Genomic DNA, 121,896 nt, shown 5'->3' with positions numbered 1-121,896 from the left:
GGCATTTTGCGGACCGCACATCGCCGGCACTATAATAGAAAATGTCTGATCTTGTCCGCAATTTCGGACAAGAATAGAACATTGCGGCACGCTCTGGAAATACGGATAGCACATAGTGTGCTCTGCATCCATTCCGTCCCCATATAGAATGAATGGGTCCGCACCCGTTACGCAATTTGCAGAACGGATGCGGACCCATTATTACGGATGTGTGAACGGAGCCTTAATTTGATTTTTTTGTTCAGGTATGGACTTTTTTGTTTATGGATGTATTTACTTCTGTCATGTTTCACACTAGGTCATTGTAAATTTGACATTTCTCTTTTAGATTTCTTCACGGCTAGTGTCTGATGAAGGCCTGTGTGCCGAAACGTTACGCAATCTATGCCGTATATCGAATAAAATCCTACTATGAGAGCAACAAGTACTCTAGAAGACATGAGAAGACATGGCTGCAGCCTAAAAGAGTACGATGCTTTAATAATTTATTTTTAAAGTTCTGCAATTGTGATCTAGGACAACAGAGGAGAAAGGAACACATTATTATATTTTTTATTTGGTCGGATTCTATCCTTAGTGGTCCTTTAAAAAGGTTTAGTGCAAATATTTATATCCACTTGGATCCAGCCCCCATTTTTCAAGTAGAAACCTTATTGTCCTCTGGCAACAAGTCCAATTCATTTAAAGGGAATCAGTCACGCTGATTATTACGTCTGGGCTGCAGATTGTGTAACAGGAGGAGCTGAGCAGATTGGTATATAGTCCTGTGGGAAAAGATTCGGTAGAACCAGTTTTTCATTTCCTTTTCATTCTGGGCTCTGAAGTCCAGGAGGCGGTCCTCTCAGTGATTGACAGCCTTCTCCCTATAACTGTGTATACAGAGAGAGCTGTCAATCACTGATAGCTCCGCCTCCTCGACTATAAAGCCCAGAATGAAACAGAAATTGAAATGAATGAAATACAAATTTTACTGAACCTTTTCCTATAAATCTATATAATCAGTCTGCTCAGCTCCTCCTGCTCTATAACCTGCTGCCTGCAGCTCAGACACCATGGTCAGTGTGACAGGTTCCCTTTAAAGGGGTTTTCTAAGTTTATAACACTGATAAACAATCCTCAGGATAGGTCATCAGTATATGATTTGTTGGAGATCAGCTGTTTGAAGAGGCACTTTGTTAACTGTTGCGCCCTTCTTGCCGCTGACCAAGCACAGTGCTGCCCATTGTATAGCGGCTGTGATTAGTAATGCAGCTCAGCCCCATTCACTTGAATGGTGCCTAGAACATGTGACTGAAACTTGAGGTCACCGGCCTAGGAAGAAGGAATGGCCTCTTCAAAACAGCTGATCGGCGGCAATGCCGGAAGTTGGACCTCCACCGATCAGATACCAATCATCTAACCTGAGGATAGGCCATCAATATCAGAATCTCGGACGACCCCTTTAACCAATACTCACCACCACTTAACAGTAATATTTTTCACGTGTAAAATACATGAAATCAAGCAGTTTAAAAACATGTAGACAAGAAGTACAATGAGAGAGAACAAACTGGTACTGTGAATGGTATCAATGAATAGGTTCACCACGCCAGTCATGATGTTTGAGTGCAGGAAGAACAGCAGCTGATTCCTATTGATCGCTCCAATTAGACAAAAGTCAATTTCTTTTTTTCTTTTTTCATATTTTGGATGCGAGTAATTTTTCTGACGACTGTCCACGCGACTGCATATATTCCACGTGCTAGGAACATGGCTTCCAGGTATCAGATACTGAACAAACAGCAAAAGAAGATCACAGAAAATGACCATGCAAAGCCAAACCATACACTGGCCGATAGTCCAAATACAAAATGGTAAGTTCACCATTCTACGGGAAATGGGTTCGATGTAAACCTGAACTATGGTCACACTAATGAAGAGCGTAACTGAAAGTATGGTGAACCTAGCCAATAATTGTGCCCATTCTTTCACCAATGTCCTTTTGTTTAGTAGGTAAGACCCGACTTGAACTCCGATCATATAAATTCCCACATATCCAATGACAGAGAATATTCCTTCCCGGTTTGCGTTAAGAAAGCCAAGTCTTGTGCCTCTATTATCACTGCCGTGCAAGATGAAAGCCTTCAAATAGGTTGTTTCCAGGGCTATTTGATAGCTCGAAATAATGACTGTCGCTGCAATCCAGATTTTTTGCGCTGGAATCATAGTCAGCAGAAAAGAAGAAAACACCCTGACAATCGCCAACGTGAAGAAAAAGTTCCAATGGACGCCATACTCAGAGACATGTTCATGGTAATCTACTGCTTTGACGCTGAGGAGTCGCACAAGTCCAAGAAAAACCAACGGCCAAACTGCAACGAGCTGTTTCTTCAATCTGTGCAGCGGAAAGAGCTTTTCTTTATGTCGTGCTCTTGCTTCTGGGGAAATAAGGGCGTTGGCAAACGTAAAACATCCCACCCCAAGATCCATTACGCCTGTGCCATAGGTTTCCGTTTTAGCGTAGCGTCTCGGAAACATGGGAAAATCAACGGCTAAAATAGATATGGCGGTAAGCAAGTTAAGGAAAACGCGAAAAGTTGTAATGGACGGCACCTTTCGGTCTTCAATCCGTACGTTCAAAAAGGACTGAAGGACGTTCAGAAGAGACAAGGTTTTGTAAGGAATCCATTTTCTGTAGATCATGTAAAGCCCCGAAGCACAAGTTACTGACATACATCCCACCACCAGGGCTAGGAAATCAGAGAAGACCGTGCAAGACAATACCTGTGGAAGCACTAATAGAATAAAATCAAGAAAAAGGCGATATTTCCATGAATAAAACACATCACCAAACGTTTGATAAAAGGAGACGAGTATCAAACCCCGGAAGAGAATGCAGAGAGGGGTTATACTTATGCCCAATGAGATCTCGCTGATGCTGGTGCCGTTGAGGTTCCTTACAAATGATTCTTTAAGCTGCTTCTCAGACATCTGTGATAACAAAAGATATGTAGGGGTTTCATAAATGCATAAAACTAAGTGCTCCAATTGCTAAAATAAAAATGTAGTTATAAAAAGGTACCTTTTTTTCCCTACTAGATTTTTTGTTTCCCTCTGTTTTCTAACGATGACAAGATAAAGTCCTCGAAAACTCCAATAATCCCCTTTAACTTCCACGAGGGCATTGCCTGTATTAAGAAAAGATAAATTGGCAAAAGCTACAGAACAGACATACACAACTAAACATTACTTTAATTTCTTACTTTTCACAACATTTTCCTGCACTTACCCATTACTTAAAGGGGTTTTCCAAGAGTTTTATACTGATGACCTATCCTCTGGATAGGATTGATCATCAGTATTTGATCGGTGGGGATCCGACAGCTGTGTTAGAACTGTGCATTGAATATTGGCTGTACTTGGTATCTCAGCTAAGCCCCATTCACTTTAATGGAGTTGAGATGAGTCTAGGCCACATGACCGATGAACGTCACATCACATGGCCTAGGAAAAGCTAGAGAAGGCAGCGGCGCTACAGCAAACATTGGTGCATTCTCAAGCAGCTAATTGGGGGGGGGGGGGGGGGGGTCCAGGATATCAGAAAACTACTTCACCTCTCTCATCTCCTCACTCTCAAATAACACTTACTTCAGAGACAAGATTGGCAACATCTAGCAGGAAATAATCTTCCAGTCCCCAACCAATTTCCCACATTTCCACGTGCTCTCTCTCCTCTTTCGTCCCTAGATGAAGACGTCTCCAGGCTACTTTCTTGTTCTTGACCCACCACCTGCAGCAGTGATCCTATTCCCTCATACTTTCTCTAGTCCCTCTCCCCAGTTTACTGAGCATTACTCACTTTACTACAATATTTAATCCCTCTCTCTTCTGGTATATTTCTGCCCTATAAAGCATTTTGTTATAACCCCACTATTAAAAAACAAAATGTCTTCACCCGACCCGTTTCTAACCTCCCCTTTATTTTTACACTCCTGGAACATCTAGTCTACTCTCGCTTAACATTTTTCTGCAAACTCTCTTCTTGACCCCTTATAATCTGGCTTTTGCTCTCTTCACTCTACAGAAACTGGACTTAAAGTGTCTAACGATCTCCTGACAGCAAAAAGGAATGGCCACTATTCTGTACTGATTCTTCTGAATCTCTCTGCAGAGTTTGATACGGTGGACCACAAACTTTCCTGGTTCTCTTTCCATCTCTTAGGCTGCTCCTTTAGTATCATTTACTTGCTCTACTTCTCCTCTTCTTCTTGATGTTGGGGTTCCTCAGGGTTCAGTCCTAGATCGTCTACTCTTTCTACACAGCCCCAATCAGCCAGACTAGCAGTAGATTTGGTTTTCAATACCATCTTTATGCTGATGACACCCACCACACTCCTGACATCACCCCACTTTACTCCAAAACATGAGTGATTGTCTGGCAGCTGTCTCTAACCTCATGTCCTCTCTGTAGCTAGAACTGAACCTCCCAAGAACTGAACTTTTTGTCTTCCCCCATCTACCTAGCCACCTAAACTTGATATTTCAATTTTGGTGTATGGTACCATCATAACTCCTGGGCAAGACGCTCGCCGTCTTGGGGCCATGTTTGACTCAGATCTTTCCTTTGTTCTCCATATTCAAATAACTTGCATGCCCTTGACGTCTGCACTTCCAGAACATCTCCAGAATCCGCCCTTTTCTTACGGTGCTGCTGCTTTGATTCATTCTCGTCTAGAGAACTGGTCTTCCTCTCACTGAACATTCTCCCCTTCCTTCTGTCCTAAATCCCGCAGCAGGCTGATCTATCTATCCATCCGCTACACTGATGCTTCTAGCCTGTGCCAGTCACTTCACTGGTTGCCCATCTACCACAGAATAGAGTTCAAACTGCTCACCCTCACCCACAAAGCTCTCCACAGTGCTGCGTCTCCTTACATCTATTCCCTCACTTCCATCTACCACCCTACTCATGATCTCTGTTCTGCCAGTGATCTTAGATTAAGATCCTCCATAATTCATATATCTCACTACAGTCATCAAAACTTATCTTGAGCTGCACCTACTCTCTGGAATACTGTGCCCCGGATTATCAGGTCAATTCCCAACTTCCATACCTTCAAATGTGCCTTAAAAACATATTTTCAAGCAGGCATATCAGGCTTCCTAATATGACTCCTCCCCTAGTGCAGGCATAGGATCCAGCCGGTTCTGCCGAACAGTTTGTTAAAATTACAGCAGGTTCGCAGGACCGGTGAGTAGCAGGAATCCCGACCCAGTCCTGCAGCATAAATAAATTTCAAAACCCTCCAGCAGCCGCTCACTCACTCAAATCCCCCACACAGCAAATGAATCCCAGCTCAAGTCCCCTCCCTGCACATGCCGCCCCCTCCGAGGAATGTAATTACCAGTGCAGCTCGGCAGTCAGCTGCTGCTGGCTTGTTGCTCCTTCTCCTCTCTTGTCTTCCCTTCTTTTCTAGCAGCCAGCCCCAAGGTCTCCATCAAGTGCAGTGTGCAGTGTGCAGTCCGCCTCGCCTGGTGCTGGCCAGTTCAGTGAGGAGGAGATTCACATTAGCATGTAGTGTGGCTTCTCCCTCCTCTCCCAAGAGTAAGATCCGCAGTACTGGCACAGGCTTTGCCAGTACTGCTTCTGCTGTTCTATTGGCTGGCAGCCTGCTCTGACATATTCAGCTGCCATCCAATTATAGGGGCCAATTTTATTATAACAGTAGGGATTGGTGGCAGAGTACAGACAGCCCAGCCTCAGTTTATTTAGGCACATTCTTAGGCGGGACATGTTCTTTCCTGCTGTTTACTGGTTGTGTGAGGTGACCACTAGAGGAACTGTGTAGGTAAGCTTGGCTCTTCTAGTGCTTTGTTTCTGCCTGTGGCCCCAGCCCCCCTCCCCCAACAGTTGATGTACCCCTCTGAGGAGAAAACTGAACAAAGAACTAATAATGGCAAAAAAAACATCTTTTGTGACTATAATAACCACTCTCCTCCATTTCCGTGCTATGTGCAGCTGTGCTACCAGTGCCACCATGTGCTCCTCTGTGTAGTAATGTTAATGCCATCACGTGTACTCATCTATGCTGCCGTGTGCTGTCCCTTGCCATGTGCTCTGTGCGGCCAACAATTTCTCCTCTGTTCTGCCATGTGCTCTGTGCGGCCACCATTTTCTCCTCTGTTCTGCCATGTGCTCTGTGAGGCCACCATTTTCTCCTCTGTTCTGCCATGTGCTCTGTGAGGCCACCATTTTCTCCTCTGTTCTGCCATGTGAGGCCACCATTTTCTCCTCTGTTCTGCCATGTGCGGCCACCATTTTCTCCTCTGTCCTGCTATCTGCTCTATGCGGCCACCATTTTCTCCTCTGGTCTGCTATCTGCTCTGTGCGGCCACCATTTTCTCCTCTGTTCTGCCATGTGCTCTGTGAGGGCACCATGTTCCCCTTTGTGCTGCTGTAGATGGCAATGAAGACAGTTTCCTGTACACCATTTTAAAAAATCTGCATCTTGTCACTGAATGACTTATCTCTGCCATTCTTTAGCAATTTTATCCTTCACTTAATAAGTTATGACTGGGCACATGGTTGAAATGCTTTGCTGCTTTTTTATTTGGCACATTACAGGCATTTGCTCTCTCTTTCTTTAAAACCTGTGAAGGATCCAACTACCACCAGCAATATAGTCCATTTTGAAACCTCATTCTTTATCAACTCCCCTGAACAGTTCTAAGGAATCTGACCAAATCATCTAAAGCAGTGATGGCTAACCTTGGCACTCCAGCTGTGGTGAAACTACGACTCCCAGCATGCTCCATTTATTTCTATAGAGTTCTGGGAGCAGCCAAGCAAGGGGGAGCTGTAGTTTTACCACAGCTGGAGTGCCAAGGTTAGCCATCACTGATCTAAAGCATTACATGAGGTGAGTCTTAACTCAGACTCTTTCAGGCCAGCATTAATCATTTTTGTTGTTCTTCTCCGTTACAGATGCAGAACAATGAATTAATGTCAGTGCCAGATTCAGCACATAACTGACAGGAATGGAGCCAAACAAATGGGGTCCATTCAGTAGACCCCCTTTTTTGAGCAGAATAAAAAGTCCTCTCTGTCCTATTTTTGATAAAATGTGTAATGGAGGCCCCAAATGGAGCCTCCATCACAGATTTGAACATGCCCTGGGCAGGCATTACACTTAGGGGGGTCATTAACTAATCTGAAATACAGGCACAGATGGTGGCGCAACACTTAGTTGTGCCGCTATCTGCGACTTCGCCCCGCTCATGCCACGTCTAAAATTGGGGGCGGGGAAGGGAACGGGTCAGTAGACCTGTCTCATTCATTATTTTCTACATCTGTTTTAGGTGTAGAAAATGGTCTAAATGAAAGACAGCTCGGAAGCAGCTTAGGGGTTTAATAAGACCGGCGTCTAAAATGCCAGTCTTAATAATTGTGCGCCCCTTAGAGCTTTTGTACCACTGCATACAACTGAAGTCTTAGTCACACACTCAGCGTTTGTTCATTCATTTTATTCAGTGATTTTCAGCCAAAACCTGGTTCAGGTTTCCACTGCAGAAACAGTTTGACATTGAATAGAACGGAGAGATTCTCATACAGGAAATCAGCAACAAAATACTTCACACCCAAAAAAATCCAACTTTGTGAAAATCTGCACCTGTGTGTTTTCTGGCTGAATTTTCCACCATGTATGAAGACACCTTCGGGGTTGGCTCAGCTGCATCTCTCAGACTGACTGCGTCTTCCCTGACACAAACCGACTGTATGATAGTTCCTATTAGATCAGGAGTCTAATGTACTGTGCTCATCACTAGATCCAAAATCAGATATGACATGGCTGTATCACAAATCACTACGATGCAGTCAGCTTGGGTCAGGGGAACCACGGTTGGGTGAGGTTATGTGGCTGACACATGGGGCTGTGTTCCTCAGCCAAGCACTGTTGTGAGAATCAGCCTTTAGTGGTTCAACTCTACATTCTCCTGGGTGTAGTCCCCGGGTCAGTAGTGTGGACCCCGGTCAAGAATTACACAGCAAACATTCAGCAGTTTAATGACTCTTTCGTTAGTTTTTTGTGTGCGATTCTCCTTTACTTCCTGCCAGACTACGGTGGACTACATTCAGCAATTAAAAGGTTTGTCTGCAACCATTAATTTTTAATTTGCAGGTCAGTTGAGGAAGGTTTTAATAGCAACTAATAATTAGCTTTTTCAAGGGTCCAAAAATCTCAGCCATCCTTTAACTGCTGCCAGAGGCCTCAGTGGTGATGTGGGTGATGACCACAGAGGTCCGATAGCCCAGGACTCTATATTTTTGTTATAAAAGCAGTAAACTCTTTTTTTACTAATTCATATTGATACCCCTGCGGGAGGATGCGCCTGATTTATAACAAGGCACACACTTTATCATAAATTAGATGCGTCCTCCTGCAGCCCCTGATTGGACTAGTTTTCAATCATCATTTATGCCCGTTTCCAGGCCAGTGGTGAGGATGGTGTAAAAACGCTACGTGCAGTAAAATATTGCTGAACAAGTATAAAAGTCACAGAAAGGGGTCTTGCAACTTTTTTTCTTCTTACACCAAACTGACATTAGTAAATGACCTTATTTTATCACCTTTTTTTTTTGCAGTTGCGCACTACAGACTGTTACTGCAAAGAAGGACCTACAGCTACATAGGTCACCCTAGGTGATCATTCAAGCTTGCTTAGCTTTCCTATAGGTGTGTATTTGTTGCTACTCTCTCCAACTTACAATCAATTCTCATTTAATAATGTCTACGTCTGTATTCCAGGAGACATCACCATCACTTCATTAATATTGTGTGAAATTGGACCTTATTTCTGCGGGCATTAACATCCGATTGTAGCGGCCAAGAGTGATGTGACTGGTTGTGTACAGCATTACAGATCTTTCAGGTTCATTAAATATTTTTTAATTTATATTCATTTGTATAAACAAACAAAAAAAAAAAAAAGGAGTAAATCATTTCTTCATACGTTTTTATATGACCACAGCGTCATGGAATGTATACCAAGACCTACATGGCAACATTTAGCATATGTCATTCAAGATCCTGGATTTTGGCTACTTAAGATTACCATTTGGTTAATTTTATTCAGTCTATGCAGTTTCCTAGTTTTGACAGCTAGCAGGGCCGGACTGGCCATAGTGCAGACCGGGCATTTGCCCGGTGGGTCGGGCCTACTCAGGGCTCGAGTCGAGGGGGAACGGGTGCGTTCCTGCACTTTTTTCATGGCAGGAACACCGTTCCCAAAGTTTCAGGGCAAAAGGACCAGGAAGGAAGCAGTGAATGCTTTGTACTCGCCGCTTCCTGGTCCTCGGCTGTCAGCTCTGCAGGCTTCACAGCACAGCCGACAGCAGGAGCGTCTGCGTCCAGGAGCAGTAGAGGTAAGTGTTTTTTTTTTTTCATATATTATGGGCAGTGGGCTGATGAGAGGCGCTGGGGGGGGGCTGACGGAGAGGCGCAGGGGGGGGCTGACGGAGAGGCGCAGGGGGGGGCTGACGGAGAGGCGCAGGGGGGGGCTGACGGAGAGGCGCAGGGGGGGCTGACGGAGAGGCGCAGGGGGGGGCTGACGGAGAGGCGCAGGGGGGCTGCTATGAGGCATGGGGCCATTATCTGAGGTCTGATTGGGGGTCATTCATATTGGGGTCTGATCTGAGGTCTTATTAACATTGGGGATCTTATTGGGGCTGTTAGCTGAGGTCTGATTAACATTGGGGGTCTGACCTGAGGTGTAATGAAACATTTATTTTTTACTTATTGTCACCCTCTAAAACCTAGGTGCGTCTTATGGGCCGGTGCGTCTAATAGGGCAAAAAATACAGTACTTGCTTGCTCCAGCCGACCTCCCCTGCCCTTTGCGAACGCCGCGCAGGCACTTGGATGAGTTACCACACCTTTTTTCCCAGGACTTGACCCCTGGTTAGCCCGATTGTGTTCGGCCGGCACGGCCGCTATTCCATTCCCCGGGCACGGCCACGGCCACTATTCCATTCCCCGGGCACGGCCGCTATTCCAGATGCACGTGTTGAGGTAGCTCCTCCCTCTCATTGCCCTGCTCAGAGGCCGAGCAGGCAGATGTAAACGAGCGTTGGTCATCTAAGCAGGCTGATGCATACTGCACTAGTACCTGTCAGACCGGCGCTCGTTTACATCTGTCTGCTCTGCCTCTGATAAGCATGGTATGTAGAATGAACAGCGCTGCTGATTGCTCTAGCCAACCCTACCCTGTTACCAGTCTTTCTGGGGTCCATTTCTTCAGCCTGTATCCTCCTGCTGACCGTGTCAATCGGACAGTAAGTTCATTGAATTAATAAAGTGCAATTCATCCTGTCATCTTTTTAACTAATTTAATAATAAACACCATGAATACAAAGGTTGAACAAGCCTCCAAAACGACCTGGTGGACTTTTCAACAGCAGATAAAGCCCTAGTCTATACAGATATATCATGGGCATGCCGCTTCAATAATTAAAGGTTAACTTAGGTTAGAAGCATTAGATTATTTGCATTCTTTCACTTAAGCAATAAAAACATGTCTCCAATAAAAAAAAGGGAGGAGCGGATAAATCAGGCAGAAATATAAAAAGTCTTTGGAACTCGACGCTCAGAAATGTGTTAAAATTACGGATATGTTCAGTCGTTATCCACAGAGTTCAAGTGATTCCATGGCAGGGCCAAGTACAGGGGCAACACACACAACAAATACATGCAGAAGAGGATTTAGTGGAATGTGTTGCTGTAACATCAGACTTATCCACCAAAGAAGATAGAGAACTGGGACACATTGATTTACCAAGGGAACAAGTGATTATAGAGAAGTCAGTGCGCCAAACTGAAGGCACAGCTACATCATTCAATTATTCTGTTCATCCAAATAAAAATCAACTTACTGCCTTTTTCTAATATCATCCACAGCAGGTCACACCAGACCCTGTATTACAAAAGGCTGTAAATCGTAAAGATGGAACACACAGAAAATGGCTCACCTACTGTAATGATACGAAAGCGATGTTTTGCTCCGTTTGTCTGGCTTTTTCAAAGTCAAATGAAACAAATGCTTTTATTGAAGGAATGACAGATAAGCGTCATGTTCATCAAAGAATTGAAGAGCACGAGAGAAGTGCAATGCACAATGCGTGTGCCGGAGCCTTCTTTCTGAAATCCAGCAGCGCTAGTGTTGATGATCTATCTGTAAGGCTGGGTTCACACCTGAGCGTTTTACAGAGCGTTCCTACGCGCTGTAAAACCGCTCAACAGGCAAGAACCAATGATTCCCTATGGGAATGGTTCTCACCTGGGCGTTTTACAGCTCGTACGATCGCGCTGTAAAACGCCCGACGGCCCAAGAAGTACATGAGCTTCTTTGGGGCGTCTTGTCGCGCGTTCCCGTATATAGACTTAGCGGGAACGCGCGACAATAGGCGTTCGCTTGTTCCGGAGCCGTGTATGTCAGACGCCCGTCGAATCGCGCGACATCCCGAACGCTCAGGTGTGAACCCAGCGTAAGGCGAGAACAAGTGAGAAACAGGAGGCGAGTACTGCAACGAGTAGTAGATGTTGTAAAAGTCATAGGAAAACAAGGGTTGAGTTATAGGGGAAATGAAGATGAGGCTGCATACAGTCTAGAGCAGTGTTTCCCAACCAGTGTGCCTCCAGCTGTTACAACACTACAACTCTCAGCATGCCCGCACAGCCAAATGCTGTCCAGGCATGCTGGGAGTTGTAGTTTTGCAACAGCTGGGAGACACACTGGTTGGGAAACACTGGTCTAGAGGACATAACAAAAGAACACAGAAATTTTTTGGAGCTCATTCTCCTTCTCAGCAAGTATGATATTTGTCTGAAAGAGCATGTAAACAAATGTATTGAAAACAGCAAAAAATTGCAGTCCTCCGGAGGAAAAGGAAGAGGATCTTTGATAACAGTTGTTTTTGAGAGCAATGTTAATAAAGTAGTAGAAACTATTTGGCTGCTCATCCAGGAAAATATATCCAACAAAGTACAGGAAGCTGGGATGTTTTCAATTCAAGTTGATACAACTCAAGATATAACCTCCAAGGATCAGTGCTCCATAATTGTTCGTTATGTGACCAATTGCATCAATGAGAAGCTTCTTGCAGTGGTTGAATGTGAATCTTCAACAGGACAAAATCTTTTTAAGTTGGTAATGAACGTCATAAAATCATGCAAACTTGATATTACGAAATGCATTGGCAGTTCAACAGATGGAGCAGCAAATCTGCAGGGCCAATACAATGGTTTCTCTTCTTGGCTGTCAACTAAATCACCAGGCCAAATTCACATTTGGTCCTATGCACACATACTGAATTTAGTACTTGCAGATACTACAAAAGTGCATCATTACTCAGTTTGTTGAATGACATTGCAGTGTTTATTCGCGATTCTTACCTGCCTATGAATACCTGGAAACAAGTCAGTCAAGACCCCCACCATCGAAGAGTTTCAGTGATTGGTTAAACTCGCTGGTGGTCAAAAGATGCAGCTTTGAGAAAAGTGTTTGGGGAATTTTCAAATCCTGATGCTGCTTAGTTTTTTTAGCTTAATTTGCACATTGAACAGAATAGAAGACAATGTGTCATCAAGACCTGAGGTCCGAGTAAGAGCAGCAAAATCGTATGCAGAAGCCCTGCCGAAATATGAAACCATACTCACAGCTGGAATATTTCTGAGAATATTTGAATTGACAACACCATTGTCCAAATATCTACAGACAAGTCAAATGGACATCTCAAAAGCTTTTCAAATGGTACAGGGAACATATGAGAAACTTCGGACAGTTGCAAGGGATTTTGAATCCGTACAGCGATCTGCTGATAATTTTGTTAAGTGGGCAAATGACGAGTTTCAAGAAGAAGAAACGTTCCACCTTGAAATACAGACCACTCTACCTCAAAAAAGAAAACGAATGGCAGAGGAGACTGCTGAAGATGTAACAGTCCGTGATGCTATTTCAGCCTATGAAATACATGTTCACAATGTAATCCTCGATATGGTCACAGAGAGCAAGAATCGCCGATTTCTGTCCCGTGGTGCTCTCTTTGCCGATTTAGCTTGCTTGGAGCCAAGCTGCTTTTCTGACATAAGAAGATGTGGACTTACAGCACCAGCAATGGAAGAACTTAGCCAACAGTTAATTACATTTGATGAGGAAGCAACATCTGAAAATTTGCGTTCCCAGCTGGCAAGTTTTGCATTGCATTGGGACAGGCTGAAAACATCAGCCCTTGAAGAATACTCGATTATTGGTCTGTTTAGGTCGGACAACGTGCACCTATCCGAAATTGGAATTGACATTTTTAATTTAGGTTTGCAGGGCGCTATTGAGAAAGGGCTGCAATGCTTGTGGGGGGGCCTCGCGTGGCGTGTGGGATTTATCGCTCAGCTACAGCTGAGTGGATTGTGGTTTTTAATGATTATTGGACGGAGTTTTAATGGTTAAATTATTTATGATAATTTATTGAGTAATAATTTTTAGGGTAAATTATTGGTAACTCATAATAAAGCATTGCGGCCTTTTCATCCAGCTTTTTGCGTTTGTGTTTTTATTATGTTAGGTATTGTTAGTTTATAATGGGGACTATTGTGTGTAGTGTGCCTCCATGTTTACATGGGGTGTTCAATAAAAACATGGTAACATTTAATTCTTTGTGTGTTATTAGTTTAAGCAGACTGTGATTGTCTATTGTTGTGACTTAGATGAAGATCAGATCACATTTTATTTGTGCAGAAATCCATATCATTCCAAAGGGTTCACATACTTTTTCTTGCAACTGTATGTAGATCGTCCGACTCCTTTTAGTACAAAGATGAGTAGACCACTTCATGTAACAATCAACTACGTCTGGACTCTCCAAGTCTGCGCCACCTTCCTATCTATTCACTACTGATGGACAGATATGATGCACTTAAGATCAGGCATATGTGGTGTCGTGTACTTGTCTCCTGGGAGTCACACTAAAAATATTCTATGCGCAGTGAGCGCCTAAAGTCAGGTACAGTGCATTTGGACTCGCTGCGCAGCGCTAATACAGGACTGTTATCACTGTATGACACGTCAGACACTTCCAGCCTGACACCTCATGTCCCCTATGTGCAGGAGACACACGAGAACCGCAACAAGCACTAGTCTGCACAAGGCCTAGGGGCAGACAAACGGCGTCTAACCATTCTTTTTTTTAACCCCTCCAGAGCCGGCAAAGTACAGGAGAAACTTCTCACAAATCGCAGAAGACTCGCTGTCAACGTGTCATGGATGTACAAAGACCTCCTTCTACAGAAGGGAAACTTCTCGCCTCCGTCCTAGAAAACTGCGACCAGACGCGTCATTGCGCGCCACTTCTCATGTCACATGATGTCAGAAGGCATTCTCTACCCCAGTACGGAGCTCTGAGCTAGTAAGCTGGGTGTAAAGCGATGACGTCGCAGTCACATGGCGGGCGTAGGATGGCGAGGGCCAGGCTATGTGACTGCAGCATACCACCTGATGTCCAGTCTGCTCAGAGCCGCGGAGGGGAAAGGAGGGTGGGAATGGCGGGGAGCTGTAGTGACTAAGAAATACTTAATGAGTATTATTAGACAGGGAAGCGCCACTGCGTCGGAAGCGCTTGAGCTATGGATGGTGGCAGAGTTTGAGTGGGGCCTTACCTGTCCCCGGATAGGAGGCGCAGTGTTCTCGCCATTACTCGTCACAGTGGCTACATTATTTTCTCTGTGATGTTGTGGGTTCTAGTACCTGAGTAAAGTTTTGTACTGATGTTAGGTCTAGGGATATTACTAAGAGGCGTCAGGGGAGAAAATGGAAAAGGGGCTCCTCATAACGTGTGGTGGTTAAAGACGAAACGGTTGTGGGGTTCATGAACATTGTGTCACATTTGCCCATTTATTATTACCTGGAAGGCAGGATGAAGAACACAAGAATATTAAAGCTGTGCCGCAGTTTTCTACGGCTCCATATGAGTTCTGCCGCGTTATTATGGCAGTAATGTGCGGAGGTTAATGTGGACTGAAAAATGGCATCTGGACATTCAGAGCTATGTAAATATGTCCAGAGGGTATAAATTATCCGCCGTAGACGAGGGGGTAGATTGCAGCTCATGGATACTACTGCACTATGCGAAAGTTCTGATTCTCGGGGAGAATCACCGAGTTGGGTTTTGGGGAGCTGGGTAGTATACCATGTTCATAAGGGAAAATAATACAATCTACACAACTTTGAACCCAAACTTCTGTGAAGAAAACGCATTGCACCCGCGCGATAAAACAACGGAACGCAATCGCAGTCAAAACTGACTGCAATTGCGTACCTACTCGCGCGGGTTTTCACAATGCACCGGGATGCATCCGGACACGCTCGTGTGAAAGAGGCCTAAGAGTACAGACCGCAATAGTCTGCTCAGGTAAAAGAGCAACCATCCACCTGCCATCAAAAATCCCTACCCTTCTCCCAATTTCAAAGGGTGAATAGAATTTCAAAATCTCCCAATGATGTGTCACAAACGGGCGGGTAACATACGAGACAAGGTTATAAGAGCCGATATTGGCACAAATAAAAAGGAGACTGAAACAAATGGTTTTTTCTTCAGCAAAAAAAAAAAAAAGGGCACCTTTCCTTGTGTCCATTGTATTGACTGTTCCAGTGTTATTACAGGATCATAGATGTCGCACCCACATACCGGGGAGCAGATCTCACATTTGTTGTGTATTTACTGAAATGCCCGTGCGGTCTTTGCTACGTAGGGGAAATTGCTATGCGCACAAGTCCACTATACGCAACAAAAATTTACTGTTACCCATTCCATCTCACTTTCACCAATTGGGACATAAGGTCTCGCAGCTACGTTGCCAAATAATTGAAGAGGTTTTGTTACCCAGACGTGGGGGGAAATAGAGCCGAGATGCTACTCAAAAGAGAGGCTTTTTGGATTCATCGCTTGCAGACATTGGCACCCAAGGGGTTAAATCGTGATTATGCTGTGACAAGTTTCTTGTGATCATTATTTTTCCTTTTCCCTTTTGCATATGATTTTTCAGGATCACTATATACCGTCTCCTGTCTTATTACATGTATTTATGATTTTTCGCAGTCTAATTAAGAAAATATCTTTGTAACCCGATTATGGAGAAGAATCACAGAACCCACAGGTTACTATGTACATCTCTTTGTTCCCGCCCACTGCTTCCCTGGTAACGCGAGGCTTAGATCATGTGACTTGGGGGTGGGCTATTTAAACCCTTGTTCACTTTGTATTTTTGCAATCAGCTGTACACTCACTGTTTGACAAAAGGCGCATGTATGCGCCGAAATGCGCGTCACTACTGCACGTGTGAGTGACCAATACAGAAAACATTCTTCAGCAAATTGTAGTGCCGATTTCTTCCTCATTGTTTCCTCACTGACCGAGCACTCATCTAAACACAGTGCCGCCCAATATTTTTGTATAAATGTTCTATTCTTGTCCGTTTTAGGCATTGTTACAATGGATCCGCAAAAAAAAACAAACAAACCAAAAAAAAAAACGCTTTGATTGTCAGGAGGAAAGTGTTCCTTCCTGGCAATTGCCTGCTCGTCGGTGGAGGAGAGCGCTGCTATTACATCATTTACATGCAGCAATCCCCTCCTCAATAAAGGGAGCAGCGATTGCTAATGCCACCACTCGTACTGCATTATTGTTGGCCGGCAGCAGATCGTGATCACACAGCACAATCTGCCAATAGATTGTGATAAAATACGCCAGACCTGGAGTGGTGTACAAATTAGGCTACATGCACGCGACCGTATGTGTTTTGCGGTCTGCAAAAACAACCAAAAAAAACAAACAAATGACAACCGTATGACATTCGTTTGTTTTTTTTGCGGATCCATTGTAACAATGCCTAAAATGGACAAGAATAGGACATGTTCTATTTTTTTTTTTTTGCGAGGCTACGGAACGGACATACTGAAACGGACAGCGCGCGGCGTGCTGTCCGCATTTTTTGCGGACCCATTGAAATGAATGTGTCCGCATCCTATTCGCAAAAAAAAAATAAACGGACACGGAAACAATGTTTGTGTGCATGTAGGTGCAAAAAAAAAAAAGGAGCACCTACATAAATAGGTTGGAAAATAGGCACAAAAGTTGAAAACTTTAGAATTTGTCTAAAAAAATTTAAATAAAGGCAGCCGAACGAGGTGCAACAGCCTTCAAAACAAATGCCTTTTCTGTAGTAAATGCAACAAAAAAATAAAATAATTAGGGTCTAAAATACTATTTTTATGCCTATAAACAGGTGCAGACGATATCCAATAACTCCTAACAACCATTACGCTGGGTTCACACCTGAGCGTTTTACAGCGCGTTCAAACGCGCTGTAAAACGCTCAAGACATGAAAACCAATGCTTCCCTATGGGAATGGTTCACACCTGGGCGTTTTACAGCGCGTACGAACGCGCTGTAAAACGCCCGACGGTCAAACAAGTACTTGAGCTTCTTTGGGGCGTTTTGACGCGCGTTTGTGGCCATAGGACACTGCAGTCAATGACACAAACGCGCGTCAAACGCGCGTTTACTATTACAAAAAACGCGCGACAAAAACGCGCGTAAAACGCGCGTTTGAGAAGCGCTCAGGTGTGAACCCAGCGTTAGTGAATTACGCATTATATCCGGTGCCTTCGGTTTTCCATGTAGCCCCATTCATTTCCACGGGGCCAGGGCTGTGTGAAAAATGGACAATACAGAACACGCTGCGATTTTTCTGAACGCAAAGAGGACAATGAGAAGCAACGCTCGTGCACAGGCCCATTAGAAAGAATGGGTCAGGATTCGGTCTGGATGCTGTCCGTTAGCAAAACAGAATGCATCTAGATGGAAAACGGAATACTGCGGTTTGTTAATAGTAACGGTCATGCTCTGCCATCTTGATTATTTTTTTGGGGTAACAGTTTTAGGGCTGTTTCACACAAGCGTGTCCTGTACGCTGTTCTCGATAGTGCTCATCTCGCAGAAGCGCACGGCATTAAGGCTTGTTCACACAACCGCATGTATTTTGCAGTCTGCCAAAAATACGGGTGACGGAAACGCAATGCACACAGAGTACCTTCCATTTTTTTGCGGACCCAATGAAATGAATGGTTCCGTATACTGTCCGCAAAAAACACAAACAAAAAAAAAACGGACACGGAAAGAAAATATATTTCTGTGCATGAGCCCATAAGCTACATGCACACGAACGTTGTTTGTTTTTGTGTCCGTTCTGTTTTATTTTGCGGATAGGATGCGGACCCACTCATTTCAATGGGTCTGCAAAAAATGCAGACAGCACACCGTGTGCTGCACGCATCAGTATGTCCGCTTCGTAGCCCCGCAAAATAAAAATAGAACATGTCCTATTCTTGTCAGTTTTAGGCTTTGTTACAATGGATCCGCAAGAAAACAAGAAAAAAAACTTATGACATAAGTTTTTTTTTTTTTTTTTGCTGATCCGCAATTTGCGCATCGCAAAACACATACGGTCGTGTGCATGTAGCCTTATACTGAATTATAATGCTGTGTGTCCTGCATCTACAGAACCATAGTGACAGCTTTTTGTCAGTACAAAGCCTCATTCACACGTCAGCGATTCACGCACACGTGTTCTCCACAGACGGCACACGTACACATTTATTTTTATGTGTGTATTCGCAGATCCATGTTTTAGCGCGGTCTGTGTGTCCGTGGTTTTGGTCAGTTCACCGATCTATCATGCCCATTATAGTCTATGGGTCCATGAAAAATACAGACAACACGGATGACACACGAGAACATAAAACAGACACGGACATCTTCACTCCCACCTCACTGACCCATCCTATCATGGACTACAAAACGGACACATGAAGGAGGCTTAATTCTCTAGTAATAAGGTCACGCAGAGACACACAGCATTATAAATCAGTACACACTTAATAACTTCGTCTTTTACTTTTTTTTCCCAGAAAAAATTTTTTCAATGTAATGGGAATCATGGCGAATAACAGAACACTGCGCGACATCATTTCATTTACCATCATTTCACCCAAACCTGCACTTGCACTTTTGACCAATACATGTCTTTTTTAGATTATATCCTGTATAGACAATGAGGACCTTTAAAAAAAATGTCAATTTTTATAGAAAACATAATCATATCCCTCAAATCCTGAGGAGTTTTGTCATGGCAGCAGTTCATTCATTCATCACTAATAAAAGCTACACATGGCGCACACATACAGTGACTTGTACTTACCTTGCTTGCTCAGCTGGTCGGTCAGCCTGCTCTGGGCTTCACTTCCTGGTTCCCTGCCTCCAAGGCTGGGCGGGCTTAGGCTGCCTGATTGACGGCCGGCCAGCCCCTTCATGACGTCACATCTGCTGTCTGATAGACAGCCCGGCCAGCCCCTTCATGACGTCACATCTGCTGTCTGATTGACGGCCGGCCAGCCCCTTCATGACGTCACATCTGCTGTCTGATAGACAGCCCGGCCAGCCCCTTCATGACGTCACATCTGCTGTCTGATAGACAGCCCGGCCAGCCCCTTCATGACGTCACATCTGCTCCTCAGCCTTTCCTGCTCATTTGTAAGAGGCTGCTTTCAGCCGTGTTGTTGAATGGTTGAGGTTATTTTATCACATACATAATCAGGTAGGAGCAAATTCCAATCAGCACTGCCACCCCCTCCCCCAGGAATGTCCTTTCATCACAAAACTGGCTCTGCTACATCCTCCAGACAGCACGACCTACATTCCCACCAGCCACGTCCCTTTCAGGCAAACCCAGCTCTGCTATGTCATTTAAGGCAGCAATAAGGCTACTTTCACACTTGCGGCAGTGTGATCCGGCGGGCCGTTTCGTCGTCGGAACTGCCCGCCGGATCCACCGATCTGGATGTGACTGAAAGCATTTGTGAGACGCATCTGGATGCGGATCCGTCTCACAATGGATTGCAAGAACGGATCCGTCTCTCTGCTTATCATGCGGACAGATGGATCCGTCTTGTATCTTTTTTCACAGCAGACCGGAAGGACGGATCCGGCATTCCGGTATTTTGAATGCCAGATCCGGTAGTAATACATTCCTATGGGGAAAAATGCCGGATCCGGCATGCAGGCAAATCTTCAGTTTTTTTTCGCCGGAGATAAAACCGTAGCATGCTGCGGTTTTCTCTTTTGCCTGATCAGTCAAAATGACTGAACTGAAGACATCCTGATGCATCCTGAACGGATTTCTCTCCATTCAGAATGCATGGGGATAAAACTGATCAGTTCTTTTCCGGTATAGAGCCCCTGTGACGGAACTCAGTGCCGGAAAAGAAAAACGCGAGTGTGAAAGTACCCTTAGGCCTCTTTCACACGAGCGATATGAATTGTGTCAGGAAACTTATGGTTTCGCACACAAGTTCAGTCAGTTTTGTCTGCGATTGCGTTCAGTGTTTGTTCTTTCCCGCACTGGTCCAATCAGTTTTTGAAGGGTTTTTCACGTGCGTGAAAGAAAAAACTGAAGAATTACAAACGACATCTCCTGCAACCATCAGTGAAGAACACATTGGATCCGGATGCAATCCGTTTTTTTACACAAGCCCCATTCACTTGAAAAACGCAGAAAATAAAACATGCAACGATTTTTATTGAACGCAGAACTGATGTGTGAAAAATGACACACTGTGCACAGGCCCACTGAAATGAACGGGTCAGGATTCAGTCGGGATGCTAAGTGTTTGCTTCACACATCACACCCGGGCGGAAAAGTCGCTCGTGTAAAAGAGGTCTAACTCCCCCCCCCAGCCAGGTCCCTTCCAGTGAAATCCAGCTCAGCTACATCATGCTGGCCACAAAAAGTCCCCTTCCCCCAGCTATGCACCTTCCAAGCAAACCCAGCTCTGCTACATCATGTTGGCAGCAATAACTCCCCTGTGCCGCAAATGGAACAGATCCCATTGACTATAATGGGATCCATTTGGGAAAAACATTTTTAGCGCAGAAAAAAGAGCCTCCGACACAGATGTGAACATACCCCCAAGGAGTGCACAGCCTCACATTAATATTTGATTTGGCTCCGGATTTCAGCGCCCTGGGGGAGATTTATTAAACTGGTGTAACGCCTGGCACTAATATCCTTGCAGGGTAATACGTAGAGATGAGCGAATTTCATGTTATGAAATTCGTTTACGTTTTGTTTGGTGGTAAAAGCAGAATTGCGTTATGGATTACGTTACCACGGACCATTACGCAATTCTATGACGGAATGCCTTTAGAGGCATTCCGTTATTCATTCCGTCATAATAGAAGTCTATGGGCTGCAAAACGGATCCGTCCCGTTTCCGTTATGCAGGGGAGCCCTCTCCCGCATAACGGAAACGGGACGGATCCGCTGTGCAGCCCATACACTTCTATTATGACAAAATGAATAACGGAATGCCTCTAAAGGCATTCCGTCATAGAATTGCGTTATGGTCCGTGGTAACGGAATCCATAACGCAATTCACCTTTTACCACCAAAGTGTTAACGAATTTCATAAGTGGAAATTCGCTCATCTCTATCAATAACCTATATACCTCCATACGACGGTTCACAAACCTCTCCACCGCACTACTCTACAAATACGAGGAATCCATGTCTTGATCTGCTCACGTTGGTTCTCAATAAAACGTATTTTGTCTTTGGCGACAAGTTCTACATACAGATCTGCGGAACTGCAGTGGATTCAAATGTGGCTGCACCTTACGCAAATACTTACATATTACCATGTGAAGATGAACATATTTACGCTAATATTCTTTTTTCCCAAAAACGCCATACGTTGCCACAGGTACATTGAAGACATTGAAGACATTTGGACATAAACTCCCAAAACTCTTTTGGGTTCATTTATCAAACTGGTGTAAAGTAGAACTGGCCTAGTTGCCCCTAGCAACCAATCAGATTCCTCCTTTCAACACCATCAATAACGCCACACCTAAACTTAAGTTTACCCAAAAGAGATTAGTTTTCTTAACACCAAGGTCCCAAAAAAAATGACAATAGTCACAATTAGGGTTGAGCGAACCCGAACTGTAAAGTTTGGGTTCGTACTGAACTTTAGGATTTTTGGACCCCGAACATTTCAGTAAAAGTTTGGGTTCGGTGTTTGGCTTTTTTATGGCGCTTTTTGAAAGGCTGCAGAGCAGCCAATCAACAAGCGTTTAACTCTGTGCCCTTAGAAGCCATCACAGCCATGCCTACTAATGGCATGGCTGTGATTGGCCAGTGCAGCATGTGACCCAGGCTCTATATAAGCTGGAGTCACGTAGCGCTGGACGTCACTCTGCTCTGATTAGTGAAGGGATAGGATGCTGCTGCTGTGAGGGAGAGAATAGGAAAGAATCTTTAATCTGAAGTGCTTGTTAACTCAGCGATCTACATAGGTTTAGTTTTGTGGGTGCAGTGCACAATCTATTTACCCTGCCCTGAGCCCAGTAACCCAGAAAAATAACTTCCCTTACGTCCTAACCAGTGGCACAGATGGGGTATTCTGCCCCTGTGGACTGGCTAGGACAGGTGGAAGTTTTAATGAAACAATAAAAAAACACTGGCATGCACACGCCCTCCCTGCCCCCAATAAAGAGGGGTGTGACCCTCCGAACCCTGTGTTTTTTTCTGTCCTGCGGACAGGACGGGACGGGTGGTGCACTCCTCCATCCTTGCAGTGGAGAGAGTGTTTATTCCCTTTCTTTATTTTTGTTCCTTTGGAACTGGGCCGCTCCTCCTATGCGGCCTGAGGATGTCCTCTAGGCCTTAGCTGTGTCTTGCTCCCTTATGCAGAGCCCTGTAAAAGGTTGGGGCTTACCTCTTTTCCGGAGGTGGAGCGGCGGTAGCGGCGTCCCGCATGTTCGGCTGGGCGTCGCCATCTTGCGGAAGTGACGTCAGGTGACGTCACTTCCGGAGGTGTATTTTGATGATCTAAGGCCGTGGGGGCCTTTAAATGTTTCAGGGTCCCTCTCTGGGTCCCTAATTTATAGTTTTACCTTTTAATTCAAAAGAGATAAACTCTGAGGTTTACCCCGCCCCTTTTTGGGGCGGGGCTTTCTTTTTTGGCGCCGACAACCCTATTTAAACTTGGTGAAGCTCCAGGTTCAGTCTCCTGGAGCGCAGCTTGCTGTCAACCTTGAGTGTGGTTTGGTGCTAGAGTGTTTGCTACCTCTGTGTGCTGAAAATCTTTTTTGCTTACGATAAGAGCTTGCTAGGATCTTCTGGGTAAAGATCCTGAAGCTTGCGATTAAGCTCTGTTTTCTTGAATTTTGCTAAATTCATGTCTCTTTTAATTTTCAGCCATGTCGTCTACCGGTGATGGTAAGCGAGAGCCCAGCAGGAAGTCCGTGGGAAAGAGGCGCCACCTGCAGTGCCATGACTGCCAGATCGTCCTGGAGGACTCCTATGATTTCTCCCGGTGCCCACCCTGTAGGGCCAAGACACTCCCCCAGTTGGAGCCATCTGTCCACGACGTGGTCGATTGGGTGAAGGGGTACATGAAGTCCGACATGAGCCAGGTCAACGCCTCCATACAGGAACTGAAGAGTACCCTGGTCGCCAAACGTCATCGTCCCTCCTCCCCCACATCGTGCGATGGAGGTCTCGGGGGGTTAGGAGGCGAGGGAAGGTTCCGCCTCTTCCTCCTCGGATGAGGAGGATGGATTCTCATATTTTTTTCCGCTGGAGAAGGCCCAGCGGCTACTAAAATCCGTCCGGTCGGGGGACCAGGATGTTGATCCAGGGGAAGCCTCATCCTCTGCCTCTAGGGGGCCTAGGGCCTTTAAAGCAGATGATTCTCTCCTGTCTCTGATGAAAACAGAGTGGAGAAAGCCAGAGAAAGGTCCAGTGTTGACCAAAAGGTTCAAGGCTGTGTTTCCGATCACAAAGTTATCCAGAAGGACCCTGATCCCATCAGACGACGGGTCAAGTTTGCTGGACCCAATGGACCGGAAGGCGGACTGCGCCCTTAGGCGCGCTTATTCCTCGGCCTCTGCCTCAGTTGCAATTGCGTCGTCCGAAGTGGCAAATTTTCTAAAAACTAGATTCTCCCAAATTGAGTCTGACCTGGACCATGGGGTCTCTAGGGACGACATTCTGGCCTCATGTAAGACGGCCAGCCTTGCCATTGACTTCTTGTGTGACGCAGCTCCACAACAATTGAAGCTGGCATCCAAGTCCATGGCTCTTTCAACCGTGGGCAGGCGTCCGCTTTGGTTGAAACCTTGGAAGGCCGATACGACCTCAAAACACAATCTTTGTGCCATGGCGTATGAACCCGGCAAACTCTTTGGTGCAGAGCTTGACCAGATAATGGAGGGGCTGTCGGACAAGAAGGGCAAGTCCCTTCCCCAGCAGTCCTTTCGTGGTCGGGGCAAGGGGTATAGTTCCAGAGCGGAACCGCAACCCAGACCCCAGAGGAATTGTGGTTCCCGTAGAGGAGGGAAATCCTCTCGGGGTTCTAGACCCCCCAAGAAGTCCTCGGCGCTCTGATTGCGGGCCTCCTCGAGGCTCTTGGTATTTAGCGGGTCTGACTGGAAATCTCGGGCTCCCTTCTCCCCACATTCCCGTAGGCGGTCGCCTACAGCACTTTCTACCTTGTTGGCAGGATCATATCCAGGACAGTTGGGTCTTGCGTGTAATTTCTCAGGGCTACCTTGTAGACTTGAGCAGTCTGCCTCTGGACAAATTTGTCCAGACAAGGCTTCTTCCCAGCAACAAGCAGAAGATTCTAGAAAGTTATGTACTAGAATACTTCCAGAAGGGGGCCTTAGAAGAGGTTCCTCTCCAAGAGAGGGGAACAGGTATCTACTCCCCAGTTTTCCTGGTACCCAAGAGTACCGGAGGTTGGAGGATGATTATAGATCTGAGGTTCTTCAACTGATTCATAAAACAAAAGAAGTTCCGTATGGAAACTATCCAGTCAGTGACCAATCTTCTTATGCCGGGAGATTTCTTGGCAACCTTGGACCTCAAGGATGCTTATCTCCATATTCCCATCCATCCTGAGTCCAGAAGATTCTTAAGGATCGCGGTAAACATCGGGGGGGTCCTAAAGCATTTTCAGTTTGTGGCCCTCCCGTTTGGGATTTCTTCAGCCCCACACACTTTCACCAAAGTGGTGGTCTCTGTGGTGGCCACACTAAGGCTTCAAGGCTTGAGTATAGTTCCATACCTGGACGACTGGCTCCTCAGAGCCCCTTCCCAAGCGATCCTGTCCCAACACATCCAACAGGCTGTTACATTCCTAGGCTGGATAATCATATGGGACAAATCCCAACTTCAACCAGCCACCTCGGTAAGGTTCCTGGGGTTCATGGTGGATTCTGTCAGGATGACAATTCATCTCACTCCCGAAAGAAGGCAATCCGTTCAACAGTCAGCCCGTTCTCTCTCTGTACCAAAACAGGTGACAATTCGAACGTGGATGAGGATGTTGTGACTAATGTCCTCTACCGCAGAGGCTTGGGCTTTATGGCATCTACGTCCGCTCCAGTCGGAAGTATTAGCCAAGTGGAATCACAGTCGAGTGGGACTCAATTCCGTGCTCTCCCTGCCTTACAAAGTCCGATCCTCTCTAAGGTGGTGGTCCCACCTCACGGACGGCAAGTCCCTGATCCAGCCCTCTTGGATCATACTTACTTAAGATGCATCCCTGGTAGGCTGGGGTGCGCATCTTCAGGACAAGACAGTCCAGGGAACTTGGACACCTCAGGAGAGGTTATTGTCATTGAATCTTCTGGAGATCAGAGCAATCAGGCTAGCTCTTCTTCATTTTGCTCCCGTCATTCGAGGGAAGGCAGTGAAGGTACAGTCAGACAGCATGACCGCTGTGCTGTACATCAACAAGCAGGGAGGCACGAGGTCACAAAGTCTCCTGAGAGAGATAGGGGTGATTTTGAATTGGGCAGAATTGAACCTCACCCACTTATCAGCCGTTCACATTCGCGGAGTTCACAATGTGATTGCGGATCGCCTGAGCCGAGGTCTTCGAACCGGAGAATGGTCACTTCATCCAGAGGTCTTCAAGGAGATAACGCTCAGGTGGGGCATGCCAGAGATCGATCTCATGGCAATGAGGTTCAACACCAGGGTGGAGAGGTATTGCTCCCTTTACAGGGAGGACAACCCGGTGGCAATAGATGCACTGTCAATCCCATGGAGGTTCAGGCTGGCCTACATCTTCCCTCCAATTTCCTTGATACCAAGGGTCTTGATGAAAATCAGGCAGGACCAGTTATCGCCATTATCCCATACTGGCCGAAAAGAGCTTGGTTTACCCAACTCTTACAGATGAGTCGGGGTCAATTTCTGAGGCTTGCCCCAGAGAGAGTACTGGTGTTGGGGGGCACCCAGGTCTCCTCAAATCTTCAAATGTTCAACCTGACGGCCTGGAGGTTGATCAGCCCCTTCCAAGGATAGAAGGGCTATCGGGGTCTGTCTTGAGAACCCTGGAGCACTCCAGATCAGAAGCTACCAACAAGGCCTCTTGCCATAAAGAGGGATGTGGCTGAAGCGCTCCATATACCTGACATCAGGTCCGGTCTCAGCCCAGAGGCGTTCCTTCCGGCGTGCGTTCCACCCTGGAACACACGCCTTATGCCAGCCACATAGTATTTGGCTGGCGGCGCTTCACATACCGGATATCCGCCCGGCTTCCGGCTTGTGTTATGCATCCTGGCGTGCGTTCCACTGTGGAACGCACACATAACGGCATTTACCCTATAGCCGCTCCATGGACTATCTTCACTTTTGATTGGTCCCCCTTTTTTGGACTAGGGCTGCAGGGTATTTATAGGGTGGGGGAATTAATCAGGATTGCCTCAGACCCATTTGTTCACACTGACGGCGGCACTATGTGAGTACCCTTGAACCCCTTTTTTCTTTTATATTAGATTCTGTTATGGCTCAGCTTAAACTCTAGCCCTGTGTACATTCCAGGCACCATCTGGCAGGTAGCCCTATATCTTAGGAGCTACACGCTACGGTATCGTCCTGTGCTTGGAGTATATGTCAGGTATTTGCATTTAATTCTGCTTTCACTTGTTATGGGTGAGGGGCATGAACACTAGGAGCGGTATGTTCACCCTGTGTGTCTTTTACAGTTATATCTATGTAGGTTCGGGGTGATTACCCATGATGTCCCCTCATGTGCACTCTCACAATTTATCCTTTTGTGACTCTGTGCTTTCTATAATCTCAGGTACTTGTTACCCACTTATTTACTTAGCGCCATGTGTGTATTTCCTTTTGGTTATATGTTCTTATCTTTGCCTCTATTCTCTGTAGAGAATTGCATTTTTGCATCTGTTCGGCTGACTTCATCATCAATTACGCCACCCAGTGACCGTATGTACTCTGCTATTAGGCATTGCTTTATCAATTTTGGGTCTGTTGACGTTTTATAAAATTCTTAAACGCAATTATTTTCACATCATTTATTGGAAAGGGCTTGCTCTATTTATCGTTACGGGCGCCCCGTCTATACTATACCTACCCCGTATCACCGATGGCTCTATCTTCCACCAGCTCAGGGGGGTCGCAATGGGCAGTCCCTGTGCCCCGACTTTTGCGAACCTCTACCTGGGCTGGTGGGAGAGGGAGGTAGTGTTTTGTGAAGATATGGAGCGATTCACGGATGTTGTCCCCCTCTGGATCAGGTACATCGATGATGTGCTGATCCTGTGGGGGGGCGATAGTGAATTGTTCCGTGAATTTGTTGCGGTCCTCAACAACAACACCGTGGGACTTTTTTTCACCTCAGAAATGGATTTGAAGAACATTTCCTTCCTGGATCTGTCCATTTCATTGTCTGCTGATGGGCATATTAGTACCAACGTTTTCAGAAAGCCCACAGCTACCAATAACCTTTTGAAATGGGACAGTGCGCACCCTGTGGCCCTTAGGAGAGGAATCCCTAAGGGCCAATACTTGAGGGTTAGGAGGAATTGTTCTCATCTTAGTGATTTTAGGGTGGCTGCTAAAGATCTCCAGCAGAGGTTTCAGTGTCGTGGTTATCCTCAGCAGTGTCTAAAGCAGGCTTACCAGCACTCAATGAGTACTAACAGGGATCGGTTGTTGTCTCCGAAAAAGAGGGACAATAGTGAGAATATTGTGAGGATCATTGGGACTTTTGACGGCGCCCATGACGAGGTGCGCCATGTCCTTAACGAGCACTGGGACATTTTGAAATCCGATCCGGATATTGGTGGGATGATTTCAGCCAACCCTTCAGTCACTTATCGCCGCAACAATAATTTACGTGATATGTTGACACATAGTCTGTACATCAGCCCCCGTCCGCAGTCATGGCTGCGAAACCCACTTACAGGTACGTTTCCTTGTGGATCCTGTAAATTTTGTGGGTTCATTAAAAAATCCAAAAGCTTCACTAACAGCACTGCGGATAAAACGTTCTTCATTAAGTCTTTCCACAATTGCAAGTCAGTTGGTGTTGTGTATTTAATGACATGTATATGCAGCATCAAATATGTGGGTAAAACCATCAGAGAGCTAAGAAGACGGATTGGGGAGCATATTTTGGATATTACCAATCTCAAAGATACGCCAATTGCTCGTCATGTTCTTGACCTTCACAGGGGGGATACATCTTCGGTCAAATTTCAAGTGATCGACTCTGTGAAGCCGTCACCAAGGGGCGGTGATTATGATCGCATATTGTTGCAAAAAGAGGCGAGATGGATTTTTTCTCTGAATACCATCAAACCATCCGGCCTCAATGATGCGATCTCATACGTCCCGTTCATCTAGTGACCAGGCTGATTTCTTTGTGTTACTGTACAATGTACTATGAGAAGTGGATTCATGTGTGTGATCATTGATACAAGTGGCTACACACATGAATCTGTGTCTGTCCGTTTTTACATTGATACAAGTGGCTACACACATGAATCTATGTGTCTGTCCGTTTTTACACACTTCTCTTGGAGTGACTCTCCTTCACTGTATATTACAATAAAGATGTCCATGCTGCGATAAATATATAAAGCCGCCTTGTAAATTCCTTGCTTTGTTTATGTGGCGCTTGCTGCGCTTTCCCTGTGACTCACCTTGTTCCTCCACCCTTCAGCCTTTAGTTTGCCTTGTGCCGTGCCTCCTGGCCGGATTGGCTGATTGACGGAGGCGTGTCTAACAGGGCGGGGCTTCACCCTGTAAAGCTCGGTGTTCTGTGGGCCGCTTTGCGGCCATCACAGTGCCGGATTACATGCACACTAGCACGCAGCACCTCAGCCTAGAGGTTGCTAGCTCAGGCAGGATAGTGACTGTTTGTAAAGCTCCGTACCTCACACTAGAGGAAAACGGTGCTAGGCAGGGATCTCTATCACTGACTGTTTGTTTGTCCATTACCTCGGTTATTAAAACAACACTGAGGCTCTGGGCTCTAGTATTAACCTGGTGCACATAGCTCCTGATGAAATGCATTCCCAATGCATGGAAACGCAGCGTTGAGCTGTTGCAAATAAGGGACATGTCAGGGCAACCATTGCTCCTTTAATCCACCTGGAGTGAATGCTATTGCTCTGCCATAGTCCAGCACCTGTGATTATTAGTGCAGTGAGAGTCTGCGCACTGGCTCTCACTGTTTTGGAGTGGTGTTTGGTGAAATTCCCATACCAATACATCCCCTTGATACCTTTCACCCTGGGATATACATCTTGAACCCTGTGGTTGAATGAGCCCCTTATGCTAGTAGCTTGTGAGACTACACTGGCAATCCAGATGGTGGTGCTATTTGGTATGTATCAGTGTTTTCACAATTGTTAAAGTCAGTTTTGCACATTATACTGACGGTTGATACCCCTTATTTCTTAATCAGACAATTAATAAAGACATTATTATTTTGTTTTAGCGCCTATCCCCATGTTATTTGCTCTATTGTATTTATAGGCGTATATTCAATATATCATTTCAATTCATACCCCGTATCACCCCCTGATGATCCCACTGTGTGGGTGAAACGCGTCGGGGTTGTAGGTTATTATCTAATTGTTGTTTTTGTGTCTATGTGTGCGTGTGTCTGTCTGTGTATTTTATCCTCTAGGTGGACCCTGTACCTCCTGGCGATTTGTCACGAGGGCTATATACAGTGGACACCTTTAAGTCCTTTTTCATTTATGTGCTAGTCATCCATTAGGGTGCCACTCTGACACTTGTCTCTCTCCACCCGTCACCTTACCAGGGACAAACAGGAGGTTGAGACTAGGTACGAGGACAGGGAGTCCCCACCACCAGGAGACGTCCCTGGGCAGAGGACCAGATCAGGGTAGTAGTGGTAGGGATAATTTCCCCACCACTTACCCAGCATATCTTACTGTATCCTGGCCCCTCCCTCTGGATTGACTATGTAGAGTTTTGTTTATGTCTATGTTTCTCATTAAATTTAGTTATCTTATAATTTAACAGGGTACTATTGCTGGACTGCTTAAATTCATTAAATTACTCTGATTTCGTATAACGCTGGTATCATTCTTGCTGGACTTTTTGTATTCTGCTTTTTTGGTATGGCTAGTTTCTTGTCGGGAACCATTTTTACTGACGACCTGGTCAACGAAGCGAGGGACATCTTTTCAGACAGGGACGTCCCCGCGCTGGGTCAGTCGGCTTCAGGTAAACAGGTATTCAGTGATTTATACACCTGTTATAAGGATAACATCAAGTCCTGGTGGGAGATTAAATCCCTTGAAAGTTATCTTGGGCATAAAATTGTACCACGGGGACTTAGGATCCGTATACGACCTGCTGATAGAATCTCTTCACCAGAATTCTTGGTCAAATGGGAAGACACTTTGACTCAGAACTCTTTGGTACTTATGACACTATTATTAGACGAAGAGAAATTGCTGTTTGAGAGCTCCTCTAAAAAATTGAAGGAACAGATTGACACTGCACTCAAACTGAAGGAAGATCCTGAATTTAGTAGAAGAGAGGCGTCTTTACAATCAGCTGTGGATAGGTTCCAGGTGCTTATTAAAGAACGAAAACACAGACAATTTGTGAGAGACCTGGGTGACTTTAGGGAGAATCGGGCATACGTAGCCACAAAGAGTCAAGTATCTGGATCCGAACCATCATCTTCGGACGTAGATACTTCTGACACTGATTCCTACTCGAAGCCACGTAACGTGTCTTCTAACCGTGGTCGCCCTGACAATAGACGTCAGGGTGGTCGGGGATGGTCAAGACAGGGTGGTTATCGAGGCAAGGGAAGAGGCCATCGGGGACCTGGGTACCAGAATCCATCTCCCGGTTATCAGCCTCCCCTGGCCTCTGGCCCTTTTCCAAATGTCGTACCCCAACAGCTGCCGTGTCCTACTCCCTCTGCTTCTTCTTCTTCGTCCTCTTTTTTAGAGAAATGGGGGATCCCGTATCAGCTTCGCAATCGTTAGGGCAGGGGCCCACGGATGATCTTAAAATCATTAACCTCTCTGCCCGGATCCTTCGTCCGGAGGAGGTGGGGGTCCTTAGGCGGGGACTGTGGTTTGTACCTACTACGGACTTCAGTCCCTTTACCTGAACTAAGGACCTCCATCTCTTCTGTAGAAGGTTAAAGTGGCATAAGTTCTTTAAGAACTCCAATAGAGACACATGCCGAAGATTAGGTCTTGATGAAGGGGACTATGGTGATCTGTTAAACCTTATCGATCTTAACAGTGAGCAGAATAGAACCCCTGGCATGGGCCCATTTACTACGTTACGGCCCAGAAGCAGTAGAATGCCACCTCCATCAAGTTCTGAACACCTCGACATATTCCTTCAACTGGTCATACGGGATCTTGATCAGCTGGGACATGTGAGACCTAAGTCTTTTAATCTATCGGTCATAGAGATGCAGGCACTAAGGTCACTTGAGAAGGATGACACGATTGTGATCAAGCCATCCGATAAGGGTGGCAATCTTGTCATCCTTGACTATGTGATGTATAAAAACGTGTCTGGACCTCTTGAAGGACAGAGGGGGGTATGAGATTCTACATACTAACCCGACTGAATTGTACCTGGCGGAACTTAAGAATATCTTGAGCAAGGGTGTACTGAATAAGGTCATAAGCGCCGCGGAATATAATTTTTTATTACCGGCGAAACCACTAACAGCTACATTTTATGGCCTTCCAAAAATACATAAGGGGACTTCTCCCCTTAAAGGTCGCCCGATAGTTTCAGGCGTTAATTGTTTAACCCAGAACTGTGGTATTTATCTGGACCAGATTCTGAGGGAGTTCGTCGTGTCCCTCCCGGCATATACGAGGGACACGATGGACTTCCTCAATAAAATTAACACTCTGAATCTGGACCCAGACTGTCTACTGGGCAGCATTGACGTCGAAGCTCTCTATAGTTCCATACCACATGACCAGGGTCTCAGAGCGGTTGACCACTATCTTAGAACCAGGGGTACCCATTGCTTTCCGCACAATGCCTTTATTCTTGAGCTTTTGGGGTTCACCCTTAGTCATAATTTTTTTCTTTTTGACGCACGGTTCTACCACCAGCTCAGGGGGACGGCGATGGGCAGCCCATGTGCCCCGTCTTATGCCAATCTCTTCCTGGGCTGGTGGGAGGACACTCATGTGTTTCCAGACCACGTCGTCTGGTGGGTGGATAATATCCAATTTTGGACCCGATATTTAGACGATGTGTTCATTGTCTGGAAGGGTGATCCTTTAAGTTTCAAACGGTTTGTGTCGGATCTAAACCTGAACCAGGTGGGCCTCAAGTTTACCTTTGAGCTGGACTATGAGTCAATCACCTTCCTCGATGTGAGGGTAACTAAGGTGGGGGACTGTCTATCCACTAACATTTATCGCAAAAGTACTGCTACTAACTCCCTACTTCATTGGAGTAGTTATCATCCGGCCCCTCTTAGACGGGGTATACCCAGAGGTCAATACCTCAGGGTTAGGAGAAACTGCTCTAATTATACATCTTTCTTTCATGAGGCTGGGAGGTTACAGGATAGACTCCTGGCAAGAGGGTACCCTAGAGGAGTACTTCGGGAAGCATTTCAAAGCGCAGCAACAAAACCCCGCACTGAACTTTTGGTCCCGAGAAGTAGAACTGTTGATGGCCCTCAACCGGCACGGATCATCGCGAATCGTGAAATTAGGGAAGTCCTTAATAAGTATTGGCCCATACTACACATGGACTCTGATCTTTCGGACATCATAAGTAAACACCCCTCGATCTCTTATAGACGGGGTAGAAGCCTGAAGGACCGCCTTGTCCGCAGCCACTTTTCACCACCCCTTAAGAGTGGTTCCTGGCTGGATCGTAAACCCATGGGGGTCTTTAAATGCGGTCGATGCAAGGCCTGTCAATATGTCTCGACTGCCAAGGCAGTTACCTGCTCGGCCACAGGTCATCTGTATCAGGTCCGAGATTTTATCAATTGTGTTTCTAAGGGGTTGGTGTACCTATGTCAGTGTCCATGTCCCATGGATTACATGGGAAAGACCATACGGGAGTTCAGGAGAAGAATCCTTGAACATATCAATGATGTCATCAAGAAGGAGCCAACACCTTTGGCCACTCATGTCAATGATTGCCATGGGGGGGATCCTTCTGTTCTCCGGTTCACTGTACTTGAACTCGTGTCTCCCTCCCCAAGAGGTGGCGATCTGGACAGGTGTATTTTACAGAAGGAGAGTGAGTGGATACACAGGTTCCGCTCTCAATCACCCCGTGGACTTAATGAACGCTTTACTTTTTCATGTTTTCTATGAATACGGACTTCCTATTTATTGTATCCTATTTTATTTTTCACTGCTATCAGCGAGGATCCTTCCTGTATTACTGCTGTCCTGGCTCCGGTGCGGGGTCTTTTCTTCCCTGCCCTGGGGCTGTCCCTTTTGCACTTGTGGCCCATAGTAAAAATATTATGCATTCCCTGTCATCTAGCCTGGGTACGTGAAGGACCCGAAGGTAATATATATATATGATGTGGCCCTTCATCTTCTCACATCTTAGTATTGGCATCCTTGTTATCATCAAGGGTGGCCTAGTTTTATATCTGAGGATATATATATATATATATATTTTCATTACTTTATGTTTATCATCATTGGCACTTTTTCTTCCCCCTCCTGATTTACTCTAGTGTCCATCATCATTGCCATGTCCGCTATTCCACATTTTGGGCTCAAGTTAGTTCTATTATGAATTAAATATTATATACCATCCTTTGACTTGTTTAGAGCCATATATGGGATCAATATTATTCTTGCCATAAAGAGGGATGTGGCTGAAGCGCTCCATATACCTGACATCAGGTCCGGTCTCAGCCCAGAGGCGTTCCTTCCGGCGTGCGTTCCACCCTGGAACACACGCCTTATGCCAGCCACATAGTATTTGGCTGGCGGCGCTTCACATACCGGATATCCGCCCGGCTTCCGGCTTGTGTTATGCATCCTGGCGTGCGTTCCACTGTGGAACGCACACATAACGGCATTTACCCTATAGCCGCTCCATGGACTATCTTCACTTTTGATTGGTCCCCCTTTTTTGGACTAGGGCTGCAGGGTATTTATAGGGTGGGGGAATTAATCAGGATTGCCTCAGACCCATTTGTTCACACTGACGGCGGCACTATGTGAGTACCCTTGAACCCCTTTTTTTCTTTTATATTAGATTCTGTTATGGCTCAGCTTATGAGTTAAACTCTAGCCCTGTGTACATTCCAGGCACCATCTGGCAGGTAGCCCTATATCTTAGGAGCTACACGCTACGGTATCGTCCTGTGCTTGGAGTATATGTCAGGTATTTGCATTTAATTCTGCTTTCACTTGTTATGGGTGAGGGGCATGAACACTAGGAGCGGTATGTTCACCCTGTGTGTCTTTTACAGTTATATCTATGTAGGTTCGGGGTGATTACCCATGATGTCCCCTCATGTGCACTCTCACAATTTATCCTTTTGTGACTCTGTGCTTTCTATAATCTCAGGTACTTGTTACTCACTTATTTACTTAGCGCCATGTGTGTATTTCCTTTTGGTTATATGTTCGGCCGGTCACTCCACCACTGAAGACACCACCGCCCTGGGTCTCAGCCTGTTGGTGGTAAATAAGCCACACGCCTGACCGCTGCCACATAATAAACTCAGCTGTTAACTGACTCTAGCTACTGCCCCGTGTCCCCTGATGAATCCTGGGGCAAATCCTTTTGAAGAAACGCGTCGGGGCACTTAAGTATTCCTCTCACTTTAACCATTTCAGTGGTTAGTTTCTGTGGTGGGGTTACGCTTTGTGATATATATGGGTACTTTTGCTCCTCTGGACGTTTTCTCTTTCCTGATGTAATAGGGCCTGATAGGGTTACCTACATAGGTTAAGAGTTCCTGTCTGGGCCACCCCTTGCGGGGCATTTTGGACCCCGTCCTGAGGATCTGTGCTATAGGGTGGACCAGGCCAAGCAGGGATTGATTAGGGCTAGTCATTGTCATCCGACACTGCTGTGCCTAACCTGCTACCAATGGTCCTGTCCCCCCTTTTTTTCACACCATACCATATATATTAATTACTGGTCACCCTCTATGTACCAGTTTGTGTATGTATTAGTCTTACTTGTTGTCTGTCTGTAGGGGCCGTCTTTTTTACTCCTATGATTTAATAAAAGCAATATTTTAATAGTTACTGCCCCCTAGTTAATTGATTTTGTTCACTGAGCAGTAATCAGGGAGACACTCCTGTCTTCTCCTGACTGACCCTCTTCTTTTTTTATGTTCTTATCTTTGCCTCTATTCTCTGTAGAGAATTGCATTTTTGCATCTGTTCGGCTGACTTCATCATCAATTACGCCGCCCAGTGACCGTATGTACTCTGCTATTAGGCATTGATTTATCAATTTTGGGTCTGTTGACGTTTTATAAAATTCTTAAACGCAATTATTTTTACATCATTTATTGGAAAGGGCTTGCTCTATTTATCGTTACGGGCGCCCCGTCTATACTATACCTACCCCGTATCACCCCCTGATGATCCCACTGTGTGGGTGAAACGCGTCGGGGTTGTAGGTTATTATCTAATTATTGTTTTTGTGTCTATATGTGCGTGTGTCTGTCTGTGTATTTTATCCTCTAGGTGGACCCTGTACCTCCTGGCGATTTGTCACGAGGGCTATATACAGTGGACACCTTTAAGTCCTTTTTCATTTATGTGCTAGTCATCCATTAGGGTGCCACTCTGACACTTGTCTCTCTCCACCCGTCACCTTACCAGGGACAGACAGGAGGTTCAGACTAGGTACGAGGACAGGGAGTCCCCACCACCAGGAGACGTCCCTGGGCAGAGGACCAGATCAGGGTAGTAGTGGTAGGGATAATTTCCCCACCACTTACCCAGCATATCTTACTGTATCAACTATGTAGAGTTTTGTTTATGTCTATGTTTCTCATTAAATTTAGTTATCTTATAACTTAACAGGGTACTATTGCTGGACTGCTTACCAACAAGGCCTACTCCAGAATCTGGAAGATTTTTTCATCCTGGTGTTCTAGGCATCAGCATCCGCTGAAGCTTCCATCCCGATGATCCTGCAGTTTCTACAGGACGGTCTGGACAAGGGGCTATCACCCGCTACCCTTAAAGTGCAGCAATCTCTGCTTGTCTCAACAGAGCTGTTTCTCAAGACCCCCTTATCAAGAGATTCCTGAAGGGAGCCTCAAGATTAAAGCCTACAGTAATCAGACCTATCCCTGTTTGGGATTTATCGGTCGTGCTCAGGGGGTTATCATCTCCCCCCCTTTGAGCCCCTAGAGGAGGCAGGATTCAGGTTCCTGACTTGGAAGATCACCTTCTTGTTGGCTGTTACCTCTGCAAAGCGAGTTGGGGAACTCCAGGCTTTTTCTGCCTTTGAGCCTTATGCGAAGTTCCTGCAGGATCGGGTACTCCTCAAATTTTTACCTACCTTCATCCCAAAGGTTCCTTCCTTTGACAATATTAACTAGATGATCTCCCTACCAACATTGGCTCAATCCCCCTCCTCTGAGGAAAGAGGGCTCCATACCCTCGACATTGCAAGATGTCTTAGGATTTACCTGGAACGCTCCAAGGTATTTAGGAAGGATGAAAACCTCCTTATCCTTTTTTCCGGTACCCATAAGGGGAGGAAAGCCTCTAAGCCCTCCATCAGTCGCTGGATTAAAGAGGCAATTCGGGAGTCTTATATGTCTCAGGGCTCGGAGCCCCCTGAATTTGTAAGGGCCCACTCTACTCGAGCAGTGGCCACTTCTTTTGCAGAGAGAAGCTCGATCCCATTGGATGTGATCTGTAAGTCAGCTTCTTGGAGTTCTCACTCCACTTTTATCTCACACTATAGAGTGGATACTAGAATACATAGTTATTCCTCATTTGGCCGGACAGTGTTATCTTCCGCCAGGCATGAGGACCCTCCCATGGGGGTTTCTACTTGCTAAATCCCCATCTGTGCCACTGGTTAGGACGTAAGGGAATCGTTAATTTCTAACGATAATTTGTTTTCCCTTAGTCCTAACAGTGGCACACAAATTTCCCCCCCTATGTTTATTAATTGTGGTTATGTTTGTCTACTTGTAATTACACAGGGTTCGGAGGGTCACACCCCTCTTTATTGGGGGCAGGGAAGGCGTGTGCATGCCAGTGTTTTTTTATTGTTTCATTAAAACTTCCACCTGTCCTAACCAGTCCACAGGGGCAGAATACCCCATCTGTGCCACTGTTAGGACTAAGGGAAAACAAATTATCGTTAGAAATTAACGATTTTATATGTCAGTTAGGTGGCGGTGGCGGCGGCGGCGGCCATTTTATGCAAGCTCAGTGCACCAGCACGGCATATGTGCTTTTGTGACATTCAAATCCAAGCTTAAAATACTGCAATTATATTCTGGGTTTAAAAAACACAAATTTTGGGCAAAATACAACATCTGGTGCCTTTGCAGCATTAGTCAGTGTGCAATTTAAGCTAGAAATACAGCAATAGTTTTCTGGGTTTTAAAAAACAACCTTTTGGGGCAAAATCCTTAATATTGCAACCTTTGCTGCATCTGTGATTGTTAAAAACAAGCTTGAAATACTTCAATAATTTTCTGGGTTTTAAAAAACACCCTTTTTGGGCAAAATACTTAATTTTACAGCCCTTGCTGCATCTGTACGTGTGAAATTCAAGCAAAATATACTGCTGTCATATTCTGTTATTAAAAAAACACCCTTTTTGGGCAAATTACTTAATTTGCGGCCTTGTCTGCATCTGTCAGTGTGAGATACACGCTTTAGACACTGCTGTGCTATTCTGCTATTAAAAAACCCACCTATTTTGGGCAAAAAACTTTTGCAGCCTTTGCTGCATCTGTTATTGTGAGATACACCCTTTAGATACTGTTGTTCTATTCTGCTATAACAAAAAAACACCCATTTTGGGCAAGATCCTAAATTTTAGAAATATGAGGAGAGCGTCAAATAAGGGATGTGGCCCCGGTCGTGGTGTTGCTGGTGGAGCTCCTGTTGCAGGGAGAGGACGTGGTTGATCTGTGCCAGCTACACGCCCAAGTGAAACCCCTTCCTCAGGTGCGAGTAGGCGACAGAACCTTCAGCGTTATTTGGTAGGGCCAAATGCGGCTCTACGAATGGCGAGGCCAGAACAAGTACAGGCGATAGTAGATTGGGTTGCTGACAGTGCCTCCAGTTCCTTCACATTGTCTCCCACCCCAGTCTCCTGCTGAAAGATCAGAGTTAGCACCTGCAGCCGATGTCCATCAGTCTTTCACCTCACCCCCTTGCAAATCAGCCAAGCAGTCTGAGCCCCAAGTTATGCAGCAGTCTCTTCTGCTTTTTGATGACTCTGCTAGCAGGGTTTCCCAGGGCCATCCACCTAGCCCTGCCCCAGAAGTGGAAGAGATTGAGTGCACCGATGCCCAACCACTTATGTTTCAAGATGAGTACATGGGAGGACCACCGCAGCACGTCTCGGATGATGACGAAACACAGGTACCAACTGCTGTGACTTTCTAAAGTGTGTAGACCGACAAGGAGGGCAGGGGTGAAGACTGGGTGGAAGATGATGTGGAGGACGATGAGGTCCTCGACACAACATGGAATCAAGGTCATGCAAGTGACCAGTGTAGTTCGGAGGAAGAGGCGGTGGTCGCACAGATCCACCAGCACAGCAGAAGAGGGAGCAGGGTGCAAAAGCGGAGCGGCCTTCCCCTAGACAGTATGACTGCTACTTCCCACCATAGCAAGGGACCGAGCACACCAAAGCCAGTTCCAAGGAGTTCCCTGGCGTAGCAGTTCTTCAGACAATGTGCTGACGACAAGACACGAGAGCCTGAAGCGAGGCATAAACGTTCTCAACATGAGCACAACCTGCATGACCAGGCATCTAAGTGCAAAGCACGAGCTGCAGTGGAGAAAACACCTCAAAAACCAAAAAAGGCCTCTTGCTCCTCCTGCTTCCTCTTCTGCTGCAGTTTCTGCCTTTTCATCCACCTCTGGAGTGACAGTGCCACCTGCCACCCCCCCTAAACAGAGGATCTGCCAGCAACACCACCACCTGGGTCACCAAGCATCTCCACAATGTCCCACGGAAGCGTTCAGCTCTCCATCTCCCAAACACTGGAGCGGAAGAGGAAGTACCCCCCTACACACCCGTGATCCCTGGCCCTGAATGCTAACATTTCAAAATTACTGTCCTTTGAAATGCTGTCATTCCGTCTGGTGGAGACAGAGGGCCAGATTTATCATTAGCTCAAGTCAGAATAATGGAGTGAAAAAGTCGCAAATTTTTGAGCAATCACTAAAACTGCACAAAAATTTGCGACTTTTTTCTGCTCTGCACTATGCTCGCCAGTTTTCTGAAAGTGGGCGTGTTTTCTTATGTAAATTAATCTCTAGACAGATTTACTATTGAGACTATTTAAAAAGTCGCAAAAAATTGCGCAATTTCACTCCAGTGAGGACCATGCTTATCTTATGAGACTTTTTAATAGAACATGCGACTTTTTCGTAAAGACGTGCGACTTTTTCAAAGCTGCTTACTGACGGATAAACTGCTACCGTCAAACCACATTTATTACAGTCTTAAAGGGCCGTTCATAAATCTGACTTGGCTAAAACTGACTTTAGCCATATGTGAAAGTGGAGTGAGCTGTCAGAGTAATGATATATCTGGCCCAGAGAGTTTTAAAAGCCTTATGGCGGTGGCTGTCCCACAGTACGTTGTGCCCAGCCGCCACTATTTTTCCAGGCGAGCCATCCCTTCCCTGCACAACCAAGTGGGGGACAATATCAGGTGTGCACTGCGATACGCCATCTGTGGCAAGGTGCACCTGACTACGGATACGTGGACCAGTAAGCACGGTCAGGACCATTATATCTCCATAACAGCACACTGGGTAAATGCAGTGGCGGCTGGGCCTGAGGCGTATAGCAGTTTGGCTCATGTCCTTCCACCACCGAGGATTGCAGGGCGCTTCAGTTTGCCTCCTCTTGCTTCCTCCTCCTACTCCGCTTCCTCATCCTCTACCGACTCCTCATCCGGTCAGCGTAACACCTTCACCACCAACTTCAGCACAGCCAGGGGTAAACGACAGAAGGCAGTTTTAAAACTTATGTTTGGGGGACAAACCCCACACCACGCAGGTGCTGTGGACGGGCCTTGAACAACAGACCGATGAGTGGTTGGTGCCAGTGAGCCTCAAGCCCGGCCTGGTGGTGTGCGATAAAGGGCGAAATCTCGTAGCAGCTCTGGGACTAGCCGGTTTGACGCACATCCCTTGCCTGGCGCATGTGCTGAATTTGGTGGTGCAGAGTTTTCTTCAAAATTACACCGATATGTCAGAGCTGCTGAATAAAGTGCGGGCCGTCTGTGCGCGCTTTCGGCGTTCTCACCCTGCTGCTGCTCGCCTGTCTGCGCTACAGCGTAACTTCGACGTGCCCACAAGGTGAACTCCACCTTGCACATGCTGGCCAGACTGTGCGAGCAGCAGCAGGTGATTTTGGAGTTTCAGTTGCAGCACGCACGGGTGAGTCGCTCTGCGGAACAGCACCACTTCACCACCAATGACTGGGCCTCCATGCGAGACCTGTGTTCCTTGTTGCACTGTTTCGAGTACTCCACCAACATGGCCAGTGCCGATAACGCCGTTCTCAGCGTTACTATCCCACTTCTATGCCTCCTTGAAAAAAACTCTGCTGGCAACGATGGAAGAGGATGTAGCACAGGAGGAGGAAGAGGGATTATTTCATAGGGTTTCCGGCCAGTCATTCACAAGTGGCTCCGAGGGTGGGTTCCTGCACCCACAAACCCAAGGTACACAATTGTCCAGCCAGGGCACAGTTCTGGAGGATGAGGAGGAGGAACCATGTTCACAGCAGGGTGGCACCCAGACCAGCTCATGGCCATCACTGGTGCGTGGCTGGGGGGATACAGAGGACAGCTTTTCGTTGCATCTGGGCAGCCTGGCACACATGAGACCGCTGAGATGCCCACATTCTAACTTGTGTTGATTACTGGATGGCCACGCTGCTGGATCCCAGTTACAATGACAACGTACAGTCCTTAATTCCGTCACTGGAGAGTGATCGTAAGATGCGTGAGTACAAGCGCACGCTGGTAGATGCGCTGCTGTTGGCATTCCCACCTGACAGTGGGGGCTCAGTGGAAGCACAAGGCGAAGGCAGAGGATCAGGAAGAGGTCACCAACATAGCTGGGGCACTACCAGCACCTCAGAAGGCAGGGTTAGCATGGCTGAAATGTCAGCACGCCACAACAACCAGCACCACCAGCTGATATGGAACGTCTTAGCAGGAGGCAGCATTTTAGCAACATGGTGGAGCAGTATGTGTGCACACGCCTACACGTACTGAATGACGGGTCTGCCCACTTCAACTTCTGGGTCTCCAAATTGGGCACATGGCCTGAGCTTGCCCTTTACGCCTTGGAGGTGTTGGCCTGCCCTGCAGCCAGTGTATTGTCTGAACATGTGTTTAGCACGGCAGGGAGCGTCATCACAGACAAGCGCAGCCGCCTGTCTACAGCCAATGTGGACAAGCTCACGTTTATTAAAATGAACCAGGCGTGGATCCCACAGGACTTGTCCATACCTTATGCAGAATAGACTTGTATACCGGCCTTAACCAGCCATTGTTATACTACAGCGCAATTGCTCATTGTTGTATTTTGGATATTTCACACTCTTTTGGAGTGTACCCTAATTAAAAAAAAGATATAAAAATGTAAACCAAAAACCAGTGTTGGCTACCTCGTCCTCCTCCACTGCCGCTTCCACCTACACTGCTACGTCCACCGCCTCCTCAAACTCGTACTCCACATGGACCTCCACCTCATAAATCAAGTTTTTATTTTTTTTATTTTATCTCATTTCACAAATTTGTCTGTTACATTTTCTGGTGAAATTCACCAATTTTTGGCTGTGATATACCCCTGTTGTACCTAGCAGACAGGTAAAAACATTTCACCAATTTGTCTGTTACATTTTCAGGTGAAATTCACACATTTTTGGCTGTGATATACCCCTGCTCTACCTAGTAGACAGGTTAATAAATTTCACAAATTTTTCTGTTACATTCTTGGGTGACATTTTACAATTTTTGCCGTGAATAAACCCCTGCATAGGTGACAGGGACCGAAATTTTTAAAAATCATCTGTTCCATTGGTGGGTGACATTAACCCATTTTTGGCAATGAAAAACCCCTGCTCTGCATAGGTGACAGTGAATTAAATTTGTAAACTTCGTCTTTAATTGGCCCTTTCATTCGATCCTTCCGCTTTAATAAATTATCCCACATTTCAGCTCGATCATATTGCAGCCATTGACCTCCCTTGGATGAGGTCTCCCTTTCTCACACTTCCTCTCCAGCGTGGAAACCTGATTCACCGATAACCGTGATCAACATGGTAGGATCAGAAAAGAACATCGAAAGTTGATAGATAGAGAAGATATCCATATGGATGGTGGACGTCACAGGGACGTGCGATCAGGCAGAAGTTATCTAGAGTTAACAAAGCGGCAGCAGGGCCTCTCCTGGCTAACGTTTCCAAATCCAAAATACCGCAGTGACATTCCCTATAATTTTTTATTAATCATTCCAATAACAGGGCATCTTAAGAGTCCGTGAGTGGGTAATTGCCACGCACCCCCTCCTTTCCTTAAATTTTTCCGTTTTAATCGCTTCTCCCACATTTCCGCTCGATCACAATTAAATTTCATCCATTGATCTCCCTTGGATGTGGTCTCTCTTTCTCACGCTCCCTCTCCGGGGTGGAACCCTGATTCGCAGTTAACCGTGATCAACATGGTAGACGCAGAAAAGAACATTGAATGTTGATAGAGAAGATATCGAATTGTATCGTGGACATCACGGGGACGTGCTACATGGTGGAGCAGTATGTGTGCACACGCCTACACGAACTGACGGATGGGTCTGCCCCCTTCAACTTCTGGGTCTCCAAAATGGGCACATGGCCTGAGCTTGCCCCTTACGGCTTGGAGGTGCTGGCCTTCCCTGAATCCAGTGTATTGAACGTGTGTTTAGCACGGCTGGAGGGGGTTATCACAGGTTATATTTCCAAATGTTTTGTGGTGTACCCTAATTTAAAAAAATAAAAATAAAATTTAAAACCAAAATCCACTGTTGGCTACCTCCTCCACTGCCGCTTCCACCTACACCGCCACATACACAACCACATCTACCGCCTCCTCAACTTCCTACTCCATATGGACCTCGTCCTCCTAGATCAAGATTTTTTTTTTTTTTTTTTACGTATTTTATGTTATTTAAAGTAATTTCCCTAGCCACATTTGTTTGCAGAGCACTTGCCATGCTCTTAACCACATTTTGATGCCATTTACAGCCCTCTAGCCCTTTTCATGACATTTTTAGAGCCATTTTAGTGCTCAAAAGCTCGGGTCCCCATTGACTTCAATGGGGTTCTAGGTCAAGTTCGGGTGAGCAGGAATACAGGTCCTTCTAAAAAAAATTAGCTTATTGTGATAAAGTTCATTATTTTCTGTAATGTACTGATAAACATTAGACTTTCATATATTTTAGATTCATTACACACCAACTGAAGTAGTTCAAGCCTTTTATTGTTTTAATATTGATGATTTTGGCATACAGCTCATGAAAACCCCAAATTCCTATCTCTAAAAATTAGCATATTTCATCCGACCAATAAAAGAAAAGTGTTTTTAATACAAAAAAAGTCAACCTTCAAATAATGATGTTCAGTTATGCACTCAATACTTGGTCGGGAATCCTTTTGCAGAAATGACTGCTTCAATGCGGCGTGGCATGGAGGCAATCAGCCTGTGGCACTGCTGAGGTGTTATGGAGGCCCAGGATGCTTCGATAGCGGTCTTAAGCTCATCCAGAGTGTTGGGTCTTGCGTCTCTCAAATTTCTCTTCCCAATATCCCACAGATTCTCTATGGGGTTCAGGTCAGGAGAGTTGGCAGGCCAATTGAGCACAGTAATACCATGGTCAGTAAACCATTTACCAGTGGTTTTGGCACTGTGAGCAGGTGCCAGGTCGTGCTGAAAAATGAAATCTTCATCTCCATAAAGCTTTTCAGCAGATGGAAGCATGAAGTGCTCCAAAATCTCCTGATAGCTAGCTGCATTGACCCTGCCCTTGATAAAACACAGTGGACCAACACCAGCAGCTGACATGGCACCTCAGACCATCACTGACTGTGGGGACTTGACACTGGACTTCGGGCATTTTGGCATTTCCCTCTCCCCAGTCTTCCTCCAGACTCTGGCACCTTGAATGACAATGCAAAATTTGCTTTCATCCGAAAAAAGTACTTTGGACCACTGAGCAACAGTCCAGTGCTGCTTCTCTGTAGCCCAGGTCAGGCGCTTCTGCCGCTGTTTCTGGTTCAAAAGTGGCTTGACCTGGGGAATGCGGCACCTGTAGCCCATTTCCTGCACACGCCTGTACACGGTGGCTCTGGATGTTTCTACTCCAGACTCAGTCCACTGCTTCCGCAGGTCCCCCAAGGTCTGGAATCGGTCCTTCTCCACAATCTTCCTCAGGGTCCGGTCACCTCTTCTCGTTGTGCAGCGTTTTCTGCCACACTTTTTCCTTCCCACAGACTTCCCACTGAGGTGCCTTGATACAGCACTCTGGGAACAGCCTATTCCTTCAGAAATTTCTTTCTGTGTCTTACCCTCTTGCTTGAGGGTGTCAATGATGGCCTTCTGGACAGCAGTCAGGTCGGCAGTCTTACCCATGATTGCGGTTTTGAGTAATGAACAAGGCTGGGAGTTTTTAAAAGCCTCAGGAATCTTTTGCAGGTGTTTAGAGTTAATTAGTTGATTCAGATGATTAGGTTAATAGCTCGTTTAAAGAACCTTTTCATGATATGCTAATTTTTTTAGATAGGAATTTGGGGTTTTCATGAGTTGTATGCCAAAATCATCAATATTAAAACAATAAAAGGCTTGAACTACTTCAGTTGTGTGTAATGAATCTAAAATATATGAAAGTCTAATGTTTATCAGTACATTACAGAAAATAATGAACTTTATCACAATATGCTAATTTTTTTAGAAGGACCTGTACAGCTAATCCAGCGTGTCAGCGTGAAGAAGCAGCCATCACAGACCCTGAACTACAATGGATTTACAGCTTACCTGGATACAGCAAGGGAGAATCCTCTACTCCGGCACCTGCTAAATTTCCTGAAGTCAGGGGTGAATTTCCTGGGAAGCTGAAGTTCCCTCAGTACTCGGTTTCTGGGCAGGAGGTTCCATCTAGTGGTGAGAAACTACATGTACAGTCTCTGTCTAATTTGTTGTCTAATCAGAAATTTGTTTCAGGTTTATATGTCCTTTTATCAGATTTTGTTCAAAATGAGAACACTAATTCGCCAGCTAGAGTTTGGGTTAGCCATCCAGTGGCAAGGGATTTTAGTCAATCCGCTCGATCACAATTAAATTTCATCCATTGATCTCCCTTGGATGTGGTCTCTCTTTCTCACGCTCCCTCTCCGGGGTGGAACCCTGATTCGCAGTTAACCGTGATCAACATGGTAGACGCAGAAAAGAACATTGAATGTTGATAGAGAAGATATTGAATTGGATCGTGGACATCACAGGGACGTGCTACATGGTGGAGCAGTATGTGTGCACACGCCTACACGAACTGACGGATGGGTCTGCCCCCTTCAACTTCTGGGTCTCCAAAATGGGCACATGGCCTGAGCTTGACCCTTACGGCTTGGAGGTGCTGGTCTTCCCTGAATCCAGTGTATTGTCTGAACGTGTGTTTAGCACGGCTGGAGGGGGTTATCACAGGTTATATTTCCAAATGTTTTGTAGTGTACCCTAATTTAAAAAAATAAAAATAAAATTTAAAACCAAAAAACACTGTTGGCTACCTCCTCCTCCTCCTCCACCGCCGCTTCCACCTACACCGCCACATACACAACCACATCTACCGCCTCCTCAACTTCCTACTCCATATGGACCTCGTCCTCCTAGATCAAGATTATTATTTTTTATTTTTACGTATTTTATGTTATTTAAAGTCATTTCCCTAGCCACATTTGTTTGCAGAGCACTTGCCATGCTCTTAACCACATATTGATGCCATTTGCAGCCCTCTAGCCCTTTTCATGACATTTTTAGAGCCATTTTAGTGCTCAAAAGCTCGGGTCCCCATTGACTTCAATAGGGTTCGGGGTCAAGTTCGGGTGAGCAGGAATACAGCTAATCCAGCGTGTCAGCATGAAGAAGCAGCCATCACAGACCCTGAACTACAATGGATTTACAGCTTACCTGGATACAGCAAGGGAGAATCCTCTACTCCGGCACCTGCTAAATTTCCTGAAGTCAGGGGTGAATTTCCTGGGAAGCTGAAGTTCCCTCAGTCCTCGGTTGCTGGGCAGGAGGTTCCATCTAGTGGTGAGAAACTACATGTACAGTCTGTGTCTAATTTGTTGTCTAATCAGAAATTTGTTTCAGGTTTATATGCCCTTTTATCAGATTTTGTTCAAAATGAGAACACTAATTCGCCAGCTAGAGTTTGGGTTAGCCATCCAGTGGCAAGGGATTTTAGTCAATCTACAGTCAGCGCCCCTAATCTTTTTTTTTAAATAACGTTTTATTAGCGTTTTCAAAGCATGTTATACAAATGATTACACAATCATTATTCTGAGACAGTTGCTATTACACATGGACATCATCAAAATACAGTTTCAGCAATACCCATCTAACACTTAATCTCTATAAAGATGAGCACACGCATTAAAGGGAGTCTGTCACCACATTTGACCATATTAGAGAGATCCTATAGCGTTATATGTGCCACCCAGCAGTTAAAAACGGTACCTTTGTTGCATATAACCGAGTCTTCTTTCTGCCAAAAATGAACTTTGAAGATTGTGTAAACAAGCCCTCTCAAGTGCCCAGGGCGGTGTCTCAATCTTCCGAGCCCAAGACCGGACCTCCCTAACGGCTCATAACCCTGCCCTCCTTGTGCCTGTGCCCGCCCGTTTACTCCCCTCCCCTCGCCTTTTCCATTGCGGCTGCGCGGACAAATTCGTAGCTGGCGCATGCGCAATGCGATGCCCGGTCCTGGCAGGGCATCGCAATACCTACTGCGCATGCGCCGGCTACGAATTTGTCCGCGCAGCCGCAATGGAAAAGGCGAGGGGAGGGGAGTAAACGGGCGGGCACAGGCACAAGGAGGGCAGGGTTATGAGCCGTTAGGGAGGTCCGGTCTTGGGCTTGGAAGATTGAGACACCGCCCTGGGCACTTGAGAGGGCTCGTTTACACAATCTTCAAAGTTCATTTTTGGCAGAAAGAAGACTCTGTTATATGCAACAAAGGTACCGTTTTTAACTGCTGGGTGGCACATATAACGCTATAGGATCTGTCTAATATGGTCAAATGTGGTGACAGACTCCCTTTAATGGCTATTTAACATGCTTTCACCAATTTACTCCCCAACCTTCTCTGGATGTGCCTCCTTACACCTTCCCTCCTTCTCCTACCTTAGGTTCACTTTTTTCCCACTTAGTGTACTCTTAAGTTCCCCAGCGTTCCTTGTAGATCCCTTGTTAGATACCATTCGGTATGCCTAAAGTTATTCATGATCCTTTGAATATCTTCCCCTGACATATTTTTGCTGATAAATGTTTTCCATTTGTTTAGGAAATGTGGCGACGTTGTGTTCTTGTGTGAAATGCTTCATCTGTCCCACAAACTCTGTCATAGACGGGGTTTGAGGCTCTAACCACTTATTAAGCAAACATCTCAGTGCTACTAAAAGTGTCCCATCTACCAGTCTCGGAACTCTCATTTGATCTTGATATATATGAAAAAGTACTACTTGTGGTTCACACGCCAATTCAATATTCTATGTTTGCTTAATCCATGTAAGTATCTCTTTCCAATATGTCTGTGTTATTTTACACTTCCAAGCACAATGATCAAGGTTAGCTTTTGGTTGCTAACATTTAGGACACATCACCAATCTATTAGGATGAGCAGCATTCTGAGGTATATTGAAGGCGTAAATGGCTCTATGGAACAATTTAAACTGGGTCTCCCTCCATTTTTCACAGGTTACGGCCTTTCTCACTCTCATCCAGCCCTCTATAATCCTATCCTTCCAATCTGATGTACCTAAGAGCGATTCCTAATTCCGAAACAACTTGAACTCCATTTTCTTATCTTCCCTATCTCTAACCTCTTTGTACACCGCAGATAAGGATATTTTACGTTCTTTGCTTTTCAGCAGATTATTAAATTGGTTCGACACATATTCCTTTTTCACATCTTTTAGTCTGTGTTTGCAAAAATGCATGACCTGCAAGTAAGGCAGCATTTGTCCCCCAGAAACATTGAATGTATCCTGCATCTCTTTAAAGGTCCGGTATCTTGGGTTTTTATCATGCACAACTTGTTATAGAGTATTTATTCCCTTGGTCCCCCAGCCCCGAAACATTTTATTGGTTCTGCCCAAATAATGTCATATGTTTGGACGCTAAAAAGGATAAACCATACATCTTTCTCATTTCTTTCCAAGTTACCACAGTATCCCTGATTAACACCGAATTTTTTTAATCTAAGTGTATCAGCGCTAATTTTGAATGCAACAGTCCTCCCAATTCATACCCATTGGCTAACTCCTTTTCTAGTGCTACATTCGAGTAGTGCGAAGTCTGATTTATCCAGTCTCTACAATGGCGAAAAAACCCTGCCAGGTTGTACCGTCTTATATCTGGAAATTGTGTACCCCCCGCTCTCGGTGCGCGCCATAACGTTTTCAACCTAATACGAGTTCTTTTCGCGGACCAGATAAAATCTGTAAAAGCTCTGTTAAGTGCCATTATGTCTTTATGACACATGAGAATTGGTATTGTTTGCATCGGGAACAGCAATTTTGGGAAGCTTATCATTTTTAATAAGTGGCGTTTCTCCAACAGTGACAGTGGTAGGTTTCTCCATCAGTTTAGTTCTTGTTGAATTTTACAGAGCAATGGCGTGAAATTAAGAGCATATAAGGAATGGGGAGATCTGCCTATTTTTATTCCGAGGTATGTGATATAATCCTTAGCTACTTTGACTGGAGACTTTTGTAGAGAGGCAGACATCCCCTCCTTGTGTCCTCTTAAAAATAATAACTCACAGTTAGTTACATTTACTTTAAAACCTGAATACAATCCAAACTCATGTAGTGCTTCAAAATTTTTTGTGATGTCTCTTGAGGGATTCATAATGATATCATCCGCGAAAAGGGATGTATAAATCGTTTTGGACCCTATTGTGATTCCTTCAAAGGCCTCCTTAGACTCTAGATACCTCGTCAGGGGTTCCATCGCAATGTTAAACAACAACGGTGACAAAGGGCACCCCTGCCTCGTGCCTTTCAATAACTGGAATGGGCGAGACAAAAATCCTGGCAATGCTATTTGCGCTCTAGGGTCTGCATACAATGCTAACAGGAAAATTCTGAATACCCCCGTCACTCCCATCTTATCCAACACTGCCGCCAGCCAGTCCCATCTTACGTTGTCAAAAGCCTTCTCTGCGTCTATAGTTAACAGCGCTGGATTCGTAAGGTCGGCTGATTTGCGGTATGTGTGGTCTAATATCGTCAGCACTTTCCTTAGATTAAATACAGCTGATCTACCTTTGAGAAATCCAACTTGGGATGAACCAATCAGACTTGGTAGAATATTGGCTAGTCTATCTGCCATAATTTTTGCAAACATTTTTTGAAGTCCATGGACAGATATGTCCAAGGACGGGAAGGAATGGGTAACGGAAGGAGAGGATCTGATGGCCGTGAATGAGGGACTTTGGCACGAGCGCAGGTTTCGCAGGCTGCCACAAAACCCTCAACCGACTTATGAAGCGTCGGCCACCAGAATCTCCGAGCGATGAGATCCACTGTGGCTCTACCCCCCGGGTGCCCAGCAAGGACAGTATCTTGGTGCTCCTCAAAAACCTTGTGTCTTAAAGCGAGAGGCACAAACAACCTCCCAGGAGGACAAAGATCAGGAGCCTCTGCCTGAACCTCTGCCTCCAATTCAGGATAAAGAGCAGAGACCACCACACCTTCAGCCAAAATGGGACCCGGGTCTTCAAAATTCCCACCTCCCGGAAAACAACGTGACAGGGCATCCGCCTTCACATTCTTAACCCCGGGCGGAACGTGACAACAAAGTTAAACCTTGAAAAGAACAAAGACCATCTGGCCTGTCTCGGGTTCAGACGCTTGGCTGACTCCAAGTAGGCCAGATTCTTATGGTCGGTAAACACGGTAATAGGGTGTCTGGCTCCCTCTAGCCAATGGCGCCATTCCTCAAAAGCTAACTTGATGGCCAACAACTCCCTATCTCCCACATCGTAGTTTCTCTCTGCGGAGGAGAGTTTCTTCGAGAAAAAGGCACACGGTCGCCATTTGGCAGGAGAGGGACCCTGAGACAAGACTGCACCCACACCTACCTCAGAAGCGTCCACCTCAACTATAAAGGGCAGAGAGATATCAGGTTGTACCAAGATGGGAGCGGAAGCAAAACTCTCCTTGATACTAGAAAAGGCCTTACGCGCCTCTACCGACTAGGAGGAAAAATCTACCCCCTTTCTAGTCATATCAGTGAGTGGTTGAACAACAGAGGAATAATTCAAAATAAACTTCGTGTAATAATTGGCAAAACCCCAAAAACGCATCAGCGCCTTCTGATTCTCAGGAAGCTCCCACTCAAGCACAGCGTGGACCTTCTCGGGGTCCATGCGAAAACCAGAAGCGGAGAGAAGAAACCCCAGAAATTGAATTTCTGGAACTGCAAACACACATTTTTCCAGTTTAGCGTACAATTTATTCTCCCACAGGATGAGCAAGACCTGACGTAGGTGGTCCTTATGAGTTTTGAAATCAGGAGAAAAAATCAAAATGTCATCTAGATACACTACTACAAATTTCCTCATTAAATGATAAAAAATGCTGTTCACAAAAAAGACGGCTGGAGCATTAATCAAACCAAAAGGCATAACCAAATTCTCAAAATGGCCCTCAGGGGTATTGAAGGCAGTCTTTCATTCGTCTCCTTCTCTGACCTTAACCAGGTTGTATGCCCCTCTTAGATCCAACTTGGAAAAAACTTTAGCCCCAACAATCTGGTTAAACAGGTCTGGGTCTGGAAGCGGATAAGGGTCACGAATTGTGATACTGTTCAGCTCCCTGAAATCCAGACATGGTCTTAAAGAACTATCTTTTTTCTTAACAAAGAAAAAAACAGCGGCAACAGGTGACTTCGAGGGTCGTATGTGTCCCTTTCTCAGGCTCTCAGAGATATAAGCACGCATAGCGACCCTTTCAGGTTGGGAGAGATTGTATAAACGAGATTTAGGCAGCTTGGCGCCTAGGATGAGATTAATAGGGCAATCGTACTCCCTGTGAGGGGGCAGCTCCTGAACTCCACTCTCAGAAAACACATCCGAAAATTCTGAGAGAAAAGATGGTACAGTCTTAGTAGAAACCTCTGAAACAGATGTCGAGAGGCAATTCTCTCTGCAAAAGTCACTCCAACCATTTATTTGCCTCGCTTGCCAATCAATGGTGGGGTTATGTTTAGTGAGCCAGGGTAGCCCCAACACTAGAGGCGTAGGCAACCCGCTTAGGACGAAACATGACACCTCCTCAACATGAGCATCACTCACAATCAAACGGATATTGTGAACTATGCCCTTTAATGATTTCTGAGAAAGTGGAGCGGAATCAATAGCAAAAACAGGTATATCCTTTCCCAAAGTGCATACCTGGAAACCATGTGTTATAGCAAATTGATTATCAATGAGATTGACAGCTGCTCCACTATCTACAAAAATCTCACAAAAAATGTTCTTGCTCTCCAGCGCCACCCTGGCAGGTAGGACAAAACGGGAACTACAAACAAACGGAAAACCTTCAATTTCCGCATCAACCTTGCCAATAGTAACAGATGGAACGTTTTTAGAGGATTTTTTTCTTTTTGTTTCTTTATTACTCTCAAAAAACTGCCTGAATCTCCTAGAGGGACAAACATTTGCCAAATGATTTATACCTCCACAACAGAAACAAACCCTCCTCTGAGAGCTGAATCTTCTATTGTCAGAGGCAAGCAAACCCAGCTGCATGGGCTCCTGCTCAGAGGGGATTGACAGAGACTGAGACCCCTGCGCACTGAATGAGACCGCCGCACTGTCCTTGGACTGAGTATGACAGGAAGGAGTGATCTCTCCTCTCTCTCTAAGACGCCTGTCAATACGAACGGCCCGAGACATGGCAGTGTCCAAGGAGGTAGGTCTCTCATGAAAGGCAAATGCATCTTTCAATCCCTCTGAAAGACCATGGCAAAATTGACTTCGGAGTGCAGCATCATTCCAACCAGTATCAGCTGCCCATCTCCGAAATTCTGAACAGTATATCTCTGCGGACTGTTTACCCTGGCATAAAAGACGTAGTCTAGACTCAGCCAGAGCAATACGATCCGGATCATCATATATCTGACCCAGGGCTAAAAAAAATTCATCCACTGAACGGAGGGGCCGTGCCCCCACAGGAAGCGGAAAGGCCCAAGACTGAGCGTTACCCCTGAGCAGCGAGATGATGATCCCCACCCTCTGCTCCTCATCACCAGAGGAATGGGGAACTAGGCGAAAATGGAGTTTGCAAGCCTCTCTAAAACGAACAAAATTCTCACTACCCCCGGAAAACGTATCCGGGAGCGAGATCTTAGGCTCAGAACAAACTCCATGAACGCAAGCTGAACCGGTCACCTGAAACTGAGATACAGTTTTACGGAGATCTGCTACCTCCAATGAAAGACCCTGCATGTGTTCAGTCAAAAGTGAAACCGCATCCATGCTTGAGACGGTTTTGGCGGTTTATAATGTCACGGATGGTGTAACAGAAAACAAGAAGTTACAAAGAAGGATCCGACTGGCTTGATCCGAAGCTAAGGAACAAAAGGGTGACCCCTATTTAAGCCCTGAAACTCTCCCTGTCTTCTCAGCCCATGCAAAGATCTCTATGATAGAAAATTGCATGCCCTCGTGCCTCGACTGTATGACACCTGAACACCCTATAATAGTGAGGGGACACGACCACCGGCTCCCTACACTTAATACGGAGGGAGTCAGGGTAACCTAGGATCAAGCAAACAGGAAAACACAAATCAATGAACAGACTTATCTGTAGAAGGATCAGTTGTAGCATCCAGCATGTACACACTCCAGGAAGTTGTATAAACCGCAAAGTGATGCAGTTTGGGAAGGGATTTAAAGGGATGCAATCAGTGCAACTATATGACAGCTGAGAGAGGCTAACGAGATGACAAAACGAAAGCAAATCAAAAGAACCTCAAGCAGGAGGTTCTGAAGAACGTCTGTCAGAGCTTCTCAGCTGTCTGGCGGTGACAGTATTGCCATTGAGACCTCCTCCTTCGATATTAACTTATTTAAAGGGGTTCTGTGGTAACATAGAAAATCTTAAAACATCATCTAAAGATCATATAATATACTATGGATTCTAACCTTGTAACTGCCAAGCAATTTTGCTTCCACAATCATACTTCACGCTTTCAGTAAATCCTGTTGTTTACAGCCCTGAAGTTCCTGGTAGTGGGAGTGATTAGCTTAGACCAAAACAGTTCCCAGAGTTCTGTGCGCCTCCAGTTCAAGCCAGTTAGTACACGCCCACTACACCTTTCTTGTTAGTGAAGCCTCAGCTACTACACCCTCTGTTTATCAGCCCGGGCTGTTTCTTCCTGTTTCCTCCCACACTGCTTCAGAGAAAGTGGACTCTGCCCACCCCTGCTTCTGAATCCAGAGTGTGCCGTGTCAGAAAAATCCATTAGCTGTGTGTCTCCCCTCCATTATGGTATTAAAACACAGTTCATGTTTTAATCCAACTGCTTTCATTGATAGAGAGCTGACACCCTGATAGTCTGTGGACTTCATGTCTAATCTACTTATTCTTCAATGTGTAACATACATACTCAACTGCACAAATACGTACATTAGATAAAGACAGATACTGTATACACAAATATACATTGGCACAACAGTGGTCACTATATATATATATATAGACCAGCAGTTCAGGGGTTACTCTATATATTTAGATATACTGGCAGTGCAGGTGTTATTATAAATATTCATTTATTGGTGGAGTGTCTACTACATATTTATAGACCAGCAGTGCAAAGGTTGCTACAAATTCAGCATATAAACTGGCTTTACAGTGGTTACAACATATACATAAACCAGCTGTCCATTATATATATATATATATATATATATATATATGCAGTTTTCCCCACACTGCTGGTATATATAGATTTATATATAGAGATATATACATACACTTTATATAATTGTAGTAATCACTAAACTGCCGGTGTATATAGATGTAGTAACCCCTGTACTGCTGGTCTATATATATATATATATACACACACTGTATGTAATTGTAGTAACCCCTGCACTGCTGGTCTATGTATATATATATATACACACTGTATATAATTGTAGTAACCCCTGCACTGCCGTACTATACAGGGAGTGCAGAATTATTAGGCAAGTTGTATTTTTGAGGATTAATTTTATTATTGAACAACAACCATGTTCTCAATGAACCCAAAAAACTCATTAATATCAAAGCTGAATATTTTTGGAAGTAGTTTTTAGTTTTAGCTATTTTAGGGGGATATCTGTGTGTGCAGGTGACTATTACTGTACATAATTATTAGGCAACTTAACAAAAAACTAATATATACCCATTTCAATTATTTATTTTTACCAGTGAAACCAATATAACATCTCAACATTCACAAATATACATTTCTGACATTCAAAAACAAAACAAAAACAAATCAGTGACCAATATAGCCACCTTTCTTTGCAAGGACACTCAAAAGCCTGCCATCCATGGATTCTGTCAGTGTTTTGATCTGTGCACCATCAACATTGCGTGCAGCAGCAACCACAGCCTCCCAGACACTGTTCAGAGAGGTGTACTGTTTTCCCTCCTTGTAAATCTCACATTTGATGATGGACCACAGGTTCTCAATGGGGTTCAGATCAGGTGAACAAGGAGGCCATGTCATTAGATTTTCTTCTTTTATACCCTTTCTTGCCAGCCACGCTGTGGAGTACTTGGACGCGTGTGATGGAGCATTGTCCTGCATGAAAATCATGTTTTTCTTACCTTGCAGACTTCTTCCTGTACCACTGCTTGAAGAAGGTGTCTTCCAGAAACTGGCAGTAGGACTGGGAGTTGAGCTTGACTCCATCCTCAACCCAAAAAGGCCCCACAAGCTCATCTTTGATGATACCAGCCCAAACCAGTACTCCACCTCCACCTTGCTGGCGTCTGAGTCGGACTGGAGCTCTCTGCCCTTTACCAATCCAGCCATCTGGCCCATCAAGACTCACTCTCATTTCATCAGTCCATAAAACCTTAGAAAAATCAGTCTTGAGATATTTCTTGGCCCAGTCTTGACGTTTCAGCTTGTGTGTCTTGTTCAGTGGTGGTCGTCTTTCAGCCTTTCTTACCTTGGCCATGTCTCTGAGTATTGCACACCTTGTGCTTTTGGGCACTCCAGTGATGTTGCAGCTCTGAAATATGGCCAAACTGGTGGCAAGTGGCATCTTGGCAGCTGCACGCTTGACTTTTCTCAGTACATGGGCAGTTATTTTGCGCCTTGGTTTTTCCACACTCTTCTTGCGACCCTGTTGACTATTTTGAATGAAACGCTTGATTGTTCGATGATCACGCTTCAGAAGCTTTGCAATTTTAAGAGTGCTGCATCCCTCTGCAAGATATCTCACTATTTTTGACTTTTCTGAGCCTGTCAAGTCCTTCTTTTGACCCATTTTGCCAAAGGAAAGGAAGTTGCCTAATAATTATGCACACCTGATATAGGGTGTTGATGTCATTAGACCACACCCCTTCTCATTACAGAGATGCACATCACCTAATATGCTTAATTGGTAGTAGGCTTTCGAGCCTATACAGCTTGGAGTAAGACAACATGCATAAAGAGGATGATGTGGTCAAAATACTCATTTGCCTAATAATTCTGCACGTAGTGTATATGTCATTATGTCCACTTCTTACTTTAGACGTTGGCAGTACATATCTAATAAAGGAAGACTCTTCTGCTGAGCTTGATGGTTGTGTATATGAGGTGTGTGTTTGGCTGCCTGCACACATATCCCTCCTTGCTGTCCAGTGTAAATTGGGCAATTCCATCATAGTTTTCACACAGTGTACGTCGCTGTGCTTGGTGACAAAAGAGAAGGACCCTCACATATATATGATACACTTGCTTATGAACCTGCAGGGATGTTGACAATGACATCATGGACCAAACTTATCAACCATACATACACAACACAGATGTTCTTGTACTAAATAATCCAAAATGAGAAAGTTATGTATCTTTAAAAAAAAAACTGGCTTAGAACTGGCAACTAAGCCAGTTCTGTTTTACAGCAGTTTGATAAATGTCCTGTCCCCAAATATCATAAAAACATTTTTTTATTCTAAATTTTATTATCAGTCTAACGACAAGCAAGATGAGTTTGAGGAAGAAATATTTTTTGATTCGGACTCTGATTACATTCCAATAATTGAGGTACTTACATTTTGATATCCTTTATTTGTAATGTAAAGATCAATTTGGACTGAATTATTATTCTAACATTTTTTTTAGCCAGGTACTTCCTCCCAAGAAGAACCAGATGAAGAAGACATGGCTGTTAGTGAAACAAATACTACTACTATTTGTCCTACTACTGTGAGTATTTTATTAGCTATAGGAAACCAGAGGGATCCATTATGCAGCCCATAGTCTTCCATTATGAGGGATCAAACCAGGTAGGCTGCCGGCCGGGCCGGTCATGCCGCTAGTTTTTTTTCAAAGTGCGGCGACATTGGCGGGCCCTCCACAGCACTGGGTGACCATGACACCAGTCTGATGGTGTGACGAGGGCCTCATGCGGCTGCCGCACTGCCCGGGCTGGCGCGTCCATGACGGTGCACCGCCAGGGCGCAGCATGAAGAGAGGGACTGATAGGAGGGAAGCGCCTCTAGTGTAGCGTGGCCAAGCTCTGTCCGGTCCGTGGAATGAGAGTGACAAGGGAGGGAGGAGGGGGGGGGGATGAGAGTGACAAGAAGGGGTAGAGAGTGACAAGGGGGGGGGGGGTGAGAAAGACAGTGACAAGGGGTGGTGGTGAGAAAGAGAAGCATAACTACAGTGAGGGGGCCCATATCTGGCATAACTACAATGAGGGGGCACATATCTGGGCACAACTACTGTGAGGGGGCACATATCGGGGCACATATCTGTGCATAACTACTGTGAGGGGGCACATATCTGGGTATAACTACTGTGAGGGGGCACATATCTGTGCATAACTACTGTGAGGGAGCACATATCTGGCTATAACTCCTGTGAGGGGGCACATATCTGTGCATAGCTACTGTGAGGGGGCACATATCTGGCATAACTACTGTGACGGGCCACAAGAAGGACATAACTTTTGTGAAGGGACAACAAGGTGGGCATTAGTGCTGTGAGGGGCCACAACGTGAGCATTAGTACTGTGTGGTAGCACTTAGGGGAAATGTCCTAGATTACCCTGCTATACATTGGCATGGCTCAGTGTTACAGGCCAGCACAGCGCCCCCTGCTGGGGATTTCATAGGGGCAGTCACCATCCCTTCCTTTTTTTTTCTCTATCACTACAGGGACCTTATTCCGGATCCAGTGGACATCACACCAGCGACACCCTAGATGAGGTAGGACCAGATTTTATTAGGACTGGGTGAATGTAGCCATGCATTGGGCTTAGGACTCTTTAACACGAGCAGATGCCATGTGGGTAACCAAGAAAATTACGTTGTGCTGGACTGCTGGTATAATTACACAAAGCTATGGGGCTGGTTTATCATTTTTTCCAGGGCTTGTTTCAATACCATAGACATAGCAGCAGCGGGCAGGAAGAGAGAGACAGGATAGCACGTGCACACTGCGTGCGTCTTCCCTTCATACAACTGATCTTTGTGGGTGCCGGGTGTTGTACCCTCGCTGATCTGATACTGATGACCTATCCAGAGGATAGGTCATCAATAGTAATAGCCCCTTTAACTGCCCCCGGTGTGGTTAAGCCCCATATAAGTGAATGTAAGTGAAAACATGTGAATTAATAGAAGACAATAATTTTTTGCTAATTTATTATAGGTGTCTGAGATGGGCAAGCTATCGTAAGTTTACCAACCTAGTTTATGGTTTTCTTGGAAAGGGTCACCGCATTCCTGTGCCTTCTTGTGTCGAAGATAAGAGAATTGTACCCAGACCACGAGGGGAACTACACAGGATTCAGATGGTACTCAGAATACGCAACGGGTGACCTGCAAACTCATCATAATTTCTAACTGTTTGGAAAGTGTAGTATTAGCATGACATGCTCCCAGTAAATCAATACAAAACGGATTTTATTCCCTGTTGTCCTTTTACTTTTTTGATAAACCTAAAAAATAAAGATTATAAAGTTATATGGATGTGATTGAATTATTTCATTATGCAAATTAAATGTAAAGAGTAATAATAAAATAAGTACACTGCAGTATAACTTTAATACTGTCAGACATTTCTGTCTGAGGTAAGGTAAACAGTAACAATAAATCTGGAGAAACTAAAATCACAACAGTGACTAATAAATTGAAATTTTTCAATAGGAGTTTAGAGTTTTTTTCAAATAAGTATTTTCTGAAACCCATGAACTAAATTTAAAATCGAGTTTCATGTTGCCTTATCATTTCCTTTTTGTTTGGTTTAGGCACAGATGCTATATTTGCTGGGAGGTCCAGTCTGGCTGACCTCCATGTTGGTACAGTTTCTTCACAAACTATTCTCATCACTTCTTCTATTATTTCTGTCATAAATTCTTGACTTGTTGGCGCATATAGAGCTTTAATGACCCACGATTTTCTTGCCTTTGAAAACTCAAGTCGATGACGATTGGTGCCAACTGGGTCACCTATACTTACTGATTTTTTTATTACTGCAAGAGATCTTTTAACATTGTGATTGTGATCTAAGGCTGCCAGCTGTGAACGTGCCAACATCCCATCATAAAAAAAATGAATGCGCTTGGGTCGGTACTTGAGGCATACACTATGGTAAGTTTCGAGTTCACCAGTGTGACAGAAGTAGTTCAGTTGTTTAATGTCCCGAATAAAGTTCTTGTTCTCAACAATGGCCTGAAGGGTATTAAAGGTAGGAGATTTTGGGAAAAGCCATTTTGTTTTTTCGTCAGTTTGTGTGACTATTGGAGGATGTAAACATGAGTTGTAGGAGTCGGGACTACACCACTCATGTACATTCACAACATGGTTTAGTAATGATTTCCATTTTGTTACTAGTTGCTCTCCATCTCCACCGCAGGTTCGCGAACACCACCATAGGTGGTTTTTAATTGGTTGTATCCAGTTTGCCAAAATTGTACTTTCTTTTTTTTTTGAGGCAGCCAGCACCTTACTTCCGATAGACTTTGCCATGTGCCACACATCAAATTGGTGCTTAATTGATTTATATTTTTCTCGCATTATTTTGCGAATTGAAATGTGCCCATCAGTGGCAATTATGTTTATATCAACTCCACTGTTTATCAAATAGTCCACATTTTTTTCAAAAGCTATTTTTTCTAGAGAAACTGTCGTGAGTGGAGGGACTATCTGTTCTACAGAAAAAGAAACTATTTTCTTTGATACATAATCCATCAGGGTATAGATGCAGTATTTAGCAGAATACCCTGGCGAATCACTGCCCATCCCCTTTCAAACACAAATTTTTATTTTTCAACTCCTCTAGGACTGCAGTTTGTTCTTTTTTCCATTGTATATCAATTGCAGGAAACAGATATTTCCTTTGATTTTTGAAAAATGTCGTTTGGCCAATACATCGCAGCTTCAGAATATCAAAGAATAGTCTAGTCTTCTGAAAACTAAGTCCACTTAAAAGGACAGCAGATGAGATTAAAACGTTCCCCAACGGTTGCTTTTTATGTTTTGGTTGTGAATTCCAAAGTTTCATTTCATGTCCGTTAGAACATTTTACTTCTACAGAAATCATACTGCCAATATAACGCTTCTTGAAAGCCACCAGGTTGCATTGACAATTTTTATGAGACTGACACTTCACCATCTTTAATAATTTCATTAATTCACATTCGAATACTACAAATTTTTCCTCTATGGCATGATTGGAGCAATCAGTGTCTAAATCCACAAAATTGTTTTTATTTTCAATTTCGTCTTCGGAAGAGGTAAATACACTATCATCAGGATCATCATTGCATTTGGAAATATGAAAGTTGTCATCACTGGGGTCCGTAAGTGTGGCCCCCGTTTTCTCAAATGAAAAATACGATGGATACAAAGAAGTGTCTACACTGTCTGGTACACCATTGCTGTCAGGCACAGGTGATAAGGGGAAAATGCTTTGCTCAATTGGCGATAATGGAATATCTTGCTCATTTTCTTGTACACATTCAGATGATACTTCATCTAATCAAGAAAAATCGGTGTAATCATGTTCCTTCAATAAACAATAAGGTTTAGAATGACACATGTTAGCTTTAAAAGGTGTAGAAGTAGCAATTTTATCGTAACCGGTGAACAATTTAGGAATAATGTCTTCTCTATCTTCTAAATTAATCTCCGTCTCAGTATAATCTTGCTTTCCTGAAAATGTCGATGTCCTGCGATCATCTTCTTCCAAATGTGATGATGCTTCCCAAGGACAGTTTTCAGGCTCAATAATTGAAACTGTAGCTTCATGGTCTATCACTGGTGCCAAATTACACTGAACTTTGCGGTGTTTTTTTTTTTTATCAATGTCTGTGTTTGAATATTTTTCTTGTTTCTGTGGTGGTCTGTATTAACCGCAATTTTTTATTTATTTATAAAGTGGTCCGTGTTTATCCCTTTATCTACTTTTTTGATAAAAACATATGGAGGCGGTTTTGTTAGAACACATTTTAAAGTGTTGGAAGAGGATGCCTGGTTTTGTAGACTTTGTGTTAATGAATTTGTCCTTGTACACTGAGTGGTGTTTGAACCAATGCTGCCTGTTGTCCCCGTAAGTTTTGAAATGTGATGAGTTTTTATTTTTTGGGGGGTGGCAGAAGAACTGGATCAACCAGACTGTGTAATGTTTGTCCAGAAGACGTTAGCCTACTTCTGGTTGAGGTATAACTCTCTGTAGAAGTAGTTGTGGTCATAATGGTGGAACAAGCCGCATATGATACAGTACAGGTTGTTGTTGTCACAGTTGAACTGTAGGGATTAGGGTTTGCTTCACCTGTCCCCGAACTGAGTTGTTCTTTATTACTGTGCAATTCAGCAATTTTCAATTGTTGGAAAACAGTTGGAAAAGCGTCTGCCTTAAGACGACGTCTTTCTTCAGTATAAATATAGTCTTGTATTGTAAAGTGTAACGAGCACATTCTGTATACATCATTTACTTTGCCATATTGAACATTTTGGACCATACAATCAAGATTATCTTCAAATTGTCCAGTCTGTATAAGCCATTTGCGTATTTTTTGTGGCTGACTCGGGAAGACATGAAGGCTAATATTTTGATCATTTTTATAGCTGCTAGATGTACAACCCTTTACAATACAGGAAGGCATTCTAGATGTAAAATTGAAAAAAAAAAATTAAAACTTCTGGTAAACATATTAATTTTAGTACTTAGCTTACTACTGTTAACTATTGAACAGATTTACCTTGATTTTGTTGTCTACCTAATTTTCCACAATATGGTCCGAATAGATATACCTAGAAGCACACAGTCGAAAAATGAAATCTAATTTACACAATCAAGGTTGCTTGTTTTATTGTTATTGTTATTTTTTTAACTAATGTACAACTGGTTGTACATGCAATACGCATTGTTGGATGGCCATCTAGTATAAGTTTGCTGTTGTGGCATACTCCTTCCATTTTCTGGATGGATTGAACAGTTCTCCACGAGATGTTCTGAGCTTTCTATAATATTATAATACCACTATCCCTGACCTGTCTATTGGGTTCCTTGATTTTCATGATGCTTTTTAAACAATAATGTTCTCTAACAAACAACTTAGGCCTTCAAAGAACTGCTGTACTTAGACCTTGTTTTCATTTCCATGTCTGTATTGCGTCTTTTTACATTATTTAATTTGTGCTGTCATACTGTGGCTGTGAAGGATCCGTATGTGATCTGTATGTCCGTTTTTACCCTTAGTGTGTCATCCATAATCCATTGACGTTGTTCAGCTGAAAATTATTTTAAAAATAATTTTCCTATCTTTCTTCAGTGAAAAATCAACGCACCATGGATGCTATTTGTGTTCTCACCATGATTTTTACGGGTCCATCCAGTTGCATGGACACTTTAGGTGCAAAAAAAAGGATCCAAGTTGTATATAGTAACATAGTACATAAGGCCGAAAAAAGACATTTGTCCATCCAGTTCGGCCTGTCATCCTGCAAGTTGATCCAGAGGAAGGCAAAAAAAACCTGTGAGGTAGAAGCCAATTTTCCTCACTTTAGGGGAATAAAAATTCCTTCCCGACTCCAATCAGGCAATCAATTCCTATGGATAGATCATCAGCATCTGACCGGCGCGGGTCTGACACCCAGGACCCCCACCGATCAGCTGTTTGAGAAGGTAGTGGCGGTCTTCTTACTGTTTACCGAAGGACCAGGGATGTCACGACTTGTATTAACTGGCCTGGGTGCGGCTAAGCTCCATTCACGTGAACAGAGCTTAGCCGCACAAAAACCATTGATACTAGTCGTGACGTCACTGCGCCTTAGGGTTGCCACCCGTAAAGTCCGGGTTTGTAATCCTGTACCCAGGTATAAGCCTTTCTCAGACGCGGGCACAGGATTCATTTAAAACTGCAGTGCAGACTGTCTGACTTGCTCTCTCACGGTCCTGACAGCTGGCGGCGAGCTGTGAGCGGCCGGCACTCTGGGACTGTCTTGAACCTGAAGAGGACGAGGCCGCCGGTCATGATGGATTGGAAGCTGGAGAGCTGGGGGATGCGGGTGGCCAGGAGCACAAAGACGCTGCTGAAGCAGAGCAGCAAACCCTCGCCCCACAGTATGGCGGACGCGCCGGGACTGAGCCTCTCTCACTCCCAGATCATGCAGGATAACAATAAGACTAGCCGTGGGCCTGTGCTCCTCCAGTCCCCGGCTATTCTACTGCGCTTCTTTCCTATCATCTCCACTCTCCCCCGGTCTCCGTTACCGGGCACAGGAAAGCTGTCAGACTCTCCCAAAACAGAAAACAGTGACAAGGCCGCGGCGCTACCTTCTCAAACAGCTGATCGTCGTGGGTCCCGGGTGTCGGACCCCAGCCGATCAGATGCTGATGATTTATCCAGAGGATGTCAGATCATCAGTTTTAAAAAAACTGCAGAACCCCTTTAAACACTGACCGCATACTTTAGTAAAAAATGGATGTGTGGATACCCAATATACGGGCCTGTGCATGTGAATGCTGTATAACGGATGTGGAGCAATCAATTTGAATGGATCCACCATCTGGAAGATATGGTGCTGTGCAATGGAAGTAATACAGTGCTTCCGTGGGTTTACAGTCCATGCCATCATGAAAACAAAAAAGTAGTGAATGCACTATTCTTTTGTGTTGTAGAACCGTTGGATGTAGATTGCGGGACCTATTCAAATGAATGTACCCAAGTCCACATGGATGGTGTCCATGTATTTTGTTCAGCAATAAACTACGGTTGTCAGAATGAGAATGAATTACACACAGGTGGACTCTATTAATTAGACCGATTTCACATCTGAGCTTGCAGATGGGAAGTCAATTTGGTGACTTCTTAGGCCTCTTTCAGACGGACGTCGCAGTCGAGGGCCGGATGCAATGCAGGTACGTTCAAGAAAAATCGTAGGAGTAGGCATGCAATTGCAGTCAGTTTTGACTGCAATGGTGTGCTGTTGTTCAGTTTGTTTCCACGCGTGTGCAATGGATTTTTCACACGCGTGAGGAGAAACTGAATATGGTACCCAGATCCAAACTTCTGCACTGAAGTTCGGGTTTGGGATCGTTTTTTTTATTTTTTTTATTTTCCATTTTAACTTGGTTATGATGAATAATAATATCATTCTTTCATTCAGAATGCTCAGTAAAATTCCATTGTCGGGTTAAATTTTTTTTAACTCACCTCATCCACTTGATCGCGCAGCCGGGCTTGTCTTATTTCTTCTTGTTCTTGCAGGACCTAGCTGGAAAAGGACCTTCGTTGACATCATCACGCTCACCATGTGGTGAGTGCGGTGACGTCAGCGCAGGTCCTGCTGAATGAAGATAGAAGATTTATATCTTCATTTAGCAGGACCTGCGCTAACGTCACCGCACTCACCACATGGTGAGCGTGATGATGTCAACGAAGGTCCTTTTCCAGCTAGGTCCTGCAAGAACAAGAAGAAATAAGACAAGCCCGGCTGCGCGATCAAGTGGATGAGGTGAGTTACCTTTTTTTTTAACCTGACAATGGAATTTTACTGAGCATTCTGAATAAAAGAATGATATTATTATTCATCATAACCAGGTTCTAATGGAAAATAATAAAGTAAATGGGGTCCAGGGTAACTCATCCCTCGTCTCCTTAGCAGCCATGCGTGAAAATCGCACCGGATCTGCACTAGCTTGTGGATGCTTGCGATTTTTACACATAGTGTGTGTATATATACATATATATATATATATATATATATACACACACACAAACACCATATATATTTTATGTGTATATATATATTTATGACTATGTGTGTGTGTATATATATATATATATATATATATATGCACAGAGTACATATATATATATATATATAAACCTAAAAAGTCTTTTATTTTATTCAACAGACAGCGACGTTGCGGTCCGCTTGCCGGGACCTTTCTCAAGCATTAAAGAGCAAGGTCCAAGCAAGCGGACCGAAACATTGCTGTCTGGGGAATAAAAGTAACTATTTTGATTTTACGCCCTGCATGTGCTGCAGAATTTTTTACGTTTATTGAGTTTTCTGAGGTGGATCTCCCCCGCAGCTGCTTCACTCTCCATCTCGACTTGTCTTTTTTCCCGCCTTTTAGCAACATTTCTATTCTCGTTATTCATTCTATCTAGAACACTCTCCCCCCTCGACCAGTATAAACCCTCGTATTAAGCTTTTTCCAAGGGCCCCCATTAAAACGGTCAATAGGTAAATGGTATAAATCACAAAAAAATGCACCAAACGGATATGCCACTGACTATACTGGCTAGTCATACAAGTAGATATTAAAAGCTGAGACTTTTGCCAATATATTCCTGTCAGGAACATATCGGAGCCTATCATGCACCACGTCACGGTCACTCAGCATGGCAAGGGTCCTACCACTATGCTACCTCTGGTGTGAACAAGGTCTGAAGGTGATGAAATCCAGCTCACAGCCAAGCTTCCACACAACCGCATAGCAGGACAACTAGTGCAATGTGAACAAAGCAAGACTGTAAGCCTCACCCATATCAGACCATGTGATGGAGGTTACCAGGTGCAAAAAGTGCTTAAGTGCCAAGTAAAGGCACATACACTACATATAAAACAAAATCACAAAAATATTGTGGCAAATATGGAGGAGCTGTTCAAACCCCAAACACTGTAGCGTGTTTTACATTGGGGGAGCAGTCCCACCGCATGTGGACCGCAGCAACTGACTATCCCCAGCAAAAAAAATGCATACAATGGAGGATGTCGGCGCGGTCCACATGCACCACTAAGGCATCCCATACACAACAAGGCATTGTGCGGATGAAAATACAATCATATAAATCACAAAAAAATGCACCAAACGGATATGCCACTGACTATACTGGCTAGTCATACAAGTAGATATTAAAAGCTGAGACTTGGTAGGACCCCGTAGTGGTAGGACCCCTTGCCATGCTGAGTGACCGTGACGTGGTGCATGATGGGCTCCGATATCTTCCTGACAGGAATATATTGGCAAAAGTCTCAGCTTTTAATATCTACTTGTATGACTAGCCAGTATAGTCAGTGGCATATCCGTTTGGTGCATTTTTTTTATTTATTTATATGATTGTATTTTCATCCGCACAATGCCTTGTTGTGTATGGGATGCCTTAGTGGTGCATGTGGACCGCGCCGACATCCTCCATTGTATGCATTTTTTTGCTGGGGGTAGTCGTTTGCTGCGGTCCACATGCGGTGGGACTGCTCCCCCAATGTAAAACACGCTACAGTGTTTGGGGTTTGAACAGCTCCTCCATATTTGCCACAATATTTTTGTGATTTTGTTCAATAGGTAAATGTCCCAAACATAAGCATTATTTCTAGGCACGTGAGTGACCCCTTGGCTTAGTGACTACCTGTTCAGCCATACTACCATCACACCATGGAAGTCTCTTATGCGTATGAAGAACCTCTTTTAGTTCAGTCAGTCCTCCGTCCAGTCTTGAAGTCCAACTGGTTTGTGCGATGCGTGCCCCCCTAAATGATCTCTGAGGCGCTTTGTCTGCGGAGATTTGTCTGGATGATCTCGTGTATCCTTTTTCTTTCTTGCAGTTCTGTACCAGGAGGGTTCCATCTTATCTATTTGCAGCTGTAATACTTTCACCGCTTTCTCTTGTGATTCGAATGTTTCTGTGCTTCCATCAGCTTTGTATATTCGTAGAATCGCTGGGAACATTAAAGCAAATCTGGTATTATGTTGGTAAAGTTCCGTGCATATTTTTGAGAATGCTCTCCTGCGTTTAACCACTTCTGCGGAGTAATCTCCAAATATAAGGAGTCTAGCTCCCTTCCATTCAAGGCTCCCAGATTTTCTTTTAAAGTGTCTTAGAATGTTAGGATCCTGGAATTTAATATGGAAGGATCCGCATGGGATTTTGATCATGACCAGGTCATTAGGTGAGGTTTTGGCGGGAAATTTTCCCGCCGAAAGTGGTGGTCAGTGTGGGTAAATTTAGCCAGTGTTGCTGAGGGGAGGTCAAGGGTTGGGGATTGGCTAGTTAGGGCACCTATAGGGGAAGGTTGCTGGGCAGATTAATTGTTGATGCCCAGCAACAGTTAGGGCATTGGCTGTTGATTTGTGGGGTTGGGGTCTATCTGTGTATATATTGCGGTGGCTGTCAGTGATCCAGCTGTCAGCCAAGCCGCAAGTTTAGAGCTGCACTCTGCCGGTCTGCCCCTGTGAGGATTCACCTGCTTTTGCTTTCCTGCCGGTCGTACCTCATGGAGGGTTTCATCGCTGCCCTGCGGAGCCGTGCTGAGGAGTAAGGAGCGTCTGCATGGTTTGAGGCTTGCCTCTCGGACCTGTCGCCTGCTTTTCGGGAGTTGCCTGGAGCTGTGGGTGCCTCCTGCGCTGATGGACCGGAGCATGCGGACCCTGTTGCTGCCTTGCCTGCGCTGCGCTCTTCTCAGCGGGAAAGGAGGCAGCACACCCGTTTTTCTCCTTCTCCCTCTAGGTCCTCTGCTGAGCGGCGGCGTCCTGAGAAGCGGCAGGCATCGGAGTCCGGACCCGGAAGTAGCGGCGCATGTGTGATGTCACTTCCGGTGGTGCAGCAGCTTTCTGTGTCCCCCGGGAACTTTGATGTGGCTGATGGTTCCGGCGGTCCTCTGCGTCCTGGGTGCCCTCTGGTGGACGTTTAAGGAACTTCTTCTTTTCGCCGCAGAAGTGGGAAGAGGTCCAGGAATCGCGGACTACAGGGGCAGCGTCCAGATGTGTGGCTCCACTCCGGTGTCGAGCTGCGGGCGGATGTGTGCCAAGAAGATGCCTCTTTGCCACCAGGAGTGTCATCGCTTTCCCCTCCTCGCAGGACTGAGGCTTCGTCTGATGGTGAGTGCCTTAGTGGATTGGCTCCGGTACTTACCTCCTTGTCCTCTGTCCTCTCCTCTCTTCAAGCTATGATTCCCGCTGTCCCTCTATCTGCTGTGCCGTCTGCTGTTGCGGATGATGTGACGTCTGCATGGCGGTCGGTCGGGCAGAGGGATGAGCAGAATTCTGATAGCGAAGGTTCCCTCCCTCTGCCTTTATTTTGTAAGCGGAAGGGGGTAGCGGAGACTTGTTACAAGGAGGCTCTCCCTTGCGAGATGTCTCCCTTAGGTTTTCATTTACCTGTCTCTGTTAAAGAAAAAATTTGGCGTAATGAATTTGTTGATATTTTATCTCTTCTGCCTGCGTCTAAGGATTTTGTAATTAAATTGGATAAGCGTGATGAGAAGACTGAGGAGGATCTGCAACTTCCGATTCCTCTGTCATTCAACAATTGGTTGCAGGCGTATTGTATTTTTTGTAGTGTCATGGGTGAGAAATTTCCTCAAAAGTGTTCTGGGTTATTTCAGCATTTGGATAATGTTTTAGAAGCCTATAAAAATTTTGGAGGTGTGGGGTGGTTTTCTTATGATGAAGGTGTTAGGCAAAAAATTGTCTGTATGCCCTGGTATGCGTTGGGGGGCAAAGGATGTGGGTTTGTGGCTCAATTTGTTGGTGCCGCATCGTACGTCCTTTTCCGCCCCTAGGCAGCAGCCGTCTTCAGCAGTTTCTCACCCGTCTGCTTTGAGGAAGGGCACTTGCTTTGCGTTCAATAAGTCGCAGTGTCGATGGCCTTCCTCATGCAGATATCGGCATGAGTGTACATTTTGCGGAGGCAGCCACCCCATGGTGCGTTGCTTCAAGAAAGCAGATCTGCCCTCTCAGCCATCCGCAAGGGAGTATGTTTCAAAGAGCCTGGACTCCAGTAAGGGTAGCGAGCATGGGTCCGTGGTTAGAGCAGTATCCAAATCGCAAGACGGCGGAATTACTTCTTAAAGGTTTTTCTGTGGGTTTTAATTTTGCCTTCGTTTCAGGTTTTGGTTGCGAATGGGTTAATAACCTGTCTTCAGTTAACCAATTCCCGTCTGTGGTGCATGCGAAGTTGATGAAGGAGCTGGAGACGGATAGGATTTCTGATCCTTTCTCTTCCCCTCCGTTTGTCAATTTTCGTCTCTCACCATTGGGTATTGTACCCAAAAGGGAACCAAATGCCTTTCGCTTGATTCATCATTTATCTTTCCCTTATGGGGCATCTTTAAATGATGAGATCGATAAGGCCTTGTGTTCTGTTAAATATGCTACCTTTGACGCTGCAGTGGATATGGTTCGCTCGTTTGGTCAGGGCGCTTTAATGGCAAAGGCCGACATTCAGTCGGTTTTTCGCTTATTGCCGGTTCACCCGTCTTGTTTTAATTCTCTGGGTTTTCAGTTTCAGGGTTTGTTTTATTTTGACAGATATTTACCTATGGGTTGTTCTGTGTCTTGTTTTTATTTTGAAGCTTTTTCCTCTTTTATTGAATGGGTTGTGTCTGTTCGGTGCATGAAAGGCGCAGTGACACATTATTTAGATGATTTTTTGTTTATAGGTCCAGTTGGTTCCCCAGTTTGTTCTGATTTGTTGGATTCGTTTTTCCAGGTTTGTTCTGAGTTTGGTGTGCCTTTGTCTGCTGAGAAGACTGTTTATCCTGTTAATTGTTTGGAGTATTTAGGTATTACTATTGATTCGGTAAGGGGGGAGTTTCGTCTTCCTCAGGAGAAGGTCATTAGAATTTGTTCAGTGATTTCAGATTTGTTGTGTAGGAGGAAAGCTACGGTTAAGGAGATTCAGTCATTGTTGGGTCTTTTAGCTTTTGCATCTAGAGTCATGCCGATGGGTCGGGTTTTTTGTCGTCGGCTAGCGGCCTTAATTGCAGGCATTAGGAATCCGTTTTTTCATGTTCGGTTGTGTAGGGATAGTAAGGATGATTTGGTAATTTGGTTGGAATTTTTTAGGAATTATAATGGTCGTTCTTTTTGGCAGGATCAGTTTGTGTTTGCCCCCTCTTTGGAGCTGTTTACGGATGCAGCGGGGGCCTCTGGTTTTGGGGCTTTCTGGAATGGGCACTGGTGCGCGGCTGCGTGGCATTCATCTTGGGTGGATAATAGTGTAACAAAGAATATAGTGGTTTTGGAATTGTTCCCTGTTATTGTGGCTCTGGTTTTATGGGGTAGGTTTTTTTTGCTAATAAAAGGATCTTTCTACACACAGATAATAAGGGGGTGTTATTTGCGGTTAATTGCTTGTCCTCGAAGTGTCCGTTAGTTGTAAAGCTGTTACGCCATTTAGTTTTGCTTTGTTTGCAACTGAATATTTGGATAAAGGCGCGCCATATTCCAGGTATAGATAATTCTATTGCTGATGCTTTGTCTCGGTTTCAGTGATTTCGCTCATTGGCGGCGGGGGCCGATTTGGAAGGGGAAATGTGCCCTCCACATCTGTGGAGTCTGATCTGGTCCTAGGGATGTCGTATCTTCAGTCGTCAGTAGCCCCAGCGACGTGGTCAGACTATGTCCGTTCGTGGAGTCGTTGGTGTCGTTTTGTGGAAGGTAGAGGTGGGTCTCCCTTTGTGAGTAATGATGTTTCAGCGTTAGCATTTTGTCTGTCTCTCTTTAAGATTAGGTTAGCTCATGCCACTGTAGTTAGGATCTTGGCCGGCGTTTCATTTTTTCTTAGGATTTTGGGGGTTCCTTCTTTTCTGGAATTTTTTATGGTAAAACAGATGTTGAAGGGTTATAAGAGAGGTAACTGTTCTTCTGACAGCAGGTGTCCTATCTCCTCTAATTTATTGGTTGCTTTGTGTGAAGCTACAGCTGTGGTTTGCATCAGTGATTATGAGTCTCTGCTTTTTTCTACTGTATTTCTGTGCATGTTTTTTGGGGCTTTCAGGATAAGCGAGCTGTTGCCGAAAAGCAGCAGGTCTGGCATAGGGTTATTGTTAGCTAATGTGCACGTTCATGCTAACTATGTTTTATTTTTTCTTCCTACTACTAAGACTGGACAAGGTTCTTGGATTCGGGTGGGCAGGGTCAGGTCAGGTGATCTCTGCCCGGTGAGTATGCTATCGCGTTTTTGGGAGTGCAGACCAGTCGGTGGCTCTTTGTTTTTTGTCCATCAAGATGTTTCTCCTTTAACCCAGTATCAGTTTCGGAGGGTTTTGTGTAAATGTCTTAGTGTATTGGGTTTGGAGGATTTTCGGTTTACATCACATTCCTTTAGGATCGGGGCCGCATCCACAGCAGCTCAATTCTGTTTGGGCACTTCAATAATTAAGAGGATTGGGAGATGGTCCTCCAATCGCTTTAAGTTGTATGTTCGTCCGTTTCCCGATGCCCTCTAATGTTGTTTGTCTTCTCAGGTTTCCAAGGCATCACCATATGGATCGTCGGCCATTCCTTAGTTCATTGGGCCCAGCGAAGAGCTTCAGGAAGGTCGTACGGTGATAACTTGTCATGGTCTATGGACGATGTTAGGGTCCATTGGAATGGTGTCAGAGGACTGCGCTGGGAGGGTATTATTGATGTGATTTTGGAGATGTGTTCGTTGTAATGACGTGGGGAAGCTTGGGACCATGGAGTTAGCCTTCAGCATGAAGCGTACTTTGGTTCGGATGCGGCGGTTGTTTCCTGTGTCACGTTTTGTTTTTTCAGAGATGGTTCCGCGGCTAGTATGGCTGTCTTGTGCGAATCTGAAATATCTGGATAAGATTAGGATTCGCATCAACAGAGTCATGGCGAAATTTATGCCCTTGGTTTGGGGTTTCTCCTATCGACACGTGGACTTGGAGGGAGGTTTGCCCGGCCTGTATTTCTCTGATGGTGTTCATCTGTCTTCCATTGGACTTGATATTTTTAATTTGGGCTTTCAGGCTATGATAGAAGCAGCTATGGGTGGGGGGGGGGGCCCATGCCTCCTGCTTAGTCGGTCTGGTCCGATGGGTAAAGTCGCTCACTGAAATGGTGAGCGGACGAGTTATTCAGGTATTTAGGCCGAGCTTATGGCTGGTCTAATCTATGGTATTAAGCTGGATGGTCCGAGCTTATGGCTGGGCCGTTATGTGGTTATAAAGGTTATATTGGTACATTGGTTTAATGTTTATTTGGTTTAAGCTGTTCTTTAATAAAGCTGGTCGTGGACAAAATCTTCGACCATATACGTGTCCACGTGTCTTATTTATTTCAGTTGTATTGGTAAGCAGATTGGATGCGGGTTTTGTATGATCTATAATCCCATGTTAGGATCCTGGAATTTAATATGGAAGGATCCGCATGGGATTTTGATCATGACCAGGTCATTAGGTGAGGTTTTGGCTGGAAATTTTCCCGCCGAAAGTGGTGGTCAGTGTGGCTAAATTTAGCCAGTGTTGCTGAGGGGAGGTCAAGGGTTGGGGATTGACTAGTTAGGGCACCTATAGGGGAAGGTTGCTGGGCAGATTAATTGTTGATGCCCAGCAACAGTTAGGGCATTGGCTGTTGATTTGTGGGGTTGGGGTGTATCTGTGTATATATTGCGGTGGCTGTCAGTGATCCAGCTGTCAGCCAAGCCGCAAGTTTAGAGCTGCACCTGCCCGCCCAATTTTGCGATATTGTCACGACTGCTTTATTAGAAGGAGGGGTAAAGTCGCTCACTGAAATGGTGAGCGGACGAGTTATTCGGGTATTTAGGCCGAGCTTATGGCTGGTCTAATCTATGGTATTAAGCTGGATGGTCCGAGCTTATGGCTGGGCCGTTATGTGGTTATAAAGGTTATATTGGTACATTGGTTTAATGTTTATTTGGTTTAAGCTGTTCTTTAATAAAGCTGGTCGTGGCCAAAATCTTCCACCATATAATGTGTCCACGTGTCTTATTTATTTATTTCAGTTGTATTGGTAAGCAGATTGGATGCGGGTTTTGTATGATCTATAATCCCATGTTCACTTTGTCTTGAAAGTTTAGGTACTTAACAATGACCTGTCTGGATCTATTATCCATCCTTTTGTCCCTGCTTTTGTTCAGGGTAGTTACTCTGATATCTGGGCCCACTCTGTGTGCCCTCTCCACAATACATCTCTCTAGCAAACCTAATAGCTCGGGAAGCACCACCTTGCAGACATGAAGTAAGTCTTTTGCCGGTACCTCCTCTGGGATCCCCACAATCCGAAGATTGCTACGTCAGGACCTGTTTTCGAGGTCTTCTATGCGTTCCCATAGTTTCCTGTTCTCTGTAATTAGCCTTTTAGTTTGCGACACAATCGCATCCATATTTATTTTAAGTGCATGCACTCGGGATTCTGTCTCCTCGATTCGCACGCTCTGTTGTTTCAAGTCCTCCTGTATTTGTTTCATGGAGGTTTTAATGGCTGCTACCTCCACAGCTAATGTCTTATAGTCTAAGTCCTTTATATTATGTAAAGGTGAAGACTGGCCGCTCTCGGAGCCATTGCTCGGCAACATGTCCGCCACCTCCGGTCCCTCCGCTTGCGGTTCATTCACGCCTTTACCTCGCAATTTGTTGCCCATATTGAGCACGTACCGGTCAATACAAAGCCTTACGGCCTTTTATATGTGGGTGCCCTTATCTTTGCACACCAAATGCGAGTAGCTGTGGCTTTATGCTGTTTTTTTAGTCGAGGGTGGCGTGAGCCGAACTTTCCTGCTGCCTTACATGCGGACGCCTGAACCCGAAGTCCAGCGCCCCTCTTTGCTCGAAGACTTAAGTGGCACAAGTTTCACAAACTCAGGGACAAAAGGGAAAGTCGGGAATTGGGCGTTCCTGACAAAATTTTGAAGGACGTCCACCTACTTTTTAACCTTGATCAATTACCACCCAACGCTGAAGGGATAGGTCCCTTTACGTCCCTAAAGAAACAAAAGTGTCAGAATGCCCCCAATGGGTGATGTGTCCTGTGTAGATGTGTTTCTACAACACACTACCTCTGACTTGGCCACCATACACCCTGTCCCACCTAGGTTCAACTGTATTAAAGAAGAGAGGATGGCTATTGAGACTCTTGAAAGTGATAAAAACATCATAATTAAACCATCGGATAAGGGAGGCAATGTTGTTGTGATGGATATGCCTGCATACAGAGGAATGTGTCTCTCTATCCTGGAAGACGAGACTGGTTATGAAATACTTCCCAATAACCCCACCAGCAGTCTGCAGGGGACATTAAGACACATTCTAGAAAAGGCCAAAAACGCCTCTCTAATTAGCAGCGAGGAATATGAGTTTCTGTATCCACTCGATCCGTTAACAGCCACCTTCTACTGTTTGCCTAAAGTCCACAAAGAGACCACTCCAACTAAAGGACGACCAATCGTCTCTAGAGTTGGGAGCCTGTCACAAAACTGCGGGATCTATGTGGATAAGGTGTTGCGTCCCTTTGTGTCGGCTTTGCCGTCCTATGTGAGGGACACAGGTGATCTGCTGGGAAAGCTGGAGAGCCACATTGGTTATTGGCCTCCATTGATGTGGAGGCCCTGTATTCCTCTATTCCACATGAACGAGGTCTGGAGGCCACCAGCCACTTCCTAAAGACCAGAGGGCAGCAATTTTCTTTGCATAATGCCTTTACCCTCGAGCTTCTGAACTTTATACTGTCAACTAATTTTTTATTTTACGGTCGCATATACCACCAGCTCAGGGGCACCGCCATGGGCAGTTCCTGTGCCCCTTCTTATGCCAACTTGCTCCTGGGCTGGTGGGAGGAGTCTGTGGTTTTTGGGGAACCATCACCTTGGTTTATCGATCACATCGCTCTCTGGTCACGCTACATCGACGATATTTTCTTGTTGTGGAGCGGGCTAGAGAGCGATTTTGAAAGACTCATTTCTGAATTAAATGTGAATAGTTTCAATTTGAGGTTTACCTCTGTAATTGCTAAAGATGGCCTCCCTTTCCTGGATGTGGTTATCTGCATGGACGATAAGGGCGGTCTGAGCACGTCTATCTACCGTAAGCCCACTTCCACCAACTCCCTCCTTAGGTGGGACAGCTGCCATCCAGTCCCTCTTAAGAGAGAGATTCCAACCGGACAGTACCTGAGATTAAAACGTAACTGCTCAGAACAGAAGAGGGAGTATCCGGACAGGACCCCCAGACTGGCCTATGAGAAAACTAAAGTACGTACACGAACGGAGTTACTCCACCCCACGACTGATAGGGCGTGTAAATCTCAAGGTCCTGTCCGGGTAATAGGCACATTCGAGTGAAGAAGATCCTGGCACGTCACTGGGATACTCTGTTGATGGACCCAGACCTGACTGAGGTTCTTAGTCCCTCCGTTTCCCTCACCTTTAGGAGAGGTAATAACCTAAGGCAGTGGTGGCGAACCTATGGCACGGGTGCCAGAGACGGCACTCGGAGCCCTCTCTTTGGGCACCCACGTCCTGGAAAAAGTCTATGGTGTACCAATATGCCTTAGACTTTTCCTGCCATTCATCAGCACAGGGCACTCTATGAACAAGACAGGCAGGCTATTATAGCTAAATGATGATAAAGTACATGGAAGATATACTATATTGGAATGTAGTATTCAGGTTAAATTGCTGTGTTGGCAATTTGTGATAAAAAAAAAAGTGGGTTTTGGGTTGCAGTTTGGGCATATGGTCTCTAAAAGGTTCACCATCACTGACCTAAGGGATAGGCTGGCGCACAGTCACTTTGTCCCTCCAGCGAAGCCACGGACGTGGCTGGATAGACCTGTGACGGGATGCCACAGGTGTGGACATTGCAGCTTCTGTGGTTGCCTGTCACAGGGCAAGACGTTCATCGGAGAACCTAATAACACTGTCCATAATGTGAGGGGTTTTATAAACTGCCGCACAGCAGGTGTGATTTATTTGATAACGTATGTGGGTTACGCTACATTGGCAAAACTTTCAGAACTGCGCAAACGTATGGGGCAACACTACGGTGATATCCGAAACAACAGAGATACCCCCATAGCGCGCCATGTACAGTTGTCCCATGACGGACGTTCTTCGTCCATCAGCTTTATGGCCATTGAACGTGTGCTCAAACCTGCACGGGTGGGGGGGCGACTGGAATAGACACATTCTACAAAGAGAATGTTGGTGGACGTTCACCTTAAAGCAAACCTTTCACCTGCATTTCACTTAATAAACTATCAAAAGTACCTTATAGATCATCCTCATTGTGTTATCATACAGTCTTTTCCCGCTTTTCTGCCATGTATATGCATGAAAAAAATCGCCTTATAAAGTACTCTTCTCCAGCTCCACAAGTCACGATAGAAGTCAAGGGGGTAGCCCTTCCCTCACTCCAGGCTGTAACTCCCCTGCCCTAACCCCGCCTCTATCCAGTCTAATTGACACCCGTCTCAGTTGCCGGGACTGCGCTTGTACAGGCGGCGCATGCGCCGTCGGCCTCAGTAGCAGCGCGATCCCGTCTATCGTGCGGACTCAAGAGCGATCCTGTAACTGAATCGCGAATGCGCCGTCCCCGATGCCTGCCTGTCTTCTCTTCCTCACGCGCGCGCGCGCCCTGTTCTTCACCCTCCATGCGTCCACGTGATCACTATTGACTTGCCGCAGATCGCAAACCAGTGATCATCTGGAGCATTATCATATTCAGCAAGTATTATATGTCAAAAACTCCGCATATTTCATGGGGCTATCTATCTATACATAGATATACACATGTGACAAACACAGATTTAATTAGAGATCTTGAATTCACTGTATACAGTTATAAAAAAGTAATTCTTTGTGATAAAGCTCCTCCACTACTGACTGACTTTCTATGGCCACAATATGAATATATTAACCCCTTAGTCACCATATTGTCATAACAGTCCGTGTTATGCACCTATCAGAATTTTGATTGGCTCTGGAGTGAAAATTATCATTTCCATGACCCCAACATTCTTTGTCATTGCCCCCAAAGTCAACATCAAGCTAATAAGGTTCTTATTAGGGACCCCCACATTTTTTCCCACCAAATTGAAGGTTATATAATAAGGCTCTTCTACTTTTCCAAACACAGTTACTATTGCCCCCAAATTGATATAAACAAAATTACATTCATATTCAGACCACCAACCCCCAACACGCATTTTTCAAAACGTCTCTAAAGTGAAAACAATATAATAAGCCTCCCTTTCAACCCCCCTATTCATTGTTATTACTGCCAAAGGGAAACGGACGCTATAAGACACGTTAATCGCCACCCTTATTACTGTCACTGCCGCCACAGGGAAATGGCGCTTATAAGCCACATTTACAGGCCCACCACATTACTGTCATTGCCGCCACAGGGAAATGGCGCTTATAAGCCACATTTACAGGCCTACCTCATTACTGTCATTGGCGCCACAGGGAGATGTCGCTTATAAGCCACATTTACAGGCCCACCTCATTACTGTCATTGCCGCCACAGGGAAATGGCGCTTATAAGCCACATTTACCTGCCCACCTCATTACTGTTATTGCCCCCACAGGGAGATGTCGCTTATAAGCCACATTTACAGGCCCACCACTTTACTGTCATTGCCGCCAAAGGGAGATGTCGCTTATAATACTACCATTTGAAATTCAATATATATGTTGTGCTGCTGCATTATACTCCCCGACATTCGCCCTTTTCTGATGTATGTCCAATTTTGGTGCTGTCTCTTTGTAGTATGTTTTCATTATAACTGAACCTGTTGGTTGCATGTATTTTAGTTTTGTCATTTATCCGTGGGAGCGAGATAGTTGCTGACGGCGTCGGCCGTCCCCCTATCCACCTGCATAAAGCGCACGTATGCGCGATGACGTATTCAGTGGCCTGAGGAAGCGCGAAATGGCCGTCGCCGCTCGCAACTTTGTGTCCGCCCCTGGATCCTCCAGCTACCCTTTGAGGAAGCTTCAATAAAGAAGATTTTCATACTTCGGTGAGTGCCGCAACTTTGTTCATGTCTCCTCTTCATGTTGCAATCTACTGTCTGCAGTATCTCTTTGCTGAGCAACACGCTAAGAAGTACGCTGTACCGCATCACGGTCTGGTCTATGACCTCGGCAATACCAGTGTAAGCAGTGCCGCCCGATTACCTCTCTTCCTCCTCTTGCAATAGTAACCATTTGTATCCCGATGGCAGAGCATGCTGTTGTCAACACTGAGGCCACCATTCCTGTATTGGAAACCACACCTAAAACCGTATGCGGCCTTATCCAGGGTCGTGAAGGGGCGGACACATTTTTTGCTACCTGCAACCAACAGGACTATGTGCATACTACCAGCACTAAAAGTTTGGAAACAAAAATATTCCAGTTGGCTGATAAAGAGGTCAGATTGTTTTGGACCATCGAATCGCTAAAATCCTATAAGGAAAGCGGACGGGTCCCCAGAGGCTTACGCCTATTCAAAGAAATTGTACAATATGAGGACGATCCCCTCTTCACTGGGGAGTGGAAGGCAGCACATCAGAGATTTTCTCTAGAAATCATGGAACTTGTACTGACTCGTGACCAGCAGGAATACACTACAGTCACAGAAGAATTAACAAAAGCAAGGGAGGAGCTTCAAAAACGACTCCTCGAATCGCAGTTTAATGGATTTGAGAAAAGGCTAAACAAGAAATTACTAGCCACACAGGCAGACATCAAGGATCGCAAAAGGGACAAATTCATTAGAGACAAAAATGATTACGAATCAGATCGTGTCTTTGACTGGGGCAAAAAGCGAATCCGCCCCAAGCGCGCCCCACGGAGAGGACGCCATAATTTCTGGGCTACCGACTCCGAATCAAGCCTATCTGAAGGGAATGGAGCCAATTCAGGTGAAGAAACAACCCCTTTAGAAAAGGCACGAGAAGGGGGCGTGGCAGACGTAGAAGAAAAATCAAGAGGGACCAGGAAATCTACAAGGAGGAGACGTCAAGTTTCTTGGCGTCAGTAGATCCCGATGAACTGAATGCACACGCACCCACTGAGGATGTAGTTGTCAATCTCACAGGCTCTGAACTGCCCCCTGGCTGTATCACACTCCTCAATCGAGGGCTGGGATACAGCCTACCTGGACAGATTTTGAGATTGACTTGTTTTTGTCGATTCGTAAATTGTACCTCAAGAAGCTGTTTTCTGAGACCCCTTCCCAGGTCCTTGACCCCTTACAGGGGGAGGTCCCAGCTACCATGTCGCTCACTGACTTCCACCTGCTAGGTAAATTCAGTGATGACGAGATATCCTGCATCCATTTCCTTTCCAACACTGAACCAGATGAACCTATGGATACTGTGCATCATTTCAATAGATACACAGGAGGCATCAGGTCCACCTTCCTTCCTCCCATGCCGGCCGGCTCACCAATAGACCTTTTCCACAAGCGAGTTTTGAGAGAAATACGTGCGCTGGTGTATCCCGCAGCACCTTCTAACCTCACGGTAGAAGAATCTCGCGCTCTTCTGTGGTTAAGGAAGCAGAATAACATGGTCATTAAGCCGGCCGACAAGGGAGGGAACGTGGTCCTGATGCCTAGGGAGTACTACATGGAGGAGGCATGTAGGCAGTTAGGAAACAGTACGGTGTATTCCAAGTTAAGGGGAAACCCTATACCCGATATATCCTCCAAGCTTTGCCGATTCATTAACCAACATGTGTATAATGGGTTCCTACCTAAAACTATGAGGGATAAACTCATTCCGGCCTTTCCTAAAATCCCAACTTGGTACTTTGTACCAAAGATCCATAAATCCTTAACCCGACCTCCGGGTCGCCCCATTGTTGCGGGAATTGGTTCGGTGCTGGAGCCCTTGTCTGGCTATATCGACTGGCTTCTTAGACCTTTACTAAGAGGCACCCCGACATACCTAAAGGATACGGGAGATTTTCTCCGGGCACTCCGATGCCTTGAGTGGCAGGAGGAATTCAGTCTCGTATCCTTGGATGTCGAAAGCCTATATACCCGGATCCCCCATGATCTAGGACTTCAGGCTATCAGCACCGTCTTAAGCAGAAGCAATAAGAGTACGGCATTCGGTGACTTTGTCCATGAGGCATTAGACCTCGTTCTAAGCAACAATGTCTTTCAATTTGATGGACAGTGGTACCGCCAGGTACTAGGTACAGCTATGGCCACGCCTGTCTCGTGCACATTTGCTAACCTGTACCTGGCGGTATTTGAGGAGACCTATATTTTCTCAATGGATAACCCCTACATGCGCCACATCCACCTATTTTTAAGATATGTGGATGATATTTTCCTGGTCTGGTCGGGGAGCGAGGGGTCGTGTCATGCATTTGTTGATCATTTGAGCGCACGTAACCGTATGAACATGAAGTTCACCATCAATTTTGGTGGTGAGGTTCTGGATTTTCTAGACGTACATGTCATGGTAAAAGATGGGGTGGTACACACCAGCGGCTATCGTAAGCCGACGGCGACCAACTCGCTCCTCCACCAGACCAGCTTCCATCCACCGTCTGTCAAATGCGCAGTCCTGTATGGGCAGTTCGTCCGACTGCGCAGGATAAATGATACAGACGAAAGTTTCCATCGACAGGCTGGGGAACTCAAGGCTAGGCTGATTAATAGGGGCTATCCATTGAGAGAGGTCTCATTAGCCCTTCAAAAAGCGGCTCAGTTAGACCGCAACGTTCTGCTCATGGAACAGGGCACCAATGCCAAACCCTTACGCATTGCTTTTTCTTTTCAGTATAGCCCGGTTGCTGAGATGGTTCGACAGGTTATCAATCGCAATTGGGACTTACTTAAAGGGGACTCCACTCTTAGCAGCTTCACCAACAACAGACCATTGGTCACATTTAAAAGGTGTCCTACACTCAAAAGATAAATTGGTTAGGAGTGTATTCTCCATACCTAGGGATGAGAGTTGGCTGAGGAAACCTGTGGGCAATTTTAAATGTGGCCATTGCTCTTTTTGCGCACTAAACAGATAGGTGGGGTACAACACACAGTACGGGACTTTATTAATTGCCGTACGTCCCATGTGGTATATGTAGTTTTTTGTCCTTGTAAGCGTTTCTATATAGGAAAAACAATTCGCACCCTCTATTCGAGCGCATTCGCGAACACGTTGGCTCCATTCGATCAGGTAGAGGCAGTCCACGCCTCATTGAACACATCCGCACGGCCCACGATGCCTATCCACGTTGCCTCTCCTTTGCGGGCGTGGAGCATGTGTCACAACCAGACAGCTGAGAAGCTCTGACAGAGGCCTTTCAGAACCTCCTCCTTGAATTTCTGTGTTGTGGTATTCAGCTCCTCCTCTCGTCAGCCTCTCTCAGCTGTCATGTCTTAATTGCTTCCCTTTAAATGCCTCCTCAGAATGCTTTTCTGAGCGGCTTATATTTCCTCCTGGAGTGTGTGTGCACGCTGATCTGTCCTCCTCTTTGCTTCAAAGCTAAGTGTACTTTTATATGTTTATATCTGTTTGCTGGATCCCAGATGACCCTGACTCCCTCCGTGTCTTGTGTAGGGAGCCGGTGGTCGTGTCCCCTCACTATTGTAGGGTGCTCAGGGCTTTATAGTCAAGGTTCGTGGATATGCAAACCTCCACCATTAGGATCTTTGCATAGGCTGAGCAGCCAGGGAAAGTGCCAGGTCTTCTGCAGGGGTCTCCCTTGGTTCCTTAGTTTTTGGATCCAGCGAGTCGTTTATACATGTTGCTTTGCCTTGTTACCTGTACACATTCCGTGACATTATAAGCCGCCAAAACCGTCTTAAGCATGGATCCGGTTTCACTTTTGGCTGAACGCTTCCAGGGTCTTTCATTGGAGGTAGCTGACCTCCGTAAGACTTTGTCTCAGCTTCAAGTGACCGGTTCAGCTTGCGTTCATGGAGCTTGTTCTGAGCCTAAGATCTCGCTCCCGGATACGTTCTCCGGGGGTAGTGAGAATTTTGTGCGTTTTAGAGAGGCTTGCAAACTCCATTTTCGCCTTCTTCCCCATTCTTCTGGTGATGAGGAACGGAGGGTGGGGATCATTATATCGCTGCTCAGGGGTAACGCTCAGTCCTGGGCCTTTTCGCTGCCGGAGGGGGCACGGCCCCTCCGTTCAGTGGATGAATTCTTTTTAGCCCTGGGTCAGATATATGATGATCCGGATCGTATTGCTCTGGCGGAGTCTAGACTACGTCTCCTATGCCAGGGTAAACAATCCGCAGAAATATACTGCTCAGAATTTCGGAGTTGGGCAGCTGATACTGGTTGGAATGATGCTGCACTCCGAAGTCAATTTTGCCATGGTCTTTCAGAGGGATTGAAAGATGCATTTGCCTTTCATGAAAGGCCTATTTCTTTGGACTCTGCTATGTCTCAGGCCGTTCGTATTGACAGGCGTCTTAGAGAGAGAGGAGAGATCTCTCCTTCCTGTCATACTCGGTCCCAGGACTGTGCAGCGGTCCCATTCTCTGCGCAGGGGTCTCAGTCGCTGTCAGCCCCTTCTGAGCAGGAGCCCATGCAGCGGGGGTTGATTGCTTCTGACAATAGAAGATTCAGCCCGCATGAGAGGGTTTGTTTTTGTTGTGGAGGTATTAATCATTTGGCAAATATTTGTCCCTCTAGGAGATTCAGGCAGTTCTCTGGGTATAATAAAGAAACAAAGAGGAAAAAATCTTTGAAAAATGTTCCGTCTGTTACTATTGGCAGGATTGAGGCGGAAATTGAAGATTTTCCGTTTGCTTGTAGTTCCCGTTTTGTCCTGCCGGCTAGGGTGGCGCTAGAGAGCAAGAACATTTTTTGTGAGATTTTTGTGGATAGTGGAGCAGCGGTTAATCTCATTGATAATCACTTTGCGATAACTCATGGTTTCCAGGTGTGCGCTTTGAGAAAGGATATTCCTGTGTTTTCTATCGATTCCGCTCCACTTTCTCAGAAGTCATTAAAGGGCATAGTTCACAATATCCGTTTAATTGTGAGTGATGCTCATGTTGAGGATGTGTCATGTTTCGTCCTTAGCGGTTTGCCGACTCCTCTAGTGTTGGGGCTACCCTGGCTCACTAAACATAACCCCACCATTGATTGGCAAGCAAGGCAAATAAATGGTTGGAGTGACTTTTGCAGAGAGAATTGCCTCACGACATCTGTTTCTGAGGTTGCTACTAAGACTGTACCATCTTTTCTCTCTGAATTTTCGGATGTCTTCTCTGAGAGTGGAGTTCAGGATTTGCCCCCGCACAGGGAGTACGATTGCCCTATTAATCTCATCCCAGACGCCAAGCTGCCTAAATCTCGTTTATACAATCTTTCCCAACCTGAGAGGATCGCTATGCGTACTTATATCTCTGAGAGTCTGAGAAGGGGACACATACGACCCTCAAAGTCACCTGTTGCCGCTGGTTTTTTCTTTGTTAAGAAAAAAGATGGTTCTTTAAGACCTTGTCTGGATTTCAGGGAGCTGAACAATATCACAATTCGTGACCCTTATCCGCTTCCTCTGATCCCGGACCTGTTTAACCAGGTTGTTGGGGCTAAAGTCTTTTCCAAATTAGATTTAAGAGGGGCATACAACCTGGTCAGGGTCAGAGAAGGGGACGAATGGAAGACGGCCTTCAATACCCCTGAGGGCCATTTTGAGAATTTGGTTATGCCTTTTGGGTTGATGAATGCCCCAGCCGTTTTTCAGCATTTCGTGAACAGCATTTTTTATCATTTGATGGGAAAATTTGTATTGGTGTATTTGGATGACATTTTGATTTTTTCTCCCGATTTCAAAACTCATAAGGAACATTTACGTCAGGTCTTGCTCATCCTGCGGGAGAATAAACTATATGCGAAACTGGAAAAATGTGTGTTTGCGGTTCCAGAAATTCAATTTCTGGGGTTTCTTCTCTCCGCTTCTGGTTTTCGCATGGACCCCGAGAAGGTCCGCGCTGTGCTTGAGTGGGAGCTTCCTGAGAATCAAAAGGCGCTGATGCGTTTTTTGGGCTTTGCCAATTATTACAGGAAGTTCATTTTGAATTATTCTTCTATTGTTAAACCACTCACTGATATGACCAGAAAGGGGGTAGATTTTTCTTCTTGGTCAGTAGAGGCGCGTAAGGCCTTTTCTGATATCAAGGAGAGTTTTGCTTCCGCTCCCATCTTGGTGCAACCTGATGTTTCATTACCCTTCATAGTTGAGGTTGATGCTTCTGAGGTGGGTGTGGGGGCGGTCTTGTCTCAGGGTTCCTCTCCTGCCAATTGGCGACCGTGTGCCTTTTTCTCAAGAAAACTCTCCTCCGCAGAGAGAAATTACGATGTGGGAGATAGGGAATTGTTGGCCATCAAGTTGGCTTTTGAGGAATGGCGCCATTGGCTAGAGGGGGCCAGACACCCTATTACCGTATTTACCGACCATAAAAATCTGGCCTACTTGGAGTCAGCCAAGCGTCTGAACCCGAGACAGGCCAGATGGTCGTTGTTCTTTTCTAGGTTTAATTTTGTTGTCACGTTCCGCCCTGGAGTTAAGAATGTGAAGGCAGATGCCCTGTCACGTTGTTTTCCGGGAGGCGGGAATTTTGAAGACCCGGGTCCCATTTTGGCTGAAGGTGTGGTGGTCTCTGCTCTTTTTCCTGAATTGGAGGCAGAGGTGCAGGCAGCCCAGTCAGAGGCTCCTGATCTTTGTCCTCCTGGGAGGTTGTTTGTGCCTCTCGCTTTAAGACACAAGATTTTTAAAGAACACCACGATACGGTCCTTGCTGGGCACCCGGGGGTAAGAGCCACACTGGATCTCATCGCTCGGAGATTCTGGTGGCCTGCGCTTCGTAAGTCGGTTGAGGGTTTTGTGGCAGCCTGCGAGACTTGCGCTCGTGCCAAGGTCCCTCATTCACGGCCATCAGGTCCTCTCCTTCCCTTACCCATTCCTTCCCGTCCTTGGACACATCTGTCCATGGACTTTATCACGGACCTGCCTCGTTCCTCGGGGAAGACTGTGATTCTGGTGGTGGTGGACCGTTTTAGCAAAATGGTGCATTTCATCCCTTTTCCTGGTTTGCCCAATGCTAAGACGCTGGCGCAGGCATTTGTTGATCACATTGTCAAGTTGCACGGTATTCCTTCAGACATAGTCTCTGATAGGGGCACGCAGTTTGTTTCCAGATTCTGGAAGGCTTTCTGTTCTCGCTTGGGGGTTCGGTTGTCATTCTCTTCTGCTTTCCACCCGCAGTCGAATGGCCAGACAGAGCGCGTCAATCAGAATCTGGAGACATATCTGCGTTGTTTTGTGGCGGAGAATCAAGAGGATTGGTGTTCTTTTTTGTCCCTTGCTGAGTTTGCTTTAAATAACCGTCGTCAGGAGTCCTCTGATAAGTCACCATTTTTTGGTGCATATGGGTTTCATCCACAGTTTGGGACTTTCTCGGGAGAGGGGTCTTCTGGTTTACCTGATGAGGACAGATTCTCCTCGTCTTTGTCATCTATTTGGCAAAAGATTCAAGAGAATCTAAAGAGCATGAGTGAGAGATATAAGCGTGTGGCTGATAAGAGACGTGTGCTTGGTCCGGACCTGAATGTTGGTGATCTGGTGTGGTTGTCTACCAAGAATATCAAATTGAAGGTTCCCTCCTGGAAGTTGGGTCCTAGGTTTATTGGGCCTTACAAAATCCTGTCTGTCATCAATCCTGTTGCATACCGTCTTGATCTTCCTCAGACTTGGAAGATCCATAATGTTTTTCATAAGTCCTTATTGAAACCTTATGTTCAACCCATTGTACCCTCGCCTTTGCCTCCTCCTCCGATTATGGTTGATGGGAATCTTGAATTCCAGGTCTCTAGGATTGTGGATTCTCGTCTTGTCCGCGGTTCTCTTCAGTACCTTGTTCAGTGGGAGGGGTATGGTCCTGAGGAGAGGATGTGGGTCCCAGTGACGGACATTAAGGCCTCTCGTCTCATCAGGGCATTCCATAGGTCCCATCCTGAGAAGGTGGGCTCTGAGTGTCCGGAGTCCACTCGTAGAGGGAGGGGTACTGTCACAACCAGACAGCTGAGAAGCTCTGACAGAGGCCTTTCAGAACCTCCTCCTTGAATTTCTGTGTTGTGGTATTCAGCTCCTCCTCTCGTCAGCCTCTCTCAGCTGTCATGTCTTAATTGCTTCCCTTTAAATGCCTCCTCAGAATGCTTTTCTGAGCGGCTTATATTTCCTCCTGGAGTGTGTGTGCACGCTGATCTGTCCTCCTCTTTGCTTCAAAGCTAAGTGTACTTTTATATGTTTATATCTGTTTGCTGGATCCCAGATGACCCTGACTCCCTCCGTGTCTTGTGTAGGGAGCCGGTGGTCGTGTCCCCTCACTATTGTAGGGTGCTCAGGGCTTTATAGTCAAGGTTCGTGGATATGCAAACCTCCACCATTAGGATCTTTGCATAGGCTGAGCAGCCAGGGAAAGTGCCAGGTCTTCTGCAGGGGTCTCCCTTGGTTCCTTAGTTTTTGGATCCAGCGAGTCGTTTATACATGTTGCTTTGCCTTGTTACCTGTACACATTCCGTGACAGCATGTCCGTCCCATCCCTCGGGGTGGGGACCGGCATCGCCTGCTCCTTCAGAGGGAGGCAAGGTGGATCATGCAGACGGAAGCAATGCATGCGGTGGGAATGAATGATAGGAATGATATGTTAGTGTTCCTGTGAGTCGCATGTGCTCGATATAGAGGTGCTTTTTTTGTTTATATGCTTTAACTATATACATATCTCCCCCCTTCCCGCATTGGCGAATTTATTGCATAAATGTGACTGGGTGCAGGTGGTGGCGGGGGTCCACATTCGTGACCCCTTACATTACCACCACTCATAGGTGATAATCCAAATACTACCATTTGAAATTCAATATATATGTTGTGCTGCTGCATTATACTCCCCGACATTCGCCCTGTTCTGATGTATGTCCAATTTTGGTGCTGTCTCTTTGTAGTATGTTTTCATTATAACTGAACCTGTTGGTTGCATGTATTTTAGTTTTGTCATTTATCCGTGGGAGCGAGATAGTTGCTGACGGCATCGGCCGTCCCCCTATCCACCTGCATAAAGCGCACGTATGCGCGATGACGTATTCAGTGGCCTGAGGAAGCGCGATCCCGCGCGCGAAACAGCCGTCGCCGCTCGCAACTTTGTGTCCGCCCCTGGATCCTCCAGCTACCCTTTGAGGAAGCTTCAATAAAGAAGATTTTCATACTTCGGTGAGTGCCGCAACTTTGTTCACGTCTCCTCTTCATGTTGCAATCAGATGTCGCTTATAAGCCACATTTACAGGCCCACCATATTACTGTCACTGCCGCCACAGGGAAATGGCGCTTATAAGCCAAATTTACAGGCCCACCTCATTACTGTCATTGCCGCCACAGGGAGATGTCGCTTATAAGCCACATTTACAGGCCCACCTAATTACAGTGTCCACACACACACCAATGTTAAAACGCCCATAATCTGTATTTTTTATTCTTTATTTATTTTTTAAAATTTGTGCTTAATGAAAATTACAATTTTTTTTTTCAGGTTTATTAATATCAAAGACATGCCACGTTGCATTATTCAGCAATTCAGTAACAGAACTGTTAAAAAAAATATGGTGATGAAGTAGTACTTCATTGTTTTCCAAAGAATGTAGAAGGTATAAAAATGTGGCTACAAAATGTTCCACAATCATTTCCTGATATTGATAATTTTGCCCAAAGAATTCTAGAAGAAAACAAAAACAACAAATTTTGCCTTTGTTCGATACATTTTAGCCCGGATTGTTACATTATTTCACACCATAGCCGTGTACTCCGTCCAAATGCTGTCCCGACTATATTTAGATGTAATGAAGGCGAAATATTAATATCGGACAATCTACAAAAGAGACGGCCACCAAAAAGGAAACGTGGTTTACAATCTTCAGCAACTGTAGTGGATGAAGAACTAAGTGGTGAACTCCACAGTGATCCATCCTTTGAATCATCTGTTGGATCGGTTGACGTCAGTACTCAAACTGAATTCAATCTGGAAAATTGCATCATAATATTGAAGATGGTCTTTGAAAATCCAAATCTAGAAAAGAATATTCACTTTTCAGGTGATCAAATAATACCTTTAACATCAACTCCGCAACCAGTGAGGCAGAGGGACAATTCCGATTCACCACTAAAGAAGCGGCAGAATAAAATTACTATAAAGGTCCTGATTTATTTGAAGAAACTGAGAAGGTTATTTAGATGATGAAACAGTGGCTAATGAGGATGTGATAGATCAAGACAAAGATAGTGACTATGTCCCCAACATCTCAAGTTTCTTTGAATCAGAACCGGACAAACTTGCACCAATTATATATTGCGACAAATTGCCTTAAGTTCCACAATTAACTGTAATGAATGAGAAAGATCAAGTTAATGAGCGAAAATTTATTGTATTTGAATCACATCTGGACAATTTACTCTACAAAGTCAAATGCCAAGGTAGACCAGAGTGTAATTTCCTTGTGAAAAAATTTCAGAAAGACTTTTGACGGCTCATACTGTAAAATCGCCGGTAAATGCTATGCTGGACATCATTTTGAAATTATGCAAACACAGCCAAGAATGGGAAATTATGCATCAGGTAATCGTCAGCTGGCTGCTTCACTGTTACTTAGTGGTGCAAATTTTCTAAAAATAAAATAATTCCTGGACATCTTCGGTCTAGTGAGTATATCAGAAATAAGATACTACCGTTATCAATCAAAATTTCTATTCCCATCTATTGACCTTGCATGGAGAAGTAACCAGCAGTCGAATTTCGAAGTGCGGAAAAATAAAAAAAATTGCATTTCGGGAGACGGGCAATGTGACAGTCCTGGCCACAGTGCCAAGTACTGTGTTTACTCAATAATGGACTGTGTCACGGATACGATTCTTGACTTTGAAGTTGTCCAACGGAGCCAGTGTTCCTCTTCAGTTGCAATGGAGAAACATGCTTTCGGAATAGTCATGGATAGACTAATAAAGAACGGGCTTGATATAAAGATTTTTGCCTCTGATCGACAAGTAGGCATTCGGAAGATGATGCAAACAAGTTTCCAACACATTGACCATCAATTCGATATATTGCATTATTCAAAATCCTTGAAAAAAAACCTGACAAAAGTTTCAAAAATGAAACTTTGCAAACAAATCAGTCCATGGGTAGACAAGATTGGCCTTCACTTCTGGTGGTGCGTGAAAACATGTGACAGTAATGTAGACTTATTCCAGGAAAAGTGGTTTTCTCTACTGTGTCACATTTGCAACAAGCATGAATGGGATGGAAACCTTTACAGAAAATGTGCACACAGAACGATTGATGAGGAAATCGAAGAAAAACAATATCTATGGCTAATCAAGGATACACCACCCTTTACTAATATAGAGAAGATTGTCAAAAGCAAACAGCTAACAAAGGACATACCACATCTCATCCATGGATGTCACACTGGTGCACTGGAGACTTTCCATAGCTTAGCACTGAAGTACCGGACCAAACGTATACATTTCGGGATGGACAGTATGGAGGCAAGAACTAAATTAGCCGTTTTAACCAACAATAATAACACTGAAAGATTACAAGCAAGAGTTACTGTTTCTCGCTCAAACACCGAGGAGATTGAAACTAGAAGAACAAAGCTTTATGTCCCAAAAGGACGTAATCGTTTGCTAGTGCGTAATGTGTACAAAAAATATTCTGTGGACTTCCTGTCAGAAATTATTGAAGATGTACTAAAAATGGCAGGGGGTAAACTAACTCTACCCCTTTGCTCCCACCAAATATTGCAAATTTGGAACGTCCAAATAAAGAAGAAATAAAACAAATGAAAATCAACCGCTTCCGTAACACGGCAAAATATAAATTATTGGACATTTTTTTCATTTATTTTGTTACTTTAAAAGATGTTTTTAAATAGTTTTTTTTATAGATACGAAACTACTATACCAAGTTGAAATTTGGAATGACCAATTACAAAAAATTCTAACCGTTTGTTAAAAGAAAAGAGTTGATTTGTTTGAAGGAAAATTAATATCCTGCAAATGTTTTGATTTGCAATCAACAACCATGCTAATGCCGTAGATGTTGATATATCTCTTCAGTGAGTATGATTACATATACATTTGATTTCATTATAAAATTGCAAAGGGAATCTGTCACCTCAGAAAGACATTCAAAACTGCCAGCAGTACCTGAGAGAAGGCAGCAGTGTGTGGCTGACGTTCATCTTCTTCCAAAAGCCAGATGAAGGTAAACTTGTAAAAACCAAGTTTAATCCCCGGCTGGCAAGCTTTCCAAGTCAGGCTTGAAGTCAAGGGGGCAGTGGCAATTCCTCTACAATAATAACTATTATGATAATTTATTTTTTGCTTTATTCCTTAGGCTACTTTCACACTAGCGTTTGATCGGATCCGTTCTGAACGGATCCGATCATATTAATGCAGACGGTGGCTCCGTTCAGAACGGATCCGTCTGCATTATATTGGCAAAAAAAAGCTAAGTGTGAAAGTAGCCTGAGCGGATCCGTCCAGACTTTTACATTGAAAGTCAATGGGGGACGGATCCGTTTGAAGATTGAGCCATAGTGTGTCATCTTGAAAAGGAACCGTCCCCATTGACTTACATTGTAAGTCTGGACGGATCCGCACGCCTCCGCGCGGCCAGGCGGACAGCTGAACGCTGCAAGCAGCGTTCAGGTGTCCGCCTGCTGAGCGGAGCGGAGGCTGAACGCCGCCAGACTGATGCATTCTGAGCGGATCCGCGTCCATTCAGACTGCATCAAGGCTGGACGGAAGCGTTCGGGTCCGCTCGTGAGCCCCTTCAAACGGAGCTCACGAGCGGACAGCTGAACGCTAGTGTGAAAGTAGCCTTAGTCTGTCACCAAAGTAATAAAAAAAGAATCCATCTACAGAATAAGCGAAGATCGATTCAATATTGTTGGTGAGTGATTATTGCAATACTGATTACAATTTTTACATTGTTTATTTTGAATTTATTATATTAATTAAATGCTATATATTTTCCTTTTCAGGTGACGTTATTGTTGAAAAAGAATCCACAATTGTTAACGATGCACTAAAAAATGTATTTATAATAGATAAATAATACAGTACATTGATGTTTACCTGGTTATTTTTATAATAAACTTTATTTATAAATCGTTGTTTGTATAAAGTAATTTATTAACAATTGAACATAAGTTTTAACCATTTAAATATAAAGAAAAAAACAATATTTTTTATCAATTCAAAAACTTTTTTTTCCCCATTTATTATATTCAACAAATTATTCTAGTGCCATAAATTCTGCTGGGTGATCATTGCATTCCTTAAACCAGTGTATTGGCAGTCAGGATCTGGGAAACAATTACGCACTTTATGTACAACACAAGAAGGTATAGGTCTACGATTTCCAATCCCTAGGTATCCGTGCACCCACGCTGTAAATGATCTATATGCAATTTTACGATGGTGTTTGAAAATTAAAAAAAAAAAAAAAATTACAAGAAATATAGACAGTCACCTCATGAATCCATATGAATTTATAAACTAAAATGAAAAGTTTTGCCCAAATAACATTACATATCGAGTGTTAGACGTTCCGTCAACAGTGTGTACCCGTAACACATCTTGTTAATAGAGTTTTTATTATACGGAAACGGATTAACCAACTTTTTTTTAATGCATTAAACAATAAAAAATAAAAAAATTGTAACGGGTTTACACTATAGAAGAAACATTTAACACTGTTTACGGAATTAAGTTGAAGAAAGGATAGGTACTAATGTCATTACAATCAATTTTTAAAATTTGTTTGATTTATTCTATGTTGTAGAATTTCGATACTGCATGTAACTCCTGTGACCGCTAGTCAAATCTGCATACTGTAGAAGGTATTACATCATTATTACCTTCATTTCACTACCTTCCCCCTTCTATTCCTTGACTATTAGTCCATGTTCACCCCCTTGTCCTTACTGCTTCTCACCTTACATCCTCTTCCCTTTGATGTGGGCTCGGATCTCCTGTGAAACTTTCTGGGCCCCATTGAAAGTTAATGGGGGACGGTTCCGCTCGCAAAGTCATCATAGTGTGCCAATGCGAACGGATCCGACCCCATTGACTTACATGGGGGGGTCAGGGCGGATCCGTATGTCTCCGCCTCGCCAGACGGAAAGCAAAACCCTGCAAGCAGGGTTCTGGTCTCCGTCCCCCGAACGGATCAGAGGCGATGCGGAGGCCATTCTGATTGGATCCGCATCCATTCAGAATGCATAGAATCCAAACGGTTACGTTCGGCCAGAGCTAGTGAGATCCGTCTGAACAGATCTCACTAGCGCTATTGTGAAAGTAGCCTTATTCTCAATGTGCCTGCTGGTACTACCGGCAAACATCTTAGGCCTCTTTCACATATGCTTTTTTGCTTTTCATCCTATAATTCAGTCACCGGGGCAATAGAACAGAAAGATAATGTTCCAGATTCTTATAATCCATTTGAAATGTAGAGAAATCAGTTCAGTATTTTATGATTTATTCACTTCAAAAAATTTCTTATTTTTTTTAACCTTATCAGAATCTGCTGCCTGATGCTGATTTTCATCAGGACAATAATCAAGAAGAAATGATGCAGGTAACGCTCAAGAATAAATGCCCAATGATAAACAGTAATTCTAATCCGACGTTTAAGATTTATGATTGGTAACCATGGTAGCCTGAACACTACTACATTCCATGCTGCCATGGAAAAGTATTGTTCTGCCCGGGGTGAAGTTAATTATGGTCCGTGCGGTTACCCTGGTGCACCACATGTGATCCATCCTCACAACTCAAGTGTGAACGAGGCCAAATAGATATAGTGACAATAAATGTTACAATAGGACTAAATACTGGACATTTTCCAAAACCGGGATCAATCCACTTATTTGGGTAATAGGTTGGACAATCAAGCTTGAGCTAATGGATACATTTTTTTATGTATACTGTACCTATTTTCTTGCTTCTTCGAAGGTGGACTAAGTATTTGACCCACAATACGTAATACAACATTTACAGTGTCTTCTCTTTGACAAAATATAGAAAAAAAATCATGCTGGGTTATGCAGTTGAAATCTGACATGAATTGAGCTGCATTATCCACCTCTTTGCAGCATATGGATTCAATCTCGGTGGTCATCTCAACGCAATGACCACATTCGCACCAGTCTACTCTTCCAATTCTTGTCTCGTTAAAAAAAGGCAACAAATCTTCATATCCGGTATTCTCCATTCTTAACGGCTTTGTTGGAAAGCATTCCTCTTCACCAGAATCATATCCAAATTTCAAACGCAGTTCTTGTATTGACTCTGCCATCTATTTATAGAGAATTAATTGAATTTTAGAGTACAGTTGATCCATGATTTTAATTAAAATGGTCTATGAAGGTATAAGCTTTTTCATAGCCGGCTATACTATAAGGGAATTTTATTAAATATTAACACTAGCTATGCTGAACATGACCCCAAAGAGAATTCTGACTACCCCCCGCCATCAAGCTTAGTTTGTCTTCGTAATATGTATTGAATTAACAATTTCCTTCAAATCTAGTGTGGCCGGTTATTAGCAGTCGGTAGAGAGGTCAACTAAGATTTTATAAATATTTTTTTTTTTACCTCGCTACGATTGTTTTCAGGATTCACCGGTAAATTAGATGGAATTTCTTCCCTTGTATCAACAGACAGATCATTATTGTCACTTATTGTAATGTCCAAATTTTCTTCAAAGAGAGACTGAAAAAAAAAAAACGTTAATTTAAGTAGGTAAAAATTTCCCAACAATTTATTTTACAAAAAAAAATTAAACGTGTTGGAAATATATAAAGCTTTTTTTTACCTGGAGATTCACTATATCACCGTCGACATAGTCTTCTTCTATACAGTCAACAATGTCATAATTGGACTGAATCAAGACAGAGGAATCTGGAAGTTGAACTAAGGTTATAGAAATAGTTTCTTCGGGGGCGTGGCTTGACTGCTGAAGGAGATGGTCGCATAAAGTAGGAGCTCCTCTGCAGTTTAGCTCAAAAGCGACTTAAAAGCCAATTTTTGCCTCAAAATGGACTATTTTTTTAACACTAAAAGGTCCAGGAGCTCAAGAATGAAAAGATTGAAGAATTCTGAGCGTTCTGCTAGGCGGAATCGATCATTTTCCAGCCATGAGAGGGACGACCGGGACGATGCTGGGACAGCGTCGGATGTATCATCGGCCTCCAGCTATAGGAGGGCCCCTTCATATGAGAAGAAATCATCTTACTCTACACCGATCAGCACCGAGAGGAGGATCTCACAGCTGCCTCCCTGCACCCCATTTAAAAAGGGGAAACCGACGGATAAATCGGCGGAATTATCGAGCGCGGCACCCGGCCCTTATGTTTCCCCACCCGGATCAAACAAAGGGAGAAGCATGGAGGGGGCCGCGGCAACCGCTGCGGAACATCGTACCCAGTCCTCAGACTCACTGGAGCTCAGCGAACGTGAGCAGGGTGAGCCAGACAAAGTTGACAAGGATTTAATCGAGACCCCGCCGGCGGCACGTCTGCAGAGAAAGAAAGACAAGGCGCAGCTTGACCAGAGCCAGAGCACGGTAAGCACTGATCAGTTACCCGATCCAAGCCCTGATACTTTTGCAAGCTTTCAAGCGGCGGACAAAGAACTGTCAGCGACTTTACTAAAAGATATGCTCTTGGCTCTGAGGACTTCTATCAACTCAGATTTTAAGTCATCGATTCTCCCCATACAACAGGCTGTTGAAGAGATTGGAGAAAGGGTCTCCCATGTGGAGAATAAAATGGGGGAATTTGCGGCCTCTCAGAATGAAATAATTGATAGACACAATGCAATGGAAGATACGGTGGAGACGCTACAAGCTAAGGTAACAGATTTGGAAGACCGTAGCAGACGGAACAATATAAAGTTCCGGGGTGTCCCTGAATCGGTGCCCAATAAAGATTTGATTCCGTATATCACGGACCTGATCAAAGTGCTAGTCCCGCACGCAAAAGATTTCGAACTCAGCATAGACAGGGCTCATAGACTGCCCAAACCGTCATTTTTGAGCAAAGATGTACCCCGAGATGTGTTGGCCAGATTTACCTTCTACCATGTGAAGGAACAGATGATGAGAGTAATAAGGAAAAATCCCTCCCTACCAGATCAATTCTCAGGATTAAAGCTTTTCACAGATTTATCTGCAGCGACCATTAAAGCCAGGAAGAACTTTATGGTAGTCACCAGAACTTTGGCTGCCAATGGCATCAATTATAGATGGGGTTTTCCAGTAAAAGTACTAGTTTTTAAAGATGGCGAACTACATGTACTAAACTCCCCTGAAACAGCAATGGCTACCTTGGAACAATGGAACCTGAAGATTGAGCAACCACCTCGCTATCAAGATGGGAATTCCAGAAGGCCACAGGAGAGCCAACACCCTGCCAGGCCGCGTGGGGACAAAAGAACAAAGACACAGCAGAGATAAAGAAATGACGCCTGAGGCTGCTACAATGAGCTTTCTTTACTGTGGAGGAGTACTCTCCATGTTTGCCGGACTAACCCGCTCTATAGTTTTTTCCACTTGATGGCATCCGTCCATCCATGTAGTTTTGCCCTGATTTCTAAGGGGCTGTGTATTTTTTTTATGGCTTTTTCAATTACTGCTATGACTTCAGTATATCTACACCTCTTTCTTGTTACCTTTGCAGAAACTTATACCCATTTATGTGCCTTTGCTCATCTCTATTGTCCTGGACCTATGCATTCAAATGAAGGGAATGACGCGATTCTCAGTGAGTATGACTGGTATGATGACCTGATTGTTTGGAGATACTCAGCTTTGTATGATTTTTGGCCATGTCTATTACCTTAACATCGATTAATGTGAGGGGGCTAAACTCCCCTTTTAAACGTCATCAAATGTGGAAAGAGGCGATGGATAGGGACTGCGACATTTTGTATGCCCAGGAGACTCATTTTTCTACAAACAATACCCCTACAATACGCCATAAGAGATTCCAAAAAATCATATACACTACCTATAGTAAGAAAAAGAGGGGAGTCTTAATTGCATTCAAAGACACAATATCAGTGGATGTGCAAGAACAATACACTGACCCTGCTGGCAGATATATAATACTAGTGGCCGTTATTGATAACAAATTATTTACCCTGATTAATGTATATGCCCCAAATTCTGGCCAAACCAGATTTTTGAAAAATCTGTTCAAAAGGATTAATAAAGTCAAAAAAGGACATCTGATAATGGGGGGCGACTTCAACGCGGTTTTGGATTCAGAAATAGACACTACTCACGGGGGCAGATACAGAGACTCAGCAGTTCAAAAATTAATTGAGCGAAATGAACTATTCGATATATGGAGACTACAACATGCATCTGAAAAAGATTATACTCATTTTTCCCATAAATGCAAATCTTATTCCAGAATTGATTACTTTCTAGTTGAGAAACCCCTCATTGATTTAGCCTCCAAAGCAGATATTGGAAATATAATTTGGTCTGACCACGCCCCTATCAGTCTGAAGGTTTCTATCAATAAACATCAGATCAATGATTATGTATGGAGAATGAACTCTTCTATCATAAACAATGAAAAAATGGCAGATTCTATTAGAGCAGACCTAAAAGAATACTTTGATATTAACGACACCCCAGACATGGACCCGTTTATTGTCTGGTCAGCCATAAAGCAAAGATCAGGGGCTCGTTCATGTCAATGGGTTCATACATTAAAAAACAGAGAGAGAGGGAGATTAATGAGTCGTTAAATATGATCAAAGATCTAGAATCTATAAACAAATTAAACCCATCATTCTCACTTACCCAGGATTTGCAGAAAGCTAGGTTCAAAATGTACAACCTCTTACTATTCAAATATGAGAAAGTATTAAGACAATCTAAAATAAACTACTACTCGCATGATAACAAAGCAGGAGCTTTGCTTGCTAGGCGACTGAAAGCGAGATTTCAAAAATCAAAAATCCGCCAAATAATCCACCCTCTCACTAGACAAATCAAAATGGCCCCTAGAGACATAGCCAATGCCTTCAGGCAATATTATGAAGAGCTGTATAACTTAGCCCCTGACCCCCAACATCCGACAGGAGAAACATATATAACTGAATTTTTAGATAAACTCAACCTCCCCAAAATCAGGCCTGACCACCTCCAAAGTTTAAATACCCCGATATCCTTGAGTGAAATTACTAAGGCTATCAAATCCTCACCTACCCAGAAGTCCCCAGGCCCAGACGGTTTTTCGGCAGAATATTACAAAAAGTTCATAGATACCCTACTTCCACATATGCATAGAATTTACAACATAGCATTTAACAAGGGTAGTTTTCCAGCAGATGTGCTGAAGACCACCATAGTAACGATCCCGAAACCTGACAAAGATCCGATGGAAATTAAAAATTACAGGCCTATTTCTCTCCTGAATGTAGACGTAAAAATGTATTCAAAAATAATTGCTGATAGATTCCAAAACGTCTTACCCGACCTAATTCACAAAGACCAAGTAGGTTTTATGAAAAACAGACAGGGACCAGATAATACAAGGCGTGTTCTGTCTTTGCTCCAATACTGTGAAAAATACAAAACTCCTTCAGTCTTTCTCACAGTAGATGCCGAAAAGGCGTTTGACCGCATCAACTGGTTTTATGCATTTAAAGTACTGGAGGCATTTGGAATCATTGGACCTATTCAATCTGGTATTGGAGCATTGTACAGCAACCCCTCAGCCAATGTGTACGTTAACAGCTGCCTGTCAGACACTTTTAACATCACTAATGGGACAAGACAGGGGTGTCCCTTCTCTCCTTTATTATTTGTACTATCCATAGAACCGCTAGCTGCTGCAATCAGATTGAATCCGGATGTGCAGGGCATAAGATTGGGACATCTAGAGTATAAATTGGCTCTATTTGCGGATGATGTTGTTCTAACATTGACCAATCCTCATAGATCTTTAGAAGCTTTTTTCGATATTGCTAGCTCCTTTGGTCAAATGTCATTCTATAAGATTAATCAGGACAAATCCCAAGCCCTCCCTATTAATATTGACCAAATGTTACTGCGCAACCTTAAACACCAATTTAAACTTGATTGGCAAGAGTCAGAAATCACGTATCTGGGCATACAGGTGTCGCATCCCTCCTCAAGACTGTTTGATAATAACTATCCCAAGCTAGCCTCGGAAATGGGTAGAGACATGGCTGAATTTTCAAAAAATACGGTATCTTGGCTGGGCAGGATAGCGGCATACAAAATGCTGCTTCTGCCTAGGCTATTGTATCTCTTCAGGTCACTACCAGTCGAGATTCCTGATTCATTTTTCGCGTCATTAAACGCCAGACTGAGACTGTTTATATGGGACCACAAAAAGTCTAGAGTGGCCTTTAGAACCATTATTAGGCATCAAAGGAAGGGTGGACTGGGGGTCCCACATATCAAATTTTACTATTACTCAGCAGTATTGGACCAACTTTCTCATTGGTGGTCCAATAGTCCGGAGAAGATTTGGGTCCAAATTGAGAGACACATCTGTGGCCTCAACACGTTAAAAACGAGACTGTTGGCACCCATCTTAGGCATCCCTCTCCCCCCTTCCTATATCAATGTAATTAAAATGTCGGATGTAATTCGGAAATCCTTCCTCACAACGAGGAAAGGGAAAATTCACTCACCATTATCTGACTGTACACTTGATTTCCTCCATGATCAGGTTGAGATGATCCCTATACAGGAATGGAACAGCATGGGAATCAAATCCCTACACGATTTTTTTACAGATGGTAGACTGTTATCCTTTTCAGAGCTTAAAACTAAATTTGACCTTCATAGAGATGACCTCTATCGATATCTCAATATCAGAGATTTCATTAATAAGCAGCTGATTAGAGAAAAGCCAAAACTTCCCCACATGACTTTAATTGACAACTTATTTAAGAAAAAAAAAAGGCATATCTACTTTTTATACGCAATTAACGGAGTCCCTCAACTCTTCTATTAATGGTCATATAGTCAAGTGGGAACAAGATCTGGAGATCAGAATTGATCTATCTGATTGGCATACTTCCTTTGCTAACATTCATTAATTTTTCCACAGTACGAAACACAAGGAGGTAATCTTCAAGACATATTTAAGGTGGTACCACACCCCCAGCAAACTCCATATCATCTTCCCTGATACCACTGATAGATGTTGGAGGCAATGTGGGAAAAAGGGGACGCTTCTCCACACATTGTGGGATTGCGACATTATAAAACCCCTCTGGAGAGCTACAGAAATTCTTATGCGTAGTATTCTAAAATTTAATATTACCCTTACCCCGCAATTAGCTCTGCTTCTACTAGGTCTTGAGGAAATACCAAACAATTTTAGATCTATAGTTGCACACATTGTCATGGCCACAAAATTGATTATTACAAGACATTGGAAATCGGTTGACACCCCCCATATAAAAGAGGTTTGGCAGGCAATAAATACCACGTGTTCCTTTGAACAATCTATTGCTAGGGTCCAGGACAGACTACATACGTATCATTATAGATGGGATGATTGGCTGAACAGTTCTTACTATTCCTCTCAAATTTAAGGGTTGTTTCTGCACTGTTGTTTTGTTGTTGGTTTTTAATATTCCTTTTTCTTTATGTTATTTCTTTCCTATGTTACGACGCAACTCACCTAAAAGTATGATATAATCCTTTCCTGATTTAGGTTTATTACTTCTACCTAATCAAGTCTAAATTTACTGCTTGCCTCCTTTTCTATGGATCATGGGAAAGCTTGTTATGTTGTATCTGACTTTTTTAAAAGAAAAATTAATAAACAAAATGTTGCAAGAAATAGTTTCTTCATCGAAACATTGGTCATTGTTCTAAAAAATAAACATAATTAGTCACAAAAATTTATATTACTTCTATTTCTAAATTATTCTTACTAAATAATACGTACCTGTTCCATACTTTATATCTTTTTTTTGAAGTACTGCGATCTATAATAAAAAAATTAAGCAAATACATTTACGAATTTTAATTATTAGACTAAAATTAATTTAAGATAAAATGGGCTACTGATTTTTATATATATAAGTTATGTAAATTAATTCAATTATTAAAACAAATAGCCGTCAAATGTGGCATATAAGCGCAATCTCCCTGTGGCGGCAATGACAGTAATGAGGTTGGCTTGTAAATGTGACTTATATGCACCATCTCCCTGTGGCGGCAATGACAGTAATGTGGTGGGCCTGTAAATGTGGCGGCAGTGACAGTAAGGGTGGCGATTAACGTGTCTTATAGCGTCCGTTTCCCTTTGGCAGTAATAACAATGAATAGGGGGGTTGAAAGGGAGGCTTATTATATTATTTTCACTTTAGAGACGTTTTTTAAAATGTGTGTTGGGGGTTGGTGGTCTGAATATGAATGTAATTTTGTTTATATCAATTTGGGGGCAATAGTAACTGTGTTTGGAAAAGTAGAAGAGCCTTATTATATAACCTTCAATTTGGTGGGAAAAAATGTGGGGGTCCCTAATAAGAACCTTATTAGCTTGTTGTTGTTGACTTTGGGGGCATGGAAATGATAATTTTCAACCCTGAGCCAATCAAAATTCGGATATGTGCATAACATGGGCTGTTATGACAATATAGTGGCTAAGGGGTTAATATATTTATATTGTGGCCATAGAAAGTCAGTCCGTAGTGGAGGAGCTTTATCACAAACAATTAGTTTTTTATAACTGTATACAGTGAATTCGAGTTGCCATCTAATTCAATCTGGGATTGTCACATGTGTATATATATATATGTAGACATAGATAGGCCCATGAAATATGCAGAGTTTTCTGACATATAATACCTGCTGATTATGAGAACAATGCACCCGATGATCACTGGCTTGCGATCTGCAGCAAGTCTACAGTGATCACGTGGGCGCATGGAGCGTGAAGATCGTGGCGAGCGCGAGCGTGCACGTGAGGAAGAGGAGACAGGCAGGCATCGGGGACGGCGCATGCGCGATTCAGTTACACGATCGCGCCTGAGTCCGTGCGATAGACGGGAACGCGCGGCAAATGAGGACAACGGCGCATGCGCAGCCTGTACAAGCGCAGTCCCGGCGACTGAGCCGGGTGTCAATTAGAGTGCATAGAGGCGGGGTTAGGGCAGGGGGGTTACAGCCTGGAGTGAGGGAAGGGCCACCCCCTTGACTTCTATCGTGACTTGTGGAGCTGGAGAAGAGTACTTTATAAGGCGATTTTTTCATGCATATACATGGCAGAAAAGCGAGACAAGACTGTATGATAACACAATGAGGATGATCTATAAGGTACTTTTGATAGTTTATTAAGTAAAATCCAGGTGAAAGGTTTGCTTTAAAGAAGAGTTACAAGTCTTGTGAATGCAGTGGAAATTAACGGCTGGACAAGACTGCAGTGCTTTGGTCACAGGCTCCACCTCGCCATAGGTAGGTAGACGTTTCTTTTAGTCCTAGACTAGTTACATTATGCAGGGGTTGATGTGCTAATGATATCTTCCAATTTTGTCCTTAGAGAGAAGTGTGAAAGACGCCCGTGTTGAACATGCCATTGGCAAATGCAAGAAAATAGTGAGTGCCTTTTCTTACGCTTGGAAAAGGAAGAGAGAAATGGCTAATGCCCAGGCTGATCTAAACCTGCCTCCTCACCGCCTCATCACTGAAACACCAACGAGGTGGGGGTCTCGACAACAGATGATTCAGCGGCTGCTTGAACAAGAGAAGGCTATATCACAGGTCCTGAAAGCAGACAGGAAAACCAGGCACCTGGTACCCACTTGGCAGGACATTGATGTGTTAGAATCTATGAACAAGACCCTCAGTCCCCTGTTGGAGTTCACAGATGCTCTGTCTGGAGATGAGTATGTGAGTGTGTCGACTGTCAAACCTGTACTCCACCTTCTAAACACCACAGTTCTTCCTCTAGCTGATGATGACATTGACACAGAACTGACGACCTCCTGGATATGGCCTCCTTGGTCGACCCACGCTTCAGATCATCATATATAGCAGATGACCGAAGAGAGTTCATCTTCACAAAGGCAGCAGCAGAAATTCAGGCACTGCTAGAGACGCAAGCTGTGTCTGCCACAGAGTCACCATCACCATCACACACAAGCACAGGAGCTGCTGGAGAAGCCCAGAGAGAACCCAAGAGGAGTAAACGAAGTCTGGGCAGCTTTTTAAAAAATGCATCTGCTCAGCCTGGCCCAGCTGCCCTCACTGACAGAGAAGCGATTAAAATTGAGCTTAACCCTGGGTTCACACCTGAGCGTTTTACAGCGCGTTCAAACGCGCTGTAAAACGCTCAAGACATGAAATCCAATGCTTCCCTATGGGAATGGTTCACACCTGGGCGTTTTACAGCGCGTACGAACGCGCTGTAAAACGCCCGACGCTCAAACAAGTACTTGAGCTTCTTTGGGGCGTTTTGACGCGCGTTTGTGGCCATAGGACACTGCAGTCAATGACACAAACGCGCGTTTACTATTACAAAAAACGCGCATAAGAACGCGCGACAAAAACGCGCGTTTGAGAAGCGCTCAGGTGTGAACCCAGGGTAAGAGTTACCTGCAGGCACTGGATGTAGAAGGAGAAGCTGACCCACTGGAGTGGTGGAGGTTGCACCAGGCTAATTTTCCCAGGGTGGCAAGCCTAGCCAAGAAATATCTTTGCATTCCTGCCACAAGTGCCCCTTCAGAAAGGGCATTTAGCACCAGTGGCAATATAGTAACATGCCACCGATCTGCACTGAAGCCCGAGACTGTGGACAAACTTGTGTTCCTGGCGAAAAACCTTGGCAGAAGTGCATTATGTAATGACAGGACCCCTCAGGAGGCGTGCAACGCTATACTCCTGTATTTATTATCTCCTTAGGCTGAGTTCACACCAGCGTTCAGCCTTTCCGTTCTCCTGCTCCATTATAAGAGCAGGAGAACGGAAAGGACGGATTGGGCACATAACTGAGGCGAGCGGAGCCTACGGACCCCATAGACTATAATGGGGTCCGTTAGGTTTACGCTCAGAACATGATTTTTTAGCGGAGACGAAAGTCCTGCATGCACTACTTTCGTCTCCGCTCAAAAATCATGTTCTGAGCGGACACGGAACGGACCCCATTATAGTCTATGGGGTCTTTAGGCTCTGTTACTCTCAGTTAGTGGTCAGTTATCTGCAGAATCCGTCCTTTCCGTTCTCCTGCTCCTCAACCGAGCCAAAAAGGAGAAACGGTGATGTGAATGGAGGGGAGCCTAAGTAATCAGGATAGGAGGAAGAAATGTGATGTTATTTATTATTTTACAATTTGCACTTTATTTTCAAGAAATTTGTGTTTTACTAAAACTTCATCTTTACATTGTTTGGAAAAAGATGTTACACAATACACATATTAAAAATTTCTTGCAAACTTTATTAATTTGCATTTTTTTGTATACATACAGAAGAAAATAATATATCGCAATATATATCGCATATCACACATGATTCAAATTATATCGCAATATAGATTTTAGGCCATATCGCCACAGAGAATTTTTTGTCTGTTCAACTGCGCACGCGCCGGATCTCGGCCAGTACTTGTGATGATAAAACAGCCGTATTGGGCGGGACCAGGAAGAGTCTGGGGAAATATGGTAATATGAAAAGAAGGCAAAGCAGCCTGGGCACCTACAACAAGAACCCCGCCCCTGGGCACTTGCGAGCCCCCATTTGCATATAGAAAAAACTATGTTTTTTCAGCAGCTGAAAATCAGAAGAATACCACAAAGGTACCATTGAAATCTTGGTCATTGTTGTGCTAGAGCGCAACGTAAGCAGTTTATTTTGTCAAATTTTGGTGACAGACTTCCTTTAACCCCTTCAAGCCTTATTTCACCTTAAGGACCAGGTCATTTTTTGCAAATCTGACCAGTGTCACTTTAAGTGCTGATAACTTTAAAACGCTTTGACTTATCCAGGCCGTTCTGAGATTGTTTTTTCGTCACATATTGTACTTCATGACACTGGAAAAATTAAGTCCCAAAATAAATTTTTTTGCATAAAAATAATACCAAATTTACCCCAAATTTGGAAAAATTTGCAAATTTCAAAGTTTCAGTTTCTCTACTTCTGTAATACATATAGTAATACCCCAAAAAATTGTAATGACTTTACATTCCCCATATGTGTACTTCATGTTTGAATTATTTTGGGAATGATATTTTATTTTTTGGGGATGTTACAAGGCATAGAAGTTTAGAAGCAAATCTTGAAATTTTTCAGAAATCCAATTTTTAGGGACCACTACAGGTCTGAAGTCACTTTGCGAGGCTTACATAATAGAAACCACCCAAAAATGACCCTATTCTATAAACTACACCCCTCAAGGTATTCAAAACTGATTTTACAAACTTCGTTAACCCTTTAGGTGTTGCACAAGAGTTATTGGCAAATGGGGATGAAATTTGAGAATTTCATTTTTTTGCCTAATTTTCAATTTTAACCCATTTTTTCCACTAACAAAGCAAGGGTTAACAGCCAAACAAGACTGTATCTTTATTGCCCTGACTCTGCTGTTTACAGAAACGCCCCATATGTGGCCGTAAACTACTGTACGGCCACACAGCGGGGCGTAGAGTGAAAGGTGCGCCGTATGGTTTTTGGAAGCCAGATTTTGCTGGACAGTTTTTTTGACACCATGTCGCATTTGAAGCCCCCCTGATGCACCCCTAGAGTAGAAACTCCAAAAAAGTGACCTCATTTTAGAAACTACGGGATAGGGTGGCAGTTTTGTTGGTACTAGTTTAGGGTACATATGATTTTTGGTTGCTCTATATTACACTTTTTGTGCGGCAAGGTAACAAGAAATAGCTTTTTTGGCATTGTTTTTTTTAATTGTTATTTACAACATTCATCTAAAAGGTTAGATCATGTGGTAATTTTATAGAGCAGGTTGTCACGGACGCGGCGATACCTAATATGTATACTTTTTTTTTTATTTATGTAAGTTTTACACAATGATTTCATTTTAAAAACAAAATTTTTTTTTTGTTTCTCCATAGTCTAAGAGCCATAGTTTTTACAGTTTTGGGGCGATTATCTTAAGTAGGGTCTCATTTTTTGCGAGATGAGATGACGGTTTGATTGGCACTATGTTGGGGAGCATATGACTTTTTGATCGCTTGCTATTACACTTTTTGTGACGTAAGATGACAAAAAATTGCTTTTTCTACACCATTTTTATTTTTACGGTGGTCACCTGAGGGGTTAGGTCATGTGATATTTTTATAGAGCCGGTCGATACGGACGCGGCAATACCTAATATGTATACTTTTTTTTATTTATATAAGTTTTACACAATGATTTCATTTTTGAAACAAAAAAAATGTTTTAGTGTTTCCATAGTCTAAGAGCCATAGTTTTTTCAGTTTTTGGGCGATTATCTTAAGTAGGGTCTAATTTTTTGCGGGATGAGATGACGGTTTGATTGTTACAATTTTGGAGTACATGCGACTTTTTTGATCACTTTTATTATCTTTTTTGGGGAAGTAAGGTGGGCAAAATTTCAATTTCATCATAGTTTTTTATTTTTATGGCGTTCACCGTTCGGGAAAAGTAACATGACCGTTTTATAGATCAGGTCGTTACGGACGCGGCGATACCAAACATGTGTAGGGAATTTTATTTTTCTCATGTTTAATCAGTGATAAATGTGTTTTTTGATTTTTCCTTTTTTTTTTACTTTTTTCACTTTTTTTTGACCCAGACCCACTTGGTTCTTGAAGATCCAGTGGGTCTGATGTCTGTATATCACAGTACAGTACAATACACTTTCAGCACAGATCTGTTCAGCACCATGGACAGCAGGACGCCTGAGAGGCGTCCTGTTGCCATGGGAACCTTCCCCGTCTGCTCAGTTATGGTCAGAACTGCGCAGACGGGGAAGGGTAAGGACGGGGCTCTCTCCCTCTCCATCGGGGGGCTGCAAAGGTACAGCAGCCCTCCGATGGGAGAGAGAGGGAGCTCCCTGAGCTGTTAACCTTTTCCATACCGCGGTCCGTACGGACCGCGGTATGGAAAGGGTTAAACGGCTGACATCGCATCACCGATGTCAGCCGTTTATACCAGGGTGCCAGCAATGTGCTGGCACCCTGGTATAACCCACTAGAAGCCAACGATGATTATAATGGGAGGCGGGGGATCGCGATCCCGCCTGCCGCACTGCCCGCCTCCCGCACCGCCCCCCTGCACCCCGCCACATAAATGAATTCAGGGGTGCAGGGGGGTTAAACAAAAATCGATTTGGGGCAATTTTTAGGTTTCTGATCCTTGCGGTCAGGGACCGCAGGGATCAGAAACTACATTGAGCGATCGCCCATGGGGGGGTGCCGAAACTACCCGATCGCTGATACGGGGGGTCACAGGACCCCCCTCGGCATTGAGCCTGAGTGCCTGGCTGTGTGTAACAGCCGGCACTAAGCGCTGTCACCATGTCTGCAGACATGGTGACAGTTAAATGCGATGAGGAGTATACTAGTCATGGAGCGCTAAGTAGCAGTGCTCCATGACTAGTATACATGTGATAGGTATAGTATATTGTCACACTCTCCTTCTCTGATCGCTTCCCTGACAGGAATGGGGACGATCAGAGAAGGAGAGGCACACAGTCCCTCCCTAACCCCCCCCTTACCTGCCCCGATGCGCTGCGATTGGTCCCTCTGCAGTATTGGACCAATCACAGCGATCGTGGGCGGGTCAGGGGTCTAATACAACTCCTTCCGGCTTCTCTGGTTGCCTAGCAACCCCAGCACGCCGGCTTCGCTGAATCTTCAGCGCTTCGGTCCCTGCGCTGACAGTGAAAGCCTATCACGTACATGCACGTGGGGATGCGGTGAGGCACCACATTCCCCCACGTACATGTACGTGATGTTGCGTGAAGGGGTTAAAATTATTGAAATTTAACGTTAAATACATATTTGTTAGTTACCTCTGGATCATCACAGCTTTGAATTGGACTCTGTTCAATTAAAGACTGACTCATAGCAGCCAACGGAACAGTGTTTGTTGTATCGTTGTTATTTTGATCCGTTTCTTCTAATGTTTTAAATAAGGTCTATGTTTTGAAATATGTAAAAATATATAAAAACATTTTTTTACTTTAGACACTATCAATTATATAAAATATTTTTAAAAAATTGCACTTACTGACGGTTCATCATCGATGTAACAGGCTAAAACTGTGTAGTTAGTTGACAAAACTATGCTTGAATTATTCTCTGACGATATTTGTAAAACTACTTCACCATCTTCAGAAATAGTGATCCGGTCTAATGGCTTAAAAAAATTAAACAAAATATAAATCTTATGCATTATAGTACAAAGGCAGTTCTATACACGAAAAAAATATTAGTACCTCATTTACAGTATTGTTTCCCTCAAATTAAAAATGTTGAAGGGGTTCCAATACAGAATTGCTATCACTTTCTGTCTCTTCTTTCTCTACATCCTTAAAAAAAAAAAATTAAGAAAGACAAGTGTAGAAGAATTGTGTTTTTACCGTTTAAAGGGAACCTGTCACCAAAAAATCTCTTATTAAGCTGTTCAGAGTACCTTATAGTGCTACATAGTAGTGTCCTATTGCACTTTTTTTTCGTTTTCCAGCATTTATCCTCATTGAGAAATCGATGTTTTAATCAGCCACTGCCCCGTGCTTCAAGTCAGGCTTGAAGTCAAGGGGGCAGCGGCCTAGGCGTCTCCAATCCTGCTCTCCCCGCCTTCCTGATTGACACGCCGCATCTCAGTGCCGGGACCGCGCTCTCAGCCCGCATGTGCAGTAAAGGGCTGCTGTATCGCGATCCCGGCTCGTACACTCAGCCGGCTTCAGTCTCGCTACAGCGCATGCGCCCGCCAGCCTTACATACTCGCGCCCGCGCCCGGCATCTTCTCTACCTGCGCATACAGAGCGTGATCTCGGGCACGCCGCAGAGGCTAGGCACAAGGGTCACGCTCCTCCCAGAGAGCTCCAGCAACAGGTATTCATCTAAAGTGTCAAAAATAATACACAGGCACCTCCATCTACATGTATTATCCTCAGTTTGGGGTCAGTTATGTGCTTATCCGTCCTTTCCGTTCTCCTGCCCCTAAACGGAGCAGGAAAACGGTGATGTGAATGTAGCCTAAGTCATATTATTTATAATCAAAAATGATAAATATTATTATAATTTTTTTTAATTTATAGGATAGGTTCACAGGAATAAAACTGTAGGTAATACTATATCTTGTAGTGAAAGGTAAGTGTTATACTGTAATCAGCAAAAACCATAGATTAAAATATGAAAGATGGTAAGAAAAAAAAAGTTCCTTTTGAACCTTTATAGTTTTGTATAATCTCTTTATTAATATAAATGGTTATAAACTGTAACAGGACAAAGATATTACAGTATGGCTATGGACGATAGTCATAAAAACAAGACTTGTGTCTACAATGTACTGTCTTTCTCCCGCGATTTTTACGGTTCGTGGAGGCATTTCTCTAGTCCGCTGTTTTTTTATGCGATTCACTGGCGTTGCGTTGACTATTTATGTACATAATAACTGAACCTCTTGTTGTTCTCTTGCGCATCTGGACAACAACCATTCTACATCCTATTGGTCCATAAAAAATTTATTACAATTGTTGACATGGACACACGATTTGATCACGCAAAAGGAGATTCTTGAATGCTCCGGCTACATCAAACAGCGACCCGATAATTCTTATTTGTGTCTTTGGTGTGGTTGCACCAACTATAGTTGCAAATTAAACTGGTGTTCTGTAAACCAACTACGTAATTTGAATACTATTAGTCATTATTTTACTATGCTATGCAGAAGTATTTATAATCAGTTATATTTAGCAAGTTTTCTGGTTGTCCTCTTATGAATACTGTTTTAATATTTATTCTAATTTTATTATTTTTTATTTTTTTAAGGGACATTATATGCCAAGCTGTATTATCCAACAATGCAGTAGCCGAACAGTAACAAAAAAATGGGGATGAAGTGATACTTCATTGCTTTCCAAAGGAAATAGATAGTATTAAACTATGGCTCCAACATATATCGCAGGATCTTTTGGATATTGACCAGCTAGCTCAAAAAATTCAAGAAGAGAACAAAAACAATAACTTTCGGCTCTGTTCCCTACATTTTACTGAAGACAACTACAAAATTACACACCATGGTCGTGTACTATGTCCCAACGCTAGTCCAACAGTTTTTTCATTTAAAGAGGGAGACATATTAATATCAGAGAATCTACAAAAGGGAAGACCTAGCAAAAGGAAAAGATGTCTACAATCAAAAACAAGTGATCATGATGAAGATCAGACAGGACAAATCAGAAGTGATTCATCCTTGGAAATATCTTCTGTAGGAAAAGTGGATGTCTCTACTCAAACGGAATTTTCAATGCTAAACAGCATAATACTTAATAAGTCATATTTTGAAAGTGTCAGTCCACGTAAGTATATCAATTTATCCAATGACCGAATTATTGCTTCAACTTCGACTCCAAACAGCGTGAGGCAGAGGGACGAATCAGAATCTCCACTAAAGAAGAGGCAAAACAGGATGTCTTTCAATCAAGATTTTGTCCCTCAAATGGAAGAAGATTTTTATAAATGTTTTACACCACTCTCTCCGATTCATGAAGATTGCATTGAGGGTAAAACCATTGATAAAGAAGAATTGGAATACCAAGAAGAAGACAGTGATTATGTTCCTAACGTGTCAAGCTTTTTTGAATCAGAACTGGAGGAATTAGCACCAATAATCTACCATGACAATGTTACAGAAGCACCAGAACTGCAAGTACTAGATTAAATTAAACAAGTGAACCAACGAAAATCGTTTTTGAATCACATCTGGAAAATCTAATTTACAAAGTAAGATGCCACGATAGACCTAATTGCAATTATCTTGTAAAAAGTTTTAAAAAGACATTTGATGGTTCTTACTGTAAGATTACTGGAAAATGCTATGCTGGTCATTATTTTGAAATATTTGAAACACAGCCACGAATTGGTAAGTATGCATCTGGTAATCTTCAGTTAGCGGTTCAAATTTACAAAAAATAAAATCATTTTTGAAAATATTTGGTATGGTAAGTATATCAGAAAAATCCTATTACCGGACTATTTTTATTTTTCCATCATCTGACAGGGAAAAAAAACCAGCAGTCTAACTTTGACGCCCGCAAAAATAAGAAATTTAGCATATCTGGAGACGGTGAATGTGACAGTCCCGGACACAGTGCAAAATACTGTGTGTACACAATGATGGACTGTGTCACGGATAAGATACTGGATTTCGAAGTGGTTCAACGTAGCCAGTGTTCATCTTCGGTTGCAATGGAGAAACATGGTTTTGGAATTGTCATGGATCGGCTACTTAAAAAAGGCATGAAAATAAAGATATTTGCATCAGATCGACATGCTGGCATTAGGAAGATGCTGAAAACTACTTACCCACAGATCAACTATCAATTTGACATATGGCACTATTCTAAATCCATCAAAAAGAAACTTACAAAAGTCTCAAAGATGAAGTTATGCAAGCAAATATCTCCCTGGGTAGACAAGATAGGTCTTCTGGTGGTGTGTCAAAACGAGTCAGAATAACGTAGAATTATTCAAGGAAAAGTGGTTTTCTCTACTATATCACATCTGCAACCAGCACCGTTGGGACGGAAACCTGTACAGCAAATGTACTCATAAAACTATTGATGATGAAAATGAAGAAAACCGATAGTTATGGATCATCAAAGATACCCCACCTTTTACAAATATAGAGAAAATTGTGACGAGTCAACAGTTTCACAATGATATGCCGCATCTTATTCACGGATGTCACACTGGTGCACTTGAGAATTTCCACAGTTTTGGCATTGAAGTATCGCACCAAACGGATTCAATTCGGGATAGATGGTATGGAGGCTCGAACGAAGTTAGCGGTTTTAACCCATAATAACAACACTGGAAGAAAACAAGCTACAGTAAAAGTTTCCCGTTCCAACACAGAAGAAGTAGGAGCACGAAGAACAAAGCTGTTCGTGCCAAAAGGAAGATCTCGTTGGATCGTCCGCAATGTGTATGAAAAGTTATCAGTTGAATTTATGTCAAATATAATGGAGGATGCACTCAGGATGGCTGGTGGTAAAATATCACATGATTGGGAAAGTTGAACAGCATCAATTCCACCAAACATAGCAAATCTGGAGCGTCCAAATAAAGCAGAAATAAGGCAAATGCTAATTAACCGTTTCCGTTACAGTGAAAAATAGAAATTTGTTATACAAAAATCCTTAAAATGGTTATTTATAGTTGTTTTCACAAGTATTAGTTGTTTTACACTAAAAATAAAAAGATTTTAGGTTGTTATGTTTTGTTTATCTCATAAATCCTCTAGTTAGTGTCTTCCAGGAGAGAAATTCATTCTCTTATGGAGCGACAAATAAATAAAAAATGTAAATGTTGATTTTTGTGATGTCCCTTTTCTCCATGGACAGTACGGTGGGGCTGCTGCGGATTATACACACAGACAGTGGCGATACAACATGGACAGTACGGTGGCGCTGCTGCGGATTATACACACAGACAGTGGCGATACAACATGGACAGTACGGTGGCGCTGCTGCGGATTATACACACAGACAGTGGCGATACAACATGGACAGTACGGTGGCGTTGCTGCTGATTATACACACAGACAGTGGCGATACAACATGGACAGTACGGTGGGGCTGCTGCTGATTATACACACAGACAGTGGCGATACAACATGGACAGTACGGTGGGGCTGCTGCAGATTATACACACAGACAGTGGCGATACAACATGGACAGTACGGTGGCGTTGCTGCAGATTATACACACAGACAGTGGCGATACAACATGGACAGTACGGTGGGGCTGCTGCTGATTATACACACAGACAGTGGCGATACAACATGGACAGTGCGGTGGGGCTGCTGCGGATTATACACACAGACAGTGGCGATACAACATGGACAGTACGGTGGGGCTTCTGCTGATTATACACACAGACAGTGGCGATACAACATGGACAGTACGGTGGGGCTTCTGCTGATTATACACACAGACAGTGGCGATACAACATGGACAGTACGGTGGCGTTGCTGCTGATTATACACACAGACAGTGGCGATACAACATGGACAGTACAGTGGGGCTGCTGCGGATTATACACACAGACAGTGGCGATACAACATAGACAGTACGGTGGGGCTGCTGCTGATTATACACACAGACAGTGGCGATACAACATGGACAGTACGGTGGGGCTGCTGCTGATTATACACACAGACAGTGGCGATACAACATGGACAGTACGGTGGGGCTGCTGCTGATTATACACACAGACAGTGGCGATACAACATAGACAGTACGGTGGGGCTGCTGCTGATTATACACACAGACAGTGGCGATACAACATGGACAGTACGGTGGGGCTGCTGCTGATTATACACACAGACAGTGGCGATACAACATGGACAGTACGGTGGGGCTGCTGCTGATTATACACACAGACAGTGGCGATACAACATGGACAGTACGGTGGGGCTGCTGCTGATTTTTCCCGCCAAAATCCCTTGTGCCTGGGTACAATTTTGTCCCATTACGGTGTCTGTTATATCATAATAAATGATGTTGGAGGTGCCAGGGTTAACAAAGTGCCACATTATAGTTGCTATATGAGAATAAATGATGCTGGAGGTGCAAGGGTTAAAAAAGTGCCACATTATAGTTGCTTTTATAGGATAATACATGTAGATGGAGGTGCCTGTGTATTATTTTTGACACTTTAGATGAATTCCTGTTGCTGGAGCTCTCTGGGAGGAGCGTGACCCTTGTGCCTAGCCTCTGCGGCGTGCCCGGGATCACGCTCTGTATGCGCAGGTAGAGAAGATGCCGGGCGCGAGTATGTAAGGCTGGCGGGCGCATGCGCTGTAGCGAGACTGAAGCCGGCTGAGTGTACGAGCCGGGATCACGCTACAGCAGCCCTTTACTGGGCATGCGGGCTGAGAGCGCGGTCCCGGCACTAAGATGCGGCGTGTCAATCAAGGAGGCGGGGAGAGCAGGATTGGAAACGCCTAGGCCGCTGCCTCCTTGACTTCAAGCCTGACTTGAAGCACGGGGCAGCAGCTGAATAAAACATCGATTTCTCAATGAGGCTAAATGCTGGAAAACGAAGAAAAAGTGCTATAGGACACTACTATGTAGCACTATAAGGTACTCTGAACAGCCTAATAAGCGATTTTTTGGTGACAGGTTCCCTTTAATATAATTGCTATTTCAACATTTATAGAATGGAGGAGGATTATAAAAATATAATCTTGAATATAATGATTTGCTTTTGATAGTTGGTGAACTAACGGTGGTCTGTGGATGACACTGTTACGAGCAATTTATGGATTATGCACTTTTAGGTGACTACAAACTTCTTATCCTAACAATTCACTCACATGCTGCATTAAATTTGGTTTATTGTTTAGAAAGGAAGGAAGGAAGGAAGAGGGGGGTTATAGTCGCATTAAAGCAACATTAACACGTACACAATAGGGTACGCAACCGTTCCACAATTCTGATGAACGGCTGAGTAACAATTAATTCGCAATGGTGTCGGACGTGAAGCAGAAAGCACACTATTGTCGTTCAATGCCAATTTAATTTCGAATCTCCTATGTGTTGAATTTCATTAAATTATTATAATTAATTTATTGCAGTCTAGATTAAAAAATTTTTTAGAGCTACAAAGTTAGACAATAAACGTACCATTTGAAATTTTGAGGTGGAGTTTTGGAAAATATAGACGGTTCTGTAGAAATAACATTTCCTCTTCAGGGCACAATTCTTTTCTTTAAAGTATAAATGAATGTTAGCTGATGATACAAGAATTTATCAACAGATTACTTTACAAAAAAAATGTATTCAGTAAAATGGTGGCCAACAAATATATTGTCAGTACTGTATGTTTATGTCCACCCCCCCCCCCCCCGTAAAAGTCGTGTCCCCCCCCCCAAGCCAATAGTATTATTTGTCAGCATATGTGCCAAGTATCAAACACCCCACCCTAGTAATAAATGAGTAGCCCACCTAAAGAAATTCTTATCATTCTATATATGTGCCAGGTCTCAATCAACCCCCCCTCCATAATAAATGATTGGCCCCCAATAAGATTATTTGTCAGCATATGTGCCAGGTATCAAACAACCCCCCCCAGCAGTAATAAATGAGTAGCCCCCCCCCTAAAGAAAGTCTTATCATTCTATATATGTGCCAGGTCTCAATCAACCCCCCCTCCATAATTAATTTTTCACCACCAATAGTATTATTTGTCAGCATATGTGCCAGGTATCAATGTAGCCCCCCTAAAGAAAGTCTTATCATTCTATATATGTGCCAGGTTTCCCCCACCCCCCCTCCATAATAAATGATCGGCCCCCAATAGTATTATTTGTCAGCATATGTGCCAGGTATCAAGCACACACCCCCCCCACACCACCCCAGTAATAAATGAGTGCCCCCCCCCCCCCAGGACTAATGACTATTATGGAAGGAGTGCCCCCCCTCCATAATAAATGATTTGCCCCAAGATTTATATTAGTAAGCATTTGTGCCAGGTATCAAACACCCCCACCCCCAGTAATAAATGAGTGGCCTTCACAAAAAAAAGGCCCCCATGTGTGGTCGCATAGGATCGAACAGAGAAAATTACCTCTCTTGCCTCTGTGTCTGGGTTGACAGCTGTTAGCTCTGCTTTCCTCCGCTTGCCCTGCGCCGATTGACCGCCTCCTTTGTGTTGTTTTCGCGCCGTTAGCCAGGGAATGCGCATAAGTTACTGCGATGCCGTGCCAGAAATGGGCATCGCAGTGCGCATGTTCCGGCCAAGGGAGTCAGGGCGCAGGTGCGGGATCTCGGCGAGAGAAACAGTAAGAAGATGGACGGGCAGAGGGAAAGGCTGGGCAGGGGGAAGAGACGAAAACACAGAGACAAAGATCATTTTCGCCAGTTTTAAAAGTCCACCGATGCTTATAAAGGTAACGTTTTAATCAACTATGTGGCTGCTAGAGAGCTATGGGAACGGTTAAAAAGGGGTAATTGTGATGACAGACTCCCTTACTAGCAATTCAAGCAGTCAGCTAGTAAGGTTAATAAAGCAGCAGCGGCGACTTCTGATTTGATGGATTCTTCTCCTAGAGAGTCCGACATGATTGAGGAATTCAGAGTTATAGACTAATAGATGAATTCTTCAGAATCTGAAGAAAGTGATCAAGAAATAAACTTATTTCCATTAGATAGAATGTCAAGATTATACAAGTCTCTTGACCCCTAGTGTGTAGTACAGACGGAAATAATAGGCAATGACGGCATCCCTAAAAAAATCTAGTCCGTTTAAAGTTAACGCCTCAGTGAAGAGTCTCATCATCAATGAGTGGAAGACACCAGATAAGGCCTCTTGCACACGAACGTGGAGCAGCCGCAGCGGATTGCCGACCCATTCATTTTAATGGGTCTGCGATCCGGCCGTTCTGCAAGAAGATAGGACATGTTCTATCTATTTGTGGAACGGAAGCACGGGACGAAACCCCACGGAAGCACTCCGTAGTGCTTCCGTTCCGCACCATTCCGCATCTCCAGACCCATTGAAGTGAATGGGTTCACATCCGTGACGCGGAATGCACACGGAACGGTGCCCGTGTATTGTGTATCTGCAAATGCGGTCCGCAATACGGCCACAGAGCGCACACGTTTGTGTGCAATAAGCATAAGGGTCCAATATTCAACAAAAGGTTTAAAACCATGTGTTTAATAGATCAAGAGTAAGAAAGACAGTGGGGAGAACCCCTCAAAGTTAGATATGGCCATTTCAAAGTTGTTCAAGCGCACGTTGGTACCAAGCGAAGACGGATCTAATTTTACAGACCCAATGGATAGAAGAATAGATAATGCCCTGCGCCGGAGTTACCTCTCAGTCTCAGGCCAATCAAAAGCAGCATTAGCTTCTTATACTGTCGCTAAGAACCTTAGATCATTGCTTCTCCAGATGGAGGAGGACATAAATAAAGGTGTGCCCAGAGATGACATCTTGCTATCTTTTAAAAAGATTGCTCTGGCTTCTGATTTTCTCTGTGATGTGTCAGTGCAACAAGCGAGATCTGCTGCACGGTCCATGGCATTGTCTACCGCAGGCAGAAGATCCCTGTGGATAAAACTTTGGGAGGCAGATGCCCACTCCAAGAACACAGTGTGCCATGGAATACCGTCCAAATAGACTCTTTGGACCTGAGCTAGACACACTCATGGAAAGCTTGTCAGATAAGTATTTTCCTTATGCTACTAAGAAGTGCTTTTCTTCCTTTCGCAAAGCTAATAGAGGCACGAGACACAGAAGAACAGACGGAGCAGAGACATCCGACTCAAGAAGGGGTATCTCCAGAGGATCTTCTACACAGCGAGGAAAAGGAGGGTCGCCCTCCAAATCCAAGCTGGAGTTCTGACGCCAGAGGTATGCCTGTAGGGGGTAAACTGACTCATTTCCATGTTGAATGGGAGAAGGTGGTGAAAGATCTATGGGTCATAGATACCATAAAAAATGGCTATTGTATCGAGTTGCAAGCCAGACCCCCAGACAGGTATGTCAGAACACAAAAATGACAAGGTCAGAAACAAGGGCTAGTAGAGCAGGCTATAAAAGAGTTTATTTAGATGAATGTTCTAGAGCCTGTTCCGGAAAGAGAAGTCTTCCACGGAATATATTCAAAGGTGTTTCTGGTCCTAAAACCTCAAAGGGGCTGGAGGACTATTATAGATCTAAGATATCTGAACAAATTCATACGCAAGAAGAGTTTTCGTATGGAGACAGTTCAGTCCACACTAAGTCTTCTAGAGGCAGAAGAGTACCTTGCTACGATAGATCTAAAAGACGCGTATTTGCACATTCCTATTCACAGAGGTCACCGGAGATTCCTACGCATTGCAATTTCTTTAGAGGGGCCATCTAAATCACCTGCAGTTTACGGCACTTTCATTTGGAATTTCGTCAGCCCCATTCACGTTTACGAAAGTGATTGTGGCAGTAGTAGCCGGCCTCAGAAAACTGGGGATAACAATATTCCCATATTTAGACGACTGGCTGGTGAAAGCGTAGAGCGTGGATATTCTCAACTTACATTTCCAGTTGATATTCAACAGAATTCAGTCTTTAGGCTGGATGGTTAATACAGAAAAATCCAGTATCAGACCAGCACAACAAAAACTGTTTCTGGGATTCATCCTGGACGCCAGAGCAATAACGATTTCCCTTCCAATAAAGAGGATAAATATTTTGAGACAGAATATACAGTTGTTGAGACAGACCAGACCGGTTTCCCTTCGTCAGATGATGAAGACACTCGGTCTCAATGACTGCTGCCAGTCAGGCGACTCCGTGGGCGAACTGGCACACGAGGCAGTTACAGAAATGGGATTGAGACAACAGTTCTCTAGATCAGATGACCATAGACTCCCTGAGGTGGTGGATGGCGTTAAACAACGGCAGGAAGTTCGCCCTTCCGGTATGGACAGAGATTACAACTGATGATTCAGCCACAGGTTGAGGTGCGCACATGAAGGAGCAGAGGGTGAAAGGAACTTGGACTTGGATTTCTCAGAGAAATGGGAGCAGTCTACAATGCCCTACTGCAGTTCCACCCTATGGTCCGGGATCAAGCCGTAAGAATAAAATCAGACAACATAACCACCGTTGCGTACCAGATCCTTTTCCTCCTCAAGGAGGCAGAGAGGATCTTTGTATGGGCGGAGGCCAATATTCAACAGCTATTGGCTGTACGTGTCAGAGGAAAGAACAATGTAGTAGCCGACAGACTAAGTCGCGATCTACCCCTGCCGGGAGAGTGATCATTGAACCCACAAATATTCACACAGCTCGTGGGTCATTGGGGTCGACCCCAGATAGATTTAATGGCTATGCGGGACAATGCTGGGTGCTGGACGCTCTCTCAGTTCCGTGGAACTTTACACTGGCCTACATTTTTCCGCTCGTTCCCATGATCCCAAAGGTCTTGCATAAGATCAAAGGGACCAGGTCTCAATGATGCTAGTCTGTCAATACTGGCCCAAAAGGGCATGGTTTACCCCACTGATGGTGATGAGTAAGAACGCCTTCTGGAAGCTACGACAGATTCCGCAGTTAGTAACTCAGGGCGACAGATGTTGTCCGCAGTTAAGCCACCTGCAAACAATGGTCTGGATGTTGACTGCCGGTCACGGTCCCTCAGGTGACTGGTGTCAGGAGATCAGAGAGACTGGCTGAGCGTGGAGGATTCTAACAGCCTCCTTGATTTCTCTTTATTCAGTGTTGATAGGGTTAATGACCACTTCCCTTTTCTCAGCTGTTGCTCAGTGGTCATCACTTCTACCCTTTATAGTCTGACCCCACCCTTCTGACTATGCGGTTGATAGCTTCATTTGGGTTTGGCTGAGCTGGTGTGAGGTCGTCTCTGGTGTTCCTGTTCTTCCATCTCTACAGAACTTAAGTGTCGTGTTTATTTGTATTTGCTATATTCCCTGTGACAGAGACTTCTATTCGTCCATCTGGGGAGGAATGGGTTGTCTCTGGTCCTAAACTTATTCCTGGGACTTATAGGGAATTCAGGGCCTAGGTATCATTTGAATCACTCACAAATAGTAAATGTAGATTTGGCGACTTGAAAATGCTAAACGATTCACTGAACTAAAGGACATCGCTAAAATGTAACTTTTAATAAATATGCTTTAAAAAACCTTTGTTTGGTGGAAAAGAAAAAATCATAAAACATGAGTTGTCCAATCCCGCTTAATCCTTGGGATGAATCGCAGGGTAGCCAGCCGACTTTAAGGCACCGCTATCCCCCTGAGGACAAGGTCGGCGTAGGGGGGAGGAAAGTATTAACTAATAGAGGACAATGCTAACACAAGGCGGCCACTTTGCTACCTCACCCTGTTATCTATATCATTGCACTGTTACCTCCTGTGTAAACCAAAGCTTCAAGTTCTCACTAACTCTCCTCACATCTAGTTAGTGAGCAATGGCCTCTTCCACACCCATCATTTTAGGGTTCCCCACACCGTCTACCAAATATTGCTGGTTATGTGAAACTATCTCTTGTTGTCTTGTATAAACTGACTGTTCATTGCTAATTTGCACTCTCAGTCGACGCGTTTCTGAGGCTATTCATCACATCAGCCTCTTCATCAGCAACAAATAGACATATATATACACATATCAGTGCTGCACGCCATTTATATCATGCGTGCAGCATATACAGACACAGCCTGTGGCACTGGGACGGCCGTAGCGCGGCCGCTCCATGCGCCTGATTATGAAGACTAGTCCTCGCCCCCTCTCGGCTGTGCTGGCATCGCGGGATCCTATCAGCGTAGGGGAGTTCCATGTTCGGCACTCCCCTGTCCCGCCTCTTCATCGCTAGAGCGCTGGAGGGTATGTAAGTATTAGAAGTGACTAAAGGCGGCTTAAATCTTACTTAATAGCGATGCACCCCCCCCCCCCAGCAGCTGGAAACCTCCCATGAGGACTCTAAGCATAAGGGTGATATTGACACCATGGTGACACAAGCATTGTTTATAAAATAACGCTATGGTGCTACACATACCACAATACTAGTCAATGTGCCACAAGTAAGGCGACAGTGTACACAGGACTATAATGTCCCAGAGGCTGAGAGTATCAAACGCCCAAAATGTGTAGTAGGGGCAGAAATGTAGCAACCACTTTATGAGAGAAAATACACAATCCTCTCTAAATCAGTGAGCTGCGCCAATAAAATTTCACAAAATGACATATAGCATGCCCGATCCAACCAGGGTCAATAACAGGGTCGGAAGGAGCATGACATGATTAATGTCTCAACCCTGACAAGGGGAATACACTGACACATCCTTGGCCGATAAGGAGGACACCAGTATAAAATGATATAGATAAACAAGTTCAAATCAGAACCCAACATGCATCACAAACAGCGAGGTATGGATATTCGCCACATCCGCGCATCATTAGTGTAACCTAAATTGATATGACCCTACTCGGGCCCCGAGTCTCCACTCAGAGCCTGCATCATTCAATAAAACAGGCGTAAGATATAAACTCATTAAGCCTCAATGGTTTCACTGTTTGAAGGATAAACATCCAGTGGGCTTCCTTACGTAGGAGGTGATTATCAATATCTCCCCATCTAGGAATTGCTCTAACATGCAGTTTGATGTGCCTGGGTGGCATAAAGCCACATGTTGGGCTATAGGAGCAGGGGCATAGCTAGAAATGACTGGGCCCCATAGAAAAAAAAAAAAATTCTCCAAGCTGCTCCGGAAAAAATATATTTTTCATTACACCTCAGGTCAGACCACCAATCAGACCCCCAATGTTAATCAGACCTCAGCTAACAGCCCCAATAAGATCCCCAATGGTAATAAGACCCCAATAAGACCTCAGATAACACCTCAGCTCAGACCCTCTCCATCGGCCCCCAGTGCCTCTCCATCAGCCCCCAGTGCCTCTCCATCAGCCCCCAGTGCCTCTTCTTTAGCCTCCAGTGCCTCTCCATCGGCCCGCAGTGCCTCTCACTAGACCCCAGTACCCTCTCCATCAGCCCCCAGTGCGCCCTCCCCGGTATTTAAATCATTGGTGGGCAGTGCGCCCTCCCCCCTAGTAATCATTGGTGGCTAGTGTGCCCTCCCCCCGCCTTTCCCAGTATTATAAATCATTGGTGGGCAGTGCGCCCCCTGGCCCCCCCCCCCTTCATTGGCAGCAGCGGCAGTTCCGATCGGAGTCCCAGCAGTGTAATGCTGGGGCTCCGATCGGTTATTATGGCAGCCAGGACGCTACTGTCATGGCCAGTTACTCTGCAGAATACTTACATGCGCTGTGGCCGTTGGGTGCTCCTTCTTCTTGTAACTCACAGGTCTGTGCGGCGCATTGCTTATGCTTATAGCAATGCGCTGCACAGACCTGTGACGAGTTACAAGAAGAAGGAGCACCCAACGGCCACAGCGCATGTAAGTATTCTGCAGAGTAACTGGCCATGGCAGCCAGGACTTCAGTAGCGTCCTGGCTGCCATGGTAACCGATCGGAGCCCCAGCATTACACTGCTGGGACTCCGATCGGAGCTGCCGCTGCCACCAATGAAGGGGGGGGGGGGCCCGAGACCACTATTGCACCGCCACTCAAATGGTTATTATTTTAAATCCTCAGCTGGCAGCCCAGGCCCCCCAGTTGCGTAGGGCCCCATAACCATTGCTATGGCGATCCCTAGGCCACTGTATAGGAGTGTCCGCTTTGTTTTCGATATCGCGTAGATGGTCGCCTATCCGTCGTCTAAACTCTCACTTTG

The 121,896-nt window shown here is 44.4% G+C and overlaps 1 protein-coding gene across 7 annotated transcripts; it reads right to left on the bottom strand.

Annotated features, from left to right (window-relative positions):
- Positions 1 to 1,020: 1,020 nt before the first annotated feature.
- PIGW (phosphatidylinositol glycan anchor biosynthesis class W) lies at positions 1,021 to 54,218 on the bottom strand. Of its 7 annotated transcripts, XM_044287111.1 has the most exons (4): positions 54,089 to 54,204; positions 45,694 to 45,813; positions 3,062 to 3,167; positions 1,021 to 2,970 (listed from the first exon to the last, which is right to left on the bottom strand). In XM_044287111.1, exon 4 carries the CDS (start codon positions 2,968 to 2,970, stop codon positions 1,453 to 1,455), a length of 1,518 nt encoding a protein of 505 aa, XP_044143046.1. In that variant the 5' UTR covers positions 3,062 to 3,167; positions 45,694 to 45,813; positions 54,089 to 54,204; the 3' UTR covers positions 1,021 to 1,452. The 7 variants fall into 7 exon arrangements, 6 of the variants coding, with proteins under 6 accessions (XP_044143046.1, XP_044143048.1, XP_044143051.1 ...); XM_044287113.1 differs by lacking the exon at positions 45,694 to 45,813 and having other exon boundaries at positions 54,089 to 54,202; XM_044287116.1 differs by lacking the exons at positions 45,694 to 45,813; positions 54,089 to 54,204 and adding an exon at positions 19,285 to 19,370 and having other exon boundaries at positions 1,021 to 2,972; positions 3,065 to 3,167.
- Between the last annotated feature and the right edge of the window lie 67,678 nt (positions 54,219 to 121,896).

Source organism: Bufo gargarizans, chromosome 3 (genome assembly GCF_014858855.1).
Source record: "Bufo gargarizans isolate SCDJY-AF-19 chromosome 3, ASM1485885v1, whole genome shotgun sequence".
NCBI classification, from domain to species: Eukaryota; Metazoa; Chordata; class Amphibia; order Anura; family Bufonidae; genus Bufo; species Bufo gargarizans.
The sequence above is the reverse complement of the archived record's forward strand: the minus strand, read 5'-3'. Positions and strand labels throughout refer to the sequence as shown.

Excerpts from the sequence above, each read along its gene's own strand:
- PIGW (XM_044287111.1), bottom strand. The coding sequence starts at position 2,970 with ATGTCTGAGAAGCAGCTTAAAGAATCATTTGTAAGGAACCTCAACGGC.